Source organism: Uloborus diversus, chromosome 4 (assembly GCF_026930045.1).
Source record: "Uloborus diversus isolate 005 chromosome 4, Udiv.v.3.1, whole genome shotgun sequence".
Taxonomy (NCBI): Eukaryota; Metazoa; Arthropoda; class Arachnida; order Araneae; family Uloboridae; genus Uloborus; species Uloborus diversus.
The window spans coordinates 38,068,660-38,212,838 of record NC_072734.1 but is presented as its reverse complement, the minus strand read 5'-3'; the positions used below and the strand labels follow the sequence as shown (position 1 = coordinate 38,212,838).

Sequence of the window (144,179 nt, the reverse complement as noted above, 5' to 3'; positions counted from 1 at the left end):
CTTTCGCGCATCTTTCCTCGATTATTGCTGGTCGATCAATGTTTGGGCATTGAATTAAAAACCCTTGACAAAAATTAGCAATGAAGTCTTCGATTTCTAAAATTTGCTAATACTTAGCTAAAATCAATCAAATTTTGAGTAATTGCATTATGAAAAAGGATTGAGGCTGAAATAGAATTCGCACTCTGATCTCTCGCTCTCTGTTTTCTTCTATTCCTCTTTTACCAATAATTAAATATCAATATTGGTTTTTGTTTATTGAATATTTTTATAGATAATTATTAAGTACTAAAACTAGCAGGGATTTATTTCTCAATCCATTTGCTCGGATGTGATATTTTTTCAATTAATTATTACATACAAAAACTAGCAGAGTTTTTGCTCCATCCATTTGCTCAGATGTGATTTGTATAGCTAATTATTAAATACAAAACTGTCAGAGATTTATTACTCAATCCATTTGTTCGGATGTGACATTTTTATGACTAATTATTAAGTACAAAAACTATATTTCTCAAATGAGACTTTTTTGCGTACATATTTGCCCTTCATTCTCATAATTTTGGACTTGAGCTTTTAATTGTTAAATATTCGAATATACAGAGCCGTTATGTATCATAATATAAAGTATCACCCTTTCTGAAAAAAGGTTTTCTTCTAGAAAAATAATAGTGTTGCCCCTGCAACAATTGTAAGTTTTTTTTTTTTTTTAATGCAAGAAAACTTTTCAGAAAGTGGATGCTTCATATTGTGATACATAATGGCTAATTATAATTGAATATATAGCGATTAAAAGCTAAAGTTTAAAATTTCAGAAATGAAGGGCAATTATGTACGTAAAAAGTCTCATTTTTGCAAATGAATTGAACATTATATGTATCAATTTCTAAAGCAGTAATAAATATTTAAATAATTTATTTTGGATTAACTAAAGCTGAAGCATTTCTTGTATTTCTGTTTTATAGGACTATATATATATATATATATATATATATATATATATATATATATATATATATATATATATATATATATATATATATATATATATATATATATATATATATAAATTGGAAGACATATTAAAAGTTTTCAGCTAAAAATTACACTGCTTAATAGTACGATTTTTAATGCATTCTTAGTTATGTTATTTTTAATGAAATTTGATAAAAATTTACTAAAAGTAACATAAACAAATGTTTAACTACAAATAAAAATAGCATTTCAAATAAATTTTACAAATAAAATGGAAAACATTAGCATAGTAAAACTTTAAAACGTGATTTAGCTTTTCTTAATAAAGCGTAGTCGAGATGAATGTTAAAAATTCAAGCTAAAATCTAACCACATTTTAGGATTTTTTTTTTAATTATAAATTTGGGTAAACATTGAATCAGATTTTGAAAAAACAATTTTTCTCAGCAAGCTGCTGTGCAAAACGTAAGAAATTGGTCATCTTTTTCTAATCATTTTTCGGGAAATTGGATCAGTGTTCACAAAAATTTTAACAACGTTCATACCAAAAAATGATTTAAAGTTGTATGTCAAAGCTTTGATGCTTAGTACTATAACAAATTAACATAAATGCTAAATTACAATTTTTACAAATGAAATTCTGTTCACTTTTGAAACTATGAATCAACCAAGAAAACAATTTGATGAAAATCATTTTACTAAATTAACTCAAATAAGACAGTGATTACAAGAAAAACAATATCTTTATTCATTAAAATTATAAAATATAAAGTAGCAGTAAAATCAATAGGTTTTTAAAACTTGCATTACGTGCAGCAAATATGATAATTTAATAAACTTAATGATATTTGAAACAAATCTTAACTTAATCATTTATCATTTTAAAACTTTCTGCGTAAGAAAAACAGAAGTGCAAAATTAGGAATGGGATGAAGTTTCAAAAATAACCTCACCTGTTTACATTAGTATTGAACAAAACTGCAATTTTGAGAAAACAAAAAATAATTTTGCATTAAATTTATTAAAAATTTAAAAAGTCAATGTCTCTTACCTAGAAAATAAATGTATAAAAAATGGTCGTCATTGTCAGTCTCTGTGTCACATAAAGTAAATTGCATAAAAATTTCGTAAGTGGCAAAATGTTCAAGAGTCATTAAAATGCATTGGTTCTTGAAAACTGATGAAGGAAGCATTCATTTTCAATGTCTCTCACCTCCTACAAAGTTCAAAATTATTTACAAATCTTACAATTATTACATCGCGTCACATTGCAGCAACACTTCTCAAGGATCAATCTTCTTAGGTTTGTCACCGGGCTTTTCTGTTGGCACTTTCAATTTGCTGATAAAATTCTCGATCTCATTCTTTTCATCTTCGGGGACCTCAGGTCGAGAGTCGAGCCACTCCTTCAGCTTCCTTTTAAAGCTGTCGAACATCTCCGATGTCCATCCCCGCATGTCATCAGCTTTGGCCAGGACGTCATCCCATAGAAGCTTCAGATCATCTCTCCATTTTGAAAGAACAACCTTAACTCGCTGCTTGAAGCGGGTCCACCAAGATTCCTCGTCTTTAGGGTCCTCATCCGCACAAACAGCAACTGCCAAACACACCAAGAGCAGGAAGGACAAGAAGAATTTCATTTTGACTCAAATGTACTGCGGGTTACGTTTCAAAATGCAGAAAGTTCTACAATATTGGATGCTGGTAAAGGCGTTCGAAAAAATACAATCACAGATATGTTTTCGAAGTTCAATGTAGAATTACTTGATGACAGTCTGGAGCTGTTAGCAACTGCAACTGATAGAACAACTTTTCCCGATGGCTTTTGTGCAAAAGTTTCGAATATCAGTTTAGATATTGAATATTTTAAAACTGACAGATTATTTGAACATCTGATTTGCACAAGTGATGCAGTTCTGAAGATGCTTTTGTAAGATGGAACTTCGAGATTGTCACAACACTCACTGCACTCCCCAAGAGGAAGCAATATCTCTTCCACTTCTCTTCTCGGATCTGAAATCTTCCGCGACAGAACACTTCTATTTATGCACTAGTGACACCAAAAATGAGAGTGGATGTTTTCGCGAAAGTAGCCACTTTCCCTTTAGTGTCTACTCCGCAGAACAGTCATAACTTTATACGACGTTGATGACCTTGGAGCGTTCAGTGAATCGGATCGAGATTTGTTCCTCCACTCACTCCTCACTTCAACGGGTTTTTCAAGCTTTCCATTAGCAAGTCCTCATCGCTTTCTTTTTTATACATGAGGGGTATGCAAGTCGGCCATACATAATGGTTTTCGCCGAATCTGTAATCCAGGCATAATTCCGCGCGAAATAGCCGGTTATCTTCACGTGAAAGATGAGTCAATAACATTGTTGTTATTCTTCCCCGGTTCCTGCATTTCTTACGTTTTCATCGAAACTTTTTGGATTTTATCTTAAAATGTTTGGAATTTAAAGGCATTGACAATGGACTGAGAAATTATAACCAGGGGCTCTAGTTTCAGCTCTGCGTTTCTATGTACAGCCAGGGGTGCCCCGAACTTAAATTTTCGAGAGGGCGGTAATTCTGAAGTTGCTGCTTGGAACTCCAAATTTTGCAGAATGATGATGATTTTGCCGAATAGAACTCCAAGTTTCACCGAAGGATGATAATTTTGCGGCATGAAGTTCCAAATTTTGCCAAATGGAACTCAAAGTTAGCCAACTAATGATTATTTTTGCCGAATACAGCTTCAAATTTTGCCTTATCATCTGACAAAAATTGCTGAATAAGGAAATTTTTGTGAGGTTCCTTGACCTCCCATCGTGGTGCTCTGTCTACAGCTTGTGCTATTACCAGGGCCCTATTGAGACTTTTAAGGACACTGGGCATGAACTTGTTTGATGCCCTACCCCCAACTTCACGTCAGTCTTATATAGTGAGGCAATAAAATATTTCGGCTTCATTTGGAATTTGCGAAAAAGGTTAACATTTTAAGGTTGATTTTTATTAAGATTTAATATTTGCATTTGGCTACTGTGCAGCATGAAATAACTCCATTTTAACAATAAAAGCAAAAGATTTGGTGCCCTAGGCCTGTGCTCCATGTGTCTACGGCTTAATCTGGCCTTGTGTTCTACTCCTCTGCGCTTCATTTCAAAAAGCAATGATTTCAGGAGTTCGTACAGAATTTTGAAGTATTCAATCATATTACTTCTATTGATATGAGACACGAAAAAACAGTGCACACGACTGCATAAAAAATAATACAAAATCGAACAATAAGTATGACTGCATTGTTGCAAAAATGTCTGCACAAAAGATCAACTACGAGTAAACGAGTTAAAATCGAAAAATAAGCAAATTAATAAATGAGTGAAAATACGGTAAATGATTTTTTTACGTTCCCAAAGGAAATTTTTCTGTTTAGTTTAACATTCATTATTTTTAGTTGTCGTTATTTTTGTATTGATGCAAAGATGCAAAGATAGAGGCCGCAAAACACTATTGGCTTTAAAATTGCCGGAGGAGTGACGTCAGAGAAGTGACAAAGTCACACATAATCTATAAAAACAACATCACGCGTTCTTTCTACCAGAACTTAAACGTAATCTGATGACTACACACAACAAACATTGCATAGTACAAACGTACATTTAGGCAACGGTAAAATTTAAAAATATATACTTACCAGGGGAAATACTGAAACGACTGGCACCAGCACGCTTTATGGCAGTGCAAAGAGAATTGATGCAATATTATTTGAATTTTACTCAACCCCATACAATTTTGCTTTTAACTTTAGTCTGTATTACGCTGGTTTTTCGCGGTCAAGGACATCTTTTAGCAATTTTAATGCTAAATTAGAGTCTTTTAATTTTTCCAGGCGAGGATGACACAATTATTATGTCACGTGAAAATGAATAAATTTTTGTAGGTTAATAAATATTTTTACAATATTTTTCGATAAAATATGTTTTGATGTTCAGGTGTATGATTATGGCAAAATACATTATGCCAGGTTATTTGAAAAAGAACTTTGAACGTGTTTGTATAAAAGGTAGAAAAAAGGAATGCTAAATTAAAACAGTTATCGAAAATTGACTGTGTAAGCCACATAAAAGGCAATATTCTTTATCAATAAGCCCTACGATAACAACAATATAATTTGTTTTACCTAAAAAATTTCTATGCGTCGTTGAAATTCAAATTGCGTATATGCACTCAAATATAAATTGGCATGAATACACACTTACATGAAACGTGTCGAACCAGGTTTTTTACCTGGGATTTTTATGTCAAGTATTTTTTGTTTCGTGCTTTGATCGTAACTTAATTTCTAATTCATACAGCACAAAAAATAAGAATGTAGTTGACATGTCTGCTGGAATTTTTAGCGCGAAACCGCTATTTTGTGTTACAAACGAATTTTTTTATATTAAGCGTTTTGATATGTTTAATGTTATTCTAGGATTTGTTTTTTCTGCTCAAGACATAAAAGTAACAAATCCAAAAGTTCGTTTTGCCACAGTAGTACTTTTTGATAATTGCGCGTTAGAAATGTGAACCTGGTTCCTAAAAAACTTTGTAAAAGCATCCTATCGAGTTAATTGATGCGTTGCGTTCTTTTTAAGTGAGATGGGGTTGCAATGCCTGCATTTGAGTACTAGGTTGGCTTGCCAGATTTCTGAAATGTTCAACCGGGACACCGGAATACAGGAATGTCCCCCTCCCCCACCCCTAACATCGTTAGTATTCAAAAAGGTACACATCTGTGACTGATTTTTGGAGTGTTTTATCGGGCAGTTTATTCTCAATGCTATGAATTAGTGGTTACTAATTATGAACCTAAAACAGGAGTAATAAAAATTCACATAAGCAGATAAAGCTTGAACATTTTACTTCTTCGATGTAAATATTTTCTATTTGTTTTAGTTAGAAAAAACATTTTGAATGAGGAATAAAAAAGTAAACGATATTTGGGAAAGCTTTTCATTTTATAGGACTTTTTTGGTTTTAATCTTGTTGTAAAAATCCTCACAAGCTAATATGGTATTAGTTTAACAAGTCAGTGTTACAAATGACAAGGTAATTATCCTAAATAATCTTTCACACTTAATTGTTTTTGGACCTCTTTGGTCATTTGTAATCAAATTTATCCTTTTCCGAGACGTGGAGTTAACCGGCCGGGACACCGGGATTTGGTCTGAAAACCGGGACTATCCCGGTCAAACCGGGACGTCTGGCCAGCCTAGTACTAGGTGTGTTCAAAAAGGTAAGTGATGCATGATAACAAACTTCCGAGTTGGAAAGATTAAAAAAAAAAAAAAAGCACCAGATTTCGAACGGAATCATTTTTTGGAATCAGGAAGAAATGTGACACTGATTTTCATATGAGAGGTTATAATCTAATTGAAGAGGATTTTCGTCCCTTCTTCTTTGTCACATTTTCCATGTATCAACTTTTGGAGAGGGAGAGAATTGAAGAGACTATGTTCATTCACAACACACACAAACTAATTTATTTTCTACACACGGAAACAGTATACATGATGGGCAGCCAATTTGTCCATCTTCCCGAATAGCGGTCAAGAGATATGCCATAAATTTATCCCGCTATTCGGTCAGGAGATTTTTTTGCAGTCATGCCTTCATAACTGCCTATATAGCCATATGAACTCAGGCGCTCTCATGCATCTGCGCAGAAGGCAATCGCGGAAAGCCCCATTACGCAGTTATGGAGATCCCAAGTTATTAATTTTGGGATCCCTGTCAAGTGTTACGAATGTAACCACGTGGAGCATATAATTTCTTACACTAATAGTAGTTGCAACTTTATTAATAGCGAATTAAGGATCCGTAAGTGGTGAACAAAAAGCTATTTGTGTATTTCTTATATTTCTGTATACCAATGCTCTTTGCATCACGAACAAAACGACGAGTTGATAAGTATTATTAAGACGAAATGCTAGCTATTATTGGAATAACTGAGACCTGTCCTATTGATTAATTCTGCAGACTGCAACAGTACTAATAGGTTCTGGACTTATTAACTTAGAAGTCTGTAAAAGTGAAAATTTCAGCTTTGTTCTTTGTACCCAGCTTTAAGAATCTTATTTTGTTGCACTTAGACAAAGTTCAAAGGCACTTTTTTCTTAGGGTTTGAACAATAATAATGATCTTCAATGGGCAGAGTTTAAGACAAAATTTAAAAAAAAGGCAGGAACTGTAGTCCTTTCAGGAAAACGGCAGTTTTTACAAGAATAGGGCCCATATGCTTTTCTAGAGAGGTAAAAGATACTTTTAACTACAGTGAAATCCCGTTACAACGAACTTCAATGGACCGCAAATTTTGTTTGCTGTAGCGGGAATTTTGTTGTAATGGAATTCAAATAATGTAATGGCAGTTATATAGGGACTGAAAATGTAGTTCGTTGAAACGGAAATTTCGTTGTATTGGTATTCGTTGTAACGGAATTTCACTGTATTAGCAAGAATTTTTTCATCAATTTAATGGGACTGGTTGTTATGCTGATAATATCCTGTATTGTAAGCCTAGACACGATTTTAAGAGGATTCGGTAACGGTTGAGCAAAGAGAATTGGAACAACGGGTAGCAGCACTGATTGGAATCCCAAGCAGTGTTTTACTTATTTTCACTGTGGGAGAGATGTCCTTAATTCAAAGGGCTTTCGTCATTATTAATATAGCTTTTCCAGTGAATTCAACAGAAACAAACTATTTCATTTGTTATGAGTCAGACGCAAGAAGAGATAGCTTGAGAATTTTGTGCTTTGTAGGGAGGGTGTATTGTAGAATTTGAAAAAAATGAAAGCAACAAAATCTCCAAGAACTGATAATATTTATCCAAAACTTTTCAGTAAAGTATACAGGGGATATTTTCTTTAAAATTTTCACTGTTTCTTTTAGTCGAGGAAGGGGTCAGCAGCCAACTGAAAACTGAAAAACAAAACGCGATTCTTTAAGAAATGGGCTATTACTGAGGCATTGTAATATAGACCTATGAGTCTAACTTTGGCAGTTCATAAAGTTTTTGAAACTCGTATCAATCAAAAGATAATGCTTTTTCTAGAGCAGGAGATCCCAAACTTTTTCGATTCGCGGCATCCTTTGAAGAAATAGAATTTTCTCACGGCACCCTAGCCTATCTCGATTATATTACGGGGTATATATTGTGAGTGTACCCATTTTGGGAACTCCTATTCTGGAGAATAATGGTCTGTTGTCGTGTTGTCGGCTTTACAGTATGGTGCAGGAAGCAGATCCTATGCATCTAATTCGAGGCGTTTCTATGATATGGATTGAAAAAAAAAAAAAGTGTGTGGATGTTATTTTTATCGACTTAAAGCTTTTAAAGATTAAAGAAGCTTTTGAAAATGTATTTTGATAAAGTGTTGCTCTTCTAAACAAATTGGCAAACACTGGAATAGGAGGGAAAACTTTAAATTAAGTTAAAAGTTGGTTGACTGGGAGGAATAAAGAGTAGGTAATAAGGTCATTCTCTGGGGGGGGTGGACGGATGTCTTAAGCAGGGCTGCAGAGTCAGAGCGAAAATGACAGCCTCCGAATCCTTTCCTGTAAAATTAATCTGACTCCGACTCCGCGAGCACTGGCAGAATGGCGGATTTTGTGGGAAAATAACCGACTTCGACTATTAGAATTTTAAGCCTTCGACTTCCGACTCCGACTCTGCAGCCCTGGTTTTAAGTCAGATGTTCTTTACCTGTGGGGCGTACCCGAATTTTAAGGGTGGCGTGCATGCTCAAAAAAAAAAAAAAAAATGAAAAAGAAAACTAGCTATATGATGAGATCAATGTCGTGGTCCGTGTAACTATTTTCTACATTATTCTATTTTCGACTTAAATTTTGTTTTAAGGGCTTCGATTAAACTTCCCCGGAGATCCCCCGAAAACATCTCCCCCTAACATCATTGAAAATGAAATAAAATTACGAGGGAGTTACAGTTTTGGAATTTCAATTCCGCTAATTTAATCGGTGAAAGCAATTATTGCCCTTATGAAGATTCAATTTCTAAATATTGACGGAAGAGTGCCCTTGAACCTCTCCTCCTTTCAACAGAACCAAAATCATGTAAAATGCATTTTTAACCGACTTCAAAAAAGGAGGTTATGATTTCGTATTGCGGCTTTTTATGTGTGTTTTCGAATTATTCCAACACTACTGGACCGATTTGATTTTTTTTTTGGAAGAGTATACTTCCCAGATGGTCCCATTGTAATTTGGTCTGGATCTGATAAGGAGTCTCGGAGAAATCCAAGAAACTTTAAATTTCATACGTCATGGTGACGTGGTGTTGCTGTTATCGATGTATTTTCACACCTAAGCTTTTGGCTTTCTCTTGAACGATCTTTACTTCTCGCGGCACATGGATGATTCATTTGCTCAACGCTGCGCCGCATGGTAATTTTTTATTATAGGTGTTATTAATGTATTTATTACTGCGTAGCAAAGCAGTAAATTAAATATATTTTGCTACTTTAATAGTTGAATCAATTACCTTAATATTTTATTTACTAATAAATAACTTTATTTAGGAACTAAAATATAAAGTTCTTTATTTAATATTCCAATTTTTAAATATATTTAGTGTTCAATTGAGGGGGAATTGAATACAGAACATCCCTCCCCCGATTAATTTATATTCTTTAATAATATACATTATAACTGTGTATGATTTCTGAAGTTTGACCAATATTCTGGATTTACTATTTCACAATGCCGCCAGTTCAATATGAAATTAGGGTTAGATTAATTAGCAGGCTTCAAAAAAAGGAGGAGGTTCTGAACTCGTCGGATTTGTTTTTCCTTTGTACAATGTTCCATAAATACTCGAAGACACCTGTACCCAGGGGCGTGTACAGGGAAGGGGAAGCGAAACCTGTTGGCCCGGGTCCGAGCCTGGAGGGGGGGGCCAATATTTTGGTAACTAACGGTGAAATATAGGGGTAAACAATATGGAGAGGGGCCCAGAAAAGTCATTTGTGATGGGCTCCAAAATTTCTGTGCACGCCCCTGCCTGTACCGATAAGGAAAAGTCTTTTTTTTTTGTTTGAAACAGCACAGTTCCTCGGCGGTCTAATGTTAATCAAGTTCAGGTTTGATGAAATTGAGGGAACTCTTCAAATTTTTGATTTACCCTATTTGTTCCTTTAGGGAAAAATTAAGGGTAAAACAATAAATTTCATACAATTTCCCTCACAAACGATTAAATATAAAACCCATTGATAAACAAAGGCCATAAAACAAAGGTTTATACTTTCTTTACCTATAGTTAAAGAAAAAACTAAAAATATATATTATTAAGAGTAATGATAATGAAAATTTTGAATTAAGGATTCTCTGAAGCAAACATAAAATTCATTCTGGTGGAATTTTTAATCTTCATTTAGAAACATGCGACTTTTATCACAAGTTACATGACACTAATTGCGAAACATAAATTACAATTTACAATATTACAATTCTAAAATTTACAATTTTACAAATTTAAACTTAAAGCGACTCGTGCATTTGCTTTCGGAAAGCAAACTTTGATAAAGTTGAACAAATGAGGAAGACAATTTTTTTTTTTTGTACATAGTTACACATTTGAAAAAGCCTTTCTTCACAGTCGTCGGAAGTCTCCGAGACGCTCGCCGTGTTATTTACACCACCAAAAAGCAAAAAATAAATTACTTTTAAATGAAAAAAAAAAGCCTTCAAAAAATACCCAGGAACTAAAAAAAAAAAAATAACTAATTACACTTACATTCTATTTCCTACCCAAACATAGAAATGAAATTTATTTTACAATTCCAGTACAAAAATCAACTAAACTAAACACCGAATTATAAAATAAACACCGATTTAAATTACTATACGGTGAATTATTTTAAATACCTAACTAATTATATACGATCTCTTAATGTTTCATATCCTTTTGAAGTCGGGACCTCCTATAAACTACTACCTAACGTAACTGAGTAGGTTTAGTTTTAAAGACTAATTTCGCGTATAGTTAAATTAGTGTTTAGTTCAGGATTCGGTGGGTTGTCAGTTACGTTATGGTAGTTGTTTATAGGAGGCCCCGACTTCCAAAGGTTATTAAAAATTAAGAGATCGTATATAATTAGTTAGGTATTTAAAATGATTCATCGTATAGTAAATTAAATCAGTGTTTATTTTATAACTCGGTGTTTAGATTAGTTGATTTTTATACTGGAATTGTAAAATTTCATTTCTATGTTTGGGTAAGAAATAGAATGTAAGTGTAATCAGTTATTTTTTGCTTTTTAGTTCCTGGGTATTTTTTGAAGGCGTTTTTTTTATTTAAAAGTAATTTATTAAGAATGCAAATTCGAAAAAATTCCCGGGGGAGAAACAAACCCCCTATTTCTGAGTGAACCCGCTTAGGTTTTTGCCCTCGCAAATGGCCATGAGACTGGACTAGTTTTAAGAAAGGGATCTGAGCGACTTCAGCAGTCGCATCATCCTGCCCTAAAATTTCAGTTACAATTTCTAAAATTTGTTAATTCGAAGCTAGCAGCAACCTTCATTTTTCCTTTTTTTAATTTATTTATTTATTTTTTGCTTGTCCAAAACTTTTTTCGTCCTGTCTTGGAAGTTCATACGGCGTGAACTATAAAAAGATAGAAATGTACTTAAAAATAGTTAAAGCTTTTTTTTATTGTTATGCTAAAAATTGCTTCTCAAAGAGCCTCGGTGCGACAAGCAAGTTCCGGTTACAAAGTGCCCCACACATAAAATCACATTCTTGTAATTGGTAGGGGGCGTCACAGAGACTTTAAATAGGATGGTGACGCAACACTGTCCCCGTTTGATCTCGGAATTATAATTATTGAAATGACTTCCAGTATACTTGATGATATGTACCGGCTGGATGGCGTGGTCGTAAGGCATTGGCCTTCTACGTCTTGATCCCATGTTCTGACCCGAGTTGGTCAATCGGTGGGTTTTAGAGATGTAGAAAATCTTCAGCGCCCATGTTGTATGATTATGCAGCACGTATTAGATCCTTTGGGTATTCATTTGACTTTGACTGCCCTCGGCAAAATTAAATCCCTTGTGCAGTTTCGTATTAAAGAGACCTTAGGTGCCTCCGTCTGGAAAAACTGGGAGTCAAAATTGCCTGTGCCATTGACATCCTTAATTGTGGCGTATTAAATGGGTTGCCGTATCGAGGAATCGCACTAGATATGCATAAGGCTAAAGCGCCTAGTGCAACTCCACTAGAAATGAATACTTGATGATAGTTTTGATAAAATGTTCAAAACTGAACAATATTGTTCAAATAAAAAAAAATGAAATAGTACAGACGTGCCTAGGGAAAGATCTTTTGAACCAAAAACGTTTTATGCAAGTCAGGTAGTTTTTTTAGTTTCAGGAGGCAAACCAAGGGACACATATATTTCATTTCCAATCTCAAAATACTGTTTTCAAATTTTTGCTTAATTTTTCTTGAAAGTACAAAATAAGTTAAGTAAAAAAAATAAAAAATTAATTTGAATTCTGAAATTTTGAATTCAAATTATGTTTTTCGCAATCACAAGTTGTGACAAGACCCTACCCATTGGTTACTACCCTACTTCACTTGTTTCTAGTCACGGCTCCTATCCCTCCAAGTCTACTTCTCCTCTTGAACGGAGACGTGTATATTAGTTGTGTATGTGTAGGTTTTTGTGTGTGCGTAGACCTGTGTGTATGCACGTTGGCGTATGTGTATGTGTGTAAAGGTTCTGTGTGTGAGTGCGTAGTGTATGAGCGTGCATGTGTATAGGACGCCACCGACTAGGAGCGGCTACCGGGGGACGGAGTCGCACCTGCAGGAGACGGTGGGGAGCTGAAAAAGGCACGGACAGCAAAGACGGTCAAAACGAGAACAATAAGCAATCGTGATTGCTCAAAAAAAAGAAAAAGAAAATTAATTTGAATTCTGAAATTTTGAATTCAAATTATGTTTTTCGCAATCACAAGTTGTGACAAGACCCTACCCATTGGTTACTACCCTACTTCACTTGTTTCTAGTCACGGCTCCTATCCCTCCAAGTCTACTTCTCCTCTTGAACGGAGACGTGTATATTAGTTGTGTATGTGTAGGTTTTTGTGTGTGCGTAGACCTGTGTGTATGCACGTTGGCGTATGTGTATGTGTGTAAAGGTTCTGTGTGTGAGTGCGTAGTGTATGAGCGTGCATGTGTATAGGACGCCACCGACTAGGAGCGGCTACCGGGGGACGGAGTCGCACCTGCAGGAGACGGTGGGAGCTGAAAAAGGCACGGACAGCAAAGACGGTCAAAACGAGAACAATAAGCAATCGTGATTGCTCAAAAAAAAGAAAAAGAAAATTAATTTGAATTCTGAAATTTTGAATTCAAATTATGTTTTTCGCAATCACGAACTGAGACAGGACCCTACTCATTGGAGTTATTGTTTCTAGAAACGGCTCCTGTCCCCCCCCCCCCCCAAGTCTGCCTCTCCTCCTAGGCGGTTACTTGTGCATAGTTGTGTGTGTGCGTAGACCTGTGTATATGCACGTAGGCGTGTGTGAGTGTATGTGTGTGAAGTGGTGTGTGTGTATGTGTGTGAAGTCGTGTGTGTGTATGTGTGTGAACGTGCGTGTGTGTAGGATATGGACGCCTCCGACCAGGAGAAGCGGATAGCTCAAAACCGGAGCAGCCGCTCCGCGCCGCCAGCAGAGGACAGTGGGCGGTGGTGCTGCAAAGGCTTCTGGTCCAAGTTGAAAAAGGCACCAAAAACGGTCAAATGAGAACAATAAGCAATCGTGATTGCTCAAAAAAAAATTAAAATTGAATGCAAAATAAAGTGTCAGGGAAAGTGTTATTCCTTTGTTCACTGTGCAAAATTAAATTTTTCTTATCTCAAACATTAAGGCTAAATTTAATTATTTTTCTTTTATTGTAATTATTCTTATTTTTGTCATAGTTTTTTTAAGGTTCTAGTTTTCCCTTTAGTATGTTTTCTTTGACTTTTTTTTTAAATAGTAGTACTAAATAGCTGCATTTTCGACTAGGCAATTAGACAGCACAGCAGTGCAGAAAAAAAAACATTTTATTTAGTAACACTGTAAATAATTGTAGTATATTAAATGTATATAGGACAATGTAAGCATAATAAAATTGCTATTAATGATAGTTTGTTAAGAATATTGTATCTCGTTCTTCTTATCCGACTATGTATGACCATGGAGCTACGAGTGATAAGGAGCCGACACGGCAGAATACGCTGAAGCCGCTTCGGAAGCTTAGTTAACTGTTCTTTTAACTGGCAGCCATCTTGTGGTTTGCAAAACATTGGATGATTGCAGTCAATTACATAGTATGTTCTTCATATTCAGAAATTAAATATGACAAGTTGTACGGCTTATAACTGTACAAGTCGACCTACAAAGAAGGTGGAGTGCCCGCTTAAACGAATACCGTTAGTTCCAAAGAAATATTATTTGATTAAACGAGGTATATATTTGATTAAGCTGGGGGAAATTTCTTTACTTTTCCAAATTTACAATATCTGTAGCAATAACAAATCAATTGCCATATACTGGAAGTAATTAATAATTTATATCCGTCTAGTTTAGTTTTTGCACAAAAAATAAGGTTGAAATCGGTGTTTCTTTCAGGAATCTCTCCGGGGGGGGGGGGGCACTGCCTTCCCGAAGGATGCCAACTGCCCCCCCTCGGAGAAGAATTCGTTTTACACTACCATGAGAAGTTTTCTTTTTCTTCTTTTTTTTTTTTTTTTTTTGAATGTAAAAAAGGAAATAATAGAAAATTCTGAAATCTTTCTGGAATGGGAGGGGGGGGTTCAGCCTGTGTGGCCTTCATTTTGTCACTTTCAATGAAAAGCCTGCTTCTGTCCAGGGATGGATACAGAAAACAATTTTAGGGGGGGGGGCATGCTGAAGAATGACCCCCCCCCCCTGCACGAACCTACGTTTTCCGGTACGAAAAGTTTCTGAAACTACTTGAGGGTCAATAAAAAGCAAAAAATCGTTTAGGAATAAGGCACCTAATTGGTGGATAAATGTTATAAATTAATTTTATAAGCCATGAAACGAAGTAGTAGTTCAAATATTTACTTTCAAAAATAATTAATGAATTGAAAAGACACTGTAATGGTTTATATTTTATGCATAAATTGTTTGAACACAGTGTGTACGGATAATGTTGTCGGCGGTTTAGGGAGGGGGGGTCATGATCCACATGACCTCCCCTTGTATCCGCCACTGTCTCTGTCTTCAAACTGCTAAGAGCACATTTTGCCGCAGAAAAATACGGACAATTAATGTTTGACGCTTAACAAACGAGAAGGAATGTTTCCTTTTTTGTCTGTTGTCTATTTATTGCTGTTGTTCAAGACAGCCCCCCCCCCCCCCCGGGGGTGAACCTGGCGTAGATTGCGCCATTGAAATTTTTAGGGGAGATTGTTTTGAGGGGTATTTTTCTCTTTTTCTAGGGGGGAAGGGTCTGGCTCTTTAGCGGGTCTTTGTGGTATTTGTGTGCACTCTTGCTGTTGGTGGGGGATAGGCCATTTGAGTTTACAACTGGATAGAGACCATAGTTCCAACCCACCCTCCTATAGCCCTCCTATGGCTACATCCAAATTCTTCCCCTTGCTGATAAGGATGACAGGTGAGCTGTCAGAGTAACTATTGTCTGGAACTTCCTTTGTGCAAGGAAAGAAACTTAAAAAACAGGTTCATACAAATCCGTATATCCGCCATTACTGGTCACGAAAACAATTGTAAATCCCCGCGGAAAGCATTCGCCAAGGGAAAGATAACACGCCAAATTGTTGCACTCCTTTCGAAAGAGCGTCCGGTTCTCCGGAAAATTCTTGGAAAGTGCCTTCGCCTTGTAAGTGTGAAGCTAGCTTTCATGTGATCTTTTTTCCCAACTTTCAATAGTCTTTCTCGCTAAATTTCTTAGCGTACTGTCATAATGCTGGCATACTAATTCCGGTTGGCAAAAACAATGAAAAATAATTATTACTACAAATAGACATGGTACGAAGTTTCGGCTATTTCACCACAGCATCGTCCTGGCCGAATCATGAGAAGTGATTCTGTCACTTCAGCAGATATTTTATGTTGAAGTAAATAAAGATTTATGTTGTGAGTTTCATTTTACAATTGTAATTACATAAAATAGTGTCCTTTTAAGTTTACGCAATTATGCCATACGATGAAATGAAGTAGATAAGTACATTTAATTAAATTGATTGTAAGTATTGAACACTTGGAACCAAAAATTGTCCAGAAATTGATTGCATATTCTTTTAACTAAAGTTTTTTGGAGAAAAATAAGTTTAACCTCTCTATTCGAAGTAAATAAGTACGTAACATTTCTTTATTTTAAAATAGATTTTTTGGCTGTAAGGATAATCTTTTAAAACATTTTAAAAAGAGTCTCAAGAGAACTTTTTTCTTTTACGTAAAAAAATGGGGGGGGGGGGGGGAACTTTTTTCGGCTTCTTCCATACAATATTTTCCCGTAGAGATTGTTCAAGATTATTAATAATAGTCCTGGATTATAAAACATCCTACGAATTAAGCAAAAAAAAATGTTAATTGAAAATGAATTTTTATTATTTATATTTTATAAAGCAAAATATGAAGAAAGAGACTATTCTTTGGCACATCCACGTTTTATCACTTTAAAGAAAATAGTTATTTGTGATTTCTTGTTTTTTTTTTTTTTTCAAAATAAATACGTCAGCTCCGCTTAATCGGGTAGCGGACATGCAAATACCCCGCGTTTACGAACAAAATCTCCTGGAACCGAATATTTCCACGTAGACGCAATGTTAAATATCCTCGCTTAATGCAACAATTTCCCAGGATAATCGAATAATATTAATCAGCTTTAGGAAATAATTTTGTGGGGAAAAATCTTGAATAAATTAGAAAGAAATTAAGCAAGAACAATGATTGTCGTTGAAAGCGTGAAAAACAACATCCATATTCCATGAAAACGTTTTCAATGTTTTTAAAAGAACAGCGAAAGAAATTTAAAAATTTCTTTTGTCTTTGTCATTACAAAAAAAAAAAAGCAGTCGATAATGAAATTAAATAACGCAAATAAATATACGCACTTTAGGCGATGATGAGGAATTGATAAATATTAAATGTAAGATACGGTAGACGAGAAGGGAAAAAAGGAGTCGGAAAAGTGTTCCCAAAAAGACCTTGAGTACAAGCAATTTATGGAATTTTTCAAAAAATAACGTACTGAAAAAAGGTGCCAAAACAAAGATTTCATAACTCAAGCTGTAGGTTACTTTTATAATTTCCATACGTACTTGTAATGTATTGTACTAATTGTTGAACTATTTTGCTGTTAAATTTAGCTTATTTAAAAACATTTCTTTATGCAGCGATCTATTTATTATTAGTATTATGTTTTAAGACAAATGTTGTCAAATTAGAAAGGTAAATAAAATTTTCTCGCATATTCAAAAAACCCGCTTTATCGAATAATATTTCTTGGAACCGACGATATTCGATTAAGCGGGGCTAGTTCCAAAATAAATGCGTTAACTCTCTTACTAAAAGAATTTTTTCTGAAAGATAAGTAAAGTAAGAAAAAATACATGTACATAACTAGAACAATTTTAATTTGACTTCAAAAATTTCAAATTAAGTATAATGTTAAGAATATGTTATGTTACATTAAGGATCTAAGCTACTTCAATTAATGAAATTAGTTTAAAAATAAGACAGTAAGCAGGAAATGTTTTGTGACACTATACATATTAAAATATCTGTAGTACAGTATCATATTGCATGCATTTATTATGAATTCAAGTATTCATGGCTAAAAATTAAAGAAAAGAAGCAGCCGAAGCTTCGGTCAGCACTGGGCCGATGCTTCGATGTTTGGCGCTTCGGTTAAACTGCACTTCCGCGTTTTAATTATTAGCAGTAACAATGAAATAAAACAGTAATTAAAAGGCAGGGGCGGATACAGACAGTTTTTGGGAGGGACCCCGAAAAGTAAAAAGAAAGTAAGTCCCCTTCATGGGAACTTTTTTTATTAAAAAAAGTTCTAGACCGGGATCCCTCGCCCTTTTTCGTTATTCATTACTAACAAGCTAATTTTCCGTTAGTAGCTTCATTTTGTCGAGACGCCCAACTTTAGCCAGTACAAAAATTTTGTAAGTGGTAGCTAACAGGGGTATTAAGGACATAGTTTGTTGATTTGGCGGTTATCAAATATTTATAACTAACTGGTTTTTTTTTTATAATTCTCATAATAATTATCTAAATTAGCCGAAAAAAAATGTCCTACAAAATGCACGATTTGATCAAAGATGTCCCACTTTTGCAACATGTACTATTTACGAAGACATGAAATATAATTACTAACCAGATGAATTTTTTTTGGTCAGTTAATTAATATTTATATAATTTAAAACACACATCGTCCTACAAATTGCGTGGTATGCTTTTCTGGTTCGACACTACAAAGTTGTCAATACCACAGGACCATTTTTTTTTAGTAACCGTAGGACACTAATATCACGTGATAGATTAGTGTGTTTTGTGCCCAAATAAAACAATGTCCTACGAGAAAACAGGTATATATCCCTAGTCCTACAATAATTGTTATTTTCGTTTTCCTATGTGAAACATAACGTAAAGTGAAAATATATTTATTGAAATAAATCAACTTTATTATCTCATATAAACAAAATTTTTTTTTTACTTTTACAAAAAAAAAAAATAATAATAATAATTCGTCATCGTCGCTGCTAATATCGCTCTCATCTTCATCAGTATCTTCTTCATTTAGATTGCTTTAGAATGCAAATTCAGGTTCCTCCCCCCCCCCCCTTCTAGGCGATAGGGCACCCCTTAAGTGTGACGGAGTACCCATCCAAAATAAAAGCCCTCAAAAAAGAAAGAAATACCCCTTGAAAAAACTGCCTTAAAATTTCCAATGACGCAATTTGCGCCATGAATCCTCCCCCCCCCCCCCGTCTGTGTACTCCAGTTAATTAGAACGTTTTTCTGTGAGAGTTTATTATTTTACTATTATAAAGTGGTTTCTGCGAGTTTTAAGTTTTTTTTTTTTTTTTTTTTTTTAAGTAATAGAAATTATTTTTATTTAAAAAAATGATTTTTCGTCCCCCCTCTTTCCCCCAAAACCCGACGCGCAAAGTGCTGGGGCTTTTTACCCCCTTTTTTCTGGAAAGGTAAGAAGTAATTTGCAACAGGTTTCAACTTTTTTTTTGGATGTTTGGGTTTGGCCATTTTTTGGCCTAATTTTACTGTACTATATGCATTATACTCCAAATTTTTTTAGAAAAATATGTAAAGCATAATGTACTTACTAAAATGATTGTTTAAAAAAATAGCAATAATTTTATCATGAAAATACTCCAGTTTTTTTTTTTTTTTTTACATAATTGGGTGAAAATTTCCACTTAATACATTATTTTTCATATATTTTAAAAATAAAATGAAAAAATAGTCAATCGATTTATCTTTCATAATATAAATATCTTGATTTCACTCTAAATTCTTTATAGCAAAAGGAATGATACCTGATTATGTCGTCATTCCAATTTTCCGGTAGTACGACATACCGGTAGTACATAGAAAATTTCGACAAGAAACCAAAATAGCTTGAGAAAATTTCTTGATTTCTTCGCGTTTCTCTCGAAAGCGAGGGTTGTCGCACAATATATTGCATAAAAAAACACTCCATTATTTTGTAGCAATTCACAAAGTAATTGATATTATTTCAGAGCGATAAACACGTGGTCAACATTAAATAATTTAGCACGGTTAAGGGGGGAACCTCGTTGATAAAATCTTGAATTTTGTAGGACAAATATTTTTTCGGCTAATATACACAATTATTTTGAGAATTTAAAAAATAAAACCCAGTTAGCAATAAATTTTTTATTATCATCAAATCAACATATTATATACCTGCCACAGCCGAGCATTTTTGCAAAGGAAACTGTTGGGCGTCTCATTGAAACGAAACTACTCACGAAGATTCAACTTGATAGTAATTATTTTTATAGTAGGGGTTTGTACTTCAACTTTGGAGTGTCGGACCAGGAAAGCATACCACGCAATTTGTAGGACAATGTATGTCTTAAATTATATAAATATTAACTAACTGACCAAAAAAAATTCATCTGGTTAGTAATTATATTTCATGTCTTCGTAAATAGTAAATGTTGCAAAAGTGGGACATCTTTGATCAAATCGTGCATTTTGTGGGACAATTTTTTTTTTCGGCTAATTTAGATAATTATTATGAGAATTATAAAAAAAAAAACCCAGTTAGTTATAAATATTTGATAACCGCCAAATCAACAAACTATGTCCTTATTATCCCTGTTAGCTACCACTTACAAAATTTTTGTACTGGCTAATGCTGGGCGTCTCGACAAAATGAAGCTACAAACGGAAAATTAGCTTGTTAGTAATGAATAACGAAAAAGGGCGCGGGATCCCGGTTTATTCCCGCGCGGACCCTTTAAAATGTTTTTAAAGATCTCTTAGAGCCAATTAAACTACTTTTAAGTGCATAAAATTACGTACTAACTCATTTCGGATGTTGTGGTAAAATATTTTTAAAAACAATTTAAGCTGATTAACTATTAACTAACATAAAATGCTCAGTAATACATAGAATCATCGTCAATATGCTTAAAAAAGTGGTTATATATTAAAAAAAAAAAGAATTATCTTTTTTATTTTAGTTTACTAAAGAATTAATGAAGAATTAATAAACAAATCGTGAAACTATCTACCCTTGACTTCGAAATTCGTAAGTCTCTGCCGACTGCAATATTATTCGCATAGCAAACCAACGTAATTTTATTGAAATTTGTTTCTTGCGTAGGTATGTGTGTTTTAAAAGAAATAATTTAAAATTGTGAATACTGTTATGAAGAAATCTCTTTATATTAAAAAAAAAAGTAAGGTCAAAGAAAATTTTGAAAGGAAGTCTGTGGCGGGACAGCGTCAAGGAGACCCTATAGCACCTACACACCTACAGCCTTGAAATTTTGTACGAAATTACTTAGAGTCCAGCTCCGGTGGTTTGCTCCTACGGTTTTGTTTTTTAAAATTCTAATTAGTTTTTCTGTAATTACTTTTTTTGTATATATAAATATTATATATCGTTGGAAAGGGTAGAATGTTCCGCGTTCTACGCAATTTGTTTCAATGCTCTAACGTAATTACGGCGCTAGTTATTATTTTTAGCTCGTTTAGACTAAGCTAAAATTTAGGCACTACATTCTTCATTAAATTTATCAGTAAAAAGTGAAGGAATTGTCTCACAGTTTTTTTTTTTTTTTTTTTTTTGGACACCATTGGAATTAGTGGCTTATTTACTCCAGATATAACTCGACCTATGATCGAAAAACTTAGCTTCTAGCTCCAAAGAAGAAAAAGTTACAAGCAGTTTTTATCAAGTTCGAAAAATCTCATTTCCATTCAAATTATTGATGCTTTATTTGTCGTTGCCATAGTTACGTCTTTTGTTTGATTCATTTGTTTCTTCTTTCTTAATCCCAAATTTTAAGTTCGTGATTTTAACGGAAAATCTTAGGCTCAACTCAATTCATGCCCGAGCTAAGGAGCAAAATATATTACTAGAGATCATGATTATGAACGCGATTTTTCAAACGTATACAACTGCAGTTTTGCAATGCGCAGGAGCCTCCTAACTAGTGAAGTGCCGGATCGTTAAAAAAGTAGATCCGCGGATCCGGATCATTAGTGTCAAGATCCACGGATACGAATCTGAATTTGTTTTGCCCAATTCAACTATCCAAGTGCTTAATTTGTTACGGAAGGTATTCCCGTCAGAATAATAACACTGCTTCTTCAAAAAATGTCATCTACGGCGGAAATATAATCAAGACTATGATTTACTCTTTAAAGGAATCTCCGTTAAAATTGAGGGAGAGTTGGAAGGAACGGGTCAACGCTGCATTGATGCCTAAATAGAATGTGAAGAATTATTTCTAGCTTCCTCGGTAAATGTAGGATACAGGAGCAAGAGTGTAAAGCTGCTACTGGACAGGCTAGAAATAATTTTTCGCATTTTATTTCAGCATAAATGCAGCACTGACCCATTCCACCCAACTTACTCCGACCGACAGAATAACAGAGACGAGAAAACCTTTACAAACAGTTAACAGAGAATTTAGTTTCGCATTTTTTGAAGAATGCCGAGAGAAACCAAAATGAAGAACAACAGAAACCCCAAATCAATAACAGAAACTAATGTTAAACTCAAAATTAAAAAAAAAAAAAAAAACATTTCTTAGAGGGCCGACCCGATATTAAGATGGATTTTGCGGGTCAAAACGCACATTGTTAACAAATATGAACTGACAGCGGATAGAAATTTTAAGGCATTGAACTTTTTCTCCTTACCGACTATGAAATAGCTACCGATCACGCGTATAAAGGTAGTGAATTGCATTTAAATTTTTTTTAACAAGATTATAGCTTTTACTGTATATAACTTGAAAGTTTCAAACAAATATCAAATGTAGAAAAAATTAGTTCTTTCAATTTGAGGCAAATATTTTTAACGTACGGGTAAGTTTTTACTACCATAATTCTGAAAAACCATCTTCTTAATATCTCCGGTTTTGCAACGGGTGGTACAAATTGGCTTCTGAAATGATACCTTATAACTTAAAAAGGGAATAAAACCTAATTTTAACGGAATTTAAGAGTCTTTTATTCAAATATTTAAGAATTTTTAGAATAGAAAAGATCCGTTTAAGATCCGTCAAAAAGTAGCGGATACGGATACAGATCTTTACTTTCCCTTGGATATCCGCGGATACGGATGTCCGGAACATCACTACTCCTAACCCTTATCGCTCTGCAATTTAGTACAAATTATTTTGAAACCCGGGGAAGGGGTGCTTTTTGTTCCAAAGAGAGCTCATAATGCATTTTTAACCTGTTTTTTTTTTTAATTTTTATAATTGACGTTTTAAATCGTTGCGAATCAAATAAGATTGCGAAGCAACCTTCGGGGCTTGGTCAGCGTTAGCGAGCGGGGGGCAGAGCTCTCTAGTATATTGAAAAATAGTTAATGGTATTGTTAAATTATTCCCGGGAGGGGGAGGCTCGGAACCCTGTGCCCCCACCCTAAAGTCCCTAAATGTCATAAAGTTAAAGTTTTGTCAAAAACATTTCATGACTTATGAGCCATTTTAAAATTTTTAAATAATGCAGGTTTTCGAGCATTCTGTGATTTAGTTTATAAGCACTTTTGCAAGCTTTTTTCTTTTTCACTAGCATTTGAAATTCGAACACAAAAACTTTTAAAACAGATAATGGTACACAATCCTCTCTTTAAGCGAAAATTTTTTATTGAAACAAAAATAGGATAGGTAGCAAGTAAATATGTTTTAAATTTCAAACAGTTTCGTCTTAAATAGGTTAGATTGAATAAATGACAACCGTCATTTTGAAATCGTAGAAACTGGACACACGTGCTTTTTTTTCTCTCTTTTCTTTTCACACACCCCTGCTTAAGTATGGGCAACCCTTTAAGACGCCAAGAATTCGCCAACTTCATTTTCAATAGTAGAAACTTTTAAAAGAGTGAGACTTAATGGGAGAAGAACAGGAAAAACAGCTTGGTATTTTCAAATTTCTTTCACCCCTCAAACTCCACAGGAGGTATGACTGGAGCTCTTCGACTGCGATAAGCGCTATTGTCTGCTCCCCCTAGTCCCTCGGGTATGCCAGAAGTGTGGAAGAATTTGGACGACACCAACTCAAATATTGCATTGGTGGAGTGGTCTGGTTCGGTCCCTTAAGACATGTGTACTTGTGGGCGCTCATGCTACAACCTGGTTGGAAATCACTGTATGGAGGGGAGGAATAGTGAGCTGCTTCCAGTTATCTTTGACGGGCTGTATTGGAAATGCCTATGTTCGTTTCTCTTTTGTTTGAAAATTTAAAATTATTATGAGAGGGTAATTTTTAGAATTTGTTTCTTAGAGAGGGGGCGGGGGAAGGGGTCGTGTCCCACTCCTTAAATACGCCTTTGACCCCTCCTTACTCTTAAAGTGCCCTGCCCCCTAAAATATGCCAACCCCCCACCAAATTTTTAAAGTGCTCCGCCCCCCCCCCCCCCGGAGCAAAAAGTTTGAAAGACACCCTGGGTTGGATACTTTTTGGAAGGATATTGTCTACAGTAAATATTTGTAATATTCATTATGTTTGCAATGTCACTTTACTGTGAATAGTGGAAACGAAACTTTTTTTTGTTTAGAATGTATTTAAACTCATCGCACAGCAATTGTTCAGTTTTTGTTACAGGCGTTTCACACAAACCCTTTTTAGGTCCAAGTGAAATATTATAAGGTTTTTACTTTCTATACGTTTTCAAAAAGTAATGTTGTCCTTGATTCAAACGGAGGAAAACTGCGAGTGTTCTGCTCCTTTTGTTTTTCTTGAATAAATATTTAAAGACATATTTTGTTGCTCAGGAATGTGTTTTTCAAAAACGAAAAATATAACTTCATTAATTAATAGTAATATCTTTGTTATATAATCCTGTTCAGTAAATAAGTATTTGCAATATTCATTTTGTTTTGCATCTTCCCTTTTCAAAAAATAAATTGAGAATAAATGATTCAAATCAAATGGAAAAAGTCTGTTTATTTTCCTATTTCCATCTTTCATTTATGTTTAAAGCCCTTTTTGAGTATATTTACCTAATGCAAACTGTTTTGTTGGTTTCAGTTAATTTTAATTTTCATAATACTCGATGAATAAAGTATTCAAAAATGCAATGTGGTTTAAATTTATTTCAAGTACATGATACTTAAAGATTTATTTCAAATAAAAGTCATCGTTCTTTAAACAAGAGCCTTGAAATCATTACTAGACAGTTGGAAATGTATTTTTATACCCTGCTTTCAGCATTAATTTTAATAACCCCCCCCCCCCTTTTGCTCTAAAAAAAAATCACATCCTATACCAAAACAAAATATATCATGCATAGCAACAGCTCTTTAATTCTTGAATTAATTGAAGAGCTTTTATTCTTAGAAGCAACGATTTTCCAATTTTTTTTTTCTTCATAAAACTGGTGGGGGAAAAACCTTTGAGTATTGCTCCTCAGAAAACCATAAATTATGTACTCTTATTGTTCAAAAGCAAAGCTATAGAGTCAACATGCGCATATAGTCGAAAGCGTACGATGCAAACCACAAGATGGCGGCGCGAATGTTCGCGGTTGCTTCACTCCCATTGCAGAGTTTCAGTAGCGATGCCTTCTCCTTATCACTCGTAGCTGTATGACCCCCTCCGTGTCCGTTGACCTTGTCGTGGTGCTTGCGGTGTGGGGAGTTCGGGGAGAGTTCTTGGGTGGAGTAGTGAACCCCCAGTTGCTCAAACAGAATATCGGCGAGAAGGAACTTTTGTTCCTTTCCTTCCCTCATCACACTTACCAAATTCGGACAAAAACCGCCAAGGTGTGTCAACCGTGCCGATGGCTGCGTGGTACCGGGGGTAGTCGGTGCCTCAAACGGGAGCCTTCAGGGATAGCAAGCGAACCCTGTCGTACGCAGCCTTACCTCTGTGTAGGGAGGCTACACAGGGGCTAGACTCCACTTTTCCCCCTAGTTCCCTGGTTCATTTATGGAAGATAACATAAACAACCCTTCTCCCCCTTGTGAGGAGCGTCAAAACGTATTGTCAAACACTGCTAAATTTTTCTAATTAAACGCAACGATCCAAACCTCAATTTACGTAAACTTTCCCTTTTTGATAAATAAAGCGCTTACTCATTTAATAGGAGAATATCAGTCTGTAAAAAAATTACGCAGGGGTGAACTTTTAGTTGAAATTAAAGCTACAAATGCGTAAACTGCAAGGGGGGGCCATCCTTCATACTCCAGATCATGCTCAAAATGGTTCATACGAACCCTGGTTCCTTCAGGGTGGTCAAAGTCAGGGCTGTGGAGTCGGAGTCGGATTGATTTTCGGGTAAAGGAGTTGGAGTCGGAGTCGTTAGAAAACATGCCGACTCCGACTCCGGGCTTCTTTTTTTCTTTCCTTTTCACTGACTCTCCTTGCATTTTTTAAAAACTGACTACCAATTGGTTCGATTACATGCATAAAAAGATACTAGTGAGAAAAAAAACTGCCATTATGGCAATCAGCTAGCTTGAGTGCTTACCAAACTTTCTGTAGCCGTCCCTTAGTTTGCTTGTTTTTTAACTCTAGTAATAGCAACTGTCAGCAAACGGTTTTGTTGCCTAACATTTTCAAGTAATCACTTTCAAATAAAAATAGAAATATAGTGTTTTGTTCGATCTCAGTCATAAAATGGTAAAAGAAACGTAACAAATTAGTAAGTCGAAACCCATAGCTAAGGTTGAAACGTTTAAGTGTGATCGGCAAATTCAAAGAAGTTCTGGCGCGAAAGCACGAATCCAAAAGATTCGATGAAATAATCTAATGTTTTTTTCTTTATTAAGACTATTTCTATAAGCTTGGTTCTCACTAAAAAGTATGGAACAAAATAAGTGTAAATGATTTCTTGATTACAACACTCAATAATTGCAGTTAATCTTAAAATCTTCATATTAAGTTTAATTCTAAAGCTGCCAATAAAATTTAAATTAAAAATTTAGCGAAGAAGAAATATAGATATAGTAAAAGCTACAGGAAATACACCGCCAGCTCAGTCAATTCCAGCCGAGGATCGCAGTTTCGGGCTTATGGGCTGTAACTTACTGAATATAGTAAAAGCTATTCGTACAAATTTTTATACCGCTGCATTTCGTGTAAAATTAGCTCCTGACGTGTGCCCTATTTTCGTTGAAATTTTATTGATGAAATATAATTTAAAATATATTCGCGAAAATTTTCAGAATTAAAGTATTTATATTTTTTTATAAACTCTGAAATTAACTTTGGGTGTCATCTACCAGATGGATGTCAACTGGGGCAAACCACCCCCCTTCAATAACTTGGATTTAGAAAAAAAAAAAAAAGCTTTTTTTCTCTCAAATTACAGCTTTCAAAAATTGAAAGCAAACGATTTCATCAATATCTATTTGTTGAACATTAAGGGGGGCAAATTACAGATAATCCTTTTCAAATTTTTTAAAAGGGATGTTTAAGTCATCTCACTTTTTAACTCGTAACTATTGGAAAATTTGATTTTTAAATTGAATTTCTAGCGTTGTATGCGTCTTGGGTTTACAATAAAAAACAAAATGCGAAATTTTCATAAAAAGGAATCAATATTTCAATCTCGGTTTAGAGATTTTCCCCCTTCCCCTGAAGGGTGAGAGGGAGTTGAAAAAATACAATTTAAAATTTTTTAAAAAAATCCGGAGTCGGAGTCGGGCGTTTCAAATTCCAGGAGTCGGGGTCGGAGTTGGCCATTTTCCTTCCGACTCCGCAGCCCTGGTCAAAGTTCCCTGGTTTCCTTCGAAAATATCATATTTTCTAAAATATCGAAAATGTCCGATATTTTGATATATATCCGATATTTTTAATCAGCGCAAACTAGAGTCGTTAAATAGTAACCGCCTCCTCAAATCACTGCTATTTATTTTTTTATTATTATAATGTATAGGCCTATAATCAATGTTTCTTTCATTATTTATGCTTAAATATACATTTTATGTAAAAATTTACGTACTTTACATGGTATTGAATGCGACTGATATCTACAATAATTTCTGAAAGGTGATAATTTAATGCTAGAGAAAAAAATATAACATAAATGAAGTTTATATTGGCTTATTATATTGGTTATTGACTATTATATTCAAGTACTATATAAAACTGATTACAAATATACATGAGCCCTGTAAAAAGTCGCACAAAAACATCGCTGCATCATATAAATTTTATGTAAAATTAAAACATAAAAAACTTATTTCAAGCCATATGTTATATTATTGTAGTACATAATTATATATATTTCAGGATTAATATTTTACTTTAATTTCGTTTATTTTAATTGAGTTACTTTAGTGTTAACTGCTTTACTCTATTTTATTTATTTATTTATTTATTTTTTATTAGCTACTTTTACAAAATTATATAATTCAGAAAACAAAAATATGCATTAGTCAGTGCGCAGTCACGACATTTTCCTTTTTTTTTTTTTTTTACCAACCATTGGTTTTTTAACGAGGCATTGTTAATCTATATTAATATTTTTACATTACTAATAGTTTTAAAATAAAAAATAGAAAAAGAACATTATATGCCATTAAATAAAAGATATATTATTATATCATGCACTATAATGTATTATTTTTAGTTATTTTTAATAATAAATGGATAATATTGATATGATTAATACATATAATTTTAGTATTCCAAATCTCGCAGTGCAAAATATATATATCGAAACTATCAAAATATCGTGATGTTTTCAAGATAAATATCGTTATATATCACAATATACATCGACTGATTCGGCGAACCCTGGAAGGAACTATGCACTAATTACACCAAACTTCACAAAATATTGCTAGATTGCTGCGCAGCCTAGGTGGTCAAAGGAATAATATGGTCAGAGGTACACCTTCCACTACCTCATATTTCTCGTAAAAATATCTAAAACGTAATTTCAAGACAGATAAGAATTTAGTAATCCATTCACATGATACTTTTATTGTCCATTTAAATATTTTCTGGGCGAAAAACTTAGTTTTGACTTTTACATGATGTTTCTCAATTTATAATATCGTATCCCTGTCATGAAAAAGTTGTAAAATATTTCGATGCGTAAATAAGAGAAAGTACTTAATTATTCAACATAAAGTTTTGCTTAAGAACTAAACAATTAAAGCATAAAATCATTTTGATATCAGTGCTATTAGAAATACGCAAAACATATCATAATTGTATGTTAAATATGCGTATTCGAAGAACAAAAAGCACGCTGCGAGAACTAACCGTTTGAAAATTGGAGCTTTCGTGTTTTTTTTCCCCCTAAGCAAAATCTTTAATTGCTATTCCCATTATTCTTTCTAATACCTTTTTTGCAATCACAATGGAATGTATTTTTTGGTTATTACATTTCTTTACTTACCATTGCACGGCTGTAGTTGTTTTATAATTACAGTTCATTGCGGTGAAACTCTGACTCTTTTTTTTTTTTTGTTTATTCAATATCAGAAGAAGTTAAAGAAAAGAAAAAAAAATCAAGAAATGGTTTGAGTATTGTCTGAAAACGCTGTGTGATTTATATGTTTCATTAAAATAAAATTCTATCAATCTAATGTTAAGATGGGATTGCTCAAACTTTCAATTAATTCCCGTCTCTTTCCCTGAGCTATTTCCTCAGCGTGACCTAAGTGACCTTATCGTGACCTAAAAAAATATTACCATTGTGGTCTTCAAAGAATTAAAATGGTAAATGATTAGCTATTCAAGTCGAACGTTTAAATAATAAAAGCTCTTCAAAAGAAGAAAGACATTAAAGTTATAACCTTGGACTTTCTAAATTCAAGTTTTTAAATTTCGTTTATCATTAAACTTTCTTCCATAGCTTTCCAATGAATGCCAAGTCCGGACTGGCTCCTTCTAGATTTTTCGGCTTAGCAATGAAAAGGGGTCCGGGGGTCCTGCCCCGTAAATTCTTTGATAATTATGTGCTTAGAAATTGCATTTTGCTTTGTTTTGGGACTGAATTTTTTTGTAATGATTCATATTTATGACCGTAATTGTTACAGGAGGTCATTTTTGTGATTACAATTTAGTTTTAAGATTGTTTGTACTACTAACTGAACTGTTATTATTTAAAAAAACTGAAACCTTATTTGAGGGGGGAGGGGGCGAGCTTTTCATTGCTCATTCAATTGTCGGTCTGCCCCAGAGAACAAAATAATATTTATCAGCTGCACAAAAACTTTAATGCATTACCTTTTATTTTCTTTAACTGCTTCTCATTCGTTTGGCAATTTTACAAGTTACCAGTTGACATTTTGAAATGCGAGACAATACTTTGCATTTACTTAGTTGTGTTTTTTTTTTTTTTTTTTCTGGGCACAAATGTCTTAGTCACACATCTAAACATTTCCTTTAAGAAATTAAAAACAGTTTTTTTAGAAAGTTTTATTTTTGAATTACTAATGATAGGATGCTAAGGGGGAAAAGCATTTTTTGGTGAATCATCACTGCTTCACGCTTCATTGTAACTGAATAAACTTTTTCCATGCATCAAAATAACTATCCGTCACATATGGAACTGCCCTATTTTATTTCTTTCTTTATTTTTAACTTTCCCTTCAAAAACATTGAGTAATTAAGAAGTACATTTGGCCAATAATAATAATAATAATAATAATAATAAATCTTGTGAAAGAGTTTTAGTTTTCGGAAAAAATTGTGAGTTGACATGATAAAAAATTTCTTTTTTTACTAATTTATTTACAAAACTGTCTCATTTTGTGTCTTTCTCTCTCTCTCTCTCTCTCTCTCTCTTTTTTTTCCCCTTCTTTGAAGCGATACTTTTTGTGTTCAAAAACTTCGAAATTCTGATCTTCAACCTTTTTATACGACAGAAGTGAAGTACTAATTGTTTTTTAATGGTTACCAAAATCAATGAAAAATAAGTCATTATCGAGTTAATTTTGCTAATAAATTTAACGAGTTAATTTCAAGGCTGAACCTCATTAAACTAACACTAAACTAACTTTGTAACTACTACTATATAACTACTATCATTTTGCATTGTTTTTGGCAATAATTAAAAAGTGGATATTTAGAGCATTAATTAGTTTTCCCGTTGTTTATAATCTGATTTTTCATTAAAATATACAGTTATGCAGTGAATATGCCTAAATCAGGAGCAGAAGGAACAAGAGCGTGGCGTGAGAGAAAACGTGCTGGTGAAGTAACAATTCAGAATGTAAAAAAAAATTCACTTCTATTACGTGTCTTTATGATGCACATTTCTTTTTTTGGAAATGATAGGATTTGAAAAAATAATAATGAAAAAAAAATTAAAAAATACATCGCAGAAAAAGGGGGGGGGGGGTATTAGAGCAGCAGGGCTTAGTGTCCAATCAAATAAAAAGTAATATGTCTAAGAGTGAAATATGAAGTCAATACTTAGTCTGTGATTGCAATCACTCAGGGTAACTTTGAGCCACAATTTCTGTGTTTTAAACTGCTCCATTCATATTTTTTTTTCATTTACTTCTTCTTCTTCTTCTTCTTTTTTTAATGATATAAAGCAAAAGAAACACTTCTAAACTACTATATAGACTATAAAAATCGCCCGTCAAGATATGATGGGTGAAAATTGCTTCTCTTCTACCTTTTAACGAAGCAATTGCCTGTTAGGTGATATTTTAATAGTTGAAATTTGAACCCTTATTCCAGTGGATTAACCCTCAACTCCAGTAGATAGCGTTCATAGTTAACCGCCTTTTCGTTTCTTCATTCCTCTGAAATGACACAGTCTTGTCAAAACAAAGCATTTCCTTACATGTCAAACTTTGCCAGAACATTTTATTATATTATAAATAACTTACTGAATTTTTGGTGCTTCAACAATGAAATAATACCGTCACACATGCTATGGCGCGAGTTTCATTGCTGGTGACGTCATTGCTGGTTACTGAATCAGTGATATTGGCTATTATATATATGAGAATTCCAAAATCAAGAAATATTTATTAAATCCATACACTCACGCGTACAAAAATGTTTACATACACTATCTCTCCCATAGTTTCATTTAAAATTAAGGATAGAAAAAAATTACAATTTGTTATACAGTTATTTAATTAGACGCGCAATGAAGTTTGCGTCGTTCACACATCAGGATTTTTTATTTGGCGTTTATGCTTTGTTAGTTTTATGAAAAAAAAAAAAACATTTATTTTCAAATGTTTGACATCTTGTTTTACTTTTTACCATGAATTGTTCACTCATAAATTTTCGAAGCGATATTTTATCATTGCTCCATTATTCTCATGAAACTGTTACTGTATTTCCATAAAACTCTGTTTCTCTCATTGTTTTACAAACTTTTCTTTCCTGGAACAATGCATGGAAAAAGTGACATTTTGTAACTTTACATCACCCGAAATTTAGAGACACTAAATTCTACGCCAAAATATTGAATAAAGCAGGAACTGATAAACGCAGAGGCAGAATAGGCAAAGTCTTTTAAGGAAATTTATTTTATCAAGATTCAGAATAATCAATTACACGTACACGTTGAATCCAGATTTAACATGAGTCTCTAAGACTTAAGCTTTAATATCCTAGTTTCTTGACTTATAAGTTTACTACTTTTCTTTTTTTTTTTTTCAACTATTTTATTTACCTTAAAACGAAAGATTTTAATCCATAAGGTTTAGATGTCTAAAACAACCACAATCTAAAACAGCGATTCTTAACCACAGTTCCTGCGGAATGGCACTTTTCTGAGGAAACATTTGCCCTGTCCACGGAATTTGTACTCGTCCGCCTAAAACAATTTTCTTTTAAAAGAAAATGCAACTAATAATATTTTGCACGATATTTTAAACGTTAATTCTGAAATTATTTTGCATTAGTTTCTGGAATTTTTCCCAGACTGAATCCATATCGTCCCCTTAGAGCAACAGTTGGATATCTGCTGATGTATCTCTGGTATTTTGAGGCTTTGATGTGTTACGGCTGCGGAGTCGGAGGCTTTTTTTTTTTTTTTTTTCAATTTTTCCTTGTTATGGGAAGGCGGAGGGGGAGCCCGAAACGGTTGAAATATTAGATCCTTTTTATAAAATTTTCGCGTCGTGTTTTATTGCAAACATAAGATGCGTACAACATTGGAAATTATAATTGAAAATCAAATTTTCCTGTTATTGCGATTTTTAAAGCGAGGTTACTCAGAAATCCCATTTTTTAAAAAGAATGAGATGGATTAAGTTGCTCTCCTTTTAATGTTTAACAAATTAATGTTGATCGAATCTTGTAAATTCAATTTTTGTAAGCTGTAACTTACAAAACAATTTTGAAAGAAGGTCCGACCCCCCAGAAACAGACACCGAAAAATCTAATGATACCCAGTAATAGATAGGATGAAGAAAGGATGAGTAATGGAACAAAATTCCCTTTTTATCTTCAAAATGTACAAAAATCCTTTATTTTTAGCACTAAAGCCTTATTAAATTAAAATGTGCATGAAACACCAGCTGACCTCGTGGTGGCTGTTAGTAACATGCCACCACTGCTTTACCAACTGGCTCATAAAATTCACTCTGATCACTCTGGTTGTACCGTATTCACGGGTCACGGCAACATCAGTTTTACCGCCTAAAATTCTTGTTATTTAAATCTAAACTTATGACTGTCTGCTACTGGACCCTCGTCTGTTACTGGTGCTGTTACCCTACTTTAATCCTGCAAATCCCCCCCCCTCTTTATCTTATATTATATTTCCTCAATAAAATTTCAATAAAAATAGGGTACTTATGCTGCTGAAGAGAGGATGGGTGTACATGCGTCAGAAGTAAATTTAACATAAAATGCGGCGGTATACAGTTTTTTACGAATAACTTTGAAATTATACCTATATTCCTTCTTCTCTCAATTTTGAATTTAAATTTATTGACTTCTTTAAAATTAAACTTAATATGAAGATTTTTAAGATTAACTTCTATTGAGCATTGTAATCAAGAAATCATATACTGATTTTATTTCATACCTTTCAATGAGAGCTAAGATCTTGAGATTTAAAAAAACATTTTTTATATTTTATTGGATCTTTTGGATTAGTGCTTTCACGCAAAAACGTATATAAATTTGCCGCCCTTCAGAAGTTTCCATCCAAGCTACGGGCCAAGACTTGCCTTAGGGACACATTTCTTTTACTATTCTATAACTGAAATCAAATTAAAAAAATAATAATAATTTGAATTTTGACATCTGGAATTCAAATTATGTTTTTCGCAATAACGAGTGTGTGTGTTTGTGCCTGTGTGCGGGCATGAGTGTGTGGGTATGTGTATGTGTGTGTGCGCGCACTATTTTGGCGATGAAAATTCTCAGAGTTAAACATTTTTCATATCAATCTACGATAATATATTCAAGGAAATATTTTGCATACTGTCCATTATAACTAAATGTTGCAGTAAAATAAGGTTAGTTAAATGAATCATTTTTTATACTAGGTTTAGATGAAAGCCCTAATTCTTCTGCTATTGTTATCAAATCCTTCTTTCGAGCTTAAGATTAAAAAAAAAAACCCATATTCTTATAAATTCACTCAAAACAATTAAAAAAAAAAAAAAAATCCTGGTATAACGCTTTCCTAATCCCGCTTTCAAAAAAAAAAAAAAATCGAACAGACGAGCATATTCGTTGATAATTTCATGCAAATGCGAAGTTTGTTAATACAGAGTTTTCTTGTGTTTACGCTTTCGCCATTTGAGATAATCAACTCACTTTTAAAAGGGAAATAATGTAAACTAACATTATTTTGAGAAGCTCGAAAATACTATTAAATGACGAAACCATTTCTGTTGCTGAAAGCATTCTATCACACATCGAATGCGTTAACTAACACTCGTAACAAACTGCCTATGTTTACCAACAGACACTCGTGGAACGCAATGTTTTACCTTTTTCTTTAATTTTGTAAATCACCGCTAATTTAATTAGTTAATTTTATTTTCAACAACGGGAATTGAAAGGAAATTTGAAGTTCTTTATTTTTGATCAGAAAGAAAGAGTTGTGCAGATGATTTTTGCTAAAATTATTTATTTAAAGGACAAGTTATTATTTATTTGCTAAAGTACGCTTTTTTTTTAATTTTTGGCAACGGAGGTGAGGTAAAACCCTAGACATTTTATTTTACCCAAATGAAAGAACAAACTATTTTTTCTTTCTATACATAAATTTTGATATGCTTTTTTTTTTTTTACTTTTTTTTGAAAACAATTAAAGAATTGTGTTACGGAAAAAAAAACTTTTTTTGCTCCATTGTTTAAAATGTGCTACTACTCTATTTGACCGTTTATTAATTTTTGTCGTATCTATTTCATCAGATGAGAGAGGCATGTTCGGTTTTTAGAAATCAACTATAAATGTTAAGAAGATATTGTTTGACATAATTTGCACTTTTAGCAAACTAAGAGAATATTGACCATATGCTAGAAAGTCGATATTGGTGTTCAGGGAAGTAGGCTCGTTTGGTTTTGGACGGAACTTCTTGTTTTCTGTCAAAAAAAAAAAAAAAACTTTACCGATTCGTGCAGTGCTTTCACAAATGTTTGCCTGTCCGCGGGTCAAAAAATGCTAAGAAACGCTGGTCTATAACAACATTCTGCCTCCTGGGTTTAAGTTTCGGAATTCGGCATTTTCCCCGTCCACATAGACCTTCTGAATTTTTATTGGCTCCATTCTTGGCGAAAACGGCGATTCTTCAAGTGAAAGTTCCAAAATTGTTCCAAGGCATCGTCCTTTGATTTGGGTACAAGAAACGATTGCCATTCTATTGTGCAGCTTCGATTAAGAGGCTCTAATTCTTTGTCTTCGTTCGATTTATGGTGCATATAAATTTCTGTTCCATTGTTCGTCATAAATGATTATTTGGAAAAAAGTAGTCGTGATGGGCAACGAAGGATAAAAAAATCGCGACTAATAGTTTCTCCGCGTTTAGGTATTTCAGGGACTCAAAGCCACTGACCTTGATGCGGCAACAAGGACATTAAAGTCTCGTAGAGCGAAAATTAATTACCCATAAAGCTAAAAACAAGGAAGGAAATGTAATTTACTTCGCTTATATATCATCTTCACTTTTATTGCCGATAAAAGAACTCTTCGTCTCTAGTAGAATTTGAGAAGTTCACAGAACATAGCCAAGGATCCTTATATATTATTTCCCTGTAGCCTGTTTTTGGTTTCTACACCAGATTTTTCTCAATTCTTGATCGATTTCTCTGATTTACACCTTATTTTAAAGCTTATCGTGCTGGCTACTGACGAAAAATAGACCCACGGTCTAAAAATTGCTTTTTTTTCTACCAAAAAACCCGTTTTAAAGAACCAGAATGAGGTTTTCGGTTAAACTTATTACTTTAACTTGCTCTATGACCGGCACAGCTGAATAGCTTGATCGGCAGAGCATTCTCCTGGTAGCTAGGAGAGTGAATGTTCGGGCCCACATCCGGACAATCTGCATCAAAAAATTAGAGAAATATCGCGCATTACATGAACGCTTAATTAAGTGAATAACAAATATGAGGGAATAGAATAAATGAGAAGGAAACGCGTCTTGCTGTTACGAAAACTTAATGTAACATTGTGCTAAGTTACTTCAGAATTGTAAGTTTTTTTTTTTCAAAAAAACTTTGGCTCTGGTAAGAAAATTAAAGCATAATGTAAGCGAAAATATAAGTATCAGGTTTAAGATTTCCGACTACAATAGAATTTTTTTTTTTTTTTTTTTTTTTTTGTTCAGAAAAAAATAATCAATCGGATATTGAAATATATATTCTTCGAATGAGTTTTTGACTCTTTGTACAAATAGAAAAATTACTACCTCAATTTGAAGGATAAAATATATATTTTTTCTTCTTTTTGCAAAAAGAAAAAAAATAGCTTATCGCATTTTTACTACATTCGAAAAACTACGCTTAAAAAAGAGCATAGTTCAATTTATTTTGTATTTTAACCGTGCTGTTAAATAATGAACACGTGCTGCCATCTAAGTTATAACGGTTCAAGCAGCCTGCGGTAACAAATTGTAAATATTTTCAAAAATAAAAACATTTCTCTTTAATATCTTATCTTATATATTATTCCCCTCTCATTTTAAAACTTGTCAGGCTGGCTAATGACGAAAAAAAAGACTTACGGTCGAAAAATTAAGTTTTCGGAAACGCCTCTTGCTGTTTCAAAACCTTGATGCAGCTTGAAGTTCTTATGCAGATTTTTTTTTTAAAGCAAAGTTCTAATACAATTTTCCAATTTTTCACGTCGCTTTTGGCAAAAAAAAAAAAAATAAATAAATAAATAAATAAATAAATAAAATAAATAAATAATAATAATAATAATAGCCTGTGCGAGTGTGTGTGTGTGTGTGTGTGTGTGTGTGTTTATATTTTAATAAAGCTTAAAAGCACTGAACTTAGTTGTTCGGTTAAATAAGTTTTTTCCGGTAAAGCGTTCGGCTATAAACTATCTGAACTTCGAGCAAGCTTGGGCTATCCGATATAATATCAAATTTACATTAATGTTACGCATTATATGGACTCATAACCAGAGCCGTGTCCAAGGGAAGGGTTTTAGGGGTAAAACTCCTCCCATTGAAAACAGAAAAAGAACAAGGAATCATTACACGATTTTCCAAAACGTATTTTAAGTTTTAATTGATTTTAGAGTTAAACTCTGATACAGTATTCACCCTCTTTAATATTTCCCCATCTTAAACAATTAACATTTTCCTCAATTGTAGGATTCCCAAGCACCTTCGCTTCTAAGTGCTTGAAAAAATTAACCATGGATGAATGTTTGAAGAGTCTGGCAATGCTGTAAGCATGCAGGGGAAAATTATCAAAAAGAATATTAAACAATGATGTAGCCCCCTCCCCCCCCCCAAAAAAAAAATTTGGGGGCGGGGAAAATGGTTACTTTGCTTACTATTAGGTTTTTTATGGTACGCATTTAGTGTTGGATGAATTAGCCGTTTCACACATTAGAGAAATGTTTCCATGCAAAACAGCATTTTTTTTCCATAAAATTTGTTTTTTCATTAAATTTCTGTTCAATGTTATTTGCTGGAAATACAAAAAAAAAAAAAAAAAAAAAACTATATAGCATTAAGTGTTATAAAAGGAATATGTGCGCCTTTTTTCCCCCTTTTACAAAATGTTCAACTGTACAAATAAGATTTCATTAAAAAATAAAAAACAAAACCACCCTCACACACACAAAAAGTATATATATATATATAAAAAAACGTAGTTATCAAACTAAAATGAAATGAACTATTCAACACGCGTAGTTAGTTTTCCTTTGACAACGTAAGTTACAAAGGGAAAAAGTTTCAACCCCTCCCTTTATGAAATCCTGGACACGAGCCTGCTCATAACATACACACGTAATAAAATTAATGCATGGGGAATGCTACTTGGTGTTTCGACTCCTTTATGCAGGCTACAGTTATCATTCGGATAAGTTGACTGTTAATCGAAGGGTGATCTTCCTTTTTTTTAAGCTTTAACTACATCCAGACCACTCAGCATAATGTAAGCATAAAAAAAATATTAGATTTGCCTCAAGGAAATCCTTTTTCTGCAGAAAAACATTTTCATTGTATACTAAAATGTAGATGTTTCTAATAGCAGTGTTCGACATTTTGTACAAATGAAAAAATACTACGCCAAATTAAAACTATACGAGTTTCACCCAGTAAACCTTTTTATTTTTTTTATTCGCGCGAATACGATATAAAACATTAAAATTATTATCAACTTCATTAGTAAGAAATCATTTTCTACTCCTCTGCTTTCTGTTGAAAAAAAAAATATATTTTGTCTACGTTCGAAAAATTACACTTAAAAAACGGACTCAGTTCAACTGATTTTGGTTTTGAATTTTAAGTGTTCGATTAAAAGAGAAACATGTGCGGGCATTTAAGCCGTAACGGTTAAAGCAACCTTCTATGTGAAATAGTTCAATATTCAAAGATAAAAACACTTATTTTCAATCTAATTTATTACCTCTCTAGAATGTTTGTTTCAGTCGCTACGTGAGATCTTCGTCATTCTTTATCAAATTCCATGCTTTACGAATAATTTTAAATCGTATCATGCTGGTTAATGACAAAACATAGAAGCATGATCTTATTTTTTTTTTCGGCAAAAACCTTTTTTGCGGTTTTTTTACTACGCATTCCTTCAATGAATAGCTTTTGTAAAAGAAGGCGCAGTTGCTAGGTTTGTTGGGGTGTCGGGCTGTTAATCAGAATGGCGCCAATTCTAATCCGTGCCAATAAATATCTCTTTAATGTTCCCTTTTTTTCCCGTCAGATGCTCACATGGGCAGGACTGTATTTGCCACAACCTGTTTTTTCACATGCACAATTATCGCTTTTTCTCGAGTCACTACTCAGTCACTCTTTTAATGATATTTATGTTTGCATTGAAAATACGTGCAACCAAAAGGTGAGCGATGATCAAATTATTATAACGTTGTATTTAACGAGGTTTTGTTGCTGATGTCTTTAAATTACACGCCTTCTCTTCTGCGCTTACTTTTTTCGGTTCTTCTTCATAATGTTCTTCCTTTGAAATTTTTAATGAGTGAAATGCCTTATGAAACGATTCGAAACACAGTGCGGAGTTCCGCACGGGTCGACTAGTCTAGTATAATAGAATCTCCTATATCAGTCTGCAGTGTCAATTTCTCCAGCTAAAATTTATTTGCGATTCCAAGATTTCAAAAAAAAAAAAAGTGTTTCTTAACCAAAATTTGAATTTTCAAGTATCTAACAGATACCTATGATGTATGTTAACAGTAAACAAATAAATAATTTTGTTTCAAAATTGAAACAGTAGTTAATGGTAACACTAAAAAAAAAAAAAAAAAAAAAAAAAAACTCAGAAGAAAGAAAAACGAAAACAAACATAGTTCAATTCAGTCTCTCAATTTCTCCAATGTTGTTTGGTCACGATATGGAAATTATGCTTCTTTCGGCGAGGGGGCGATGACGCGACAAGTAAAAGCATGGCCTCGGGCCCGGCTCTTTAAACTTTGGGCCCCCTTCAAAATATCAACAGGGCTCAGAGGACCACTGAATTACTCCCCCCCCCCCCACTCCACCCCCCCAAAAAAAAACACATTTTTAAACGAAGGATAGTTGTTTGTTTTCAACTACTTTAATATTTCTACCAATTCCGCAAATTTTTACTAAAAGCATTGCAAAAAAAATCGACTTTTAAAATTTGCGTAGGGTACGGAACAGAAGTGCTTTAGACATCGCTCTCGGGTTAACTCAATTTTTTGAGCCTTTAAATCAGGGTTGGGTTTTTTTGCCGGCAAAGAGGTATTTTTGCCGGGACAGTGGAAAAAAACCATGGCAAAAATGGAAAAAAAACGGCAAAAATGGAAAAAAACGGCAAAAACCTAATGACAAATAAAGTAGCATTATAGTGTTAATCAAGAAATAGTGACAATATAATATAAATAATGCACTTTAATATTTTAGTTATGTCTCTCCATGTTACTTCTAATTTATAGGGTGAAAAATAAATAAAAACAAATGTTGGGATTGCAAAACTTAAGATTTTAAATGTTTGCTAAAACAATTTTTTCAAAATGAGCCAATTCCTTCAATGCCAAAACAAAGGTTGTTTACTTAAACTTAGTAAATTAATTAAAAAAAATTGAATTCTAATTATATACATACATACATATATTTAAGTAATCACTTTTTTTTTTATCCCACTAAGAATTTTAAGTTGTTTAACTAATAACAGAATATTTACTTGAATATAGAAAAATATTAACTTTTCCTCACTAAAGAAATAATGCATTTTTTCTCACTTACTGGGAAAATGGATAGCCAAGAGAAGAATTTAAAAAGATGAAGAAAAAGCTGATCAATATGTGCATTCTATATTCACTCTACTTTTTAGTGATACTAGCTCACTCTACAGAAAATGGCAAAGCCTTTTATCAAAATCTTTTCATGCTTTTACTTTTATATAAAAGGAAAAAAATACTGTCCGTAAGTTGTTAACACAAAATCTATTTTTGCCACTTTGGCAAAAACTGGAAAAAACCTATTTTTGCCGGGCGGTAAAAACCGTGGTTTTTTCCATGGTTTTTTCCGCCTCCGGCAAAAACTTGCCAACCCTGCTTTAAATGTATTTAGACTTTTTAAACTCTTTTTCTCTCATGCAACAGCATCTCATCTAATGTTTGACTGCTTCTGGATCATCTGAGTTAGTTAATTCTATTTTTTTCCTGATTTCAAAAAAATGTCCGATCCCCCAGTAACAGACACCGAAAAATCTGTAGATACCCAGCAACAGACAGGATGAGGAAAGGATAAATAGAAAAAAAAATCCTTTTTCTTTTCAAAATTAGCAGAAGTCCTTTTTTTTTAAGCCTTATTAATTTCAAATGAACATGAAACACCAGCAGAACTCGTAGTAGCAGTTCGTAACCTTCCACTGCTGCCTTGTAAATAACAACTGGCTTATAAAATTCACTCTGGTAACACTAAATTTCTGCACCGTATTCATGTGCCGCAGCAGCGCCAGTTTTACCCACCTAAAAGGCTTATTATTTAAAACCAAACTTATGACTGTCTGTTACTAGACCCTCTTCTGGCGACCCCTCGTTACTGGCGACCTTACCCTATATAGGTTCGTTTACTTCTTTATTATATTTACACTGCTCGACATTGAAAATGAAACACCAAGAAGGAGTGGTCAGAAAGTAATGAAATTTGGAAAAAAGTCAGAGACAGCAAGGAATGATAAATGATCTTAATTTCAAAATGATAGGCAGAATACAGAGCGAGAACGGCGTCGGCTCAGTAGGATGTTCCTACATCCTACTGAGCCGTGTTCTACATCCTACTGAGCCTGTTTCGTCGTGTATCGTGGACAGCGATATACGACGAAACACGTCTAGGCATAGAGTCGATAAGGGTGCGGATGGTGTCCAGAGGGATGGCTCTCCATTCCCTTTCAACCATTTGCCACAGTTCATCTTCTGAACAAGGCAGGGACAGAGTCTGCAAACGGCGTCCAATCACATCCCCCATATGTTCGATTGGCGACAGGTCAGGAGACTATGGTGGCCAGGGAAGCATCTGTGCGCCTTGGAGAGCATGTTGGCAGATGCGAGCACTGTGTGGTCGGGCGTTACCCCGCTGAAAATTTGCATTAGGTAGCCCTTGAAGGCAAGGGATTGCCACCGGCCGCAGCACATTATCCAAGTATCGTTGGGCCGTCATAGTGCCCTGAATACGAACTAAAAGTGATATGGAATTGTAATGCAATTGCGCCCCAAACCATTATGCCACGTTGACGTGCAGTGAGACGTTCCAGTTACTGCCGAATTAGATCTGTCTCCACGTCGACGCCACACACATATGCGACGACTATCACTGGATAACAGAAGCAAGATTCATCTGAGACGACATTTCACCATTCTGTCATCCACGTCGCTCTAGTCCGGCACCATACTAAACGTTGCTGTCTATGTTGTGGGGTCAATGGCAGTCTTCTTAGCGGACGCCGTGATTGCAGATCACGTGAGACCAAACGACGGGAAATGGTTCTGGTTGACACGGGAACATTCAGGGTATTTTGCATCTGCTGCACAATCGAAGAACAAGTTACTTGTGGGTCTGCTACAGCTTGTCGGTGGATGCGTCGATCCACGCGTTCTGACGTCACTCTGGCTGCCCCTGCACCCCTCAGTCTTGCCACATTTCGTTGTTCCAACCATCTTCGGCACAGCCGATGCACTGTGCTAGCATCCATGTGGGCATCAGCTGCGATTTGACGTACGGACCAACCTCCCCTTCTCAGTTCAATCACCATACCCCTCGTAAAATCGTCTATCTGCTGGAAGTGCCTTTGTGGACGGCGGCCTGGCATTTTCTCGTGTTACACGTATCCTCCAAGACAAAAACAAAACTTCTTCGATAATTCTCCAGTCAGAAATAACGACACGAATATTGCCCATTCTGCAAGTTTTTTCCCTTATATCTTACTTCACGTGCGTCGGAGAGTTGCGCATTTCACATCATTTACATAACGCAGTGATGTACGTCTACTCTAAAATTTGCATAAACTTCTGAACACTTCTCCTTTTGGTGTTGCATTTTCAATGTCGAGCAGTGTATTTATTTACTATGGTTTCTTGGGCTGTTGGTTCTCCCGCACTGTGGGTACGAAGATCCGGGTCTGCATGTCCTTATCCTCAGATGTGTAACTGTCCAATGTGACAGATCACGAACTCATACATACTGTCTTTATTGGAGAGCAAGCCATTTCCAAAATGTACTGAAACATGTGGCCTTAATGAATATAAAAAGAAAGCGCTTATACTTTTGTGCAGAATTTTATTCCAAAGTATCTCTGTCTGAATTTCTTTTTATCTACCTGTTTATTATATACCCAGACAACCAGGGGTGCCCATCCCCCCCCCAAGCTCAATGGCGCAAATTCCCCCCCAAAAATTTTCTCGCTTTCTAATCGGGTTAAATCTAAGTTTTTATAGTGTTTAATTTCCAGTCAAATTCATAAGGAGGGGGGGGGGGTAGTGCTAACAAATAACATTTGAACTGAAATATTGTTAGATTGTTGACATGCCTTGCCTTCCCAAATTTTACAACGTGCACCTTGAGTAAACAAATGTTGGGTTCTCCTGAATTTTGCTACACCTTATTTATTTATTTATTTTCAAACGTATGAACAATTACAGGAAGGGCGGATTCAACTTTCTGGCTTTGGATGGAGTCATTACTAGATGTACACAATATGACTCTATGCAACATGAATCTTATTTTATTGTCACTTAGATAGGGGGCTCGGGGGTCACTCCTCCAGAAAATTTTCGAAGTTGTAGTTTTAAAACCAGTTTTAGACGATCTCTGGTGATGTTTGGGGGATAAAAGGCTTGGTGTGCCCTTCCCGGTAGTTTTTCAATATTTAAACTTTGAAAGCGCAATTGTAGATAGTTTAACGTTCTGTGAAAGAGGGCTATCCTTTGTTTTTAAAGTTGCAATTCTAAAAACACAGTTTTAGACTATCTGTGGTAATGTTAAGGAAAGAAGAGATCCTGGGGCTTGCCCCAGGAAAATTTTCTAAATTAAAGTCTTAAAAACGCTATGTAAGGTTGGAGGAAAAGCAGTTTTCTGAAATTGAAGCTCTGAAACCGCAATTGTAGCCGATCTTTGTGACGTTAAGAAATTCGGAAGCTCTCCCGGAATTTTCTCCAAATTGAAGCACTGAAAAACAAATTTAACACGATTTTTCAATAATGTTGACGAGAGCAGAGGGGGGGGGGGGGGGAGGGAGAGAGTCGCTCCATTTAAATTTTCGAACTTGTAGCTTTAAAAACGCAGTTTTGATAGATCTGGATAATGTTAGTGGAAGGTGAATTTCGCTGCCATTCCCCCGGCAATTGTTTGAGATTGATACTCCAAAAACGCAATTCTATGCCTGTTTTTGATCGTGTTAAGGAAAGAGTGGGGAATTAGGTGCTCTCTCCTATATAAATTTTTCAAAATTGCAGTTCAACAAACGCAGTTTTAGATGATTCTTGATGATAAAGAGGGTGTTATTCTGGCGCTACAGTGGGGGGCGCTCCCCTGGAAGTTTCTCTAAAATTGAAGTTGCATATCCAAAAAAGATGGATGAGACACACCGTGACAGATATGTTTCGGAAATCCTTAAAAATGCATTCAGCTATTCATCACACATCGAAAATCAGAACTCGAGAACATTAATGAATCAAATATCCTTCTATACATATCAGATATTGAAGAAAGTAAATATAATTTCGAATACGAAACATAATTTAAACACATTAAGAACATACTGTTCTACCTCCATCAGCGAAAACCAACATCACTGAAAGTTTTAATGAAAATCATCTAATGATAAATTTAAACAATCAGTTTAAAAATGGTAGAGAAGATGGGAGTAAAGTGAAATGAGAAATTTTTTTTACAAGCTTAAGCTCGTTAATGAATTAAATATATTAATTGTCAATTGGAGGAATAAAAAATATGTTATTCCCAAACTTCAAAACTAGTTCTTAACTATTGTCGAGGTGCAAATGAATCAATGGAAGACTAGAGAATAATGGTAAGAATTATTACAAACAATAAAATATTTTTGACTTCTCTCCCTCTCATTATTTTTACATACACATTCATCATGCAGAATTGTACTACTTCCAGAAAATTTATAAAAAATTAAAAAGAAATCAAAGCGTCTGATCCAGCTTTGAAACGGACACCAACTCCATGCCGTCTGTGATGTTCCCTTCATTGAAAAAGAGACACGGTCATTAAATTTTGGAAAGAGAACCAGGGACGTCGCTAGGTCAAAAAAATGGGGAGGGGGGTACGTTTTGGCGGCCCGTTAATTGTTTCAAACGCATGTTCCAATATGCAGAGAGAGAGAGAAGATTTGGCTTCTGGTTTAGCAGGGAAAGTCATATTACTAGACCTTAGTACTAGTAATATACATTTAATCATAAGGATAATATTCAGTCAGAATTGGGGGGGGGGTGTCGGAGGGCTACTTTTTTGCATTATTTCAAAATTGAAGACATAAAACGCAGTTTTAGACTATATTTTAAGTTTTGGAAGAAGGGGGAGAGGAGGTCCAGGATAGCCTCTCCCGATAATTTTTCCAAATTTAAGTTCTCAACGCAATCGTATGTTATATTTAACTATGTTCAGAAGAGGGAATCCGGAGCTCACAGCCGGGAATTTTCAAGACTGTTATTTGAAAAACACAGTTTTAGACGACCTATGGTGATGATAAGGGAGGAAGAAACTCGAGGTCATATCGTTCTATAATTTTTCAAAATGCAAACTTCAAGCACGCATTCCCAATTGTGAATTATTTGTGATTGTGACACGTGAAGGGGGGTCTGAGGGTTCTCCCCCGGGAAAAATCTGAAAACTGTAGTTTGAAAAATGAAGTTTTAGATGATCTTAGGTGGTATTAAGGGAAAGAGAGATGCGTCCCACCCCCCGAAATTATTTGAAATTTTGAAGCGTTAAAAACGCGATTGTAGACATTTTTGTTAAAATTTAGTGCACCGCCAGTTTCTTGAAATTAAAGCTCCGAAAACGTAATTTAAGCCAACCTTCGATGAAAGAGCGAAGGGGGAGTTTTGAAGGGGCTCGAGGCCAGAAATGTTTCGTAATTGAAGCACTAAAAGCGAGTTTTAAGACATTTTTCGTTGATGTTGGCGAAAGAGAGAGAGGCATGGGCATTCTCTCGAAAAAATTTCGATCTGTTGAAACCGCAGTTTTAGAAGATTTTTGGTAATGTTAATGGGTGTTGACTTACTGTTATTAATACTGTTAGAGGAGTAGAAGGTTTTGGAGATTTCCCCCGAAAAATTTTCTGAATTAAAGCCTTAACAATGAACTTTTTGAGGATCTTCGGTAATATTTGGAGAACGACAGTTTCGGGACACCCCGGGGAGTTTTTTTTAATTAAAGTTCAAAAGAAGAAATTTATTTGACGTTGAATGATGATGAATAATTAATTGAGAAGGCGTTTCTCGGAGGTTACGTTGGGAACCACTCTGACGACTTTTCGAAATTGCAGTCCTAAATACTTAGGTGTAGGCCATTTTTAATGACGTTAGGGTAAGAGATGGGGGTTGAGAACGTTTTCCCGGGATTTTTTCAAAACCTAAGTTTTAAAATATCACTTCCAGGCCAACTTTGGGGACGTAAAAAGAAGGGTTTGGTGTTCCCCAGTCTTCCTTTCAGTCTGGCTATCCCTCCTATCTTCATTGTAAATTTCAATAATTGATAAACATATTGTGGTAATATTTTTTTCCAATTTTCCTTTGCCAAACACGTTTGATTTGCTTGGATTTTCCATGATAAAGTTTTCAATTTCCCGCCTAATATTTTTCTTTTCTTGCAATGCAAGCGTTTGCGGCCTTAGAAAAAGTACTTTTAACATTTTGAACGGATGTGGTAATTTTCTGCGATACCTTAGGTCTCTATTCCACTTCATTTTATTTTAAATATGCCACCTGCATCTCTTGAATAAACTTTGATTTACTTACGATTTTTACATTCAAACATTTAGAACTTTTGGTGTGAGAATTCATCACAATACTTTGAATCTCTCTTTGCATTTAACTGTTTTATTTTTCCCCTCTATCTCTCTATTTATACTTTATTTCGGCAACCAATACATTTTTCTCCACTTAGCAATGATTTTCATGACAACATTTTTCATCAAAAAAAAAGTATATACCTATGGGTATGTTTCGGCGTCCCCTCTCCTATGGGCTGTCCTATTTATGTATTTTTTTTTAACTTCAGAACCATGAGTCATGGTTTTGTATAACCAGGGCCGCCAAGAGACCAGGCGTGCCACATTCTAGTTTGGTCGCCTGTCCTCCCTCCTATTATTCAAATTTTACTCTATGCCCAATACTTAAATTCGAGCCGAGCCCATAGTTTCCGACTTGGCAGACATACGCACTCTGCGGCCTAGTGAAGAGCGTACTGTACTGAATACTTTTTTTTTTTGTGTGTTAATAAAAATCTTTGAAGTGTACATTTCTGCGGCCCTTACTTAGGTACTCTTGATAAAAGAGAATCAAAGATGTTCCTAAATTAAATTTCGTTTTCTATTCAAATTTGACAGAAAAAATACTTTGTCACTATTATTTCACTTGTTCATTTATAATAACTATTTTAATTTTTTAAAGCAACGAAAAGTTTTCCTTTTTCTTCGTTAATTGCATCGCTGAAATGAAATTGGCGGGCGCATTTCTGAAAAAGGGGGGGGGGCGCTTGCTACGGCGACGGCCATGAAAATTACGCGGAAAAGTATTATTAATGCATCTATTTCTTGTTGAATGAGTTTAAATATTTTTTCTTTCCAAAATTCAAAAATTTCTGGTTCTAAATGAAAAAACCTTCTGGAGAATAAAATCCCTCTCAAAAATTTTGATGGCGCAACTTGCACCATAATCCCCCCCCCCCTGTGGGCACCCCTGCAGACAACCACACTGGGACGAATTTTGTGTTGAATGTGATTCAACTATTCCGTGATTCATGGTCATGCTGTCGAAGGTATTTTTTGCTCCAGTGTACAATAATTTTTCGGTTAAACAAAAAGTTTTGGATCCACATGATGATTTTGTGATCAATTTTAGCATGAATTAGTTTTTGAATTAGTTTTGGAGTCCAGACGTTGTCGTAGGCTCCTTTGACATCTATTGCAATGGCGTAAACAAATCTTTTTTTCATTCTGAGAAAATTAATCAAGTTGTATAGGTCGAAGAGATAGTCTTCTGTACCTCTTTCTTTAACGAATTCATAGATGTAGTTGGGGAATAAATTGGTTGCAGTTCTTTTACTGATTCTGTTTAAGATGATTTTTTCTGTTAGTTTGCTCAGATTCTGGATCAGGGCAATTGGTCTGTAACTGGAAACCTGGTTTGGATTTTCCCCCAGTTTCTTGATAGGAATTACCTTTGTTAGTTTCCAGTCTTTTGGAATCTTAGCGCTTTGTATGCTTTGATTGAAAATGTCTCTTGTCTGTTCTAAACCCCTACCTAGAAGGTATGGTATTTTAGCATTTTATTGGTTATTTGGTTTGAACCCGGGGCTTTATCTTTTGTCGTTTTTAACGTATATTTTATTTCTTCAACGGTAATCTCATTAGATATTATGCATTCTCCTTCTTGTGGGGTGATATTAGTCTTGCTAATGACATCATTATTATTTTCTCTATTTGAGAAATGTTTAACAAATAGGTTAACTTGTTCGTCTGCTTCTGTGATTTTCTTTCCATTACTTTCTATTGTTAAATTGTTTGTTATTGATTCTTGTTCGAGATTCTTTTTAATTCTGTTGACACTTCTGTAGAGTTCTTGTGGCTTGTTAATATTAAAATTTTGTTTTGACCAAAACTCTCTTTTTGTCTTTTTTATGTTATTTTTGAGGATGGCATTTGATTTTTTGTAATTGATCCAGTCTTCTATTAACATAGTTCTTTTTGCTTTGTGTCGTTTTTTGTTTGTCTTTTTTCAATTTGGCACATCGTAGGTTCCACCATATGTTATTGTTGTTTTTCTTGAAGCGGACGTTAACTGAATGTAGCTTGATAATTTCTCTAATGTTATTGGTGATAAACCCATAATTATTGTATATTGAGTTGGAGGGGAAAACATAATTGAATTTGTCTTCTATTGATTTTGAGACTTTTTCCCAGTTTGTGTAGGATTTGGTAGTGTAAGAATCATCTCTTCTTCCTGTATTTGATTTTACCTAGAAAGGGAAGTGATCGCTGCTGCCGTGCTCGTCTAACCTTATCCATGAGAAATTATTGACCATACTATTTTCTATGATTGCTAGATCTAATATCCCGTTTTCTATCAATTTGTTTAGTCTCGTTGGTGCACCGTCATTTAATATAAGGGGGTAGGTTATTATTAAGAATCCAGTCTTCCAGTCACTAGGGGGTGTAAGTCGTTCCCCTAAACTTTAAATTCTCCCATTGAAGTCCCCAACAGAGAAAGATGAGTCGTTTGCTAAACTGTTTAATCCCTCTATTGTGTCCTCTCTAATAACTCCAGGGGGTCTGTAACAATTAATTATATTATAAGTTTTTTTGTGTAGAACTACATTTACATTGCTTGTTTCTATGCCATTTATTACTCTAGGGCTATAGTATGAAGGTAGGGTATTTTCGACGTACATGCATAATCCACCTCCTCTATGAGAAAAATTATTTTCTTTACAGTAGGCTACATAACCTCTAAGGCCGGGAATTTTATTATCAGGTAACCATGTTTCTTGTAGGCAAATAATGGATGGGTTAGTCACTGGGTTATGCACTGAAGACTTTTTTTTTCGTAAAAAAATGTTTGGAACAGTTTTGTGATATGTTTCGGCGGCCCTCTGTTAGGTATATTATAATGCATAATCTTGGAGGTTCCTAAATAATCTTCAAATTCGGCATTTTCTTTGAAAAATTTGCAGAAAGGTGATTTTTGTCACTCCGCTGTGTTTTATTCCAATTTTTGATTCAGTAATAAAATGTTTCAACTCTGCAGAGGGTTTCCTTTTCTTAATCACTAAAATGAAATTGGTGGCTCTATTACTGAAAATCTGGATAGGAAGTACAGCATCCCCCCCCCCCCCCCCCCGAAAACGTCTTTGGTTAGGGATAGTGCATCCCACAGAAATTTCCAAACTGAAGTTCAAAAATTGTACATGTAGGTTTCTTTGAATGATGGTAAGAAAACAGATAGGCTCAGGAATCTTTCACCAAATGCTTTTATAAGATAGAAAAGCACTACCATCTCGAAGTGCTTCAGGTGAACGACAAGAGTCAATCCATTATGGGAACATCAGCAACAGCCCCTGGTTGACATCAGCCGATGTTTCTCTGGCGTGTTCATTAACTCCATCCCTTACGAACGAGAGTATAGTGCGTAAAAGTGCCTCTTTCTAGGCACTATAACAAGAGGCAGTTATACAAGAAAGTTATCTTATCAGCCGATGAATTTTCCCGACACACAGAAAACATCTTATTTCTCACGTAAATTGTAAAGTTTTCTTTTTTTTTTAAAAATTGGAATAATGAAATTTTCATAGAAATTTAAGTGAAAAAAAAAGGAAGAAAAGCATGAATTAATTTTTACACTATGCAATTGTAAATTTCAATGCGGCCCAACGGGCAAATGCCCGGCTGCCCGCCGGTCCCATCCGTTCCTGTTTATTTTATCTATTTATTTATTGCTATCTTTACTCTTAAATGTGCCATAAAAACTTCCGCAATTATTCCTAACAAAGCATTTTATGTCTTTATAATGCAATTAGAAGCATGAGTTTAAAAGAATAAGTCAAGTATTACGCAAAACGAAGAAATTTTCGTTTTTTAAATTAAATTGCGAGTAACTATTAATATATTTATATGAATTTCCGATCAGATGTCAGCTTTAAGAAAATGTTCTTAGGCTAGAAAACTAATCAGTCTTGAAGAATAACAGAAATAATTAAAGAATGAAACTTAATTCTCGAGTTTGAAGTGAAAATAATGCAAATAAATAAATAGATAAAACACCTTGCAAACGTACTGATTTCATACTGTCATGTCAATGTATCCTGACATTTTCCTGTCATATCAATACGTATGCAAGATTACAAAAGCAAGATCATCTTGCCTAGACCTTGATTTCATGCTGTCATGACAACATCTTGATATTATTCTGTCATATCAATACGTATGCAAGATTACCAAAGCAAGATCATCTTGTGTATATGTTGGTTTTATGCTGTCATGACAATATCTTGATATTATCCTGTCATATCAGTACGTATGCAAGATTGCAAAAGCAACATCATCTTGCCTAAACTTTGATTTCATGCTGTCATGAAAACATCTTGATATTATCCTGTCAGATCAATACGTTTGTAGGATTACAAAAGCAGCCTACCTTGATATTTTCCTATATTATGCTGCATACACCTTGTCAGTCAATATTGTGGCAACCTGCTGAGAGCATAAATGGAGTAACATAACAATATCGAGGGCGATTAATGCAAGATGATTTTTCTACGGAGGCAAGATATTTTGCTCATGTGCAATTATCGCAGTGATGACGCAGTTCGCTGATGAATAAAAATTTTGCATTAAGAAAGTTTTTTTCCAATTAACAAGTCATTATTAAATTTAGCTAATTTTAAAATGCTTGTATTTTTTGTATAGTTGTAACGCGATGCATAATTCTTCTAGTAATTTGGGGTTCCTAGGAAGGGGGGACCCCTAATTACTTGAAGCTGCTCGGTAATCAGGTCCTGACAGTTTACTAGCTTGGTAAAATGGTTTTAATTATTTTCTTAGGTATTTTCGGTTAGGATTTCAAAAGATTGTTGCATTTCAAGAGGTAGATTTTTAGCACTGTTACTCATTTATGTTGCACAGTAGGAAGGAAGCATTTGACCAAATTCACACATTTCAGCCACTTCCAACACCTAAAATGCCAGGTATGAATTCAAACCAGGTGCAAATTGAACATTTGATCACTTCTTTCTGTAAACGAAGTAACATTTATCATTGCAATCTTGCATACTATTAGGGTAAGGAAATCCAAACTCAATCTGGAGGCAAAAAGACTTGTCAGAATGGAAAAAAATTTCACTCATGTTCGTTTGAGACCATTTAGCACCTTTTTAATCATCTGCCTCTTAACAGTTCGAAAAAAAATTAAATGACCCACCTGTGTGCTGTGCAACAATTGATAACAATTGACTTTGTCTTGAGAGATCCCCCATAAATAGTTCTGCAAGGAAAAGTAAAAGGAAAAAGACAAGGATTGAGTGACACGAGTCCAGTTTGTTATGTTAAAATTTATTGGCATCATCCCACAATTCAAAGGACAAAAACAGTGGGTAGTGTAAAAAAATATTTTCCAGCTGATGAGCTGGGCAATCAGGTCTTCAGCACATGTCCACAAGAAAATGATAGGCATTCAGAATTACTTTTAATAGTGGATGCATTTGATGAAACAATGAATAGAAAACAAAATGCTGAAAGTAATAACTCTTGCTTAAGTCTTCATCTGCTTTCATGTCATGACATCAATACAGTGAAACTCGTTACTCCATGTAAAAAAGGAAACTGATTTATCTTCTGGAACTTATTTAGCAAAGTTAGTGAAGATTGAAAATGGCTACAAAAGTGAGTTGGTAGTAAATCGATCGTAGTTTTCAAAACTATAGTTAGAACTTCAAGTGAGGTTCGTTGATTAACAGGTCTATAAACATACACGTTTTCGAAAAATCTTGCTTTATTATTATTTTTTTTTTAATTGGCAAAAAGTATGACCCACCAATTTCATTGTTTTGGAAAAGGTTCAGAGTGCTTTGTATCAGCTTGCTAAATATGAAATTTAAATTAATTTCTTATAATAACATATCTTTTACACATGTTTCTTTATAAAGTACACGACGTTGCAAGATTGATATTGTAAATAAAGTAATTGCACAGTGTGCATTATAAAATAAAGAATCGAGTTTTTGGAATGGTTCCAGTTTTCTTAAAAGTAAAACTTAAAAAATTAATTACCATTAAGCATCAATCAATAATTCCAAGTTCAATGGTTCAATAAGACTAACTACTTGATTTGGATACTCTTCATAGTAATTGAAGCAATAAAAATATAAATTAATTTTTAGTTTTAAGTTTTTGAATTTAGATTCAGTAGGTTGAGATGGAGCTTATGTTAAATGATTGCACCAATTTACTCACAAGATTGTTACTTTCAGCATCACATTCGCACATAAATAACAATAAAACAGATGTTAAAGTTGGCTAATGAAACCCATTTTATATTACAACCTGCCCCTATATTTAAATTGAAAAATGCAACAAACAATTGGCAAATATTTAGGCACAAAATACATAAACTAGGAATTTAAAATATGGCAGAAATGCAACACAATTACGATGATGCCATTGGTCGTACAATTCCAGTTCTTCAAGAAAGTTATGCATAACTAATAAAGGAACTTCCAAAATGCAAGCATAACGGCGTAGGTAATGAGAACAGGTCCTAATACCTTTTCGAAAAACCAAAGAAATTTTTTTTTTTTTTAAATAAATACATAAATTTAAAAAAAATACTAAGCTCTGCTTCTTTTGATTTCTCAGACATTTTTACTTGCATCAAAACTTCAAAATTAAGAAAAGTAGCTATTTAGTTCTTACATATTATTCTGTCAAACATTTATGTCTAAAACAAAACTAAGATTATAAAATCTCGCCAAAAATCTTCATCTGAACAGGTTCCCAAATGAGAAGAGCACGTTCGAAGACTCCATTACTATTGGCAAAGCTTTAGTTTTCATAAAAATGGTCGCCAGAACAATACAGAAGAACCACTCATTTTTAAGCAATGGGTAGAATATTGTTATTTAAAATGCATTGTTCAATTTCTGTGTACTTAGGGAAAACATCTCATAATTTTTACTCATTGTTTTGTCATTTATGACCTTAAAAAAAGTATTTTTTTTTATGAAGATTCTATTCTAGTTTGTACATACTATTTGCACTGTTCTGCTTATAGTTAATTGCATTTTTGATCCGACAGTTGAACTCTTATAAGAATAATTATATTTCAGAAATAAATGCTGCATTGAAGTTACTTACAAGTAATCTGAAATGGTGCTTTACATTAGTGAGTTTGTTTTAAAATCTAATTTTTTAAAGAATGAGTAATTAACTTTTGATAACTGATTGTGTGTGAAACATATCTTAACATGAGAGCAAGATAAATTTTAGGATTTTCTTCTTGTAATTGACAATTAAATGAAAAATTTTCTTCTTATAGCTGCCAACATGCCAACTTAAAAAATCTTACAATGTACGCAGTGGCTATATTTCTACGCTTTTTTGACCATTATAAAGCAAAGTATTAAAATTAGTATTATGATATTTTGAAATCCATACCTTTACTTGCTTTGTGCTTTTATAAGCAAAAATAAATAAATAAAATAAAATAAATAAATTAAAAAATAAGAGAATTTTTGCCCTTTTCAACGTTGTTTATGTCACGCCTTTAGGGGTTGCTCTCAAAAGTGTTGTAAGTAAAAGGAAACTTTAATCGTTCGCAATTTATTGTAAAATTAAAACCAAAAACCTAAAAATGTACAAATCTGCCATAAGGCTGTACAATTTTATAAAACGTACAAAAATCTTACAATGTAGGGCTAAATTGTACAAGTTGGCAGCTATGTTTGAGTAATTTAAAATTTGATATCCTAAAGTCTAAATCATTTTACTAACAAATTTAAATGTAATACTTATTACTATTTTCTTTTGCCTTAACTTAAACCTTATTTTCTGAAAATAGTATTCATGAGTAATGCAGAGAATTCCATGGTGCGGAGGGAGAGAATCTTCGAGTTTTGAACACAAATCCTAAAATTAGTAACTATGAGTCCAAGCGGAGAAGTAGCAACAATGTTTTCATGTCTCCATGTGGAAATTTTACCTGACTGTTTTAAAGACCTTATTTTTAATGTTTATACATATTTAACAATTAAGTTTGACTTTTAATCTTCAATATTTTTTAAGACTATATAATAGTAATATAAAATAAATATAATCCTTCGAGAAGGAATTAGGGAAATATTTAATGTATCACCATCATCATTTTCAGTACTGATGAAAATTTGACTTTTATAAAGTAATACACTAACTTTGACATAAATATCACAAAACACAAAGAAAGTTTATAGAACATAAAATTAAAACAAAAATATTTTCTTTATTAGACCTCTATTTTTATTTTACAATGAGGGTGTGAAAAAAAAATGTAGTAGAGATTTAAAGTATTTAAGTATCACATTTTTTACAACTACAGGTGAAAAAAACATAAAAAGGCTCCACATGAAAAAAAAAAAAAAATCAACATAAAGTTGAAAACAAAATTACAAAACTGAATGTCAGCATTGGTGAAGTACCTAAGCAAACCATTTGCAGCACAGATGTACATTATGGAAAGAACTTTTACAAAGGTGTCCACACATGATATTTTTACTTTTCATAAAGCTTTGCGATTAGATAGACATTCTGCAGAAAAATATATAACACAAATAGCTTAGAAACAGGTTTGCTGAATAAAATATATAAAAGAGCACTTTATAGTTTATATTTCACTAGTTCAACAATAACTGATCACTGCCCTTTCACGGTAAATAGTTTCATACAAAGCTTTACATTCGTCACTGTGTGAAAAAAAGTATAGAATAATTTTGACCTGCACAAATCCGCGTGGCAGGCTACATGGAATACAGATTTCTTTGCAAGGAAATGCAAATTAAAACCCATAGTCCAGGTGTATGACTATAAGATACCTCCTGTAGATGAGATGTATCAAAGGTGAAGAGCCTTTTTGATGATCTTGGCGCTTGGATTTCAAAATAGAATTTTAGCTAAGAAAAGGATTTTGTAATTTATTGCATACACATATTTAAAGAATAAATAATCAATTTTTCCCCTTAGCTTATCTTAATTATTTTTCATAAATTATGATAATGGTTGTGACAGAATTTTTAGTGCTGTAGTTGTAAAAATAGCAGAAGGTATATTGTACATGAATTAAAAAATAACAGGGTATATGATCAAACTTTAGAGGGAAAGTTATGGGTAATTTAGACAGAAATGTAGATACAGTAGACGATCGTTATAACGCCGACCTATATAACGCAATTCTCTATAAACAGCACTACTTTTCAGAAGTAAACAATAGGTTTTGAAGTTTAAAAAATCCTTTTGTTTTGCTTTGCAAAAATAAAAATTGTTAGGCAAATTAAATTTTGAAAGTTTTTTATCTTTCCATCTTATTTCAAAGCTTTTAAATTGAAAATTAGTACTCATAGTAAACAAAAAATACTAGATGGCTTTTGAAAATGCAGCTGTTATGCAAACCATGAAGCTAGCAGAAGTGTAGGATTTCGATTGTGAAACATATTTATTTGTGAATAACAAATTGTAATATTGATGCTTTAATACTCATTGCAGATAAAACTCAATCTGAAGTGCTAATATATAGATATATTCTGAACATTAGTTTCAAAAATTGAGAAATTATCTATATAACGCAAAAACCTGTATAATGCAAAAGCTCTGGTTCCAAGGTATGCGTTATAACGGTCTTCTACTGTAATAGGTAATGAGAACTTTTATTCTTTTGGATATACTTCTCTAAATGCATTTTCATCTATAAACTAGGATAAATTTTTAATACATGGGAAAAATAATAATAATGAGGGTTAAAATAGAAAAACAGACATTTATGTCTATTAGATATTGCTGGGTGATTTTTTTTTACATTACTATTTTAAAATATTATTAAAATGAAATATGAAATTCATTAAAAAGAAGGGAGGATAAGACTTTTTCAACAGAGTGAACAAGGTATATTTCGTACAGTTACCTATACCCTTCAATACAACACTAAGAATTTTCAGAATATTACTAGGATAAAACTTATAAAAGAGAAAATTGATAAAATTATGAAATTGTAAATTTTAAGCGTTGTCAAAAGTACTAGCGTTTCTCTCTTTTTAGTTGACAACAGACTCAAAAAGGATATCTTCAACAATGGATCAAAGCATTGTCAAGGATTGGTCCAGATTTCTATCCACGGTTAATTTTTTACAAGTGAGTTTGTTTTTTAAAATTTTGTGAAAGCGATAATTTTGGGGAAGTTACGTTTTTAGAGGAAAAAAAGGTAAAATATTCAATTATGATATTGGACAAGTGGAAGAAATATCAATCTATGAAAATTATGAAATAAACAAATGCAAAAATGATAATAGTTTTTGAAGGGTATTCCTTCGGATCCAAAAAAAATCTCTACACAGATCCATGATAGTTAAACATGTTCTTTTTGCCACCAAAAGGCTCATCACCTATTTAGCTACTATCGTTCCTTTATATCTTCAACTATTATAAAGGCAGTTCACTTGCACCTGTTTGTAACATTCACCTCATTTTCTTCAAACCAGTCTTAGACTTGAAACAAAACAAAAGCAAACAAACATGGAAGAACATGTTTGATTAACTGAAATAAATATGAGTTCATTAATGCACTAAATGATCAAAAAACATGGTGATTGTTTTAAGTATAATGCACATAAACATGCAATTACAAATTTTTTCTTTATAAACAATGTTTTCTTGCAAGAAAATCACAACACCTTGTAAAGATGCATTTAAAAATTAAGTACGTATAATGTATTTTTTGCTGCTGGATCCATACACCAACTGTCCTCTGCACCCCACACTCCAGCAAGACGTCCAATGAAAAGTGAAAACTCTTCTTTGAAGAAAAGTTAACGGTATCAAAGATGGAAAAAATGCTTTTCCGAAAGACTGCAATCTCGTAAAGGGTCCGATGTGTGCATAAAGTTGGCAAAGGAGGTGGCACGGAGTTTTGACAGAAAATTTACCCCAAGAGTCCAGCAAGTCATCCAGGACTTGGTCTCTTTGTGACTAAACACCAACCATGCATACGGGTGACCGCTACCGGAGTCCTTGTGTCGAAGAATTAAAAAACAAAGTTAGGAGCAAAAAACTATATATATTATATATATATAATTTATATATGCATTTATATATATATATGTACACATCACCGACATCTGTCATCGGTCGTACAAAATGGCTTGATCACAAGTTGTGAGATAGTCTATCTCTGATGCTTTCGACAACCAAGAATGTATCAAAGCTAATTTGTTGAATAGTTTCACTACTGTAGTCCAACGTATGATTGTACACAACTGTACCAACAGAGTGCATTTCTTGTATCGAAATGCTTAGGAATCGAGGAGCACTTGAGAAGAAAGAAGAATTGATCAACACAGAGATGCTTCACCTCCCACTGTGTATGCGACAGTCTCGAGTTTGCGAGCCAGATGCTGTGACTGACAGATGGGGTCTGTATCCAAAGCTTCCAAAATCTGTGGGAGAGATGAGAATATTATTGAAAGTACAACATTAATGCAAAAGATGAAGTGTAACTTAAACTATTCCTGCAATGAAAATGTTAAAACTTAAAATACAAAAAAAATAATAATAAATTTAATTTTCAAAATTAATTTGAATTCTGAAATTTTGAATTCAAATTATGTTTTTCGCAATCATGAGTTGCAACAAGCCCTACTCATTGGTTACTACCCCACTCGCTTGTTTCTAGAAACGGTTCCTGTCCCTGCTCTTGAGAAGTTACGAGTGTATACTTGTGTATTTGTAGACTTGTGTGTGTGCATAGACCTGAGTGTATGCACGTTGGCGTGTGTGTATATGTGTAAAGGCACATGTGTGTGTATGAGCATGCGTGTGTGTAGGCCATGAACGCTAACGACCAGGAGCAGCGGCTACTGGGAGGAGTCGCGTCTGCAGAGGACGGTGGGGTTGAAAAAGGAACCGGACATCAAGGACAGTCAAATGAAAACAATTAGCAATCGTGATTGCTCAAAAGACTGTAAATACACCTGGTTAAAGTAATGTACAATGAATGACACAGAACCTCAGTGATTCATTAAAATCCAGAAAATTAAAGTTCCTTTACATAAAATAGTTGAATCAGTTTTTACCAATATTTTTAACATTCACCCTCAAATCTGTACTTCGGAGCAAAAATAGACAATGCCAAAAATAATCAGTTTTGAGAAAAAAGGTCAATGTTTCTCAATTTTTTCTGGTTATATTTAACTTCCCAACGATATTGTGAGCACTTCAAAAGATTATCGTCTTATGCAACATTAGGAATGTACATATAATTTTAAACTATTCTAATTATACTTAAATAACAAATAAAATTGGTTGTTTTAGCCCTAAATAAAAACTGACTGTTGCAAAAACATAGATAATGGGACATTAGTAAATGTAGTAACTGTCACCCAATATTAGCACGCTGCAGTTTTGGTTGCACTGAAAAGCTTACTATTTTATAAAACACACATCTATCACAAACTGAATTTGGTCAAAATCTGACGTTGGTAGTTCTTGCTCTAAGGGTACTGAGATATATTGACAATAACTATATGGAGAAAATGAGATATAAAATGTATTCCATTCCAAAATAATAAGACTTACAATCAGAGATGCACTGAATACCAAGTTTAGCCAAATATTTGGTTAAAATTCTAACCGAGTATTCAGATAAATTCCAAATATTTTAACATTTAAGAAAAAAAAACTGCATTGTATTTTGTTTCACATAAATTTAAAACAGAAAATATTTATATATTTTGTGACTTTTGTTAAATGAAAGTACATTTCCATTTAACAATCTAAACATAACTATGAGAATAATTATTAATTTAAAACAAATAAATCATTCCAAAAGCAAAAGCAAATTAATATAGAGTATATGATGGTTTATTTGGTTTGTGTTAATTATCAATTTATACAGAATCTTGGATAAATTTCTTGATGTATGATTTGATAATTGTTAAAACTAAAGAATCCACCATTTACCTAACATAGAAAAATACAAACCCAAGTTGCTTAAAACACAAAAATTACACTTTATTCAAGTGATATTCTGCTATCTTCAGTAACTGTTAAACAATTTTATCAAAATTGATATGGAGGAATCAAAATCTAAACATTGACAGATCATTTTAATTTTTTATATTTAAGTGCAAAGGATAGTTACTAAGCTTGACTCAAAACTACTTTGAATTAATTATGTACTATGGTACGTTACTGTAGCTTTCATTTATTGGGCTAATAAAATGCGTCTAAAGCGACTGTCAAATTTTATTCGGAAGCCGAATATTTGGTTTGTCTTGCCAAATAGGCACTATACCGAATACCAACTAAATATTTGGTGCATCCCTACTTTTAACACATTTTAACTACAGCAAAGAAACTTAGCATGAATTTAAAAATGATTTTATAACTGTAACTGTTAGTTCTGTATGTATAGTCAGACGAAGAAAGATTTCTCAGAAATGCTAACTGAATCAAAAATTGAAATATGACAGCAAAAAATCAAATCTGTTGAGTAACTTTATGTAATACTTACTTGACTTGCGTATCTCGATACATATATATACAGCTCTTTTAAGGCATTTATTGTATCAACTTCTCCAGAATGGGCCTGGAAAGAAAGTAAAATATTATGTGATGCTCAGAATTTACAAATAATAGAGCGAACAAGGTTATCCAAAGAGTGGGTATATTTGCTCTGTAAAATATTATGATACATGAATTATAAATATTGGACCTACTCCAGTATTGGTCAATCATACAATAACTTTTAGTATTTGTTTGCAGTGTAAATGAAAAAATATAATTCACTGAATTTGTAGAACTTCTTCTATTACAATTCAAAGTACAATAGAAGAAGTTCTACAAATTTGTAAAAGCAATAAAAAATCTTAAGCAATGATTATTGTTAAAACCCAATATAAGTTGAAAATAAGAAAACATCGCTATTTTAGCACTAAGATGTGATTGGAAAAAAACTGTACAGAGTAGTTTCGCTTAGGAAAAATTATTGAGGGGGAAGGGGATCATTCATTTCAACCAAACAAATTCATGTTCAATTGGAATGACAGCAAAAAATCATGTTGCTCACTTCAATTTTCCACTAAAACAATATTTCTGATAGTTAAAAAAAAAAAATTCCATTGTTTATGAAGAAAATGGTTTTGTAAAAAGTCCCTTAAGGTATAATTCTAGCCAGTTCCAACAGCTTTCTTTAAATATGTTATTTTGTTAAAAGCATGTATAGTTTTTATTTTTAATTGGATGTCATTTTAATACCTCATCTAACATTTATTAATCTGTAAAGAAATTTTTATAAAACGCAATGCCCCCCCCCCCCCAATGCAACACCTCGCCCTGTTTCAGGGTTAATTTTTATCATTATTTTTATTATGAAGTACTCAATTACTTTTTAATTGTTCTTCTTGGTTATTTAAAATGCATTAAAAAATAGTAACTACAGCCGTTCTCATTAATAGTAAATTGGAAGGGACCTTTCTCACACTTTTTTTCAAAACATTTGATCCACCTCCCAATGTCACTAAAAAAAGCGTGATGTCAGAATTTTACAAACCCACCTCCCCCTTCAAAGCATTATATCATTTGTGGACAGCCCCCAAGCAAAAATTTTTTATACTGTAATTTCATCATATAAAGTTCGATAATACACAGAAAAACATGAAGCAGAATTTGTACTATTAACACATTATAGCTGTAAATTTGCTGCATACAGCTTCTCAATAAATAGGGATAACTGTACCTATTTGTAATAAATATACATACAGTTGGATGTGCATTTAATGACTCTCTAGGGACCACAAGAAGTTGTCTGAAAACAATCTTTCTGCTACGTTGGAGGGTTTGGGGCAGGGAAAAACTGTTTTTAACTTGAGTGTCATTAAACAGAAGGTTAACTGCATTTAACTGGCTTAATTTAGAGGGGGGGGGGCATTACTTGTTCATATGAAATTCAGTATGTCCACTATTAAAGAACAGAGAAAGCTAAGAATTGCATATTTTTAAATTAATGTCTACTTTTTACTCTTAGGGATTTTGTATATTAATTATGCAAAGATTCAAACAATGATGGGAAAATAGACTTTTTACAGGATGTTTCAAAACTTTAATTGCATGATTTGACTGATTTAATGCCTTTAAGGAGCCTATTATTGGTACATTTGCTTCATATCTCAATGTAAGAGAAAAAAAATATTTTCGAAATATTCGTTACACGTTGCTATAAGGATTAAATTTTGAAGTCATAAAGGTAGAAAGTAGACTTTATAAAGAGGAAATGTATAATTTGAATTGTGTATAACATGAAAACTCACACTCCATGGATGAAATGAAAACAAAAGAGCACTAGCCAGTTTTATTTTTAAAAGCAGAAGATTAAAAAATTAGTTTTCAAATTGACTATGTATTTTATTTTGTAAAAACTGGATGATAATTTTATAACTGTAACTTAATGCAAGAAAAATATTTTCATGTAACAAGGCATAATAAGATGTATACTAATTAGTGCTTATGATAGGTCTTTTTTGCTTTAGTATGTTGGAAATTACTGTAATTATACTGATGCAATAAAAAAATTTATACTTTCTTACCATGGATAGCATTTGTAAAGAAACACACATTTCTTGCTCCGTGACAGGAGGTAAATTTGCAACATCTTGGTAAAACCTGTTCACCATTTTTCTGTATGTAGGAATGTCTCTTGCAAACAGAAGCTTATTAGATGGGGAATCCTGTAAAAAAATTTAAAGTTTAAGGCCAAAATATAAAAGAAAATGCTGCTCAAAATGGCTTACACTAAAAAAAGGTCAACAGAAAAAAATCAATGTACTTATTTACCTTTCCCAACCTATGTTCTGAAGTAGAGCAAGAATCCATAAACGTTTGAGCAATCACTGACAAACAAGAATCGACAATAGGAGTCTTCTCGATATCAAACACAAAATCAGGATTTTTCACAAGATTTACCCAGAATCTTAGAGGTAGGCTACAAAATAGAAAGTAAGTAAACATTAAAAGGTCGTTGATGTATTTAAAACAAAAAAACGATATTAAGAAACCAACTTTCAACAGTCGAGTTTTAATAAATAAGCGAGATAATAAAATATGCAAACAACATTTGCATTAGAATTTGTGTTCAATTTTGAACACTATTGACACTGGAAAAAAATTGATGTTTTAATGACTTGGCGTGTTAAAGCAGCAATGCAATCCACCAGTAATTTAGTTACATCTTAATAAAACATTTTGAAATCTCTTTTGTAGGGTTGAAGTAAAATTTCAGAAGAAAGAAAAGGAGGGGGGGGGGGGTGCTTGTTCAATACAACATAGTTATAGTTGGAATTGAAGAACAATCCTTACTTGACATATTGTCTATTATACTGTCTGTCCTTCATGAGAAAAGCTAGCCCCTTAAAGCCTGAGCCCGTCGATTGCCATAGAAACGGACTTTGTTCATTTTCTGCAAGGGTTAGCAGGAGGGGGTTTTTTAGTGCCATTTCCCCACTCGTCTTCTCCTCTTTGTGCAGTCGTATGGGTTTTTCTAACATTAAGCTTCTATGGGAAAAATGAGACATGCCTCGTTGCTAAAGCAACAGACAGGTACAGACATTTTGGCTGGGGCTTTTCTTGTGATGGACAGATAGTAAATGATTCACCACATTAATATTTTATGGAATGAAGTCAATGGTTTGATTTACAGCAATATGACAAAATATATAGAAGCTTGTGTTGCAATGAATCTTAAGTGTTGACAATACCTGTTGCTTTTCCAGGCATGCACAACCTCTGGGTCAGAAATGCCGTACCGAGCTGCCGCCTCGTCAAAAAGATCAAACAACCACTTTACAGCTGGAGGTAATGATTCTTTAGCCGAGAGAATGGTCGTCAAGAAATCGTCCACAAACTTCTGAATGGTTCCCTGTAAGAAAATTATTTTATTTTTTCTGGCTAATGTTGTCATTATTATTGAAAAATAATATTTCCTGGATAAAGAGCTTTAAATACGTTATTTATTAAGTAAAGTCGTTAATTTGTATCTATATAAAAATATTGAATGAATCATAATAAACATGTGCATTAACTTAAGATGGGCAACGTTGTTCTTTTTAATGAGCTGTTGATCAGAGGATGGTTCATTTTTTTACGTGTTCATTGAACTTGTTCTTTTGAATGACGTCATTCATTTTAAAAAGTTGCGGTTGATCTCTGCAAGAGTTACTCATGTACATTGAAAATGCTTCACTTTATCATTAATATTCTTTTGAAGAAAATCAATTAAAATTAGCCAACAGTAAGAAAACACAATGATGAAAATTTAATCTAGAAATATTTTATTTAGTTTTAGATATATTAAAGCAATTATAGTTCATTTTGTAACATATTTCTTCGTGGTCGAGTGATAAGACATCTCCCTTCCGTTCCAAAAGTCGCAGTTTGATTCCAACTTGGTATAAATTTAAACAAATAAATTTTATTGTATTATAAAAAATTAATATAAATAAAATTGACGTGACATCAGGAAATTAGCAAAATTGAACTTTAAATGCCGCCCTCTAAAACATTTTCAATGCTAAAAAAATAGTAATGCAAATGAAGAATAAAATATAAAATTTTGTGAAATAGTGCATTCATTCTGAAGCAAAATACCGTTTCTCCAAGTAAAACAAGACAAAGAAAACAATGAAATAAATATCATTGTTCAAAAGAATGGCATTTCTTTTTTAGGAGATCATACTGCACCATTCATTTTCATTAACGCCAAAGTCCTAGTACATAGGTTGATTATTGACTCATTCTTCATTAAATTGAAATGCATTGGAACCGATACAGATCGAAACAATTACTTTTCTTTGACATTATTTTGAGAAAAACTAAGCAACAGAAATCAATAGCTATTTGAGAGAAGAATATAACATGAAAAGTATGCAAGTGATTCATTAAGGACTGAAATTTAAAACTATGAGGGCTGCTAAAATAATTTTCAAAGATGTAAAAAAACCAATGATTTAAGAAAATTAATAAAAAGTGAAAGAAAAAAAGCATGCACACCCAGATATCTTAAGCCAAATCAAAAGAAGTGTAGTTCAATTTTAGAATATATATTGCATCAAATTTAAAACACTGTACTCACTTTTGTCGATAGCAACCGGGTTAGAAAGATCTCTGGAATGGCTTTATGACTGTGATCTTTATGGTAGTCATGATGATCATCAATGTTTTTGACTAGATGCCAGAATCTTACTCTTGGACCATCTTCTATACAGTTCCCTAACTGCGGAGAGCCATTAAATAGTGGTCCGTTGTAAGCTGAACCTGAAAATGATGATTGAGACAGTTCATTTAGTTGTGATTTTCGTTTGTAAGTTCATAATTGTACATCTATAAGCTTTCTATAGAGTAATTTCAATCCAGGGGTGCAAGTGGCCTCAAGTAAAATTTTCTGAAGACAGTGAAATTTTCCAAAGTTTGACCGATGAGTCTCCTCCGCACAGAACAGGCCTTAACGAACGCGGGGTCTGATTGGAGAACCTTGGCGGGGCCCCTTATGAATAACTATTGGTACCCGCACTGCTTTGCCCGTAGTAGAAAATTAAAAGGTCTTTTCGTTCGCCTGTATATTTACAAAAAATGTATGGTGAATTTCTCACCAATTTACTTGCCCATGTTACAGTTCCATGTTATGATAACTTGGTAATTTACTCGTCCATTTTATGATAATTTTGCTCAGGAAAATGTTCTTAAAATTGGAATAGAAAAAGAACAAAATCAAATTTTGAAAAATCGCTTCGAGGTACATACCCCCATGCTCCAAACTAATCCTGCGCCAAATTTCATGAAAATTGGCCGAACAGTTTAGGCGCTATGCGTGTCACAGAGATCCTGACAGACACAGATCTGGACAGAGAGACTTTCAGCTTTATTATTAGTAAAGATTGCCTTAATTTGAGACAAAAAACAGAATGAGAGCGAATTTAAAAAAAAAGTTAGACAAGTTTAACACAGAGAAATTCTTGAAGCGCAATTTAGTGCTTTGACAGAAAAGTTAACTTAAAAATGAAATTCTAGACTGTCTTTGATGACATCAGCAATAGGACAAAGGTGGGGAGTCGGGCAACCTCCCATGGAAAAGTTTATGAATTGAAGACTTAAAAATTCAGTTTTAGTCAGAAGAAGTTCGAGAAGGGAGTGGGGTTCATATTCCACTCCCGGAAAAACTTTGAAAACTGACCCCAAAATAGCAAATTAAGGGAAAGATAATAAAAATTCTCGACTGAATTATTTCAAAACTGAAGTCAAATTTAAGCTAAGTTTGACAACGTTAGGGGATCGGATGATCCTCTGGAATTTTTTCAATATCAAAGTGTGAAAACGCAATTTTAGTCTTTTGATAACGACAATGGAAAAAGGAGAGGGCAGCCTCAAGTATGTTTTTCGAAACTGACGTCAATTTAAGTCTATTTCAAGGAAAGTTGAGGAGAGTTGTTCCGTGGAATTGTCTTAAAGCTAATTTAAAGCTATCAGTGGTGATCGTAAGGAAAGGGATAAAAGGTTCGGGGCCGCTTCCCTGAAATTTATTGAAGTTGGAGTTTTAAAGTCACAACTTGATTCTATCTCTAGAGAGAGGAATCTCCCACATTGGGAAAATCCCTTGAGAATGTTTTGAAATTGAAAATGTAGGCATAGTTTGAGGCAATCTTTGGAGAATTGCTAACAATCATGATAGAAGAAAGTAGAGTTTGGAGACCTCCCGTGTTCGTTCTGAATTATGATGAATTGGGTAATCCAGGGATCCACAAGATTTTAATAAAAAGCGGTCCTTGGAGGTTTGCTAATTTAAGCAGGAAAATTATATCACGAATTTTTATATTTTCCTTCACTGTGTTATCAAAGTAAATATTTGCTTCTTCTCCTCCCTAATTCTAAGGTGCTGTCACAGCATCACTGAAATGCTGTTCAATGATGCCATTAGCGCACAGAGCAGCAAATTATCATATCCTGGCAAACTCGGTAGACAGCAAAGTATAAACATTCAGCGTGCCAAAGTACATCACTTGTGACATCATAAAGACCATGCAATATTCCCAAAATCGAAAAATAGAAGTTCTTTTCTGGCTTTATGTTTTTTCTTTTTGTTTATGCTGTCAATTTCAGTGACTAAAAGTAGTACTTTTGACTGAAGGAAACAACGCCATTGTCTTTTAGTCACACAATGCAGAATGCATGAATTAGAAATATTTTCTATTTAAAGACAAACTTACGAAGGCAATTGAGCATTTCTTTTCTCCTTGCAACTAAACACATGACAGCTGATTCATGAATGCCATAATGAGCGAGTGTGTTGATTCTCTTCCATCCATTCACTACTTTTGTTGTGAGATCTTCATCAGCAAGTATGAGATGACCTCCCCGACCATGCCTCCATTCTAAAAGTAGTGAGAGTATATATTAATTTTTAAGTAAATGATGATGATTCCAGTACAATTAGTGTATGCATTTTTTGTATAGATTTCTAAGTAGAAATAAATTTGTATCAACTTTTCTCTTTATATCAATCATCTGTACGAAAACCTTAGCTGCCAGCAATTTTAAAACTACTACTTGTGAATTTTTCTTAGTCATACAATTTTTTATAATAAAATCCCCAGAGGGAAACTTAATGGAATGCGTCTTAAAGAATACTAATTATTAAATCTCATAAATTCCAAGGACAACTTATTTTCAGTGCATTTAACTTTAGTAAGTTTAAATTATTAAAGTTTGTAATTTGTGGTTAGTCAATTATATGCAAAGTAATTCTACTATACATTTAGCAAAAGTACAAGCATGTATTTCTATTTAGAAAATTAGTTTGCCATGAGGAAACTAAAATAATTTCACATAATACAGTTAAACCTTGATATCTCGAACCTCCTTATCTTGAAACCCTTGATGTCTCAAAAAAAAAAAATATTTCCCCAGCATTTTCTATAAAAAAAACCTCATGTATTTTCCATAGTTATCTCAAAATTTATTTTTCAAAACCCTTGATATGTCGAAATTTTTGCACAGCAGCAAGTTTCAATTGTCGTTTTGCTTTGACAATTTTTGTAGTAAAACCAGTTCCAGGGACAATTGCTTCAGGTTTTTCATCCCTTTTCTTGAAAATTTTGTGAATAAGGGTTTGGGGCAAGATAATAGGAGAGTGTTGGTATGAGGGGTGTGCTGTGTTTTCCCCAGAGTTTAGAATCTTTGTGCATTTCTCTCGAACATGTTGTCTACTTTGAGGAAAGGGTTCGATTTTTTGTCCGTCAGTTTTCAAGCGAAAACGGAAAATGCGTTCCTCCTTTTCATCATTCAGCTTTTTTAACTCCTACAAAATGGCTGCTGAGAACTTTTTGAATGTGAGGTTACTGATTAAAGATAAAATTGGAATTTTTAAATTTTTAGGTGAAAAAAACCAAGTTGAAAATGTTGTTCATTTCTAAATCTCATAAAATATTGAAGACTACTTTATAGATCGCAATTCGAAGTGGTCCCATAGTACATATATAAGTGCATATAGCATAGGTGTGTGTAATTGTGAAAGTTACTAGTGTAATTTTTTTAAAACCTCAATAACTCGAAAACTCGATATCTCGAATTTTTTTCCCTGTCCCAAGAGATTTGAGATATCGAGGTTGTGCTGTATTTTCTACATAGTTTGTTTTTTTCCTCAGAAAAATTAAAATGCAAAAAAAAAAAAAAATCTCAGTTAAAAAGTACTTGGAAAGTGTCTCCCCCCCCCCTTTTAAGACTTCAAAAATGAGAAACAAAAATAAGAATTTCAGTAAAACACTAGTTTTTTCAAAATGCTTTTTTCAGACTTCGAAAGGGAAAAGCTAAAGTAAGAACCTTTCAACGATTTTGCTTGATAAATAAATGCATATGAAGAAACTATTAAACTGAAGTTTACATAAACAATAATATAAAATAGTTAAAATATTATTTCCAAGATATTTTTAAACATTTTAATTAATAAGGCCACTTATTAAATTCAATACTAACAGTTTCACAAAGCAAAGACTAAATGCAAATAATCTACACATTTCAGACAAATGTATTATCAAACATAGAAAATTAAATACTAACCAAGATCTACATCATATATTGATGGCCTTTGAGAAAATGGAGTGTTTTTATACAGTGAGTCTAAAATTTTAGCCTTTACTTGACTTATTGTATCACAGTCATTGACTCTACATTGCATCTTTTCATCTTGATCCTCATGGATAACTTGTATCGTCTGTAAAATTTTAACAAAATAAATCAACATGAACAGCATTAACATCAGAGAAATTCAAATTTTGATACCAAGAATACTGTAAACACTTGGCATATTTAATCGGTTTATAACTCCGACATTATTCAATTTTTTACTAGTGTACCTGCAGCTAAAATTTATATATGTTAATAAAATATTTATAATGATTTTCAGTGTTCTGAATAAACATTTTTGAAAATATACTCCACTCTGTGCTTTCTTCTAAATTTTTTATTTTGAGATCATAAAACTAAGACACATACAAAAAAAAAAAAGATTTCCTTTAGTTAATACTTTTTTAAGTTCAGTTCTTATTTTTTCTATTAAATGGGGTTATAAGCAAAACACATTTGTAACTCATATTCAAAATAAATGCATTTGCTTGAAAATGTGATCTTTTTATTCTGCTTCCTAAGCCAAATGTAATCCATTCCGCTACATGAAATTATTCGTATTCAAATTATTTTTTCTCAAATTATGTGAATTTTCAAATAGTGCATTATAAATTACTGAGATTAATTTTTCCATACAAATAAAACAAGTTTTCATAACATTATATCAAAATATTGTTAACACATAATACATTAAAAAGTAATTCAATAAAATAATGAGGAATTTTAAAAAATATACATTAAATTTTTTAAAAATTGCTTATATTTACAGAAAATTGGGAAAATGCACTTTTTGCAAGTATACAGACGATATACTAGCAACAAACTCATTCTCCAAAAAAAAAAAGTTATACAATTTTGATTCGAAATGATATTAATAGTACATAACTGTATTTTTTTTGTTAATGAAAAGAAATTTAACTATAACAGCTATTTTAATATGAAGGTTTATTTTCAAGTTGACATATTGTAGCAAGGACAGATTATCTTCCCTGCATTAAAACTATGCTGACCGAAAAGCAACCATTTACAGAACATTTACTTGTTACTAAGAGAGAGGTGTTTAAAGTCTCTCTCTCTCTCTCTTATTGTTTGTAAATTTTTTTTCAAAACTATTTATAAAAAAAATCAACTTTTCTACAAAAAAAAAAAAAAAGGAATTCATACCACTGAAGAGTATTCAATTTGTTCCCTAAGCAATCGTTCTTCAGATAAAGAATACCGAGCGTCATGTGTGATCACATCAACAGGTCCTTTTTCTACCTGATGTTTTATTGCACTGAATAGAAGGAATAATGATCCACCAGCTTGATCCTAAAATGCACAAAAGAGAGAGGAATTAACTTACAAGATAGCTGTGATTTATTTTCAATACATATCAGCTCAAAACCTTAATTGCACTAAACTTGAATTGCAGGCATACAATACTGTTGCTTATTGTTAAACATTTTATACATAAACTTTAAAATTAAAAATATCTAAGCAGTAAGTGAATATGCCATAAAACTCTTATTACAAATATCCCAGGCAGTCATCATTTACTCTAAATGTTATTTCTCTCTTCAAAGCGGTGTCCAAGGGGAGGGTTTTAGGGGTTAAACCCCTCCCATTGAAGAAGAAAACATAATAAAAAGCCAATGAAAAGTCACAAAACATAATATTCTCTTTGAAGTTTCCCGATTTTTTTTTTCCTTTTTTCTAGTTCGCCTGAAAATAAGAGTCTTCAAAATGCTTTCCTCCAAATCCCCTCCTCCCCCCGTGCCAATAGCATTACGGAACATCTCAAATTTTGTTTCTAAATATTCAATTTTGCAAAATTTCCAGAAAATGACCCCCAAACAACATCGTTTAAAATTGCGCTTAAAAATCATCTAAACTTAGTTTTCGTCAGTTTTGAAAGGGCTCTAATGTTACCAAATATATTCTTACAATCCCGTTTTTAAGACTCCAACGGGCAAACCGCCTTCCTTTGATGTCATCAAAAATTAGGTTCTTTAAACAACACTTACAAAAATGTAAGTGAACAGCCTCTGAACCCCTCCTCCGAATATCTTAGAATATTGCTTAAGTTTTTAGGAGTTTAATTTTGAAAAAAATTCCAAGGGCTTCACACCAGAATCCTCTTTCCATAAAAATATTCAGTTTGCCTATAATTGCGTTTTTGGAATTTCAGTTTCGAAAATTTGAAAGGGTGAGGAGAAGTTCATTTCTATCTATTTTTCAAGAAAAAAAAATCAGGGAGAGTCCTTGAGCTCTATCCCTTTCTCTAACGTCAAAAAATATGGCCTATAATCGCGTTTTAAGTCTTGAATTTCTACAAATTTCCACTGAGTCTAAGATCGTCTAAAATTCCATTTTTAATGCTGAAAATTTCAAAAAATTTCCGGGGGAGGACGCCCCCCCTCCTATTTCATTACAATGTTTTTACTATGTATTCCGCCTTAAAACTATTTTCTAGTTGCACCACTGATTTTCATTTATGATTTTTTATAATTATTTAAGAAAATATTAATTTTTTAACTGTACAAGAAACAGGTAGTGTTGAATAAAAACTAGGTTCTACTGTATAAAAAATAATGGAATTAGTAATATATATATATATTGCTTAAAACCACATTTTCTGTGAATTTAGACTCCCTCCCCTCTTTCTCTCCACACACAGCGCTTTTCTTCTCATTGTAACCATTTAACAGAAATGAATTATTCGACCCACTATTGTGTTTTTCGACCAGTGCAGCAGGTAAGAATGAATAAACATTGAAACTAAAACCTTTCCCTTTATGAAATTCTGGACACGGGCCTGTCTCTCTTCAATCCAAGTCTCGCTTAAATTAGTAGATTTAAATAACATTCAGGAGAAATATAAACTATTCACAGACATTTATGCACGTGTAGCTATTTACAAAACATTACAATTCATATTACTATTTCTTCTTAATATGATGAATTCTCTTTTCAACCAACTATAAAACCAGACTCCTAAAATTTCTTACAAACTTGATAAATTCAACTTCATTCTAAAAATCTTAATTCAAACTGAAACTATTTCTTACTGTTTCAAAGAGAAACTATAAAAAGATGAGAAATTAAAGGCTAACAACACATATAGATAAAATTAAAACAATTAAAAACTTTTCAAACGTATGTTCTTGTAAACATAATTGATCATTGTAAATAATACTATAAATCAGTTGCAAATAGACAGTCACCATATAATTTCAGCTAATTTGTTTCCTTTTTCATTTTAAGCCAATGCAATGATTTAATATGCAAAAAATAATAATAATAATAATAATTTTAAAATAATAAAGAATATGAATATTCAAAATCTTTTACAATGCAGGAACTTCTGGCGAATGTACATTTAACCTGATAACATTGATAACTACTTATAAAAATCGAATTATTAGAACATAATATTTATTCTGATAAATATTCACCTATCCACCAACTCTTAATCTGTATTTAAATATCAGTGTACCAAATCATAAATCTAATTTATCCTAATGTTTTAAAAATTCATATCAAAAAACATTTCTCATCCAATAGGACTACTTGTTTATATGTTGCATAAATAAATTTATGTATAAAACTACTGTTAATTGCTTGTATCTCTTGTGACTTAACATTATTTGATATATAATTTCGTTTCATTAGGAATAGTTAAATTAGCATTTCTGAGGATGCACAACTTTCACCAAAAATATTTACAACAAAGGAATTTTTAGTCTATAGATTTCATCAAAGAAATTGAATAATTACCTTTATATAATTGTACATGCAAAGAGCCATCCAATTTGTCAGCATTTTTTCCACAACAGACTCAGTTCTGAAAAACAAACCAATAAATATTACAAAATTAATTTAATGATAACACTTTATTCCCCTAAATGCCTAAATAAAAACTAAAACTTGGCAAAAAGGTGAACAAATTAAAATTATTTTTTACCACGAAAACAAAAAGTGATTAAATTTTAGCACTGACCTTCGTAGCATAAGCTGTGGATGTTTGGTTCCAACATATTTATCAATCAAACGAAGTAGCAATTCCTTCAATATACTGAAATATTTTAAATGGAAGTAATTAACATAAAGGAAATTTTCAGAAAATGTTTATAAAGTGAAAAGAAGAAAAGCATCAAAACTGTATTGAAAAATTTTCTTAAAAATATTTTTCAATAAACTCATGACAACTTTCAAAAATTTAAGAAACAGTTATGAGAATTATTTGAACACAAGATAATCAAATCTAATTTCAGTTCATAAAAAGAAATTTAATAAACTATTTAAGTATGAGATTTTTAAGATAAATAAATACTTTGTGCTGAACAATAAAGTAAGGCAAACAACGTTAGAAAAAGCACAAATTTGCCAATTACAGCATAAATGTAGTGCTGTAATAGTGCTGTAATTGGCAAATTTGTGCTTTTTCTAACGTTGTTTGTCTTACTTTGTGAGATTTTTATTTCAAGTTGACATATTGCAGGAGGACAGATTATCTTCCTTGCATTGACACTACACTGACTGTGAAGCAACATTTACAGAGCATTTATTTTTCACCGAGAATTAACGTACAAGATTGGCAAAATTGGTTTATCTATATAGGCAATATTAGTGTTTTAAATTTCTTAAGTTTGGATTTTGCACGTCATTGTTGAAAGGATATGTAATATACACTATTGATTTTAGCATGAAAAAGGAAAGCTCTTTGGCAAAAAAGTATTTTAGTATAGCTTATTAAAGTATTACACAAATTATCCCATTTGAATTTTTTTCAGCAATTTAGCGGAAATTTTTATTCTCCCCTTCTCTTTTTGATAAATTTTAAATTGTCCAATAAATTTTCCTCTTTTACAGTTTCCAACAAGTTTCCTCTATAATAAAACAGCAATATTTTTTTAAAAATAAAATGTAAAATTCAAGTTGCATTACAAATGACTTATAAAATTTAAACAATTGTTAGTTTCAGCATGCTAATACATTATTTAAATAACAATTTAAATATTTACCTTGTAGCATATTCCATCTTTTCTAGGAAAATTATCATAAAAAGTGATGCCACATTTACCCTAAAAATATAATAAAATAATTATTTAAAAATCAAATATAACAAAACTGAAAAAATACTATCTATGCACAAAAAAGGTGCAAAATTGATAAATGTTTGCACAAAAACCCAAATTTTGTACACATATTTTTGAGTGGAATAATTACACATTTGAACTAATCAAGAATTTATGATGAATTACTAGACATTCAACCTTCAAGTAACAAAAATTAACTAGGGGCCAAAATAACGTTCAATTAAAGAGAAGAGAATTATTTTTAGTGCTTAAATTCTATTATAGCAAAAAATAAAATAAATAAGTATAATGAAAAAAAATTAAGATTCATTTCATGACTATTTCAATAAAATAAGTACTTACTTATCTCTAATACTAAAAGACTTCTGGTCTTCCAAAGTTTCGATAAATACAAGCAAAAAATTTCGATTACACAGAAGTTGTTCAAATTGCACCATGGCAATTTCATACATGTTCTGTGGCCCATTAATTTGCTGGAAAAAAAAATTATACTTTTTAGAAACACTGCATATATTAAATTATTAATGCTTATCAAGTTTACATATGTAATAAAATAAGTATAAATAAGTATGTTGAGCTTAAAAAAAATTGCTTTCATTTGATCATAAAAATTGCAAATAGCTATTGCAGCAGATAAATTTAGATAAAATGTTCAAAAGCAATTTTACCTTGCACTCTTCGATAACTGGATTGTCCGTAACACCAGGGAAAAATACTTTCATCACAAACGTACGGTGATCTAGCGTTGGCACACCAGTAGCTTGTATGTCATTATTCAAGTCTGACATATCTGTTTGCAGTTCAGCAAACGCTGCAAAAAATTATTTAGCAATGAACAAATAAAAAAAAAATTAAAAAAAAAAAAAATAATAAATTCAAATAACCTTAAGTGCCACAGAAATAAAATCATTTTTCACTTACTAATCAATTTTTTTTTGAAAATTTAAGGGCACATTAAAATATTCAAGACATATTGTTAAAATTATGAAAGCCTTGTTATTTTCTTCCTCAATGTTACAAAATATAATCATTCTTTTATCATTTAAAAAAGTATTTGAAAAATATATACTGCTCTTCAAGAGCATTTTAAAACTTAATTTTTAAAAAGCCATGCTATCAGTTCAAGACCAGTTAGATGCCAAATAATAAATATATATAAAGTTATATATGAAAATACATAACTTTAAATCAAGCAAACATCTAGAGTTTGTAAAATATACTTCTTTCTTATGACACTGTCACAGAAATGGTTAATGAAAACTGCAGACTAGCAAAATGAAAGATCACAATGAATTTCATGCTCAAACTCACCTTGTTTACACTCAGATCTTACACTGTTCTCCAAAGTGTCCATTTGCAATTGAATTCTTTTATATTCCCTTTCTGCCTGAGAACTTTTATGCCGCAGGGCAGCCAATATTATCAAACTCAAAAGCACCAAAATGGCACCCCCTGCTGCAATGCCTCCAATAGCTTCCGGTGGAAATTCATAAGTTTTGGCAACTTCATAACGCAAATATCCTATCTGGTAACGTAAATTAGTGCCAGCTCTTACCTAAAATTTAAAAGAAATTACTTAAAACAACTAGAAATATTTACAGCTTTCATTTGTCAGACATGCAGAGTTTGAATAAAAGATATTTTGAGATGCTTAACATGATTAAATACTTGATCTTAAACAAATATTAATAATAATTAACTAATATTTATTCAAAATCAAGGAAAAAGAATAAAGTTCTACTATAAAATTAACAAACAAGATTTTGTAAGAGATATTCAAATGTACAAATAATTTCAAGTTCCAGCTTATATTTTGAGAGCAAAAGGGACACATATAAATTAATGCTACTAATTTTCGGGAATAATAAAATTGTATTCCTTATTTCAGTGGGGGAACACAGAGGATTGTCATAAGGGCCCTCATTTCAAAATTTGCTATGGGGGGGGGGGGAGTTAAGGTACAGAATACATATTTAAAAAACTCGGTGCATGAGAAAAAAATAATGAAATACATTTTAAAATGTATGTTCATACAAGATTTCTTAAATCCAGGGGGCAACCGGGAGGGCAACGACCTCTCTGTTGATATTCAAATGTGTGTGTGAGTGTGTCTGGCTTGAATACCAACCCTCTACTTCTCTATTTTTAACTCAAGCGCCTCCCACTATTTTTTTTTTCTAGAATTTTAATAATTGAGTCTGCAAACACACTCATACTTTTTTTTCAAGGATTACACTACTAATTCATTCCATAAAAATTATTTAATAACACTTCCTGAATCTTTTGAACCTTATAGAAAGAACCTTTTAAAGAACATTTTTAACAATGTGCAATTTATGTTTTTTTTTCCCTAGAAAATATTCCACTTGTTGGTGTGAAACATTGGATTATCAGTTTAGCAGAATATTTTTTCGATAACACAAGAAAAGTAGCATTAAAAGGAAATTTCTAACTCTAGTCCTTATAAAAAAGATACGGTGCAGGAAGAGTAACTTACAACTCTTCAATAATTTACGAAGATCGACTAAAAATCATTCTACTATTGACTAGTTCACCACCTCAACATATAAACATATTAATTAATTACCTTATATCAGCTGACATCTCAGCTGAAAACAAAATTTAAAGAACTAAAAAGGAACTGAACAAATGCATGCACTTTTTGAAATGAGACTTCTTAAACCAATTGGAGAAGAAATACGATCTCAATGACATAATTAATCTGGCAAGTATAATGCATATTATTAAAATATAAAAAATATTTACTACTTTTCTTATATGTGAAACCTAAAGGTTTCAATTGTGAAAACACTGCTTTATAATGTTAGATACACATTTTCAAGATTTTTACTAATCTAAAGAAATATAACACAAGTGTCAGCAATTGGGAAGCAATTAACACTTTTTAAGTATCAAATTTTGGGCTTTAAAACACTAATTAAATTGAAATAGAGCAACAAACATTTATAAATTTGCACATTCGTAAATTTACAATCTATAAATGCATAAAAATGACATAGAAAGGTTGAAAGAGAAGTATCAATTTAGTTCTCAAAATAAACATTTCATGATGCATAGTTTCATGTGAAGCAAAATAACATTATTCATAAAATAAATCACTACCTTAAAAACTTATTTAAAAGGAAACTTACAACCACCATAGGCAGACTATTTTCTGTTTTCCTCCCAGCTTCATCAGTACCAACTGGCTGAACTTCTGGAGGAAGGCATACCAACTGTGTCATACTCAATGATGTCAAGTTGCATGAACAAGTTCCAATTGTTACATTGATTTCACCTTCAGTACTGGCAAGTCTCATGTTCTCACCCTAAAAAAGAGGGGAAAAAATCCTTATGTATTTTTTTAGTAATTGTGAAATGTTTAGTAAGAAAAAACTTTTATAACCTCACTTATGGTTTGTTTAAGGGATGGCTAAATTCATTTCCAAAAAGCTATTGTATTTACTAATGTCCACTGTTTTCTAGCAACATTGGTGTACATTTGACTTATTACATTATAGTGTTGGTTAAAAATCAAAAGGGACATATTTTTGTACTTGTGACAATTCATAAAATGTAACAACGTTTTACTTTCCTTGTACATTGTACAAGCTTGTTTCACATCATACATTTAGAAAACTTTTAATAAAATATTTTTAGAGAATTTCCAAAGAAATTCATCTCATAAAGTGCAGGCTCTACTGTAGACTTTATCAAGCAATGTATACATTGCGATTTCCAACAATTATTTTTGGTTTATGTGCTTTTGAGCATAATTTAACCCATGGATCCATTCCATGTCATCAGCTTGTTGAATGGCCTGCTCAGCTAAAAGCCAAGATTTGATATTTAAAAAAAAAATTAAAAAAAGCTTGATAGGTTCAAAATTAAATGTGGTCTTTGCGACTATTTTAACATAGCTCTAAATCAAATCAAACATTTTTCTAGTGAAACAGATAACTTGCTTTCACATCTGCTTAATGCCCTCTTAAGAAATCAACTATAAAATTAAATTCAACTTTTAAGAAAATTTTAATGCCACATTAAAAACAACTTGTGCGCATCTGTTTATGATTTTAATCCATAACAATAACATATCTATTTACTTTCAAGACACCATTGAACAACTACTTTGTGGGAAGGTAAAGTACAATGTCTGCAAATTTTTCTTTTTCTTTTTTTGAGCAATCTTGTTTATTGTTCTCGTTTGACTGTTTTATAATTGTCCTATGATTTTATTTTGCCCCCGCCTGCCTCTGCAGCACCGCAGCACCACCGTCGACCGGCCCTCCCGATGCCACTCCTCTAGCGAAAACCGTCTCCAGGTTGCTTCTATACCCTACACACACACACACACACGCATACATACACACACCTCCACACACACAAATATCCACACACTCATGCCTGCACACAGACATAAACACACACGCCTACATACACACACACTCATGATTGTGAAAAACATAATTTGAATTTTAAACGTCAAAATACTTTTTTTTTTGCCTTTTTGTCATCTATTGTACTTGAGCTTTACTGTACAAGCTTGCTTATTTGGTTTCCCTCGAAAATAAAGTACAACAAAAACCTCAAATTTCAACATTTCCCTGTTGTTAGTATGGAATTCAAAACACATATCTTCAAATTTCTCAAAAACTCATTTCTACAGATACTGCACTTTACCTCCCCACAGCAGTTCTTTTCTTAGCAGATATAAAATAGAAGTCCCTTTTTTTTAATCAAAATAAAAACTGCATAAGATACAATAACAAAGAAAATTTCAGAGCATAAATATTTTAACAGAAGGAAAACTTATGAGTTCAGTAGCATCCCTACCATTTTCTCAAAGGGATTTTACAGCATTCAATCATAGATTAAACACTGCACTTTTTGCACACATTATTGGATAAGTATTATGTCGTAAAAAAAGAAAGTTTTTTTATAGCAAGTTTTAAGATTTTTGTTTGTTCTAGAAAGGTTTTAAACAAGATCTTTGCCCCATAATGTTCATAACAATACAATTTAATAATAAAAATATGATCATTCTTTTTTTTTTCAAAGATTTACCTCTATCACAAGAGATTCTCCTTTATAAAGCTTCACTCCATCTTTGCTGAGAACAAAAAACTTTGGATCAGGAACATAAATTATTTCATTGGGCAAAGTTGGGAAGTAATTTTGCATTTCACGAACTGGTTGCACATCATCCATTACAAAACCAATTTTCAGCCTCATTTCATCATAGCTGCGCCAGTGCTGACTCCTCAATTTGAGTGAGTCGGGCCTCACAGCAGGGGTAGGGCACAACATGGTTGATGCATTGGTAACTTGACATACCTGAAAATATCAATGTTGGAATTGTTAAACTTCTTCGTATTAACAGACATACGTCTAAATAAATACATGTATAAATTAATCCCCCCCCCCCAAAAAAAAACACTCTACAACAGAATTTTACGAATGAGTCTTTACTTCTTAATGACTGTACAACTGAAAAAGCAATACCATAAAATCAGTTATTTCTGCCCTTGACATGAAACATATGGAAGAAAAGTTTGACAATAAAGCCCTCATTACAAAGCATTCCCCGATCTAAATGTAGAACAATAAGTTGTACTGTAAATGAACGATGTTTAAAAATGAGATGTTACATATTTTTTACGAAGCATTTCAATGATAACAATCTTCAGCTGATATATTCTGTATTAAAATTGAGTTGTTTTCAAAACTGAAATAATACATATAATTGTCTTAAAATGCATCCAACTTAAACATATGAGCATTAAAGTAGTTTACAGTTGGTAAAACTCTCATTCTATGTAAAACATTGAATGTTGCTCCAAGTTGACATCTCCAAGTCATGCCACTAGGAGGTTTTACTGTTTTTATAAATCTGAAGAGATGATGAACAGCTTCCCTAGCTTGTGAGAATTACACAAAAGTGTTTAAAGAAGCATTATTTTCTTGATAAAAATATCATGCGCTTCATTTTAACCTTTTTAAAAGTTTTAAAATTTTTTGAAAAAAAAAATAACATTTGAAATATAAAACTGATTGGGTTGTTTGAATAATTGAGAAAACCTAAAAAAACCTGTTTTTCCCCCCGAGTCAAATTTAATCAATTTCTTATGTATGAATCTGCTTCCACTGATGATACATTTGCACTGAGGTAAGAAAGTCAGAAATTTCTGATAGAAATAAATGAAGACTAAATCGCCAAAACAATCTAAGGACTAACAAATGATGGAGAAAAAGAAAAAAGTGATACTGACCGTCTCATTAACCAGGTTATGCTCATTGAATACCACCATCCTGGGCTGTTGAACTGAAGTGAGGTTTGTGCCCATTACTTTCACATAACGACCTCCACTAAAAATCAATAAAGGGAAAATAAAGCATGCATCCATGTAAAATTTAAATTGCATTACAACAATGAGTTTTTAAATATATTTGATTAATTAAAACAAAAACAAAAGGTAATGTAAAAGTTCAAATGAGTGTCAGTTTTGAGCCACAACAGACAATATATTTTGATAAGATTGATTGATAAATTATAAGAAAATGACAATATATTTTGATTAAAAAAAAAAAAAACCTTCTGATGTTAGTTTTAAAATGCTCAAAACTAAAAATTTAGTCTTAGCACCAATAAGCATTCTGATTATGATGCAGCAGTTTTAAAACACATATAATCTCTGATCTTGATTATTTTAACTGATATGGCAGAAAAATCATTTTTGACTATAACTTGCTAAATAATTCTGGAGTAAGAAATTAAACATTTTAGACTAAAACTTGCTAAATAATTCTGGAGTAAGAAATTAAACATTTTAGACTAAAACTGAAAAGAATACAAAAAAAAAAAAAAAGTTTTAAGATCCAAGATCTTTTTTTTTTTAAAAACGTTAGAATACTTTTTTTTTTTTTTTTTTTTTGCGAGTTAGTTTTGGGTAATTATTTCATACTTAAAATCTTAAAATATATAGAAAATATCTATTCAAAACTTTCCCTCTACAAGGACTAAATTATTCAATAAAAGTTTTTCTTAGGTATTGATAAATCCATACAATTAATGAAAGACATAAAAAATAATTTGAAGTAACAAGCTTCCAAAATATTTTAATGAGACGCAGACTTTAAAATAAATTAAATAATGATAATCTTCTTATTCAGTAAATATGCATACTAAACAAATTTATAAAAATCTGGAAAGACAGATAATTATAATACCTCATAAAACTTTTCAGCGGATGAATATATCGTAAGGTAGGATCAGCAGTGTAAGTAAAAGGATAAGGGTATGTAATATTAGCACCATCTATTTTGAGTATGAGCTGCGACACTGAGTATGAAGGCACAGGGGATCGGGTCGTTCTACAGCTAATTTGGCTGCTGCTTGCTAAAGACCTGTAAAAATAAAGTTGTATTTGAAAATGTAACACAAATTTCAGTACAAAATTCCTAAAATAAAAGTCTAATATTATGAGGGGGAAAAAGGTACCAAATGAAATAGCTACTAAAATAAGGTATTAATAAAAAGAACAAAAAACTAATTGATAAATAAATAAAACCTTTAGAGCTGCTTAATTTAGAAAACTCACTATATTCAAGAATGACTTTACATACTCAGTGCTTGTTAACAATATGTAAATAAAAATAGAAAAGAAACTTGAACTAACTTTCATTATTTTATTTCTATAACCAGATTTTGAAAAATTATTCATACCAGAAAAACAGCTATGATATTACATTATGTAAACACATGATTATGTCAAACATAGCTGGCACAACGAGCTCTATCCCATGTTGTTAAATCAATAATGAACATGAATTTTTACAATAATTTTCCATTATGTTCTTATGCATAAACTTCTTATATTATTTAAATTTAAAATGAAACTAAGCCAGCTGCATCACATATTTCAACAATTTTCCTTTCTGGAAATTATAAAATAATAGTATAAAATAACTATTATAAATAATATTACTTTATAAATTGAATTTTATAAAGTATAAAATTAACCATGACATTGCCAGCAAAGGAACTATGTCCACTTCAGTTTTTGATTTATAAATGCAAGTAGCATTTAGATAAGTCACTACAACAATAGATACTAAATCTTTTGAGGAACGGTGGCCTCAAACAAAGCCAGGATACCTCAAAGTGCTACTTCCATTTCAATTGCATTCTCATGGAAAGAGGTATTCGATTTCAAGAAAAAGTATTTACCTTTCAACCCGACATGGTAAATCATCCAGCATAATTTCTACTTGACTACCTATGTTCAAGTTAGAACCTTTGAGATATAATCTGGTACCACCAGACTGTGGCCCCACATTTGGATATATTCCAGTCAGTTCAACAGCCTACAAGATAAAAATGTATTTTACTAGGAATAAAATAAACTGAATCTGCAAATATATATATGGAAAACAAACAACTAATATATATATACCGGGTGTCCGAAAAGTCCTTGACGCATTTAAAAAATTCATAGAAAACCAACAAATTGTCGTATGAATTTGCGGTTTGCACCATAATACTTCACAGGTTCAAGAGTTTTTATGTCATCGAAAAAAAAGGAAGGGGAAAAAAAGAAGAAGCATTTTGCAGCCAGGTTATCAGTATATGCTATGCTTGTAGTTTTTCATTTGGTAATTTTCATTCCTTTTTGCGTTTTCCCATGTCAACAAAAACAATTTAAAAGTTACCTTTTGGGCACCCTGTATAACTGACATTATTGCAAAATTTATTAACTCAGTGCAAGAATTAAGCATTAAAATGATTGTTCAAATTAATAACATCTTCTATTTTTCAGTATTGAAACAAATAAAAAATTGTCAATTGGCTGAACTACTAATCCATATAAATATATTATGACTACTAGTAGACTTTGTTCAAGAACATAAACCTTTTGTTTGTAACTAGGTATAATGCAATAAAAAATATAGCAAAGTACCTTATAGTGAAATTTTTCCTGGGCCCTAGTTACTCCAGCTCTATTTCCTACAACAACCACAGCTGGCATTGGTCCACTGAGATTTATGCCAGTGCGACAAACAATTCTAAAAAAAATATGAATGCTTTATTAGTATTTTTTACAATAATAATTCAATCAGCAAAACATTAAAATACAGTCACACCTGTCTATCTCGAATTTTATAGGAGAGAAGATGTGAGATAAAGAGGCTTCAAAAATACAATGAATTCGATAAAGTTATAAAAATGGGCAATTAAAAGAGAAACCCCAGAAAACAACATCAAAATATACTAACTTTTAATAGTAAAACTCGAAAGTTTAAACACTCCCTATTCCCTCTAACATCCCCCCCCCCCCACCCCCTAATTATCATTGTCCGAGTGGGTAGTGTTTCCAAAAAACTTACTCCTGAAACATTTTCCTCGCCTACATTGTGAAATATGAATGTTGATACATGAAGGAATGTTTTTTTGTCTGTAACTTTTGCTCTCTATAGGCAATGGTGAGACTCAAATTCAAAAATAACAGTGTGGCCTTATCTGGGGATATGGAACTTTCAAGACTTATTTTTTCAAGACAAACAGGGAAATAATGTTGAATTTAGGCTACAAATGCAAATAAACTGGAAAATTTGGATAAAGAGTGGTTTTTGAGATAGGTAGGTTCAAGACAAACAGATTCAGCTGAATCAACATTATTATTAAACTAGCAATGCAATACAACTTACTTTAACAGTTATTGCACAGATAATACAAACATTGACTTCCTAAATTTTACAACTTTCACCCTTAATGAATATAAAATTTAATGCTTAACTACACAATGTAAACTTAAAGGCCGTGGTGGTCTGATCGGTAAGGCCTCAGGCTCATAACTGGAAAGTTCCGGGTGTGATGCCAGCAAGTCGAAGATCCTCCATGTTCGCCGATGATGAATGGGGCAGGTTAAATATGTCATGGTCATAAAGTCCTCCTAGTTTATCAATACCTCTGGGTGTGCTTTACCAGGAGTTGTTTGGCTTCTAGTTTGGATAAAAATTATCGAAATGTTGATAAATGGTGCTTTCATCTGTTGTGTGCTGTCTGACCTAAATCAAACTTCCACCTTAGTGATGCTCTGTTAATGAAAGCCATATCTCTCTGCCTTAAACCGAGTAGCATTGTCTACTGGGGCTCGGATATCCGAGTGGTTTAAACAACAACATTAAACTTAAAAGAACTTAATTGACCAACCTGACAGAAATACTGTATTCAACAGGAACACAAGGTATTCCACCAATTGTAACTTTATCTTGAATCTCTTCTTCACTAGAGCCCAAGTTGCTTCCTTCAATAGTAACTAGTGTGCCTCCTTCTAGTGGGCCACTTAAGGGATGGATCTAGAAAAAATAGTTAATTTCAATATAAATTGATGCAGTAACAGACCATCCCATTAAAAACCAGAATAATATAATTAAGCTTAAATAAATTAAAGAAGTAGTCATTTTGACAAATCAGATAAAACAATTAAATATTTTTTTAAACAATCAGTTTCATTCTGCTATCTTTTCTGTTCAGTTCAGTTTAATTCTGCTAATAGTATCTTTTTAACCCCTTGAGGACCAGCGCTCGGAAAACGAAGCGCAGCTACGGGACCGAACGTTCTGAAATGGAACGCCGCCATCGGCCCGAGCATTTACAGCAGTTAAGCCTAACTGAACAAAAATATTCATATAAAATCAGCATCTCAAAATAATGACTTGAAATTTTAATGTTGTTTAAACAATGTACTACTGATTACTAATTACTAATATAAAGACTATTACATTATTAGAAGGAACGAAATAAGCAGAATACTAAAACTTTAACCATGTGCACAAAATTAAATGATATGTGCACAGAAACAAAGTTAGAGTTTGACATCGTGAGTGTGGAATCAAAGAAAAAGAAATGTAGCAAAATAATATGTTCCTTATGTAATTTTGATTAAAACAACTTAGGTCAACGAATTTAAACTAGTTATATTTCCCACGCGACAAGTTTCAAAACTGCTTCATAATTCACTTGAAAACATTCCCTTTCACTCACTTCGCTAATCATTTTTATTGCAGTTTCCCATCCCCAAATGAAAAAGAATAAATACAGAAGAACAATATCAGAAAGGATTCAAAAATAATCATAAACTTCAGGCCTCTTGAACTCATTCCTGTACTCTCATTGAACGGGGAATCCCAAAAGTCTGGAACACATACGCGAAAATATTTTAACCTTCCTTCCCTCCCCCATAATTTATTCAGCTAGATGTATATCTCTTTCAATTACTCGTAAAAAAAAGAGAAGCAAAGATATAAGCAAGAGCAATTGAGACCTCATAAATCATATGCGCAGAGCAGTGATTCACTGTTTACATAAAAAAAAAATCTATCCCATTGAGAGGCCCAAATAAGAAACTAAAGCGTGTACATGAAGGTCAAATACCATGTGACTCGAATATGATCAAAGTTATAGCCATTTAGCGCCATCTAGTATCATTTAAATATTCAATTCAATCGTTCCATTTCGAGAAAGCATATACGTGACGCTGGGACTACACTACAGCGTCAATCAGAGCGCATAGCGGATAAGTGACGCTGGGCTGATAGGAGAGGAATCGTTGCGTAGCGTCCGCGTGACGCTGGGTGCGAACGGGTTAAAGCTACATATTTCTGCCAATTTTTGAAGGCATATTTTTCACTTCTAAAAATAGGCACAAAAACTCAATAAATAAGTAAAGAAATAAAGAAAATGAGCAATTTAAACTTCTCGAGGCTCATAAAGTCACATAATGGCTCTGATCCTTTAGGTTCAGTGTGTACTCTTTAGCCCACTTCAGGCCTAAAGGGTATGCACACACATATACAGTGATGACATTGAAAACAGCTATGCATTTTATATTTCATAAAACATTAAGTATTTTCAGTATGACTGTCCATTTATGAACTAAAAATACACATCAAAGCTATATATTATTGCTACAAAAATATGAATCATTGCAAACGATATCAAATAAAAATTTTACGAAAGAGAATGAAATCCAATACAATCCAATGGCTAGAAAATAATTTCATACCCAATCAATATGTGGTGGTGGACAAGATGTGGCTACAGGATCTACGCAGCTCTCACTATAACTACATGATGTACCACACCAAGCACACTGATACTTCCTTTCCCTCGTCATACAAAGTGAGCAATCAGCACGGCCACCATGACTTCCAAGAAGATGACATTTGTACAGTGTAACTGTAATGTAGAAAAAAAGGAATGATTGAAACAAACCACTTCACTAACATAAAAATAATAAATAAAATCGATAACAACAAGTACTTTCTTTAATCTCTTGAGACAGGGATGATATAGCTAAAGAACATAAAAGGATTTTGTTCTCAAAAATCAAGTATCACAACTTCATTGAGCCTTGGAATCAAGCCTATCATTTAGGAGAGTAAGGTGGTTAATTGACCCCCCCCCCCCCCCCCAATTGAAAAAATTATGTTTTACATATAACTGGCAATTACAGGCTTTAGAAAAATAATATTTTTTACAGTTAAGTGGGCACGGTTTTTGTTGTTTTCCAATACAATTTATATTGAATAAACACCCTCCTCCCCCCCCCTCGTAATAAAGTTTGAGATGATGGGCTTGCTTGGAATTAAATATTTCTCAATAATTCCAACAGTATAATTTTGTGGGAAATTGTAAATATTGAAGGCAAATAACTAATGACGCCTATAAAACTTCAAGGCATCTTTAGGAGATAAAAATGTTGTCACTATAAATGATGTGCTACTCTGAGTTTCAAGATATATTACAGAATTCAAGCAAACATGTTATACATTGTTTTAGTTGAGCTCGTTAAGTTTCCCCATTAACTAATTCATCAATAATCCTCAATTTCGCATTAGTTAATAAAACAGAAGCAAGGAACAGAATCATTTTAAGGACCTCTAATTTCACTTACTATTACCTGATTTGGCACAGTCATAATATAATTTAAAACTATTTTTACTGAACAGTCCTGAAGTGAAATATCTAAATAAAATTTAACCGCTCTTGTAATTGACTAATTTTCAAAATTGATAAATCATGTTAGGTAACTTATTAATTCGATTAAACGATAGAATAGAATTCACACATGAAAATATGAACATAATTACCATTAGTTTTATCAATAAAAGTATCTCCATTCCAAAGAACAGTTAAGGAAGCTTGCACCTGCCCTAATTCAGCTTCATAGGAATACTAAAATTTGGAGAGAAGAAAGAGAAACATAAAATGTCTAAAGATAAAAAATTCTTCTAAATAAAAATCATAAGATAAGCCTCACAATACTTGCTTGTCTAAAAAAGAGCAACATTTTAAGTAGTTTCACTACATTATAAAAGCCAACTATTTAGTTCCTTTCCTTTGATTTGAAAAAAAAAAAAAGACTTGAACACTAATAGTAATTAAACATCACAGGCAAAACTGAAGTGACAAACATGATTACTTAAAAACAATTAATAACATCAACAAAATAATCAAAGACATTTTTATAAACTGAACTATTCGATTTTATAAATCTAAGTATTTGTTTAATCTTTGAAAGTACAACATTAATTCTCTTATGCAATTTTTTCTAGCAGTGAATCCAATTATTTTACATTCATGGAGGAATAAAATTTAGATAGATAGGAATAATTTTGGAAATAAATAAAGAAAAATACCATATTTTCAGCACAGATCACAGTGTTGTCTCTAACTCTAGCAAATACTCTTTCTTTAGCACCTTCAATTTCAACCACGCATTGAAATCCTTCCTATAAAAAAATTAAAATTAATGTATTAGCATTTGGTTTTGAACAATTTTTGCATACGTGTGTATGTTTCCAGAGCTCAATATTTGTTTGAAATTTTTAAATTATGCTGTAAAATAAACTTATATTGTATGGAGCAATGACTTTCTAAATTGAAATATATTAAGTGTACATTACAAGTAAAATTAAATGACTTATACAAAAAACCTCCTTTGAGTCATACAGGTCATACTTTTATCGTTCTTTTTAAACAACAGCATTTGAATGTGACATAAAATATTCATGAAGAAAAACTTGTAATAAATTGGAACTATAGTTTTAAATTACCGTTTCCATGCATTTTCCCAAATAGTACAAGTATGCACTTACACACTTGAGGTACGCTTCATTTTTTTTTTTTTTCAGAATATAGAAAACGAATTCATTTATTCAATAGCTATAATTGCGAGCTACAACAGTTATAAAATATAGCAAGAAACAAAGTTTAAGCATGTAAATTGCACTCTTAATAGAGAGGAAGTTCAGAATCAATCTGCAACAAATCCAAACAAATAGATAAAGAAATAAAAAAAAAATTATTTCTTAGCATTACACACAAATAAACTTCAATATTGCATGAGTATAATTCATAGAAAAGAATGTAGCTTTAATTTAACATACCAAGGGTGTTAATAAATTCTTGACACCTATGGATATTTCTTTGCGTACACCATTTGGCAAGAGAATTTCATCATCAATATTGAAGCTGGGGCAATGCTGCCTTCCTTTGATGAGAGAATTTTGTGGATTCTATAAAGAAACATATACTTTAAAATGTATTGATCACACACACACACACACACACAAAATAACTTTTGAGGACTAAACTTAACTAGAAGAAAACTAGATTAACATAAATCAAGCAGACATCCATCCAACTTGTGAACATTCTTACAAATGAACAGATGTTGTGCAACTAAAAAAAAAAATTCTGCAATATACTTCTAAAAATCCAAATTTCATTCCGAAAACTTTCAGATTTTTTCTGTTCTACATTTTACGCACTTCAATCATCTTAGTACTGTTAACAATTTATTTAATGATGTATTACTTACATTATAATCAGATTTTCAGATTTGCTACAAGATTCAAGCAAATGTAAACTTACAAACAAATTATAGTATGAAAGCTTTTGGGAAAGTAACTCGGTACTTGTAAACTTCAGTATGTATTAACTATCCAGCAATCAAGTAAAATTTTGAATGATAATTACTTAAATTTACTAACAGAACACCAAATAAAGACATAAAAATAGTAATCAATTTAAAAATTTGTAACATTGTTACACAACACTTAGTTTATGCTTAGCCATAGCCCCAATAACGCCACCTCAGAAAAACCCTTCAAAATAAATAGGATTATAAACTTTGTTTTAAAATTTTAATATGAATCCGATTTTTAGATGATCTACTACTAGTTTATACAACAAATATTTTTATGAATTAAGAGTTTTTGCCAAGGAATAGTGATGTTAGAGGAAATGTCATCAGTAGCTTACTCTTACATTCCACATGCAATGAACACAAACAAACGGTTTGTGAACATTTAACTTGGTTTAAATGTTTACAAACTTAACCTTTCTGAAACAAAAATTGAAATATTTGCTATAATCTCAATGTATGTCTCAAAAGAAAACAAAAAATCTTAACTAGGAAAGAGAAAATTGGAGCTTTTCAATTTTAATCTACTTTACCCTTTTAGCCGACTTCCCCCGCCTAACCCTATTATGGTACAATTAGCTTTTTCAAGGAATCTTTCTTCCTTTTTTATGATCAAAAGTTATCAAATATATTTTGAGTTGAAAAGTTACATAAAAAAGATACATAAAAAAAAGCTTTTAAAATTAAAACTCTTCTCAGCTAAACAATCGTTCCGTTTTCATAAAATGAATCACATTTATATGTTAAAATATAACAAATAAAAATTTGAAAAGATATGTAAAGTGTTGTCAAATTTATATACTCACACTTTCACCAACTATCACTCTTCTTGAACATGTGGTTGCATTGCTGGTACATGTATTTTCATGTACACACCAACTGCAGGCCCATGTACTTGTTACACAAGCTTTACATCTGAAAAACAAATAGAAAATAAAAATACCATGCATATACAAGTGCTATGCAAAACTGCATTGGGGACGATAAAATACCACAAAAATCTAATGCATATTTACACATAAAAAATTGTCAAACTAGTTTCAGACAACAAACTTACGTTTTGTGGACTTCACAATCATAAAATACAAAAGGTCTGTGTATAAAATCTGTTTCTGTTTCGCTTGATCGAACTGCAAGATTAACAATCACATGATCTGGAAATGAAAAACATTTACTCATTTATTATATACTCAACTTAATATTTTTTTTTATATTTACTCAACAAATAAAATACAACTTCACTACAATATTTAGAAAAGCATGAAAAAGTTTTTTTTTTGAAATTAGGTTAATTAGTGTTTATTAGGGGCAAAAAGAGAATGAACTGTTTGGTAAATAAAAAAAAAGAAATAATTTCAATTAAAAAAAAAATATTTTAAAAACTGCATAGTATAGCTAAATAAGAATAATTTGACTTCTCCTAACACTAAATTGCTGTTTCATTTTAAAGAAAAAATATGTGATTCTTAAAACCTTTTTCACTAATTGGTAACCTACCTTCATTAGGCAAGATAGGTGGTCTGGCTGTAACTAAAGGTGTCATGCAGGCTAATCCACTATGAGTAACACGAGCTTGAATGGGTGCACTCTCTCCAAAAACACACAAGTAGTGGGCGCCATATGGTAATTGAGGCAATTGATTAATAACTAATTCAACCTGAAACAAAATAAAAAGTTACTGCATATGACAGACAGATGCTCAACTAAAAAAAAAAGAAAGAAAGAAGACATATCATGTAACATAACCTCCTGACATAAAATAATCACTGGAAAAAAGTCAAATGACGTTCTTAAATATTTTTTTTAAATATACAGTCGGACCTCCATATATCGAAGTAGCAAATTGCCAGAAAAAAATCGATATATAGAAATTTTGATATATGGAAACGATCTTATTTTATCATGAAAGTATCCTAAACATTAAAATAAAAGCTAATTTTTGTGTATGAAACTCAATTTATAATTTATACGAGAATCGGATCAAATGAAAGTTAATGATTAAAAAATTAACATAAATTACATTTTTACACCAACATACATCTTCATATTGTTCAGCAATTCAACTTGATCACAACATTAGGGGATTTTCGTTTTAATAATGTGATCGAAAGAAAAGTAAAAAATCAATCTACTTAACTTGAATGATTTTTACTGAAGCTAAGAAGACTAGTAATGATAACCAACAGACAAAGGGAATAGCTTGAAAATGATTTTACAGTGTAACTGGTTACAACTAATATTTAAAATAAACTTGAGAGAATTTAAGAACTTCAGAATGGAACAATGACTTAACTACACACCCTTCAACCCCAGATTCCTTAAGAGTTCTGTAGCAACCTTTAGTGAACGTAATTTTCTCCTCTAACCTTAATTTTTATGATATATAGTCTAAAGTGGAAGAAAACTCTTCAAATGTCTCGAAAAAAAAATCGACATATAGAGATTTTTTCGATATATAGAAACAATTTTTCTATATAATGAACAAAGAAATTTGCTGGGATTTCGATATATAGAAAACTTTGATATGCGGAAGTTCGATATATGGAGGTTCGACTGTATATTTTTATGGTTTTTTTCAAATACTCTTGGAACACAGCACATAAAAAGTTGAACATCTGTAGTTGGGGCAAACCTAACCTGGCAGCTTTGTGAGGGCTATGTCGTTCCTAATCATTACATTATGATGCTGCCAGGTTAGGTTTGCCCCAACTACATGCTACAACCTCTTAAGTTGTGATTCATGAAACAGTGGTTTTAGAAAAAGCAATGATTTTGTTTTAGGAATTAGTCAAAAATATGAAAAGAAGACTTACCAAAATTTAGGTGTAAAGATGCAATTTAATTTTTAATTATTTGTAACTAAAAATTGTTATAATTATTACCAATCATGAGAAAAATCACAAGTTTTTGCCCCTTAAATCAAGAATATCAAATTGGATTTGCTATTTTATCATTTACCAGGAAAGTTCAAAACTTATAACTTATGCTAGCCGCCATGGCGGCTAAATTAGCCACCTGGGGTGGGTTGGTGTACACTGCCTTCAGGTGATGTACTTGGGAGGCTTCGCTCCCTTGTTGCCACCTGCAACAGGCATTTTTATTGCAAATTGTACAAAAAAAAGCAACCAATAACTAATGTCACTGCGACAAGAAGTAATGTAGAAATCAAATCATAAAAAGTTATAATTCAACAACTTACTAGAAAACAAAACAAAAAAAAAAAAAAAAGCGATCCTTTAGGAAAGAAGAAAAAAGTTATTTTAAAACAAAATTTTGTACAAAATTAAAGATCAATTAATTAGACTTATTAATAATTAGCAACATAATTCTTTGGGCACAATCTAAAGGGAATCCTTTGCAAATTTTACTTCGGCAGTAGACAGGTTAAATGTGAAAGAATATTGTGATGAACAATATTATCTATAAAATATTGTGATACATGTATCTTGGGATTAAAAGAGAGAGGGCAGATTTAGAGCCGGGGGGGGGGGGGGAGGGGTGCCTTTTTTAGTACAATTTATTAATTACATTTAGTAACATGAACCCCCTCACTCCTCCCTTCTCATGTTATGTATAACACAAAAGAACTAGCTACTTACAACAGACATGCTATTATAAGGCAACTGATCGGGTCGCACAGCTTGAAAATCTATGCATTGTTTTGTTTCTAAGGAAAGCCATCTGGGCGAACTTCGATCACTGAATGACCAGGTAGCATTCTGGCAGGCAGCTTTTATTGTACACCTAAAAAAGAAAAATTAATGATTTAAAAATAAATTTCATAGCAAAGTGATACATAACATTCACTGACACTGAAAATTCAGTACTTATATGAAAGCAAATGTTGAGCTTTAGTTTTTTAATCAAATATTGCTTGTTTGCTGTAATTATCCAATTAAAGCTCCATTTCATACAGCAAAACCTTTTGCTTCCACAAGTAAAAGAGATAGTTTTTTTTCTTTCTTTTTTTAGATACATATTTTGAAGAATACAAATGCATGCATTTATTGTCCTGATCAAAACCTTAACGATTAATAATAACCTGTGTTAATTAACTCTAAATTAAAATCTAATTTTATACCTTTAAAACCCTTTTTTCTAACTTATTCGCAATAGTAGTCATATTTAATCAATTACGAAGCAAAAGCAAGCACAACAATCCAAATAAATTTTTGCATTAAAGCAATAATTATTGCAAATACTTAGAAGAAAGGATACATTTAAACAGCCACAAAACTTTAAGAGAGGCTTTTAGCTTTTCTTTTTTGGTGTGCGTAGGGGGTGCGCTTTTTTATCTTGTTGGTAGTCTGCACTACAAATGATGTTTCCAACTCTTGTAGCAATTTGCTTTCAGGAAATTTATCTATTTCTTTAATACCAACATTTGTTTTTGTGTGTATATGCCCCCCCCCCCCCCACAATCTTCATTTACTTAAAGTTCACAGTAGCTTTAATCTGTGACAGATAAGTTTGTAAGGATTATGTTTAAAAAAAGGAATTGAGACTGATAGTTTAGTTTAGTTATAATTTAGTTAAAGTTCAAATAAATGACTTTCTATTTCTTTATAACAGCAGTAGATTGTTAATATGTACCAAATTAGCGATGTGTGTGTGTGAATTTTGAAATATAATTTAATACTTATATCAAGAAACCCAATTTTTGCTAAGAACACTTATCAAATTCAAAACATAAAAAAACATGTGCTCCTGTTAAATTTTTCGAAATTGAAATTCCAGAAGTGCAGATTTAGATTATCTTTGATAATGTCAAAAGTTGGTTCAGGAAGCACTCCCCAAACAATTTATCTGAATTAAAGCCCCTTAAAAGGAAAGTTTTGACGATCTTTGCCGATATTGGGGAAAATACGACCTGAATTTTTCCCAATTGAAGTCCGAAAAGCCAAATTTTGGACATTTCTTTCTTTGTCTGTTTAAGAGTGCAGTGTATTATTATTTATTTTTTTTATTAGAACAAAATAATTTTTAAATAAAATGAGTGACAACAAACACACACATAATTATCATTTTATAAAAGGGAAGGTAGGGCACAGTTAATTACCTTCGTTCTAAAGAACACCATCCACAATATGGATTTCTGGCTTGAAGACATTTATCACAGGTACTGTATTGTTGGCAAGCTTCAATACGAATTTTACTAATCTAAAAAAAAAAAAGTTTATTGGGTACAATAAAATAATTCTACAAGAGAAAAATGCAAGAATATGACATAAAACGAACTGATGTGTGCATCACATGACTTCCTTTTACTTCAATTTTAATGTCATTTTCCCATTATTAACAATTTTAATGTAATTCAATAGTTTACTCTCTAAATATCACCAACAGTGGCCAAATTGAAACCAGATTTAAAAAAAAAAAAAAAAAAGAATCGCCAAGTTGGCGACCAAAAGACTGGCCATATATAGCCAAGTGTCCGCCAAATTATAACACCACTTGAGTATACATCGAAATTAACAATGATTTCCCCCCAAAAAGGGGCAATAGACCCCCTTAAAAACGCCCGAAAGCAACCAAAAGGGGAGGCGCACAACTAGATCCCACTAGGAGTCTACGTACCAAATTTCAACTTTCTAGGACATACCGTTCTTGAGTTATGCGACATACATACGCACATGCATACATACATACGTACATACATACAGACGTCATGAGAAAAGTCGTTGTAATTAACTCGGGGAATGTCAAAACGAATATGAAGGCCGAATTTTGAGTGAAATTTTTTTCGCGAATACAATGCTTCCTTTTTTGTAAAAGGAAGTAAAAATAGCAAGAGGGTAGTGATGTAAGAATCGGATGTAATTCAAAATATTTCATAAAAAAGTGGATTTCAGATCACAAAACTTCTTCACTGCAGTATCATACCTTAAGGGGAAAAGTATGAGGAAAAATAAGTTAAAAAAAAAAAAATCAATTCACACAAGCACGAGGGTGCACACACACGAGTGTGCATGCATGCACACACCAAAAGCTGTAATAATATTTAGCGATATCAGGTAAAACTATAAAATGTTTATGCATCTAAAAATAAATAATCCCACTAGAAAATTAAACTACAAATCCAGTCTTAGTTAAATTAAAAATTAATTTATTATTACTCTCAAACTTAATGCATCCTGATATTCTTAAACAAAGTACAGTTGGCTCTCTGTTTAACGATGCTCTATTTAACGATTTTCTCTATTTAACAACGGCTTTTCACGGTCCCAGATGGTCCACTATTATGTTAAAAGCATTCTATTTAAGGACGATTTTTTGTGGTCCCTTGAAAGTCGTTAAAAAGAGAGCCAACTGTACGTTAAAAAATAAATCAATAACTACTAATTAATTTCTCAAAAGTCAAAATTAGAAAACTTGGCTTCAAGATGAAAAATTTTGGATGATGAAAATATACATTTAAAAAAATAATAAATTAAAATTTTTCACAACATATGATATAATAAAAAATTTGTAAAAAAATATAACAGCTTAGCTACAGCATTATCTCTTTTTATGCAGAGAGGCATTTACTTATGTATTGAGCATTGAAATTCTTTAAAAAAACAAAAATTAATAATTTTTTTTAAAAAACCTAGATAAACATACAATTTCAGTCTGTCTAACAAGAAGTGACAGCAGATATGCATTAAAAAAAATGCATACATAATTATTGATTATAATTTCTTCTGATACCTTATATTTTATAAAAGAATGTTTCACAATTTAAGAGCCTATTCTTCTCATTAATTCTTTATTATTAATTGCTAAGTTAAATATCAAAAGATGAAAAATAATAATAAAATAAAAGCTCTTTTTGTACATTTTTAGAATCAAATTATGAAATTTTGAAAGGTGCATGCAGAAACTAATCTACTGTATATATAAATTAGTACTGCAACAAGTGCAGCAACGTATTTAAAGGCACTAAATAATAAATCAACACTTACCTTATAGGGGGAGGCAGCATAAATATATTGTTGACTGGGATCTAAATTTATATCACCTAAAATTGGATTTCCAGAATCTACAACTACTTCCTCAAACTCTTCAGCTTCTGTACTTCTGCTTAAAAGCAACTGGAAAAATATAAACAATGGTTGAGAAAACTCTGTGAACGGATAATTATAAAAATTCAAGTGTTTTAACACATTGTTAAAATACTTCAATAATGTAAGAATTACAGTACTAAAAAACATTTACAATAAGGATTAAAACTCTTGCACCTTAATATACCAGAGAATAAAGTATCTTAGAAAATTCCGAAGAACACTATACATCTTGGGCTAAGAAGGTTCTTCTAGATTTATTAAGGGTTTCTCGCCAAATATCGCCAGTGTCATTTTTACAACAAATTTTTTCTCGCCAACCTTAGTACGTTAATTCTCAGAAGATTTTTAAAATCTGTACAAGTTGTTTTTCTGCCAGCATAGTGTCGACGCAAGGAAAACAACCTTCTTCGTTGGTTATCACACATTTAACATAAGGTGGATTTTGATTTTCAATATAAAAAACAGTGCATTGACTACATACATAAGGTTTGAAATTATTGATAAAATTTGAAGAATGTTTTAATGATGTGCCCTCTTGTGTTTTAATTACCATTTTGTGAAGTTACCCAACATCCGAGTTATTTGATACATGAATTAAACATTTGTTTTCTTTTCAACTGTCAAACTGTCCAATATGTGGCTTTCATTCTTCTTAAGTACAACCGCATTGATCTATTATGAGCTATGTTTGCTTGCACAAGAAATACACTACGCTTACTATAACAAGTGGACTGGATTGAATAACTACATTACACACACTGTATTCATACTTGTTCAAAACAATTGATACGTCAGTTAAACAGGAAATAAAATGGAAATGAGAATCAAAATTTCAGATTCCATATCACAGATTATAGATTCTCTAGAGCCAGGGGTGCTCATCCCCCCCCCCCCATTTTTCTCAACCCTCTTTCTCTTTTTATTTTTAGCTCTATTTTTTATTTTATTTATTTTTAAAAATATTTTTTATTAATTTATTTAAAAAAATAGTTTTTGTTTATTTATTTTTTAAAAATATTTTTTTAATTTATTTTTTTTAATTTTTTTTTATTTATTTATTTTTAATTGTTATTAATATTCTATTAGAAAAGTTCTGTGCTACACCAATAACACACACGCCAACTAAATAAATAAATGAAATAAAATATAAACAAAATGAAATAAAATAAAAAATAATTTGACTTAAAAATAAATCGATAAATAAATTTAAATAAATAAATTTCAAAAAAAATTTAAATCCCCCCCCCCCGTGGGCACCCCTGTCTAGAGCGTTAATTAAATTTTATGAAAAAAATCACATTTCTAATATGGTATAATGCATTACCTTTTTCAATGTCCCTTCACCAGTCCCTACAAAGGCAACAGTGTGTTGACCGGTCGTGGCCATCGCAACACCCGTTAACGTTGTATTGGAGAAAGTTAAAGCGGCCATTGAAGATATTGGCACAGATCCATTCAGCTTTACAGTTTCGTTGCAGAAATTCAGGATGTTTCCAGCTTTCTGAAAAAGCAACCACATAATTACTAACTACATATTTCCCTCACTATTTAAGATGGCAATAATCTAATAGAACCTCATTAATAACTGATTAATATGGGTTTCAGGTCATAGGAATTAATGAAAGAACGGGTTCAACAAAGTAACGGGTTCAACAGAGTAACGTATAGATGGAGCCAAGTGAAGGTCGTAGGCAGGATTTTGTTTCACGAGGGGGGGGGGGGGGGTCTATAATGAAAAGAACGTTTATCCATAAAAAAAAAGCATTTTGAGCCACCTGTTGCTATGATTTTTGAAGCATGTTGCACACTGGTAGACATAATATAGCAATGGGGAAGGAGGGGGGACAAAAAGGAAAAATGTTCAGGAAGAAGAAAGGGGAGGTCGCAGACGGTATTATTGGTTGTTTTTAGTTTTTTTCCTTTGAATGGTAATTTTACAGAATTGCCAAGAAATAGTTTTTTAACCAAAATGTAAGCACATGTTTTCTCAGATAATTTAGATTTATTATTTTAATACCATTTAAACAAAATTCAATTGTGTACAAGTTTTGTTGGTCCAGGGGGGGGGGGGGATTTTGAACAGTGCTCCTCCGTCTGTCTTTCAAAACTGCGATTATGAAAACGATATTGTTATGTCTGTAATTATGGAAAGAAAAGGGGGTTCGGGAGCTCGCCCACGAAATTTTTTTGAAATTGTAGCTCTAAAAACGCAGTTTTAGATGACCTTTGGTGATGTTAAGGGGAAGACAGATTCAGAAGCCCGTCAATGATATTTTTCTTATTTGTAGTTTAAAAAATGTATTTTAGACAAGTTTTAGTACGGTAAAAAAAGGGGACAGGGTTGGAGAGAGGGGTTCAGGGCTGTTCTTTTTTTTAAAAAAAATTTAATCTTTTAAAATGCAATGGTTGATTATCCCCTATTGTGCTATAGAAAGAGGGGGTTCGGGGGCTCTCCCCCAGATTTTTTCGAAATTGTACTTGCAAAATAGCAGTTTTAGATGATCTTTAGTGATGTTAGGGGGAGGAGGGATTCGGAGAACGAAAAGCGAACTTAAGACAATCGTTAATGTTGTGAGCGAGAGAGAGAAGAGGAAGGAGGGCGAAGAGACAATTATCCGGTAAAATTTTTGAAGTTAGCTTTTAAAACGTAGGATTTTTAGAAGATCTTCGTTAATGTCACCATAAGGAAAGGTTTGAAGGCCCTTCCTTCGGTAATTTTTAGAAATTGAAAGTCCAGAAATGCGGATTTAGATTATCTTTGATAATGTCAAAAGCTTGTTCGGGAGGCGCTCCCCAAACAATTTATCTGAATTAAAGTCCCTTAAAAGGAAAGTTTTGACAATCGATCTTTGCCGATATTGGGAGAAAAGCGGAGGAGGGTGGGGAGCTTCGGGAACGCCCTGAATTTTTCCGAATTGAAGTCCGAAAAACGAAATTTTGGACGGCTTTTTAACAGCATGAAAAACTTTGAAATACTTCCCCCCCCCCCCCCGGGTACGGCCTTGGTTAGTGGGAAGAGAGGTTTGGAGGCCCTTCTTCGGTCATTTTCCGAAACTGAAATTCCAGAAGCGCAGTTTCAAATTATCTTTGATGATGCAATGAGGGGGTTCGGGATTACTTCCGCAAAAAAAAAAAATTCCGGAATTGAAACCATAAAAGCGGAAGTCTAGACAATGTTTTTGTGATATTGGAGGCAGGGAAGGGGGGGGGGGGCGTGTTCTGGGACATCCTGAAATTTTTCCGAGTTGAAATTCGAAAAAAAAAAAAAATTTAGACGGTTTTTTTTTTTTTTTTTTTGCATGTGAAATTCGAAAATTTCGGGGGAGGGGGGAGGGAAAATAAACTACTGCACACAGTAAAAGTAGTATTTTTAATTCAAGAGAATAAAATATAAAACAACATTCGAAAAAAATAGGTATAATATTATGTACATAGTACATACCTAGCATGTTGTACTAGGACTACAAAAATACATTATTGCGCTAACTCGCTTTTTATTTATACAGCATGTACATCTAAATGCTGTCGGACTCGCTGTTTCTCGCTGATCCCTTATATCACAAAATAATAACTCTATTACAAATGATACAAATGATGTTTTCGCTTCAAGGTCATCCGCCATCTCTCCGTAGTCACGCTTTATCAGTCAGTAGTGCAACCGGATTTTTTTTTTCAGGAAGGGGGGGTCATAACACCATTTATGCATGTTTTATACTTGCATTAGTAATCACTGCTTTGGACCAAGGCTTCTGGGGCATTGACGTCCGCGCTCTCTTTCTCTGGATGGTGTTTTGTTATTGAGACAAAGGTGGCAACTAGAAATCATTAGTAGGTCTAAAAGCAGGGGCGGCAAATAGGGGGGGGGGGCAAGAGGGGGCGGTCGCACCCCCAAATTTTTTAAGCAGAATGATAGAAAATGGGTGAGTTCAATTTATGTAAGTCGGAAATCAATGTTCATTAAAAAAAATCTTGCTGGTTCTCAGTAACTATTTGTTGAAACTCGACACATTCCCAGACTAGAAAAACTGTTTTTCGTTATTTTGATGATGACTTAGAAATTCACGAAATATTTTTCGGCCTTTTCACGGCTTAATATTTCATACTTGTGTGCCCAGTGTAACGATGGTATGTCCAATATGAGAGGCTCGTGCAAAGTGGCTGCATGGTTTTCTCAAGAAAATTCCTTGATATTTTACATTCACTTTTACGCTCATTTTTTAAGTGTATATTTATTTAATGAGTGTTCATCGCTTTTTTTTTCTTTTTTTTTTTTTTTTGCTAGAAACACGTTTCAGCTGCTCAATGCATTATCTGCTTTCATAGAAACTTCTTAAAAATGCATGTGCTTATTGAATAAAAAAAGACAAAATATCCTTTATGGGGCTCTATAGTTATGCAATCTCGAAGTGACACAAGATGGTCTTCAAGAGTTAAAACCATAAAAACCTTTCTCTATAACTTCAAAGCAGTGATTTGACGACTGTGAGAATTATTGCAAAACGATTCTTTCAATGGTGAAAAAGCTCATGCCCTTCAGCATGTATGACTTCGTTTGAATTTTTATTCAATTTATTTCTATTGCGGAAAGTGTTTTAAAAATGCTTTACTCTATCAAAACATCTTCAATCCGCCACACTTAATTTTCGGACTATTCAAGCCACAGTTCAATCTACAATTGATCTGTGCGTTCATACTACCATAGTTCAATCTGCAATTGAAATTGAAAATAGATTTTACATAGATGCATATTTCAATCAATGGTGAAACGTTTTCAAAAAAAATTCTTCCTCCGAGCCAATTTAAAAAAGGCGCTAAAAAAAAGAAAAATCCACATGATGATGTGAAGTCAAACACTGATTTTTTAATATTTTGTATGAAGTAATAGATTGTTTTTCGAATAAAATTAACACAAGATTTGATGATAATTATTTTTCTGCATGGTTGGCTCTATATTATCTGGATTGGATTTTTTGAAAACAAAAAGTAAAATGTTTCAATTATGAGTGAAATTTTTAGCACTAGGCAAGAAAAATTACAGGCAATATACCGACAGACCGGTTATCACATCCAGAGACTGCAGTTCCGTCCCTGTTGTGGACTCTTCAGCCCATCTCATTGAAGCTGAGAGAACCGACGAGACTAGATTATTCAATGATGAAAAATTAAGCTCCTCGCAATTTTTGAAGTTGCCTGTGTGATTTTGAAGAGCAAGACATAAAAAGTGTTTTCATACATAACTTTGTTACTTCAATTATTTTTTAACTATTCCAATCAGCTCAGCTGGTAGAGAAAATTTTTTGTTAGGTTAGAGAAATATTTTCGAAGCACAATGGGCAAAAGAAAAAAAAAGAAAGAAAAAACCTTTTCTATTTAGCTGTACTGGCAAAACAGCACGACACTGGGCACTGATAGTAAGACGATTCCCTGCTCTTCTGAATTCTAAAAAACATGCATTAAAACTTTTCCAAAAGGTATAAAAACTTCAGAATCGAGATGTTTTGTATGATAACTTATTAGAAAATGAATCAAAATTTTAATTGCTTCTAAGCACTAATTTTTATTCATATTAAACCGATTTTATGACCACTTCCTGTTAGCTAATGTGTGTTTGTTACCGCACTGTGATAATACATATTTAAGAAACTCGACCCCCCAAATTAAAGGCTGAAATGCCGCCCCTGTCTAAAAGCAACATAGTACATTTAACTGGGAGTGAAAATAGAATATTTAACAACCCTACCTCTTCATATAAAACATTGAAGTACTTATCCTTCAATATAAAAGTCAAGAGGAGTGGTACGTTTGCTACAGCTTGAGAACCAATGACTCAGAAATTAAAACTGAAATCAAAAGTCTATCCATTTTGGAGTGATAAAACTTCTAATTCGCCTTTTTATGACGATAATTTTTGCCATTAAGTTTGTAAAATAATGAGTTTTGAAATTACAGTTAGTGCTTAGTTGTTATAACATTCGATGTAATAATTTCCGTAACACTGAATGCAATTTTAATAACATAAAACATTCGCCTGATAGATAAACTATCACGAAAAGTTGTGCAGCAGAACCTCGATTATCTATAATTGAGACTGGACCTCCTTCGGTAAATTAAAAATGTTGAATTAAAGATATAGTAAAAATGGTTGTCAGTGTCAGGAGACAACGGAAACTCAACTCTGGCTTTAAACATGTTCACATTTGCAAAATAACTATATACTACGAACAACGTATGATATTTATTTAATTATATATATACAATTACAAGTAAACTTACTGTTGAAGTTACAGAACATTTGAAGTTGAAGATCGAAAACATCATTTACTGTGTTTTTGTTCTTAACTTCACACGTAATACGAAGTCAAAAAATGAATAGGCAAATAAAACAATATTTTACTTTTCCCATCGATCATCTGAGAATTTAATGGTATTATTTTTAATTTATTGCTTCTTTTTTTTCTGATGGCTAGAATTATTTATGAAGTGTTTCAAAAATTTACTCTTACATTTGAGAGGGGAAAAAAAAAGAAAAAAAACATAAGTTTTGAAATGCAAGAGTAATTTGTGCTCGAGGTAGAAAAATTGGTTTTCTTTGGTGACCTTGAAGTGATGAAATAAATTAAAATTCGGTAAACCGACTTCGGTCAAAAGAGTTTTGGATAATCGAGGATCTGTTGTATTTATTAATGAGTGACGGTACTAGTGGAACAGGAAAAGAGCTGCTATTTTATGTGAATACAGAACATAAAAAATATTCTAAAAAATATTTTTGAACTTTTGACACAATCTTAACATTTTTCGGTGGAGCATTTATTAAAATAAAATCAACTGCAGTAACTTTTATCTTTTTACAAGAATGACAAATTTTAGCAATACAGACACCCAAGATTTAAGACATACTTTTAATAGCTTATTGATAAATATAAATTACTATTTGCGTTTTAAAATCATTAAAATTTTTATAACTACTAGACAAAAAGTATAACAATAAGACTTGGTGAAAAATGAAGTTTTATAAACGAAAAAACAAGCAAAAGCATACATTACTCGTATTACACTTTTTATTTGTAGCTTCCCTAAATATTTCTTACAGTGTGCAAGAATTGGGCATCTTTCACTCAGATCTCCGAGAGTACAAGAATTTCACTTCTCATTTTATTATTGCAGAAAGAGAGATAAGTATATAATTTAAATAGCTCATTGTTCAATAAAATGCTTATCTTGGTTTTAAAAATATTATAATACACGCAAACCCTAACAGTTAATGCATCAATCTAACAATTTTTAATTAAAATTTCATAGCTAATAAGCAAAAATCACCGCAACCAAATTTGGTAAATGTAAAAGGGAAAAGAAAAGTTTTACAAGAAAGAGAATTAATGACATGTATAAATGGATGATAGTTAGAAAACAAGAACTTTATCAGATTTAAGTCTTCGAAATCTCCCCCCCCCCCCCCCAATGATCATTTTTGATAACTTTTACTAATATCTTATGAGTAGTGTAGTTTTTAACTTTAGTAACAAAAAAATAAAAGTAATAAAATTTTCTAAGAAAATTACTTTAAGAATTTTACGAAATCAAGTGCAAATAATAGCACATTTATATAAGCAAAAGGTGCATGCCCCCACTCCTCCTCAGTAAACATATTATGTAATTTAGTTTTATCTCATTCATATCTTTAGACTTAGGTTTTTTTATAACCACCTACCGTTCTTCTCAGTTGCTTCCAGCAGAAAATATATTCTTACGAGACATTAATTTATTTTATATTATTTTCTATTCCTTTCCCAGTTCTTTTTCAAGATGCATCTATTCATCTTTGTATTACCTTTTATAATAATGATAACAATAAAATATAAAACCCATTTAAAGTGCTTCTAAAAATATATGTTTTGAAAATAAATTAAACACTAACAATTATATGTGATTTTTTTTTTTTAATTTAGTATCCCAAAAATAAGGAAGTACCAAGTTGAAGAAAATAAAAACATAAATATGGGGATTTGGGGCTCATTGGACCAAAGGGCAAGCTGGGCCGGTGTCAATTACTTTAATTGGTATTTTTTTATTTCAATTAATGACCGAAATCAAGTACTTTATGGTCCCACAAGTCCTAAGTTTAAACCGCATGGTACAGTTATATTACTGAACAAATTCAATTTCAAAAAATGTTATTTCAGAACTGCTGAGTAACTTTCAAAAGTCTGCAACTTCATATTTTAAACGGTTTTCATCAAGATTGGAATAATAAATTAAATGCACTTCCTAAAATAAATTCCTTTCGTTCACAATTATTTACAGTTTCTTTATTTTGGATTATTAAAAAAGAAATTATGACAGCATTTCTTCAGTCTAAGGTGCGTTGGTCTGCTGTTTAAAGACAACAAAAACGAAAACTTTTAGAAGAATTAGAAAAAAACAAATAAATATACATATTCTAGGAATAGTAGCAGTAAAGTTGAGAAAAAAAAAAGAAGAAGGAAGAAAGAAAGAAAGAAAGAAAAGAAAATAAGTTACAAAAATTGGATAACAATTAGCATTAAAATTGTAACAGAAATTATTTGCGTAATGCGGTCCAACGTATCCCGACCATGGGGCACGTTGGCCAACTTTACAAAGTTCTGTGAAAAAAATAATCTTTAAAAAGAAATTAATGGATCGAACATTTTCAAAAAAAAATTGGGATGATCCGAAATATTTGATGAAACTCATGGGTAGAAGATCTAACTGCTCATTTGATTATTTGATGAGATAAAAAATGAAGAGTATAACAATGGATCAATCTGCCCCAACTCCCCTTATATGTTTCAACTTCAAATAAAAATTCAAGTAAATATTTCTATCTTAAATAACGAAAACAAAAAAGTAAAAATATGTATTTATTTTGAGGTGTCACAAGTTGAAGTAACTTCCAACTTTCAAACCAATTTAAGCATATATACAGGATGAAAAAGATACCAATCTCAAACACGGAATTCAATTTTTCGGTGAAATACGTGTTCAATGCTGATTTATTTCCAAAAAAAAAAAAAAACCTTTTTATGTTTTCATGAGTAAGAGCAAATTTTCTGATTTTTTTTGGGGGGTTCGTTTTTTTAAACTGAAAATACTCTACTTTCAAAAGAAGATAATTTAACTTTAAGACATGAATTTTCGGAAATTAATAATACACGTGAAAATTTTGAGTGAAAAGTGAACATCACTGCGTAAATATAATTCACCAAAGACATTCATACTTAGAAATATTTATCTTTTTCTTTTTAATGCTAGAAAATAAATTTTCCAGGTGTAAGTGTTCAAATTCAAGAGAATCCCTGGATCAAACAGCAAACTAATAAAGTATTGTAAAAACATTGAAAAAGTATTTTTGTAATTTCAAATTTCAGAACACCAAAATGTGTAACTAGCCGTTTTACCACTAGATGGCAGAAGAAGCCCAAAAGGCGAAAAAATCAAAGGACAATCAACTTCAATCGATTCAAGCTTCGATACGTTATCTCAAGTATAAAGCATCGTTCATCGTTTCTCAACCTGGGGTCACGTTCAGGTCTAGAAGGGGGGGGGGGGGTGAATTAGTCCAAAGAGTAAAATCCGCACATAAAACATCTTTTTGTTGAAGAAAACATTTTCAACTGCTATCGAGTGCGAAAAACTCTGCATTACCAAATAAAAAATAACATTACAAAAAAGATTAATCTTTAATAATTATTATCGAGAGTGGTATGTTTTTTTTTTTTTTTTCTTTTTCTTTTTTTTTTTTCCCATTTAGTGCTACTGTACAAGAAGGCAAAATGGTAGCAGGATGCTTTCATAGCTGAGCCGACGAAAGACCATTCGAAAAGTAAGGGTCAGTAGGGGCTGAGGGCGGGGGGCGGGGGGCCTCGCAATCGGAGCTGTAGAAGATGAAGGGAGGGGAGCAGGGTGACCAAACTGACAAGTTCACCTTGGCTCTTGGCGGCCCTAGATCATAGCAGTAAAAGAATGAGAAACGATAACCTAAACCAGCGGTACACGGTACTCAACTTTTCTTTCTTTTCTCTTTTTCCTTTCTTTTTTGAGGAGGGAAAGGAGGAGGTCTACCTTTTTTAAAGGTTGCACATCTTTTACACGATCCGCAACATAAAATGTAATTGAAAGTAAGTTGATTAAAAATTATGAAAGTAGTATTTCCTGATGTGTAAAATTAATTTGACAAGTGGTATGTATGCATTGATGGGGTCGTTTCCAAAATTTTAAGTATTTTTTTCTGAAAGAGCATGCTTAAAAACATAGGATCCAACCATTTTTTAAAAAATAATTTGTTTAAGTTTAAAATTAAAAAAAAATACTTAAATCGGTGCGCTTTCATTGTTTACGCTTCAGTCGATGACATCACAAATGATGAAATGCCATTCAGTGTTGCCATTCACAGAGCAAAATATTTAATTCGCATCTTATCTCACGTGTATTGGCAACGCTATGGTTGATAGCAAGCGTAGAGCGCAATTTTAAATCTCTTCTTGATTATCATAACGTGGAAACGCAGCAGAAAGATGCGCCAAAGAGCATCATTTGTGACGTCATCAAGACCTCGCCTTGTTTGAAAAAAATTGGACATTTTAAAAAATTAATTAAAAAATAACTGTTAGGAAAATGAAAGTATCTTCTCGGTACATGGTATTCTTTTTTTTTTTTTTTTGCTTATTCTATCAATTCAGTGACAAAAAGTACTACTTTTGACTGAAGAAAACAAACCCATAATAAGAAGGAGTTTTTCGATTTAACATTGATGATGTTGTAAAAGGCGGTGTTACTGCTGCAATTATCAGCTTCATTCAGAATAACATTAATAAAATTTAAAAGAACCCAGATTTGGCTTGATTTTTTTAAAAATCTATTTATTTATTAAGTTATTTTAGAGGCGGGAAAGTTATCCTTGACACTGTATAGAGGAGTAGGATACACGAGAACCACGAGGGATTATAAATTAATCAATTCCGTAAAAACCTAACTTACCACGAATGAAATGGAAAACGGCAGAAATGTGTATCATTTTGATGATCTGTATTCCATAATAATAATAATAATAATAATAATAATAACAAATAAATAATCAATAATAAATAAATAACAAAACATTAAAATGTAATATTTTTTAAATTCCAAAAGCTTTTTCTCCTTTTTCCACGAGGCTAAATTTTAACTAAAAATACAAGGCGTGAAAACATACTTGACTAAATTTTTGAGGCGTATTTCCGATTTTTAGTGCATGAAATACGCTTAGAGAAACGTTTACGGGGAAATGACATAATTTTATAAATATAAACGGAAGTCAATGATTAACTTTGTATGCTACTGAGATAATTGCGTAACTGAAGCTGGAAATTCTGCAACATGTTAACAGAAAAAATCTGATGCAAATGAATATCATAAAGACTAAAATTATTTAATTAATTAAAATAAGAAACTTAAATTGTTAAAAGATTTAAAAATTAAAAGTTTTAAAGTTAATTAAAAATTATTAAAAGTTTTAAATTAAAGTTTTAAAAGTTTTCGAGTAAATATCAATGAATTGTGTGTGTGCCAACTAAATAGCAAGTATATAAATTAATTTAAAATATAGGAATTTAATAAGCTTAAATATAAGTTAGTTTTGAAACATGAAATACGTTTTGCTTCCTTTGGAAAGTAAAATGCGCTCGTGCTTTACAAATACTGTCTGACCACGGATTGTATGGAAAGAGAAACATCCGCTTTACAGCCGGAAATGGACGAATCTATTTTTTTTTCCGATGTCAGTTTTGCAGAAGCAGAGTGTCATTCAAGTAAGCGGAATACGCGCACCAAATTTTTACTTTCCCCCCTTAATCACATTGATTCGTCTCATTTGGACGTTTAAAAATTCCATGCAATCCGTGGTTGGACAGTAAAAGTAATGATGAATTAATATTTAAAATAATTTTAAAACGCAGGGGATGGGGTGGGGTGGGGGGGAACAGTCCAAAAAAAAAAAGATGGTGAACTACACATCGTCGGTTGCTGTATTGCCATTCCTGAGTATATATATATATATATATATATATATATATATATATATATATATATATATATATATATATATATATATATATATATATATATATATATATATATATATATATATACAGTAAAACCCCTCCTAACGGACACCCCTCAAATGCGGACACCTTTCTTATGCGGACAATTTTTAATTCCCCGATTTCAAGGTAAATAACATTATCAAACCCCTGTCCTGCGGACACCCCTCTATAGCGGACAAAAAATATTGTCCCTTTAGTGTCCGCTTTAGAGGGGTTTTACTGTATATATGTATATATATATATATATATATATATATATATATATATATATATATATATATTTACACAAATGTTTTAAAACTTCTTTTTAAAGCATGTTTGTATAAATAAACAGAAGATCTCTAACACAAATGAGAAGGCTTTCACAAACAAACGAACAAACAAATGAGCAGGGGAGAGGGAGTGGGTATGAGTTTGAAAAAATGGTATTCATTTTTAAAAACCTATGAATTGAAGATTGAAACAAGGGAGAAAAAAAATCCAACGGCTTTTTTTCTCCGGGGAAAAATAGAATAGGGGGAATTCTCTCTCTCTCTCTCAGCAGAAATAATTCATTTACGTCATAAATAAATATAAATACATTCGTTTTCTGGAGAGAGGGAGAAGAAAAACACAAAAGCGAAAAATGATAATTTTTTGACGACAAAATAATGTTAGTGAATCAAATTTACCAATCAAATACTGATAAAAATGAATTTGCAAAAAAATGTTTCGATAAGAACGATATGACAAAAAAATGTGTTTGCGTACACTTAATTTTTAGCTTCAAAAAGCAGGTGTATTTTTGAAAATCTATACATATAATAAAACAAGATGTTTGTGTGTGTGTGTGTGTGTGTGTTTGTGGCGCGCATCCTGGGAGAACGGTAAGGCCTGGAAAGATGAAATTTGGTACACAGGTGCAGTTTTTGCTGAAAATGTGCACCTCGGGCTTCGATTTTTGATATTTTAGTTAGAAAAAAAGTTATTTAATGTTTTATGTTATTTTTAGCACTTTTTAGTACTTTTGACCTCACAGATCCCGAACCAATCGCGCCAGACGGATATTTTTTGTACTATTGTGTAGGAAATTTAATTTTAAATATGATGAATGAAAAAATTTTGAAGATAGAGCAATTTTTGTATTTTTTATAGATTTTTGAAAAAACCTTTATTTTACATTTTTTTCTGGGTTTAGTTTTTTTCGAAACCCATCCTGCGACAAGTATTGAACCCTCAATTCTAAAATTTTAGTTGGTAATAGTAAAAACATTCCGCCCCCTTCAGAAGAAAAAGTTTTGAAAAATACGCAAGAGTTTTTTTTTACAATTTTTTTAATGGCAGAACACAACGCGAGCTGTTCGCTTGCCGGCTGAGTTCCCAGCTTACCTCATCACGTGATCCAACTGAAATCGTTTGCCTTCTCTTCACCTTTTTTTTTTTTTTTTTCTTGCAAGCGCTACTTTTTGAACACTACGGTGAACATAGAGCCTTTATTTTTGAGGGCTATTTTGATTAAATAAATAAAGCCCGCGATTTTTTGCATGATCTTCGTTTCTGTTACGAATTGGCGGTTAGGTTAGGTATACAGAGATAGATAGAGGTTGAGTGGACAAAAAAATGTTTTTGTTTTCGAATTAATACTTCTTATATAAATAGAAAAAGATTGTACTGTCAGGAGGTAGATATGCGCAGATCGTATAGATTGATAGATAGACAATAGAGTTCCGTATAGCAGATGGACAGCAAGAAAGAGGCATGCCCGTCATTTAAGGAATTTCAACGGGGTGTCAGTGCCCCCCCCCCCCACACACGCACCATGACTTTGAGAAAACAATGCTTTCACATAGAAGTGGAAGTGCTTTTCGTTTATTTTTCGACAAAATTTGCATGAAGAGTACGTCGTTTGTGTCTCCCCCTCCTTTAAAAATATTCCAAACGACGGAACTGGAGATAGATTTAGAAAATATTTTATTCAAACTACTAATGATATACATAGATATAGATTGATTGATACCGCCACGAAATTTGTTTAAGCAGTCGCCGAAGGCGGCAACATCGGTGTAAAAAGGCGAATGATAATATTGAGAAAAAAGAGAAAAACATTGATTAATACCGTCGCTAAATTGTCTAAGCAGCCGCCGAAGGCGGCAAGAATGGCGTAAAAAGGCGGACCAGCTGGTCGCCGCAGGCGGCTAGTAAGATATAAAACAGTTGTCTTTACACTTAACGTTTCTTTTTAAATCAACAGGTGCGAATTTTAGTATTGATTTTAGTTATTAAATTAGTGTCACAAAACACCACAAAACGTGTTTTTCGATGTAAATAAAAAGTTTCTGATATAAAATTTTGAAGTCTGCACGAAATTTCAGTTGTTTTGTTTCTCTTTACTATAAACTCATAACTTTTCATATTACGAAATTAATTATTTTTATGCATTTAAATTCAGTATCATGTTTGGGTTTTCAAAAACGATCATTATTTCTAATTGTTTCTATTACCTGCTTCAAAAATAAAAATTACTCTCAAGCTTCGAAAAGCTTCTTATTCATTTTTAATTGTGATTAAAAACTTCAAAACCTTTTTTATACACGTCGGCAAAGAATGGTCTCTAAACAAACAACGCTTCCACATGTGGCCATACATCGCATTATATACATTTCTTAAAATTTTTGTTTTTTTTCGTTTGCAATGCAGTAGAGCCTCAACCGACTGTTTCATAGCTTGACCACGGAGAGATGGCGGATGAACTCGGAGCGGAAACGGATCACTTCATTTTGTAATAGGTAGCATCAGCGAGATCACGTTTGCAGAGAAATCGCAAGCAATCAAGGTTTTACTGCAACGCGATCTCGTACTTTTCACTAAACGAGGCGGTTCGTTTCTGCTTCAATAGGGAAGTTTTCGATTTTTCAATTTTATTTTTATATGATAGAGTAACATGTATGAACATCATAGGTGAAAAAAATTTTGCGATACGATAAGTAGTTTTTTTTAAATTAATTTTTAAAGTTAAAGCGCTTGTGACGTCAAATGGCGTAGGAAGTGACGTCATGCGCTCTTCTGATAGGGGGGAAACCGAAGGTCACGCATTCGACTTCGAAGACGAAACGTAAAAGGCTTATCTCCTCGCATTTAACTCCTCGCGTTTCTGGAACATTAAACCTCTCATCCTCTCGGAAATATTCGAATATCATCATTGATGTTACATGAGGAAGATTATTTAGATTGTGCTTTAACGAATCCGGTCTCCATAGTGTGTTCAAAAGGACTATTGAATTTCTAAAAAATATAAATATCAGCGCGCACAAAATGTCCCTAGCGAAAACAAGGGATCTTCGGCGAGAGGCTGCCCATTCGCGCCCTGTGACGTAGCTCGTGACGTTTCAGAAGAAATCACTTTTGCGCGTGGATTTTTAAAAATTTATTAAAAATCAACCACGGTGTTTTAAAATTCGGCGATGGTGAACTTTTTAGTTTTGAGGGTCAATTAACAATATCCAATAGCCAAAATATGAACATTTAATAGGTTGCTTCCCTTATCTCTGAGTGGTGAAGCTATACACCGGACCGATTTTGAACAACAGATACGAGAAAACAATAGCATCATCCATGGGGGCAGGAGATTCCGAAAAAAATTACTCAGGAAGCAGTTGCAGATCTACAGGTTTGGGGGCCCTTTGTCTGTCATAAAACTATGTAAAACATTTATCGTGTGCATTTTTGAATCTTCTACGGGGCAACTATGGAATAGAGGGCTCATGGAAATTGCGATATGTGCAACATGAAAAATCCCTCCCTGTCAAGAAATATAAATAAAGTCATTTATTTACTTAAAAAACTTAAATTGATAAGAAATTTTGGAATTTTCGGGCTGAGTTTTCTTATGCCAAACAACACATTTTCAACATTTGTAACCTCGCAATTACAACATTTGCAACATGAAAGATCCGCCACTGTCAAGAAAAATGAAACAATTCATTTATTTATTTAAAATATTAAGAAATTTTGGAACTTTCGCGCTAATTTTTCTTAAACCAAACAATACATTTTCAACACCTTTCTGTTCTCTTAATTCATGCTAACAAAGTTACTCATAATTGCAAATTATTGTTAGTGCTTCAACAAATGTTTGAAACTCGTTGTGTATAACATTTTTCATCTCCATCCAGTACCCATTTTTTTTTGTTTTCTGCCATCATTTCCTGAACAGATATCAAGCCCTTTATTTTCAACTATGTTCATTTGCTCGCCCATGAAAATTTGGTAATTTATTCGTCCATGTTATGATAATTTGCTCGGCAAAATGTTCTTAAAATTGGAACAGAAAATGAACAAAATCAAATTCTCGAAAAATCGCTTCGAGGTGCACACCCTCATGCTAAAAATTAATTTTGTACCGAATTTTATGAAAATCGGCCGAACGGTTTAGGCGCTATGCGCGTCACAGAGAGATATCCCGATAGAGATCCGGACAGATATCACGACAAATTTTGAGCTTTATTATTAGTAATAAAGATAAAGAAGATTAGTATTTTTTTACACGATAGATAACAGATATTTAGAGATGACAACTATTCCCTGCCGCCTTACAGTCTTGGTCTGACTTTCCTCATCTTATTCTTGTCCCCTACTTGAAAACTAACATGTAATAACATCACTTTTATCATCTTGAGAGAGTTGACTAAGTCAAAGAGACTTGCACCAAGGCTCTCCGGCAGGGGTACCCATCTCCCTAAGAGCAAGGGCGCACCTCCCTAGAGATCGTAAAGACCCCGCTCCCCCAAAGCAAGAGCCCCCCCCCCCCAAAAAAAAAAATATTGAATAAAATATCTCTCAAAGCAACCCCTCTAAAAATTTCAATGGAGCTGTCTACGCCATGAATCCTACCCCCCCCCCCTAGGTGGGCACCCCTACTCTCAGGAAGAAGTCAACCCTGACTCTTTCATTTTAAAGCAATCAACAAAGAGCAAAACAACAAAGCAAATCTCACTGGAAGCAATATATCTAATCAGGAAGAGTCTGGTTTAAAATCTTAACCGGTATTTTAACAGTCGGATCAATAAATGTCTTGTAATCGACTCATTGACTTTACTCACCGGACAGACCATGTGCATGATAAGGGAGATCGAAAGAGGAGAGAATGACGGGTTGAGATTCTACCTACACGTTTTCGTCAAATTTTTTAATGAACATCCTACTTTATTGTTGAAATTATAATTACGTTTTGAACACATCATGTAGAAAGGTACGCTCAAAAGGTACTCAAAGATATACAAATGGAGTCACTACGTAGGAGGGGGCGGGAGGGGCAATTCGTCCTGGGTGCTATCCGGGGGGGGGGATGACACTCAAAGCGGAATTGTAAGTTTTTGGAAAATGTGAAGCTTAAATGCATTTTTAAGACTGCCAGTTTGGAAAATTTCTGGTCTTTAAACCCCCGGGGATCCTTACTTTTTTTTCGTACATTAGCCCACTTAAAATCTTTTTTCTCTTTTTGGGTCTGTAGGGGGGGGGGGGCACAGCAAATTACCGCCCCGGGTGTCACCCATGCTAGGTACGCCACTGCATACACACAATAGAAAGGTACACCCGAAAGGTGATAGCCCCGTAGGAGGTCACGGAAGGTCACTGTGGCCTTCCAAAAATCTCATCATTCGGCAAATTTTGTCGGACGATTCGGCAAAATTTGGAGTTTCACTTGGCAAAATGATTGTTTTTCGACAAAATTCAAAGTTCCATTCGGCAAATTGACAATTGCCGTCCTCCCAAAAAAGTTCGGGGCGCCCCTCGATACACTCATTCTACACGCACGCAGCTGGCTGTTCAAAATGCAACACCAAGGGTAGAAAAAATGTATCGAAGCCAAATTTATTCCAAAGATTACACATAGTATCAATGATTATTGATTGGAAATAAAGCTTTCTTTGACGTGAAGAAGGCGAAAAATTCAGCAATGAGTGCTGCCTGCATGTCTGCCAATAAATCGCTGCCGTACGCCGGCGGCACTGAATGAAATGAGGCTTTGGTTTTGGATGCGTTGTTGAGGAATGGCAGTTCATGCTTCCACACGTAACTCATCTGGTGTTCCCGCGGGTGCGGCATAGCGGGTTAGGCAATCTTCGATCACTGACCAGACATGTTCGATGGACGATAGATATAGAGAACGGGAGAGTCAAGCTAACAATGCATATGGTTGGAAAATGACTATTTCATTCAACATGTGATCGTGCATTGCCTTCTTAAAACGAGCCCTGAGGGCAAGGAAGAATAACAGGCAACAATCACTCTGATATAGAGTGATCGCTGGTAAGAGACCAGGTAATTTTGTACTACGGGGTGCGGAAGTAGGAACCAGAACCATTACACACATGAAACGGCAGCACAGCAACGAGATATGGTACATATTAGCTCGCAGTGTGTCAGGATTACACATAAGGAGTTATATCCAATCTGAGCTGCCGCTAGTTGACCAGCGCACCACGGCAGCAGAACGCTGTCTACCCCCAATCCCAATCATGCGGAGGCATTGAGCTGTAACACTAAGAGGAGAGCGAACTAATCGGTCCGTTTTTTGCCCAAGCGAGTATGGCAAAATAATCGCACTTTTAACATTTAAACTCGAGTTTTATCCTGTAGAGCCTTTTACCATGCAATTTTCAAATCCTTACTACGTTCAAATCGTTGTGGCAAAAGAAGCGGTCTTTTGCCATTAAACAAGATGTTTTATAATGCAATTGGTTTTGCCAAACTCGCTCGAAATTCAGACCGTGAGCCTCAGTGTAGGAGAATGGGAAGTTCTCTCTCCTCTTAGTGTTATAGCTCAATGTGCGGAGGGCCCTCCGTATCGTACAGCCTAAAGCTGTACGCTAAAAGGTACGGCGAGGTGGAGAAAAGTACCACTACACAACAGTTGAGCCGACTCTCTCCACGCTGCCTCCGGAATCGAAGAGTGCACAGGAGGGTGGGAGGGGAGAAGGGACACCTGTTGACCCAGGTCCGAGGCTGAAGGGGCCCGAGATTTTTAAATGAGGGTGGAAATAATGAAGGGACGTAGGGGTAACCGATGTGGAGGGAGGCCGGAAAAGTCATTTGAGACGGGCCCCAAAATTTCTGAGCAAGCCCCTGGAATTTAATCCCCGAGAAAGAAGAGTGATTCGTCCGACAACAAGCATTAGCTTAAAATGTAATCACTTGCACATTAAACCGCATGATGCAAATTTCATGCTGCTCGGGTGCTTCCTTCACGGTGTTGCATTTTGGATAGTCTGCAGTGCGCACGTATTTATACAAATTTTGATGTAAACTCGCTTGCGTTTTGTGCTCCAGAAAAACTGGACAATTACATTTTGTCTAAGCGATTTTAGCAAACGACGAACTTCCTCCACTGTCATTATCGACCAGTCACGTAAACGAAATTGCCTCCGATTCACCAATCAAATATTGAATTTGTCACGTGACCGAGCCGAAAACGATAGCGAAGTTAGTCAGAGGCGCTCGATGTTACAGAATCGGGCAGAATGAGGGGCACAGGCGATAGAGCAGGAACCCGAGTCCAAACCTCAGTCATAAACGTTGTTGATTAGTATAGCAATTCATCCGATCAAGTCCTAGTGGTTCGTAATCTATTTTAAGATGTAGCTCCAGCAACGGGTCCGGGTGTACTTCGTCTCAGCCTTTGCTACCAAATATGAGAACAAAAGGTCGGTTGTTTGGTTGCAACCAATGTAAAAAATCTTAGCTTTCCGAAAGAGAAGTGATCAGATAACTCGAAGAAACACTGCTGAACCAGTTTTAACATCATTTGAAAACGTTCATAAATCCATTTGGTAATGAGACTTTTTTCCAAAATCTTCGACACTAAAAAATCAAAACGACTGTATGAATAGGAGAAAACAAAAACTACCACTCAGGCAGAGAAAAAAAAAAAAAAAGCTGAACGGGAGGGGAAAATCAATTGCACGAAACAGAAGTGCAAGACGAAAGAAAGCACGCGCCCCACGCAAATTGCGGTTGCTAGAAAAAGAGGGAAAAGAAAATCAAAATAGCTCTAAATTTCGACTCCTCGCATTAGTTTTTCAAATCAGATTCCAAGCACTTCTCGTATAAAATCGCAAAGGAGGCAAAACGAGGGAACAGCTGTTGTACACATCTCCTCTGCAGATTACCTTTAAACATACACACACACAACCATAAAGAAAAAATCAATGTGTGCGCTTTATAATATCAAGCCCCAGTGAGGAGCTTTACCCCACACTTCTTAAGATTACATTAAACAAGCTCTTTTTATGCCTTTTTTTTTTCATTTGAATACTTAGCGGTAGAGGGCGCAGATAAATTTTATGTTTCTGTGGATGCCGTTCTCCCCCGCCCCTCTCCCCTCGATATATGCGCAAGGGATGGAAAGTAATGTACTGGAAATTGGAGGTAAAGTATTACTTATTAAAACAGAACAACCTGCTTTTTTTTTTGTTACATTTTCTTTCCTAGGAATATCTGAAAAGGGGGCAATTTCTCGGTTCAAGGTGAGTAATCTCATGCTTTCATCCGCCATTATCATTTGTTGGAGAATTTTACCATTGGTGCAAATAGGTGTTTATCTTTTGAACTTCGATGCAACTTTAAAGTAATAGCTTTAAATCTTTTTCAATCAACGCGGATTTACTACTTTTCACAAGCATAAACGGTAAAGTGAAAGAACTACTTACCTATTTTTGAAAATTACTACCTATTTAAAAATTTGGAACGTGTTTTGACTAGCATTAAGGTAAGGTTTAGCGTAGAATATTATAGTTCACAAAATGCAATTTATAAAGTTAGAGCTTGTTTTGACTAGCATTAAGGTATAATGCGAGATAAAATATAACAGCTTAAAAAGGTAATTTATTTTCCTGTCGATTTTTTTTTAAAAGGATAAATATCGTTTTAGTAAAGAATTACGAAATAACTTAGTGCAAAATATGTACACGACCAAAGCAAATTCGTTAATCGCTGTATCATATGGGGGGGGGGTATGTGTTTCTTTTTCTTTTTTTTCTTGCATTTGCATATTTATTTCTATTTTTTCCTATCGAAATGCAGAGCGATATAAGAGTTTAAGAGCATTTCGATAAAATAAATCATTAATTTTGAAAATACACTGCAGAAATAAAATGAGGACAACTAAAGTCGGCTTTGGATGCAGTTTATTACTTTTTTGGGAGGCTTCCCAAAGAAACGAACTGAGTGAAAAGATCATTTGTCATCAAAAAAGGAAACAGGAATTTCTGGAACAATTGCTTTTGTTCAACATATTTGATCAACTGCCATTAGTTTCCTGAAAACGCTCTAAAACACATATAATTAGTGTTATCTTACGATTTAACAGTTGCTACAATAATTTTGATTTTTTCATGAGATGTTGGAACTTGGAGAAAAAACTTTACAGTGTTTTTATTCGATTAATGTTTTTTTTTTTCGTTTTTTATGCAAAGCATTATTTTATATCAAGGTAGAATGTTATGACAGGTACTTAATATAGAAAAAAAAAATAGAAAGCATTGAAGAAAAAAAAAAGTCACAGTTTTGTCTCTTACACAAGCCTTTCTCGTGTTAGTTACTCTACTAACGATGGTTGTGTTTTTTCAGGCTTCGGGGTTTTTGATTCGAACGATTTCTTAAGTGCTGAGTCCAGAAATGACGTCTAATCATATTATACAAATATACAACATAAAATTGAGACTTTTCAAAAAATAAATAAATAAATAAATAAAAATAAATAAATAATAATATTTTTGTTCAAAATATTTAAAAAAGCCTAAGTTTCTTTTTCGGGTACTTTAATACGGAATTTGTTTAGTTAATTTTTCTAAGGTATGTCATGTCTTCTGAAACCACACCTTCTTTTTAACCACTTTTGACAACGAAGTTTGTAAAATTAAAAATTTTGTTCTATGTGGCGAAGCTTCTTTCGATCGCATACGCGCTTTTTTCTCTTCCTCACCAAAAGATAACTTTCTTTTATCTATATGTTTTTTCTTTTTTTATTTTTTTTTAAATCACTTTTCCTGCGTTAAAAAAAAAGAACTACAGAGGAATATACTTACGTGCTGTCCTTTCACTTTTATAAAAAGTACACGAGAACGATATCGTGACTAAACATGGTGAACGGTGTGCGATCACTCGCTCAACGCCCCCCCCCCCCCCGCTCCCAAGCATAAATCCTTCCGTAAGACATGCCAGGGGCGGATTTATTATGTCGCAATTGCGAGGTCCCGAAAGGGAATTCAAAAATAATTATTAAATAAAAACAAAAAACCTGACGGTCGTAAAAACCAAAATGTAACAAAAAAGAAAAAAATATAAGCCCAGTAGTTTAGAATTTTATTAAGTACTACTGAGTAACTACACCACTGAAATAGTTTCATAATCGATATACACACATAAGACAAATCATAAATTGAAAAGCAGAATAGAAGGATCAACAGTCGGGGCCCGTTCAAATTTCACGGGGTTCCTTGATTTAAAAAGGAATGGGCCCCGATTGTTGATCCTTCTATTCTGCTTTTGAATTATTGATTTGTCTTATGTGTGTATCGATTATAAAACTATTTCAATGGAGTAGTTATTCAGTAATACTTAATTAAATTCTAAACTACTGGCTTATATTTTTTTCTTTTTAGTTTTTTTGGTTTTGACGCAGTCGGGTTTTTTCTTTTTATATAATAATTTTTTTTTTTATTTTACCCGTTTTAGCTAATTTTCATTGACGTCTTTATTATGATCATAAGACGGCAAATTTCGCAATCTTGTTATTTTTTTGAGAAAGTTTATATCGTGAGGAATATTAAGTAACTTGTGGTGGTCTAAACTACTGATTATTAGTCCCCTCTAGGGACGGCTTAAAGCTACGTATGCTTGACCTTTAGCAAAAATGCGCGAACTTAAGTCAACCACAGCTACATTAACAGCGCGGGAAAGTCCGTCAGTCAAATCTTTCTCCCCAAACTAAAAAAGCTCGTCAGTACACGTCGCGAAACTCCCCCTGAAACAAATGCAACATGTTAAAATCGAATTCGTAGACTTAGTTAACAAAAAATTCAGGCAGTGAAAATGCCACCTAACTTAGACCATGGCCTACAATGACTCAACTTTAATGATAAGTTCAAATTTATTTCAGAAATTAGTTTGTCTGTTCGACTCCAGGTTAAAAAATATACTTTATCATATTTCAAAATAATGCTAAGAAAAACAACTCACCCCAGGCTCCGGACACTGATTGATGCTTCCAGCGATGTAATCCATATCTCTAGTGAGCACACTGCCGTTGTAACACATATGAATATTCTCTGTGAATCGCTGCTCGATTTCCGACAAAGAAAACGCACATATTGCAGAATACGCTGCCGGCCGAGTTGTATGATCTCGGCTCAAAGCAAACACACCAATCAGGACGTCAGAACCGGGATCGACTCTCAAGTCGGCGGCTAAATCTCCGCCGGCACGCACCACGGCGGCGTCCTGGAGCAAATTGAAATCCGTACCATCTTCGCCGAGGCACTGCAACGTCACTTCGGTGTAGGTGTCGTAGCCCACGTCGGACACACAGACGCGAGACAACCTGGTGATGTAGCCCCATTCCTCCAGGGCCCTGAGGTGCGACTTCCGCTGCACGGTGGCGTAGTAGACGTACTCGCCCGAATCGAAGCCGTGCACGTAGTTCACTAGATAGTAATCACGCAAATGGAAGCTGACATCGACGCGCGCAATGGACGAGAAAGAACGCTCGATGATGGTAAACAGTTTCCCAGACTCTAAACTTCGGCTGCAGATGGCCGGTACCACGTCCCGGTACGGGCCGAGCCTGCTATTGGTGGTCGCGACGTACAGCACGCGCGATGGCAGGAGCCCCGAGTACCTAGCGGGCCCGATGAAGGCGTACGTTGAAGAGTTTTCATCGTTGGCTGCAACTGGCACTGGAATCAACTTCTCGTGCTGTCCTATGTCCTGCAGCTGATGCCGCCGGCAGGCACCCTGGTGTACACTACCACATGCTATGAGCATGCCTGCTTCGCGGTCAATGACTAGCACTTTATTCACATTGTTGACCGCGGACAGTTGCTGGTCCGAGCAGCCCGTCGGGAAACACTGGATGCTGTCTTCCACGGGACCAGTCCTCACGTTGGCCTCCACTTCGAGGCTGGCATTGAACTGGTAGAGCCAATTCGTGGCCCCCACGTATACGCGGCCAGTCTGGAAGTCCACCACCACGTGTGTGAAGTTGATGGAATCGTTATAGGTGCGGTAAGACGCGACGACGGCACCGAGTTCGTGCATCTGCGCCTGGCAAATGCTGGTGGCCCACGCTGCCAACAAGATGGTGTGAAAGAGGTTGACGAAACTCGATGACTGGCCATCTTTCCGAAAATGGATTGACTGTCTGGTTCTCCGTTTACGCTTTGGCTTTGGGTCTCCGTAAAACAGGCGCACCTGCTCGTCGTCCCCGTCCTCCAGTTGTGTGAAGATGGTCGAAGACATGACGGCCACTGGATCCTTTTAGGATCTCAGCACTCTAAGCACTGTGTCCATCGCCGATTAAATGCAAGTAGCGGCATCCTATGGTTAACTCATACCTGAAATAAAAACAGAACTCTATAAGGAAGGTGACAAAAATGCATTTTATAGATATTCGTAAGGCGATTCATCTCTATAACACTATACACTTTCGGATACTTCACAAAAAAGTAAGAAAGAAATCTCGCTGTGTTATACTGAGCACAATCAAATTTTTAGCACAAAATGTAATTTTTTCATTTGTGTAACTTTTAAATGTAGAAAAACGTCTGTACTAAACAAAAGTAGAACAAATTCTTCATGAAAGAATCAAATGTAAAACGGAAATCGATGGTGGTAACAAAATTGAAAAGAATCGTTCGCAATTATTGTCCCAAGTGATTTGTTCAATGTTTAGCTAAAACATAGCTTGCATATCTCACTGTTAGTGCAAAAACTACTAAAAGAGGGGAAAAAAAAAACTTTGTATAAACATCAATCATAAAATTCCATTCGGATAACGGATTCTGGAGAAATAATTGATAAGAGAATTTAATAAAATAAAAAAGAAGCTCTTCGCACATTTGTAACCAGCGTATCAATTCAAAACTATTGACATTCTAATTAAAATGAGTTACAACTACTAAACATGCTTATTGTTGCAAGTTCCCTGATAAATTAAAGCGATTCCAACAGCGATGCATCATTCCGTTACGGCACCATTTCCAAATGTGAAGGTAAAATTATTGCCTTGCACGATTGAGTTATAAAATCTGGCATCAGTTCAATTTTCCCATTATCTCCCATTGTTCGTTGGCAACCGGTTTTAACAGACAATTTCTGCAGCATCTTAGAGCATCGGAAAGTTAAATGAAAGAGAAAAACATAAAATGCTACGTTTTGATGCTGCAGTAGCGAGCATGCTTTCCGGAATGCACCAGGTTTTTGAAAAGGGTAGGAATAGCTTACGTTTAATTAAAGCAAGCATAAACATGGGAGTTAATTGTAAAGAAAGACCGACTGGATGCCGTTAAAAGCACTATTACGGAGATAATGAGTGATATGACGAATTACGTGGAGTCCGAATGGTTTTGGGAAATACATCATCTGAAATATGCAGCATGCTTTCCCCATCAATTAATCACTTAAAGCAATTAAATAAGCGTGAATGTTTCGCACTTTGGAATACACTGTTCGCGTCACATTCATTATCACAGCATTCTTTTTAGAACATTTCAAGAATTTTCTGTTAACTTTTGAACAATAACTTTACCTACGCATAAATTCGTCACTAAATGTTTAAGACAATTTTGGCGATACATGTATTATTTCATTTTCGTATAAAATTCAAGAACTGAAGCCGTCATTGATAATGACACTTATTATAAAAGACTGAAGATATTGAAGGACCAGGGTTCGTTGATCTAAATCAAGTGATTTAAAGAAAAAAAAACATTGATTTAAATAAATTGACTTGTTTATCATCGTTAATTTTACTTTAATTTTTTTAAGGGGGTCCGGGACACAAATATTTTTTTTTTTTTTGAACTAATATTTTTTAAAACGCCGAATAAAAATTAAAACTTAAATATTTTTGCATAATGTTTTTGAAAATAATTTGAAAATTGACCAAAGATATTTTGAGTTATAGCGATTTAAAACAACCCCATTAAAAAAATTAATTTAAATAATTTTTTTTTTTGAATTTTTTTATGTGTTTGCTTATTAAATAAATGTTTAATTAGTGCAAAAAATTTCAAAACTCGAAACTGTTTAATAATTTTATTTTTCAAAATGTGTCCTGGACCCTCTTAAACATTCACGCCTCCCTTGTAATCCAGCAATAAAAGGTTATTTCAAAAGATAGAAGTTTGCTTGCAAAACTTAAGAGTTATATGCCATTAAAAAACAATTAATTAGATTTTTGCAGAAATTCAACTTTTATAGCTATTTTGAGTCTGAATGATCGAAATAAAACTCCTTACTTAGCGACTCGTGTTTCCGCGAAAAAAAATTACGATGCTCTATCCCCCTAAATCGAAATGTATGCAATGTGTATTCTATTTCTTAAAAAGTGGAAGGAAAAAACTAAACTGATGCAATGGGAATGTTCCCGCACACGAAGAGTTAAAAGGGTATTTTGGTAAAGAAAACAGTGAAAAACGTTAAAATGCTTGAGGCCTCCCTTAATGTGGCAATTCTCTAAAAATTATTGAAAATAAAAGAAGTTCAAGCTAAATAAATATCATAAATCTCGCTTTTGGTGTTCAAAATGACAAATAAAACCTAAGTTATTATATCCCAAAAGTGCAATAAGACTGTCCGAACACGAAATCTAGACACTATCGCTTTTCTTTCGAGCTCGAGATGTTAAAAAAAGAGGAATAAACTTGACCTCTGACAGATGGGCACCCAGTTATGGTCGTAGAGAACTACAAATAATAATAATAATAAATAAATAGGCCGAGCCACATGCGCGTTAGAAGAGAAGACAAAGGAGGAAAGAAACAGAAGGAATTGTGCAGCTGGAGCTGTTTGTCTGCAGATGACCCGTGGAACATCCACGACTATTAAATCCCGTGCACAAAATGGCAACACCACGAATCTCTTCCACAATATAATAATCGCTTTGTGGAGACCGTGTTTTTGTTTCGGTGGGTGAAATGTACAATCTTTTCTGTTCTTGGTTCCCTTTGACAGAGATAAAGAAGTAAGGGGAGGAAGAGAACAGGAAAAAAGAGAAAAGGAAAATTAAAGAAGTAGAGGCATAATGAAAGAGATACCAGTTCTTTTCAGTGGTTGCGAATGGCTGAAATTACACACAGTCGAAGAGTCATTGCCAGTTAGGGCAAAATTGCGAAGTTAACGAACTAAGTTCTGGAGAGAAAGGTCCGAGCGTCTGGATGATCTTTTGTTCTTTCTTTTTTTTTTTAACTTTCTTCTCTAAAGACATGTTACCTGCTGTTTCAGCTTGGCTATTTGGAAAAGGGCAGTCAGCGAAAGATTGCCGGCTATGGCCGTGGCTTAATAGGTGCCCGAGAATAAAAGCTTACAAGACGCGCACAAAAGCGCGAAAAGGAACATCATGACAGGTGTTACGGCATGGGAATCGGCGATTAAAATTCTTCGGGCTCAACAGGATGTCTCGGAAGTGCGAAAAGAGGCGTTTGGAAAGGGAAATCAAAGAGAAAATTATATGGGAGAAACAACATTAAGGTATCACACAAAGAACCGCCTTTTGTTTTTTAGAGCCCTCGCATTATTTGATCGTCTCATTTTTGCCGTATGCTCCGACAGCTGCTGGTAATCATTTTAAAAAGAATACGCAATATGCTACAGGAATCTCTATATCTCAGCTTTCAGACTAAAATAAACTTGTTTACAAGAACAATTAGGAGGAACTGCTCCATCATCTTGACTGACAACCTTGCACAAGAATAGAGCTATATAGACGTTATAAACGTGGGAAAGGTCAAAAATATTGTGGAATAACGCGATTATACAAAAATTAGGAAAATTACGAGATCAAGTCTGGTCAAGAAAATGACTCCGTTTCACCGAATACCTAAACAAGCTGAATGTTTTCCAACTTTGAAGTTAAAAATAAATGAACATCTACATTTGTTTAGAAAAAAAAAGTATATAAAGGGACAACAGCCGAGTGGGCACCATCGCGACAAAATCTAAGAATCAAATTAAATTTAAGTAAGATGCGGAAGTCTATATTTAAAAATTGATAAGATTTTTTCCCACGCTTTTTGCTTTCATCCAGACCATAGGGGTAATTTTCGGTAGGAATTAAGACATGTAGTCCGGACACCCTATTAGGCTGATAGAATTTTAAATTATTGAAACTTACGATTTTTTTTGAACATAATCATAGTTTTATATAAAAAAACAAACTACCGTAACGAAGGTTGCTTAGGTACTAATTAGAAGCAAAATCGTCAAAAACCATTTAATGCTATGAAGTATGATTTCACAATTTCATTGTAGTGTAAAGTAACGGCTGTACCGAATGACACGAAAACTGGGTATTAGTATACTAGATTACATTTTAATGCTGATTAAAAGTTTGTAACAAAAAAGAGGTTCCCATTCGAAATTTTAAAGTTGATGCTCATTTTAATTTGAAGACGAAGGGGGAAAGGCATGAGCGACTGAGAAAAACAAATAATATGATAACAAAGGAAGAATATTCTGCCGTGTGCAGGCAAACGGCAGTATCTGCAGAAATAAGTTTTCGAGATATTTGAAGAAATATGTGGTAGATTCAATACTAACAATAGGAAAATGTTCGAATTAGACGTTTTTTTCGTGCCTTTTTTTCAGCGGAAATCAAATAAGCGAGCTTCTACAATAAAGATAATGTAGAATAGATGACAAAAATGCAAAATAAATAAATAAATAAATAAATAAATAAATGAAAAATGAAAAATTTGCAGCTACTGCCCTTTACCTGCACACAGCAGTATTCAGCAATCATACTACAATAATTTATAAAGAATGGAAATAAGGGAAAAGATAACAAACATTATTTTACTTAAAAATATGACAGATTAATCTTTTTTGATTTCGTATAAATACGTTTTAAATGTGTTTCGTTAAGAAATTTTACTGAGGTAGAAAAAAGGTAGGGAATAGAAGGAGAAACGATGCCCCTCAATCTATCGCTGAGATGATTAAATTTTTAAGAAAATAACAAAGAATGTTCCAAAACGGGGCAATTTTATAGCAAGAGAAAAAAAAAGTTTTTTCATGGTGAAATAGTAAGGAGGAATGATGCTTAAAAAATTGCTTTTGCGATTGACATTTTCGTATCTAGTCCCTTCTATAGTGCATATTGAGGAACATACCTCTAGCTAATCATATTTTTAAAAAATAATTCAAAACATTCAGTTTCCTAACTATACCCAAGCATTGTTTTACGGGTCCAACACCATCGTTACAGCCACGACTTCCATTTGCCAGCAGAATCATCGTAGAATCAACGGACTGGATCGGCAAAAATTCCATTGAAACAAAGCTTCGCATTATGACCTCTCTCTTTCTCTCTTACTGCAAATTGCCGTGTCGAACCCTGCTAACGACGACGCCGAAAATAAGGAAATAGCCATCCTCCTCTTCCCAAGCCTAATATTTTCTGTGGTCGAAGGATGGGCAACTGCGTTCTTATAGTTCGGAGCACACAGAGGGCAACGGGCCTGGTGCGTTGCAAGACCGTTATTTGGGTTTTTGCGTCGAGTTCTGCTACAGATTGGTTTTTAATGGTTGCATTGGAACAAAGGATGAAACAGAAGAGGCCCTTTGTGCGTAATGACGAGAGGAAGGAGAAAATGGCCATTAAGGGAAGGGAAGGGAATGTCGGGTGTTGAGCAGGAACTTGCGGTAATGCGGTTATAGGCGACCGAAAAGCGAGATGTCGTGGTTTCGGAAACTGGAAATGAATAACTGCTACAGAATCTGGAGAAACTGATACCCTATTATTCAGTGGGGAAACGTGAGCAGTTATGCGCCACCACACGTAATTAATTTTGAATACAATATCAAATATTAGGAGCCTGTGAGATTTTGTTTTTCTTTTTTGCCCCACCGCTTTAAGCGACAAACTGATTAAAAACAGTTAAAATTTATTCATCTTCTTTGTATTTTATTTATTTGTTTTTTAAATCATCATTACGTGTCACGTATAGATTCTTCTGGTTGAACGTGCACATTATTAAAAATGTTAAAATACGCAGACACCAAATAAATATGGCACACATAAAATGCTATTCACGTAAGAGTATTTTATTGAAGAAGAATCGATCTCTTAGTGTAAGATTTTGAAAAGACAAAACACAAGAGGTTCACACTGGACGTTCAAAAGGCAAAAATAAATAAATGGAAGTTCATGCAATTTTTATTCCATCCCTTTCGTGCACGATTATAGCAACTTTTCATGACATCCTTTTTTTTTTTTTTTTTTTTTTGAGTATATCTGAAAGGTTGAGCTTTAATTGATATTCACCAGCTATATCTGGATTTGACAGAGATAAAACACGGCACTCAAATGGAATATTCCGATTAAAACGTAAAACAGTCATAGATCATTATGTACCCTCTCACACTCACGTAGGTTTTTCCAAAGCAAACCCAAGCTGTAATTATTCAGCCCTTTCAGACACGAGGAGAGAGTTTGATTTGTCACAATCCTATCCCGACGATGACAACGAAAAGATCCTTCGCTTTGAAAATGCCTTCAATCGGAATAACAAATAACCCCAACAAGAAATCAATTTCCTTCAGACGAGGCACTCCATTATGCATTCCTTGGTAAAATCAGGGGCCCGATGCAGCGCCTGTCAGTTCTAGCTGCACGCGGCCATTAAATAGAGAAGAAGGAAAAAAATAATAATAAAATTGAAAAGAAGCTCTCAGACAGCAATATTAATAACATAACTCAAAGAACCTTATCGGGCCTTCAGCAACTGAAGAACAGCAGAGCGAAGGCAGAAATAAACATATTCGAGTATGCTCACCATTAATCAAAATTATTGATTTCGCCGAGATCAACTCCGGCTTTTGAGTCAACGGGTGTGCTGGACGTGAATCAAGAATTAGAGGGAGTAGTAAGGCACGGGGGCAAGATTTTCGGCAGCGATGATGCTAAGTGGCAGCTAATCTCGGAAACGTCGTTACGTGAATATCGTACCCAATAAAAGGAATCTTGTTCGTTTGGCAGAAAATCACTTCTCAAGTGATAAATCAGACGATGACACTGCAGATCATTTCTTTCGGGCATTCGTTACCTCGATCGAAAAATCATTGTCATATTATACTCTGTCGACTCTGACGTTTTACGGATTGCCAGGTCTCTTCGAAAGGTTATTTTTTAATGCACGTAGTAATAGGCTGGGAGGTTCTCTGAACTTGCACATTTTGTTGTCATATCATTCAATAATTGAAGTATTTAGCAAATAAATACATACTTTTGCACACTATACTCCGTTCCCAGAAAATATAGACCATAGTTGGGCAAATCTAACCTGACAGCATCGTAATGCAGTGATTAGGATCTGCTTAGCCTTTACAATGCTGCCAGGTTAGGTTTCCCCCAAATATAGATATACAAAAATAAATTAGCCATCTGGTGGCGCCAACCACGTGTTTGGCATGGACAATAACAAATCAGCGCTACACAGACGGTGAATATTGGTTTACTTTTTTTTACAACAGCAAAAAACCTCAAAAGTGGAAAACCTTCTGGCAACCCATTTGCTTACTTTCGGTTCATATTTTCACTGAACAGAGTATCGTAAGGTATGTGGATGTGGAGCATGGACTGATTAATTTGTGGATTGTTCAATTGCGTCGAGACATGACAGCCCATTGCGTTTCGCTAACGTTTAGGTTCAATTGCTAAGTCTCGATTACGTATCATTTTGTCTGGGCTAGTAACATGAGAGCCAACTACTGTGAAAACTAGCTTATTTAATGAACATATTATCTCATCAACTGTACTTTTCCTGAACACGTCGCTTCGCCAACACATCATTTTGTAGTCTGGTACACTTCGCAATACATCATCATTTAAGTTGTCTGGTTCGTTTTGACAACATATCATTTCACCGACAAAAACATACAGGCATCAAATCATTTTTTTTTCAATAAGGGCATGTTTTGAATGAACTATTTTCCACACCTGAATTATGAGTTATTGGAAGCTATCTGATCTAAAAAAAAGAAAAAAAAAAACGATTTTACATCTGAGTATGTTGAGAATCTACCGATAAAGCAAATCAGAAGGCGAAACGATTTTTTAAAAAAATTTAAACTATATCTATGAAGCTAAATTTGTATTTTGCAAATATAAATTTAGCTTAATAGCTAATTTATGTATTTGGCAAAACAATATTTGGCATAACAATTCATGCATAAAATAAAAGACGTTAACGAACAAATGAACTTCCATAGGAAGAATCATGACAAAACGTAAGTAATCACGGCAGAAGAAACTTGTGTGCATCAATAAAGTAATTAATGCAGCAAATAACAGGTGTAAATTTATGCATCTCTAAAACAGTTTATGGATTGAAATTAAGCAGTACTCTGAATATTTTCCACATCTTTGGACGCATGGCGATGTTACAGATTCTTAATGCCAAATAATAATGGATCCTCAAAGACATGGAATACTTCTTGAATCAAATATAAGAGATTCACGCAGTACTGAACAATAACAGCCGTCTCGACAAGTATGCGCAATACTTTCGAAGCTCCACGAATTTGTAAAACAGCACAGAAGTAATGAATGCCGTAACTGCTTACGATGCAAAGAAACAGATCTAGGGAATTTCTGTTTTGGAAACAGACTTCAGACGGAAAGAAATATTTTATGACGCCTCAGAGCACAAGAGTTGTTTTCGAGGAACGTCTGTGCATAGCAAAGAGATGGGAATATAAAATACCCTCCCTGCCATAAGACTTCCTTCCCCGCACTCTTGGAATGGGGGGGGGGGGTGAAGAATAATCTTTTATCCTCTTTGCGAGAGTTATTATTGCCCCCCAGAGTCGATTCCACAAAAGAGTTCTCCTCCCCCTCCGAGCCTTATTTTTTCTATAAAGTGTTCCAGGGCTTAGGATGTTCGAAAATGACAGGTTAAGGGGCTTTTAAGATTCTGTCACAGGTAAAGGGATTTGGGTTTCTGCTGGAGATTCTACAGCTAATATTTCAGAAGCCTCACTTATTCCCTGGAATTGAATGCAACCATGTGGGAATGATGGTGTTTATCCAGCTCATTCTCCAGAATAGAAAAGCGGTTGTGTGAAAATCGTTACCAGGAACAGACTCGGAAATCTTGAACTTGAACAAGTGGTTTTTGTCAAAAAGTGTGGTCTGTTTTCTTTTCACAACGTTCCCTTACGAAAACAGTTTGGAAAAAATAGTCTATCAGTTGTTCATACGACATTAAAAATTACAGGGGCGCAACCAGGCAAAAGGAGGGTATTAAAACACTCTTCAAAGTTCATTTCCAATCGGTTGATAAAGGCCATAAGGGCCTACTCCCCCCCCCCCCCACCCTTTCAGGAGAAAATTCATGCTGAGGTATTGATATTGGAACTCTCTGTGAGAATTGCATATAATCCAGAAGGCCTAGAAAAATGTATGAAATAAATGCATCGCCAACAACTGTTTTAGCACTGTTGATAGGATATGCTGATATAAATTAAGTGGCGAAGAAATGGCCATTGTGTGCGTGTGGGCAAGTCTCCATTTCTGCAAAAGGCGAGACTACAAAACTCCAAACTGTTGAGATCCCTCTCTTAATAACTACTATTTTTTCTTCACTAATATTGTGTTCATTTGCTTGATATTGAAATCTCAATTCTTCTGCAGCTAAATCATGACAAGCACAAAAGCTATATGCAGGAATTTTTCTTTTAGTAAGCTATAAATTATTTATTATAATTATTATCATTGTTTTTTTAATAGGTAAATATTTTATAATATTTAGGGACCTTTTTTTTCGCTCAAGATTTGATTAAAGATAAATTATAATAAAACCGTAAATACGAAGGAAAAATTCCACCAATACGATGTTTTGCTTTTTTTTTTTTGTGTCAAGATCTGCTTAAAGATAAATTATAATTAAACCAAAAATACCAAGGAAAAATTCCACCAATCTGACTTTAAAATATAAAATGATGATAAAATTAAAAAATAAGGCTTTCTAGGAGGCCATTTTCATCATAGTGAATGACAATAATTTTGAGACTTATTCCATTCCGACAATGTTGATTTATGCTAAGAGTCCATTTCTGCGAACGAGCAGATAGCTATTACCGGTCGCTGAGTTCTTGCGAAGGATCTTTCTGAATCGGGAGGGGGGGGGGGGGAATGATCCATGCATTCTGAGATTTTTCCCAAGTTATTTAATGAAGGATATCCAACAAAATGAGGGGGGGGGGGACATTTCACTCTGCTCTTTTCATTTCCTCGAAAGCATGTCCGGTTCAAGGTAAACTAACCATTTCATCAACAATGCACACTTCACGCAACAAAACCTCTTAAGAATTCCAGACCAGTTTCTTACAAAGGATACTTTTTAAAACAAATCCATTTTCAAAACCTCAAAACGCTGAGAACAGTGAAAATACCACATTCTCACATACCAACGACAAAAAAAAAAAAAAAAAAAAATTCAGTGAATGCTAGGAAAAAGAGAAAAAAACGAAGGGTTGAGGAAATAATGAATAAACGTAAAATGCTCTTTTCTTGAAAGTGAACAGTAAACAGGAAAAGACAAAAACCTATGCTTTTCCAGAACTCGTTATGAAGAACTTAAAACTATTATTTACATTTTCTCGTATCATGCACATCTTAGTAGGAGCAAAATCAATTTTGTTCAGAACAATTGAGCCGTTTCTTTCCAAAATCAGTCAAGTGACATACCCTAAAATTTCAAAAAAGCATTTTTACCTTCGTATTAAAATTTTTCTATAATAATTACGATTTTTTGAACTAAAAGGGATACATATTTAGGCATATTTCTCTCAATAAACAATGTTGTAATCATCATTGAATAATTTAATATGGTGATACAGATGTTTTCCTAAAATTAGCAATTCTGTCGCTTAACTGGTTTTTGAAATAAAAGGTTCAATTAAGCTAAGTTAACACTAAAGCTTTGGGTTGAATAGTTGGGCTTTTAAAAGACATGGCCGCGTTACCACCCATGACAGTATCCCCTCGATTTACCGAGGTTTCTATTAATCAAGCGATTAACGAAGTGGTTTTTTCGTTTTTTCCTCTTCATCTAAATAAACCTTGGAAAAAAAACCCTACTTTTTAGTGCCTAAAAGCAGTTACCTTCCAAGAAACATTGCATAAGATTTTTCAATTTCAGACAAGAGCACCTGAATTTAATAATCATAATGACTTAAAACCATATTTTATACCAAATTATACATACCCATAACCACGTTTTAGTAAGCAATCCCGAGAAATCAACAGAACCCTCCAAGACGCTACAAATACTCAAGCACTACAATAGGAACTGAACCAGAAAGAGGCTTGGAACCTAGTTCTCCAAAAGACGAAACAAATCTCTCAGAGGATGGACCCTTTTGCAACTTTGAAACCACAACAGGCTTGATGGAGTGCTGAGGTCATTAGTTTTAGAATAGGGGATGATGATTTCATTCGGGGGCCCGAATGTTCACGAACTAGAGATAATCAATCACACCAAAAACACTCTTTTCTTCTTACGGTGCAAATGGCCAATCATTTAGAAAAGCCTATCAGAGAGAAGTTCTGAAAAAGTTGGAAACTTGTTTATCGAATCAATCACAGCGCGGAAGAGAAAGTTTAAGAAAGGCTACAAACTGTTTTACCCCCTGAAGTTTGTTTTGGTTCTTCAGTGATTACAGACCACACTGCGAGCGAAAGTATTTCAATTGTATGGAGAAAATCAAATCGAATAATGACTAACCTCATTCAGTTTTGTTATTCGAAATGGGTGAGAAATGTATTCAAAAAAAATTCAAAGGTAGATCATTATTCATTTTCAAGGTTTATGACTGATTTCCCAACTAATATGTTTTAAAACTATTTTGAATAGTTCAACAAGAAGTAGAAGCTTCTACATGGTTAAAATAAGAACATAAAGGAGGAAGTTTTTTATCATCTTCAAGAATAAATGGACCAAAAACTTTGGTTGCTGGAGTTGGTTGTTGAGTTGGGGTGTGGTTGTTGACGTTGTTGTGTGTGAGAGCAACAACGTCCCAAAATACACGTTGAACAAAACCAAAACTCACATTGAACTTTCACCGGTATTCTCCACTCCGGTTAAAACTCGGACCAAGGCTTAAACCTCGAAGTTGAAAAACTACTCTATTCTCCATCCCGGTTTGGCGTTAAACTCGGTCACGGAACGCCCACTTCCAGAGCTCGGCTTGTAACCGCTTCTTCGACGGTTTAAAACTAGATTTCCTTCCCATCATTCCTTTGTGAGCAAACAAAATGAACGACGGCTGTTTGGATTATTTTGAGTGATTTGCAAATGCTAGAAACTATTGATAAACATTCGCTAACTTGACGTCAGAGAAACAAAGATTAATTACAAAATTTAATCAGAATTAAAATTCGTTATAGGTGTTATCAAAAAGTACGGCCGAAAACATTAATGCAATGATCAACAGAATGGTGCGAAAAAAATCATTATTTTTTTATTTCCACGCCACTGTAGCGCGGAAAAGTTGCGATTGGTAAGCATTTTTTTTTTTTTTTTGAAATCTGATTTATTTCTGCCGCACCGTTTCTTCATATTTTAAACTTTCGCCTCAATTAACAACAAAAACGTTACAAAAGAATACTGCATGAAAAAATAACTATTTGGGTGGGAGGGATTAGATGCCACTTCTGAGACAATATCTTAGAACACTTTCGTCCCTTACAAATTATCCTTTATCAAATAATTTCTGGAACACGAAAACTTATTATTTTTTTTAATGCAGCATTGCTCCAATTTTAAAATGCAGGTCAAACAATTTTTAAACCGCTAATAGTTTTTTAAACAAATTCTTCCCTGAATTACAGTCATTGCTAAAGTTTTGTTTTAAATTTGTGAAAAATGTGGCAGAATAGCACTTGCCATTATTTTTATGAGTTTGGGGAAAATGAAAAAATGGTCTGAAGTAAAATAATCAGGAGTGCTCACCTCGGCTGTGGGAGGAGGGGGGGGGGGGGGGGGGCGTCATGGCGCAGAATATGCCATGAAATTTTTCGGGGGGGGGGGCTGTTCAAGGAATAATTTCTTCTTTTTTTAGAGGAGTCATCCAATTTGGGGGGCCTTTGAAGTGTTCGGGAGGGAGGAGTGTGCCCTTGCTCTTAGGGAGGGCGGGGGCACCCCTGGAAAAATCAATTACTTTTCTTAAACAGTAGTACCTGTTGCAACTTTTTTACTCTAACAAGGTATCTTGTCCAATTGAGAGACTCTGAATTACATAAATCATTCCAAGACAGAAAATGACAGAATGAAGTTGAATGTTCCACAAAATTTCAATGCGCAACACAATAATACCTAAACGAATTTAAAATTCTCTTTCTTTCAAATAATTATAAATAAAACGGTTCAGGAGATTTTTATCTGCAGAAGAAATTACTATTACTAGCTTTATGAACACATTAATGTGGAAAAATATTCTCAATGGATGAAATAACATTTGATTTTATGCTAGGGAATGTAAATATAGAAGCAATTAGAATGTGACTTTATTTTTACATACAAACACGCATGTAATTACAAGACAGGGGATGAGAAAGAGCTTTGAAAAACAAGTGATTGTAAAAATTAAGGTGTGAATGATAACAAGGAATTTTTACATGGACGTCCATATGCAAAATTTTAAGAGGAGGGGGGGGGGGGACTCGGGTATTTTCTATATGTTTTAGCAGGATATTTTCCCGCGGAAACCGATTTCAGTACAGATTTTAGAGCGAATAAAATTTGACATTTTTATTTATTCAATAATGGCTGGAAAAGAAATGTTTTTACATTTTAGCAAAGAAAAAAATACTAAAGCAAGGAAGTTGTAATTTCTAAAGAGGTGAGGGGGGGGGGCTTGAGTCCCCACTTGCCCCCCTCCCCATATGGGTGCCCTTGAATTTTTGGATGATAAAAATATAAAATTATTTTTTCAACTTTTAGAAAGGACTATATTATTGGGAAAAATAAGTTCTTCACATGGAAAACGAATGCAAGGCAAAATTCAGTTTATGAATTTGCCCTGTGTCGTTTATATTAATAAGTTTATGGATTTTAAAGACAATAAATGTTAACAAATGTTTCATGAAATGGAACAGATGGAGGGGGGAGGGGATCGGGTTCTAAAGCTAATACATTGTAACAAGTTTTTAATAATATTATAGATTATTTTTCTTTTCTATGTTTTTAATTCTTTTCTTTCTTTCTTTCAAATGCATTTACAACATAGTAGAAAATATTTATGTTATTCAAAAATGTTTACTTCACACACAAGAAAAAAAAAGATTTATGACTGACAGATTTTCAATATTAGAAAGAGATTAATATATTAATCAGTAGCGTATCTAGATTGGGGGGAACAACAGTCTGCCCCGGAATTGCATCCAAAGTGGATTTCAAAGTTAGTAAAATAAATAAATTTTAATTAATTCTCTGAAGTTTTCCCTTTTTTTCTTAAATCATATTTAATTCATAAATGTCAACGAAAACAAAGCACAATATTGCGCTTGGACGGAGCTCGTTACATATGCGTCTAGGGCAAATTTTTCATAAAATTTATTCGTAATTATTAAACTCGTTTTTTTAATAGTTACAACGCCAAAATAAAAATAAGTTGTTGTTTCTAAAAAATAGCACGAACTTAATATTTACATAAAACATCTTTTGGAAAGAGGGGGGGGGGATTTCGTAAATTACAGCCCGGCCCAGATGAAACCCTTGCCAAGAATGTGACTATATTATTGAATTAGTTTTTATTTCATCTTGATTAATAACAAGATGAAAAAAAAAGCATTTAATTAATAACAAGATAAAAAAACTTTTTAAGTTTCTATACAAAACATTAAAAAAATGCATTGATGTCTTTAAATTTCAAATTGAGTCTAATAAAAAAAAATTCCATGAACTAGATCCATTTTGCTACTCCCAATTCTTATTATATGTCAATCATTCTTCTGCGCGCGAATTTACTACCACGTGGAATGCAGTCATGTAGAAAATGTCACGTGAGTCACTCTACCCAATGGTAACAGCCGTTTCATTTCTCCTTCAGTTAAAACTCGGCTCCCCTAAATCGTGCTTGAAATGACTTGAAGAATACGCACCGCGTTCGAAACTAGTTTTCCCTTACTTCTCGGTTTTGGGGAGCCGAGTTTCATCTCCGTTCTGTGACGGTATTGAGAATACGGCCGTTTCTGTTCAAACAACGTCATTACGGCCGAAAATTATGTTTTTCATTATAAATGTTCCCATCTCCGGAGTCATTCATGAATAAGCAGGGGCTGCGTAGTCGGAGTTCTGAAGTCGAACAGATTTTGGAGTAATGGACTCGGAGTCGGTCTCTCCCCCCCCCCCCCCGGAATCCGCAATTCTGCAAGTGCTGCAGCCTCAGAGTCGGAGTCGCACAGATTTTGGGGAAAAGGAGTAAGAGGCTCTAAAAATTTCCAGAGTCGGAGTCAATCATTTTCCCACCGATTCCGCAGTCCTGATTTATTGCATAAAAAACTACTAGAAGTGACTTATCCAACGGCACAAAAGTTACATTATTGAATCAAACGGGTATTCCGTAATTAAGTTCAATAATCAGGTTCAGGGTAAAGAATTGGAATCAATTTGGTTCAGAGAATGTCTCTTGATTCTACCTAAACTGTCTCAGTCCATGAAGCATGCTTTTCTCTAGCGCAGCCAGAAATACCTTCTGGAGGGGCTTTATGATTAAAAAAAACCTCTGAAGGAGCTTTTTTGATGAAAATTACCTTTTGTAGGGGTTTTTTGATCAAAAACACCTTCTGAAGGTTTTTTTTTTTTTTTTTTTGATCAAAACAGCCCTTTCATGTGCATAAACTACTGTATGAAAATTTGCATTTAAGTTAAAAACCAATGGCTCAGGGGGTGTTTCCACCCCCAAAACCCCCCTTTCGCTTTACCACAGATGTTTTTAGATTTGGCAGTAGAGCTACTCAGTCTAATTTTGCTACCAGTTTTTCCCCGGTCCATAACTTCAACGAGTAATCTATAAAATATAAATACGTAATGCAAACAAATATTTATACACAAGAAGAAAATGGACAGAAGATACTTTTTTGAACTACCGGAACAAACAAGCTTTAAAGAATTCGATCTTCAGACGAAGAATAATCCCTCCGATACTAGAAGCTTTTCTTCTCTATCCCGATACAATAGATCTTGGATTCCAAAGGAAGAAAAAAATAAAAAAGAATTCCGCATCTTCCCCCACAAGCGAAAGAAGTCGCAGCCGTAAAAGAGCTAAACTGAACTTCTCCCGCTTAAAAGAGGGGGTGGGGAAGGACCTTATTTATATTTTCCAAGAGCAAATAGAACGGAATGGGTAAAGGGCCGTGCCAAATAACCCTCTATATTTACCCTTTACGGAAAATAAAACAATGTCACAGGAACCGTTGGTTCGTTCGACTTCGGTGGCAATGAGCCTCGATTTCACTTTAAATTTTGCGATTGTCTATAATTTAAGAAGAAAAAACCCGAGCAAGCAAACAAAGTGAAACGGAATTCGATACTGTTCTTATTTTATTCTTATTCCTCCCCTTGCCGCATCCCAAGAGGACTCGAAAAGCGACTGTGTGTGTGCGGACATCCGAATCCATCACTTGGCAAAGACTGGAATTCCCCCCCCCCCCCAGAAGATTCGTTGAATAAAAAAAAGGGAGTTCGACTTTTGTTATTATTTCTTCCAACTTTTAAAGGAAGATAACGGAATTACCATCTGCTTGGAAATGCATGGAAAAAGGAACTATTGGAGAGGATGAAAATAAAGTTTCAAGTTTTTTTAAACTAAAGATTAAAATATAATGCTCAAAAAGAAAAAAAAAGTATAAGATGGAGGTAATACTGATTGATTGATAGCGGAGCGGACAGCTTTTTTAAAACTATTTTCTTCAACTTCAGACTGATAAAGAGATACTCTTAAGTGAATATGCAAAGTAGGATCTACTACGCAAGCTTAGCTTAGCTCGCCGAATATATTAACACGGGAATTTACATTAAGGTCATGCATCCAGAATGTTATTAATGTATTTTTGCAAAAAAAATTAAGATATCACTTTTAAGTCGAAAGATTCTTTGAGGATCAGAGCAAAGATAAAATAAACTACCAAGAAAGCGTCAATTGTCACAGTGGGATGAAAAGAGGAATGCCTTTCAAGAAAACTCAAATTTATTATCAACGCAAAAAGTTCTCCACTCCATGAATATCAATTGTAAGAAATTTATTGCGATACTTTAAATCATATTGTATCGTTCTAACTGGCTTTCATATGAACTGGCACAAATGACAATGGTTGAATGATTTTGTACATACGTTACAACACAAAAACAGCATCTTTTCTTTTTTCTTTGGGGTGGGGGGATTGAAGTTATGTAGTTATAATTTTTGCAAAAAAATTCTTTTGTGTTGACAGCAATACATTTTACAAAGCCTCAATAATATTTTTATAGCAGCAGAAATTGTTGAGACTTAACAGTCTCGGGGTGAGTCAAAATAAAATTTTCAAGCCAGAATACCATTTTCAATACAGATGTTTGCACAAGATATTTCATTGCAAACAGCTTCTACTTATTCAGTTGGGGGAACGAAATCTATCATGTGCAATTATTGAGATGCAACTTATTCAATACTATAACCATAGCATGACCGTGAAAATAAAAACCGATGAAATTAAGAAAACCCTCACAAATATGGCTCTTTAAACTTAAATCAACTCGGAACAGTGCAACTAAGAAAACAATTCTTCCCTGCTAGAATCTTCCCCGACAGCAATAGAATTACGGAAACTATGCCAGTTTGAAGCATACTTAGTAAATTAGAGCATTATTCTCGACGCATGAAGCACCTTTACAGGAGCTGTCAGCCAATCTAAAGCAGAAGTAGCAGTATTTCCCGGGACCATGTCTTCACCTTTTCATCATTTATTCACGGTCGCACTTTAACCCCCATCATCCCTCCCGCGCACCTTTAAATGGGTTCTAAATGCCAGGCACTTGGGGCTTTGCTCCATTCACACAACAACACTGCTCCCACATTACGAAGACGGGAGAAAGGGGGGTGTCAGAGAAGATAGTCCCTTAACATGTGGGGGGAGCGGAACAACCCCCTTCCTCTCTTTGTGTGTGCAAAACGCTTTTCAGCTCCATTGTGATACCTATGACAGGGCCGCTGTCTCTCGACAATGGAAAGAAGCCCGTAGATTTATGTCTCTGGATAGGCGGCGTCGCTTAGGACTCATTGATTAGGATTCTCAGTCAACAGCTGGGGCCTGAGTGCTTCCTGCAGGACCATCCTAGTTAGCTGGCATTGTTTTCAACCGGATAAAAATAGTGGTGATATATGACGGGTTAAACGGAAGCTGTTTCCTCTTGTGACATCATGAAAGTTAATCAAAATAGAGCTAGCCAAGGTGTTACAAGTGTTATTATACTCAGCAAAGCAAGGGCGGATACGAGGGGGCGATCGCCCCTCCCTTGAGGGACTCTGCACCAGCAATATTTCGGAATTGAAATCCTAACGAAATTGTTGGCCATCTTTGATAACGTTAGGAACAGGAATGGAGTTCGCAACTCACTCACGAAAATTTTCCGAAACTAACGTTTCAAAATACCCTTTTAAAGGATCTTCTGTGATGTTAGGGGGAGTAGAGATTCAGACGTATTCCTTCGGACATTTCTGAAAATCAAAAGTCGTGAAGACCCGATAGTAGTCGATCTCAGATAATGTTTGGAGAAGGAATAGGATTCAAGGACTTATCTCTGGTATTTTTCCAAAACTGAAGTTTACAAAGCGCAATTTTGGACGACCTTGGGGAGAAAGGGTTTTGAAAACATCTATCCCAATCCAAGGGCGGCCATATAGGGGGCAAGGGGGGGGGGGCTTGAGCCCCTCTGTTGAAATTAGATTTTCTTTGCTTTTGGTACTTTTTTCTTTGCAAAAATGTAAAAACATTTATTCTCCAGCCATTAATAAATAAGTTATTAAAAATGAAATATTTTAATGATTCTAATCTGTCCTAAAATCGGTTTCCATGGAGAAAATACCCTCCTAACTCATGGGGAAACTATCTGACCCCCCCCCCCCCCCCCCTTTACAATTTTGCATATGGGCGCCCTTGACCGACTCCCCGAATTTTTCCGACGATGAAGTTCTTGAAATGCAATTTTAGATAATCTTTGTAGACATCAAAGAAACGTGATAGGATCACGAAATCCCCCCCCCTCCCCTCGTAGGCTACATCTTTATACTTTATTTATCTTTTAATAAAAAGCTGTGGGTGCCCCTCCCAAGAGTTTGATCCAGAAATTTTTGTAAGGTGAGTCACTTTCAGACTTTTCAATGGCACAAGCTGAGCCATGCCTCATACTACCTGAAATTTTCGTCAAAATTCGTATTTCTTCATGCGAACAGGTTGGTCCCGTTATTCTAAGCTTGGAATATATAAGCTCTCAGTTGTAAAATAGTTATGAAAGAAACACACAACACACGACATGTGATTTGAGGTGGAAGAGTGCTCTTAAAAATATTTAGCTCATTAGATATGATTGCTTTAGAATTTTAGGTAAAATTCACTATCAATAATTAAACCTAATCTGAGAACTTTGACACCCTTCTTAACCTCGCGGCACCCCTTGTCTGCACCCATTTTGGGAGCCAATTGACTTGTACATGTGAATAACAGGAAAAATATCGATCTGTTTTGTGGAAAATAGATGTTGACACTAGCTTGACAATACTGCAAACAACATGATTTAGAACAATTTTTCGACGAAAGAATTCGCATGTGCACTCGTTTGACTCAAAACTCCCCAAAACGCAGCCAGGGAAATTACATAGAGTTTTTTTTTTCTTTTTTTTTCAACAAGGTCCTGCTTTACTACAAGAATGATTTAAAATGGAATATCCATTCGAAAATGATTATAATAAGTGTCAATATTCGTGAGTGTAATTTATATTGACTTTGTGAATTATAACTTTGATTTCGGGAAATGTATGGCAGTTTTCTTTATACATATGGCTCAATTTCAGTGCTTGTCTTCACGATCAACATTTTGAAAAAACAAATACAAAAGAAATACGTAAAGCAAAATAATTATAGTAAATAGAATATTAATACAAAAAAATATAAGTAAGTATGTCTTAAAAAATACTCACAAAAACGATTAAGGAATATCTGAACAGGATCGTTAAAAAACAAGTTTCCGGAAAGCAGCACATTAGCTTAAAACACCCTGATAAAATAGTAACATACCAGAGACCCTGCCCAAATACAGTAAAGCTCGCAAATCAAGTTCGATAACGAACTACCCCATTTCCTGCAACTTGAGATCCCTGGTTAACGAACTGCCACATAAATATCTTCACCGGAATTGAATATCCAGTCGAATTTTGAGCCTCAGGATAAATGGCTACCCAGTTTAGCAAACCTCGACTCCCAGAAACAGGGGGTCTAAACGGTAATCAAGGAAAACTGAGGGACAAAACAAAAAGGGACCAGGTTCCCACTGGCGACTTATCACTTCCAGGGACGTATCCCTTCATACAGACAGTATGGCACAAAAGCACTGAAAATAGATAAGCAGCTACCAGCGATTAGGGGCACCAAGGATTCCTGACACTACGGTTATGGATGAGGAGATTCCATGCTTCTCAGTGGGTGGGCCATAGCCCCAGACCCCCATTTGCAGTTGGAGGGTGCTTCTCATGCTGACGAAGCATTCCGGATGCACGCAGGCGACTAAACGTCGTGAACCCTCCGGTTAATTAGGTTAAAAAGGACTGGTGAGAGCCCCAGAGAAAGAGGGTGTGTAGTGTGCATTGAGCTCTGGGACCACGCGAAAAGAACGCTGCTCTTTGTTCGTAAATGAGCTGCTGGTCTTGGAGAAGAAGAGGAGATGGATACGATATTTAAAAGCTATTCTGGGGTTAATGAGAGTCGTAAATCTTGTTTGGACCAAAAAATAGAGTGTGGTATCGAGTGTGAACCGTTCAAAGGGCATGGACAATCGATGACGGTCTCACAGGTGGTCTTTCACTCGAAATGAGAAAGTCAATTTATGGTTAAAGTACTTAAAAATCACTAATGGACAGTTCTATGTGTAACTGACTGACATTTTTGAACTGCAACAATGCGTTTTTTGAAATATTCAACACAAAATATACAATGTAGAAGCAATCTTTCCTGGTGGAATATTGTATTTTTTTAGGCTGAATTCAATGGTATAGTTAAATTCTCAAAATACATTTTGGTCGATTAAAAAAAAAATGTTAAAAGCATTGGCATACTTCTTTTTAAAATGTCAGTCAATTACTATGTTTCAAATAAATATTTTAAAATCATCCCAAATGTATTTCAGAAATTCAATTAAACCATTAAATTCAGCTTAGAAAGTACAATATTTCAGGGCAAACTATCGTTCGCACAACACATATTTTGCTTTGATTGCTTCAAAAATGTCAGTCGGTTACTCGTGGAATCGCCCTTATGATAAACGGTGGGTAGCATTTCTAAGTTCCATCATTACTCACGAACGAGGAGTGAAGTTAAAACTCTTATTAATTTCCGACTAGGCTGACATGGAATCTCGTCGGCCCTGACGATGTTTTAAACAATCAAAGAATGGTTTGTGGACTAGAAAAAAAGTATGTTGGACTTCTCTTTAAAATTTATTGCCAAGAATACCATCAGACAACTATCTAAAAATGAATGCAAGCTATAACTTTTGCAAGACGTCATGACTTATTGAAGAGAACTAACTATTAAAGTCGAAAGCCAAACACGTTTCTTAATGAATTCTAAATAATTCCTCACGAAAAGTAACTAAGATATATCATAATGTTCACAATTTAGTGGCAGAGTCTCAAGGAACACACGATTGCGATTCACTGCAATCGTGCCGGTTGCAACACAAATTATGATGAACGAGAAGAGAAAAAGATTTATCTACTAAATACACTGTGCGGGGAATGAAAGAGGAAATATTTATGCTCACCGTTGCCACAAAATAACTTGTAATTAAATAAAAATAAAGTTTATTGTTCTGCAGAATTATGTAACAGGTTTTTTATCATTGTTTAAGAATCTTCCTTTTATTTATTATTTAGAATTATGAATGCACTATTTCGAAAAACTTATTCATTTATTCATTCATTTTTTACCAGTTTCTGGCAGGGTTCGTTGATTTAAATCAGCTTGATTTAAATCGTGATTAAAATCATGATTTAAATCAAGTGATTAAAAAAAATCATTGATTTAAATCAATTGATCTAAATTAAGTGATTTTCAAAATCATCAATTAAAATCAGTTAATTTTACTTTTATAAATTAATTTTGCATTTTTAGAATGTATTGCTCTAAATTTAACTACACTGCATTATTTTATCTTAACTTCAACAGGCAAAACTATACAGATCCCGCTTTCTGTGTGTGTAACAGATTTTCACTCTATATTGCTTTTACTCCAAAATTACAATTTTGAACAAAATAAAAATTTGGAGTTTTTTATACATCATGACTAATATAGTTCAAAAAAGTAACTGTTCAACATATTATTTTACACTAAAAACGTACAAGATAATGGGAACCTTATCTTAAAGCAAAGCATAAAACAAAATCACGTCTTATCTAAGTATTATAACCAGTGGCGCACACAAGGGAGGGGTCCAGGGGGTCCGGACCCCTCCCAGTCTTGTTGTTTTTCCCCGATTGATTACGATTCTATGTATTTTGTACGTAAAATATTTCCAAACAAAGCGAACAATAATTTCAGTTTTAATAAATGAAAAAATAAAATCCATATGCTAAACGATTTTTAAAAACATTATGCACTTTTTGTATAACAAATGACCTAAAAGGAGCAGAATGGTGATTATAAATGAACACACTATAATAATGATGTTTTTAGTTTTGTATTTATAGATTAAAATGAGATTCTATGAACTTCTGATGGTGCTTCTACAACGATGAATTTGCTTTGCTGCATCCATTTCTTAACTATAAGAAAAGTAAAAGCGTAAAATTATTTTACTTTCTGGTAATTTGTTTAAGTATATTTCATTACAAAATGCTAATTATTTATTCAATAGTTTATTTTTTACCGTTTTCCGTTCTCGCGAATCGACAAAACCAAGTCAATATGTTTGACGACGTATTGGGGTATAATATGAAAATGAGGCTTTTGATCTCGGACCCTCCCCTTGCAAAATTCCTGTGTGCGCCACTGATTATAACGTATTTATAAATCTTAAAATATTAATGAATAGTTGGAGAACTTATCTTAATTTTAAAAGTAAGTCGAATGGATTAATCTATTGTATGAAATATATTATGCTTATGAATTTAAAGTGTATAATTAATATCTACAAATTTTTAGACAAAAAAAATCTGATTTAAATTTAAAAAATCCGATTTAAATAAAAAAAAACGACTTATTTGATTTTTTAATCAAAAAAATCACGAACCCTGGTTTCTGAACATTTAGGCTAGGGACAACCAGTAGAATAGTTAACATATTTCTAATTTAAAAAAATTAGAAATTGATAATATGAATTTAAAAAACATGAAAACATTAAGAATTATTCTTTTTAAAAATACGTCAAAAATATCAGTCTGTACACAAGGGGGAGGGGGGGGGGGGGAGACACGACATGCAACAATAACAACGAAAAAAAAAACACTATATTGCTATCCCATTTTTAATGGAATGTTTAAAAAGAAATGAACTAAAA

At 33.5% G+C, this 144,179-nt stretch overlaps 1 protein-coding gene across 1 annotated transcript; it reads right to left on the bottom strand.

Moving 5' to 3' along the window:
- Positions 1–58,121: 58,121 nt before the first annotated feature.
- LOC129220046 (plexin-B-like) lies at positions 58,122–120,668 on the bottom strand. Its single transcript, XM_054854386.1, has 34 exons — positions 119,391–120,668; positions 97,400–97,576; positions 95,974–96,102; positions 94,089–94,189; positions 92,629–92,773; positions 90,527–90,686; positions 90,087–90,183; positions 89,836–89,944; positions 88,491–88,619; positions 87,741–87,833; positions 87,192–87,276; positions 86,105–86,277; positions 84,250–84,395; positions 82,997–83,102; positions 82,267–82,403; positions 81,267–81,443; positions 80,309–80,405; positions 79,104–79,373; positions 77,189–77,365; positions 75,348–75,591; positions 74,705–74,847; positions 74,379–74,509; positions 73,962–74,021; positions 72,938–73,012; positions 72,715–72,781; positions 70,120–70,266; positions 68,890–69,043; positions 67,041–67,205; positions 64,913–65,094; positions 63,540–63,700; positions 62,620–62,767; positions 62,373–62,513; positions 60,302–60,376; positions 58,122–58,226 (listed from the first exon to the last, which is right to left on the bottom strand). The coding sequence occupies exons 1-34, from the start codon at positions 120,666–120,668 to the stop codon at positions 58,122–58,124; spliced, it is 5,784 nt and encodes a 1,927-aa protein (XP_054710361.1).
- Between the last annotated feature and the right edge of the window lie 23,511 nt (positions 120,669–144,179).

Excerpts from the sequence above, each read along its gene's own strand:
- LOC129220046 (XM_054854386.1), bottom strand. The coding sequence starts at position 120,668 with ATGTCTTCGACCATCTTCACACAACTGGAGGACGGGGACGACGAGCAG. Across the intron at positions 83,103-84,249 it reads GAATACAGTATTTCTGTCAG|AATTGTTTGTCGCACTGGCA; the intron begins GTTGGTCAATTA and ends TATTTTTTTTAG. Across the intron at positions 70,267-72,714 it reads GCATGTACAATTATATAAAG|GATCAAGCTGGTGGATCATT; the intron begins GTAATTATTCAA and ends TGTGCATTTTAG.